This window comes from Delphinus delphis, chromosome 15, assembly GCF_949987515.2.
Source record: "Delphinus delphis chromosome 15, mDelDel1.2, whole genome shotgun sequence".
In the NCBI taxonomy this organism is placed as follows: Eukaryota; Metazoa; Chordata; class Mammalia; order Artiodactyla; family Delphinidae; genus Delphinus; species Delphinus delphis.
This window is the reverse complement of record NC_082697.1, coordinates 86947253-87082662: the sequence shown is the minus strand read 5'-3', so window position 1 is coordinate 87082662 and position 135410 is coordinate 86947253. Positions and strand designations below refer to the sequence as shown.

Sequence of the window (135410 nt, the reverse complement as noted above, 5' to 3'; positions counted from 1 at the left end):
ATGTACTTGTGGGTGAACTGCACGAACTTGCTGATGAAGGGGGCCAGGTGGCGGGAGGACTTCCTGTAGTTCTGCAAAGGGAAGCGCGAGGGGGAAAGCATCCAGGGCCTGAAGCATCCCGTCTTGCCCGCGTCGCTCCCCCTGGAGCCCCACAGTACACCCTGGACACCGCCAGCACGCCGCCCTTGCCGGGCGCATGTTAAGGTCCCTAAGGGTCAGGAGCGGCCTTGTCCCTCCTGAACCCTGAGGAGCGTGGGGTCTCCCCAGGCACGTGAGCAGCTGGGGGCCTTCCCCGGGTGAAGGTACCAGACAGGCAGGTGGCCTGGCCGTGCCCGATGCAGCCAAGGGCTGTGCCCTCACCCAGCCGCCTCAGGTGGACAAGGGGACGGACCCTCAGTCCTGGTCAGGAAGACCGGGGCTGCCAGAGTCGTGGGACCAGAAGGGGCACGAGCTGAATGGGGAGAGCTCAGAATGGTGGAGGGAGCAGGCAGGGCGAGCAGGGGCACCGGCTGACAGGGGCACAGGGAGAGGGACCGGGCACCCGACCCCTGGGGACGCCCGGGCCCCCGAGGGTGGGTGGGGCACCCACCAGCAGCAGGCGGAGAAAGGAGAGCAGGCAGTCCCATAGCGCCCCCTGGTGCTCGCTCTGGAACACGTGCGGCTGCAGCAGCTCCAGGATGCCCAGCACGTGCAGGAAGAAGGTCAGGTGGCTCTGCTGCCGGAACTCCTGGAAGTTGAGGTGGCTGCGGCCGTGCAGGAGGGCGGCGATCATGGGCAGGTGCCTGGGGGCGACGTGTGCGCTCGGTGGTCCTGGGCCATCTCCCCCGGCCCCCCTCCCCACCCCCCGCTCCAAGGGCCGACATCAACTTGCACTTGGAGACCACCCGGAGCCCGCTAACCGCCACCGTGATGTCCTGGGCCACTCACCTGACCCACCCTCTCCCGCGTCCACCAGGCCCCTACCCCCGAGACTCAGCTCAGTCAGGAAGCAGCCGAGGCCCTGGCTGCCCGTGGCGACACCACCACGGTGTCCGTCCACCCGCTCTTAGCCGCAGAGCCCGCCTTACAGGAACGCCTGGTGTGGGAGCCGCTCCAGGCTGGGGCGGGGAGGGCACCCTGACAGCGAGCTGTGCCCACTCGGGCTGCAGGTGGGACAGGCCAGGCGGTACCTGAGCAACAGGATGGGGTGGGCCACAGCCAGCTTCCGACAGGCCACGTTGGCATCGGCCACTCGGTTCTCGGCCGCCCGGGAGTCACTGGTGTCCGCGAGGAGGGTGACGAAGCGGTGAATGAGGCCGTCCAGCTGGGAGGGACGGGGGTGGTCAGAGCCGGGGCCGCCTGCAGCCCTCGCACCCTACCTGTCCGCCCCCCGCCAAGTCCGCCGCCCACCGCCGCAGGGGCTACGATGGGGCTCCCCGGGCAGTGTGCGGGCACCTGCTCCAAGGCCCCCGGACCCCAAGGCCCTGGTGTGGCCCCTAAGGACCTGTGCAGCGACCCAGAGTGTTCCCCCAGTGCCTTCTGCTGCTCCTGGGGCTCAAGAGGCTGTGGCCAGAGCTCCCAGCCAAGCTCAGCACGTGGTGTGTGAGGTCACCCTCTCCACACAAACAGGATAAAAGCCCCGTGTTAGCTTGGACGAGGAAAACCAACCTTACTGATATAGCGTAATTCCAGGTGTGCAAAACAAGTAACACACGAAAGTGGAAGGAAGCACAACTGGAAAAACATCAACTTCCCTCCCCGTCCCGGGAAGCAGGGCAGGCGGCAGATCCGACTCCAGGGTCCAGCCCAGGGAACACGGGCAGGGGGCCCACCAGACCCCCCTTCCCCCGCCATCACCCAAGGGAGGTGAAGGCAGATGCCACGCAGACCCGCGCACGGAGGCCCCACGCTGGGCCAAAGGCCAGCGCCACGGCAGGCAGCCAGGAAGGGATGGGGGTGCTGGGCCGCATGCAACACCGTCACACACGCACCACGCGGCCTGCTGTAGTCAACGGTCCCTTATTAGGGAACGAGGGGGGACACCCACTCTCCCCTGCTCCACACCCAGAGGACTTCTTGGAGGAGGAAAAGATCGTTTCCAGACCCTTCGAGAGGTCGGACAGGCGAGGGTGGCAGGGCAGGCTCTGCCCTCAGACGTGCCATCGGCACTCACCAGGGGCCTCTTTTGTCTTTCGATCCGAGAAAAGGCATTTCTACCTCCCAGTGAAGGACAAAGGCGGCCCCGATGACCCCGTAGGGCTTTACCTTGCAGACGCTGCTGCCGGCGGCCCCTTCGCTGTGCAGCAGGACGTCAGGCACAGGCACCCGGAGGTCTGGCCGCTGCAGGTAGAGGTGCACGAGCAGGTCTCGGCAACGCCTGCCCAGCACGCTGCGAGAGACCAGAGACTCGGGGTGGCCGCGGGACCGGGGAGCCGCTGTTGCCACTGCGTGCAGAGCTGGCGTGCCAGGCCCCTCAGCCCTACCGCACCCCCACTGGCGGCCTGGGCTCGCTCCCACGGTGCTCACGTCTGAGCCGCGGCCTCCCACCACAAGGACAAGGGGACGGGCGGGGGCCCCGGAGCCCGGCGTCCAGCACCCTCACCTGTCAGCCCACTGCGGGATGCAGCTCGTCAGGTGCGCCGTCACCTTCCTGACGCCCTCATCGTCACCGCGGCAGCAGCTGAGCAGCAGGGGCAGCCGGGCCTGGAGAAGGCTGCAGGCGCTGGCATCCCCGTCCTGGCTCCTGGCCTCTGCCTCCGCCAGGATCAGCTCCGCCAGGCCGATGAGCTCCGGGGCCTGGACGTGCAGCACCAACTCCTCCCGCCGCTTCTGCAGCCGCACACCGCCAGTCAGGCCCGGGCGCGTCTCGCCACGCCCGCCCGCCACCCCACCCTGCGGGCAGGGGACGCCCCAACACCTGCCTGAGGGGTGCGCTGGTCCCTGCCCTGCCAGATGCGAGGCATGTGGATGCAGGCCCAGAGGAAGTCCAGGGAGGCCGAGGGGTCGAACCTGGAGGCGGCGGGGCGGCCTGGCTGAGCACCAGGCGCGTCTCCAGGCGGGCGGGGGGGTGGTGCCCAGGTCAGCCGTCAGGGGACGCGGGCCGCCCCACCCGACCTCTCTGCAGCTCACAGTGGCAAAGCTAAGGTTGGCCCCACCCCGCCCCACGCTTGCAGCCGCGCACAGAGGCCCCTGGCACCCCTGCAGCACAGCACGGACGCCAGCCATTCACACGACCGGAGGACAGTGAAGCCGACTGTCTGCCTGCTGGTCACCCGGGGAAGGGACACCGGGCCAGGCAGGAGGGCCTCGGTCCCTGAGGACGCCGGGGGAAGGCTGCTGGATCAGAGCCCCCCACCGAGGCCCCCGACACTGCCCTCCAAAGTCGGCTCCCGGAGGAGTCTGGGCAGGGCGGCTGCCGCGGGGCACCCCAAGGCCCACGCTGCCTGTGGCAGGAACAGACCTGCCGGTGGGGGACAGAGGTCTGGGGGACTCACCTCTGCTCCCGGTTCTTGCCCAGCAGGATGTGGATACACTGGTGCAGCGTGGACCAGTTGGACTGGTGCGTGAGCAGGGCTAAGAGGTAGGGTCGGAAAGACGGCACCTGCGGGCCAGGATGGCCTTTGCCCTGGGAAGGGAGGAAACCTGGGATGGTCCCCGCCGGGCTGACGGCTCTGCCCTGTAGCGTCAGCAGGTGACAGCCCACGTGTGCCAGCACAGAGCAGAGGAAGGTGTCCGTTTCGGGGCAGATCCGAGGCTCCCGCCCGGGAAGCCACCCAGCCCGGCCGGTCACTCCGCAGATTAAGCACGGGCTGAACCGAATCCACTCCTCAGAGACCAGGAGACACGCGAGCAAAACCCTGGGTGTGGGAACACCTGGGCAGGCGGGGGGCGCGGGAGCGTGACCGCCGCTCTCAGAAGCGCAGACCCACCAGCGTGTGGCGGGACCACGGGCAGGGGATGCCCAGCCCCTCCCCGGCCATCTGGTCAGTGTTTCCTCACCTTCCCCACGGCCAGATGAGCTGGGGGACCCCGCCACCCCCGCAGAGCCCTGACATGGGCTCCGACCCCTCTGAGGACCCCACCCCCCGTCAGGGGGTGCTGAGCTCCACTCCCCCCACCGCCTCGTGCCCTGTGAGGACCTGAGCCCACAAAGGACCCATCCACCCACCCCCCGCCCGCCTCCGTGGCCAGATCTGGCCAGCTGTGGTGACCCACTCAGAGGAAACATGGGACCCGTCTGGCCACTGAGACTCCGGCATCGGATCTGCTGGAACTGACAGAGAGCCAGCCCCACCCTGGGGCTGCCGGGCGGACTGTGGGCCCAGGGCGCCGTGCGCGAACGAGGCCCACCTTGCTGCTCTGGGAGAACAGCAGCCGCTGCTGCAGGTCAGGGCAGCTGCTGATCACCTCGGGGTCCAGCATCTCCAGCCAGTCGACAAGGAGCCCCGAGCAGGGTCCCAGCCACACAGCCTCCAGGCTGCAGGGAAGGTGGGGTGGGCTCAGACGCGGCCGGCCAGGGCCGCCCCCCGCTCCCCCTCCCAGCCGGCCCCCGCCCCGCCGGCTCACCTGCAGCCGTCAGAGTCCTGCTTCCCCAGGGCCGGGGGCTCCCCCTTCTCCTGCAGCAGCAGTGAGCTCACCACGGACACGGGCCCCGAGGCCGGGAAGGCGGAGGCAGCGGAGAAGATCGCGGCCAGCAGCTCCTCCAGGTGAGGCGACCTCATGGCAACCAGACCCCGGAGGACTGAGGGTGGGGCAGAGAGGGCCCCTGTGTCACTCCAGCTCGGGGGGCCACCGGACGTGAGGACAGAGAGCCCCGCCCCTGGGCCCTGTTCTGGGGGCGCCCAGGAGAGGGACCTGCGTGCGAGGCAGCGAGGCGGGGTCTTTGTGGCGCCCGGGGCCCGAGTACCTTTGCTGATAAGCTCGGGCTCCACGTCACACCCCTCCCCAGACTTGAGAGTGGCCGCGATGGCGCGGATGGTGGAGCTGACCACTTCCGGGTCCCCGCGGAACGTCAGGGCCTCTGCCAGGTGCAGGAACCCGCTCCGCACTGCAGGGGAGCGCTGTGTGACCCACGGGACTCCTGCCGGGGTGCCGGGCAGGCGACTCTCCTCGGTTCCCACACGTACGCTCCCCCCTGGGGGGCCTTCCCAGTGCCCCGACCCCCAAACCACTGGGCCCCACTCACCCTGACGCCACCCGGGGCCCATCTGGGAACAAGGCCCCGGTCCCCCCGACGCGATGGCAGAGAGCCCAGGACCCCCGCCGGCACCATTGACCCTGCCTCACCATCGCTGATCCGGCGCCGTGCCGAGTACTGGGCGGCAAACAGCTTGAGCTGGGCCTGCAGAGGCCCGGCCTCCACGGCGGGGCTGTCCAGCCACTGCAGGGTCTGCACGAGCACTTTGAGGAAGCGCGACGAGAAGCCGGTGTCCTGGGGCACACAGCGCTGGGGACAGCGCAGCACGGCTCAGACAGGGCCAGGGCCGGGCGGAACCATCCCGCCTGCCACAGTGGGGGCCCCTCCAGCGCCCATACCCACAGCCCATGAGGGGTCTGCTGTCGCCTGTCCTCACAGGGCTCAGAGAGAAACGACCAAGGAGGTAGCACACACGTGGGCACGCACGGGGGCAGAGCCCGGGCGCGGGGACTCGGGCGGCGAGGTGCGGGGCTGCGCCGGGGCCCACCTGGTACTGGCAGAGCTGGCGCAGCAGAGGGCAGGCGAGGAAGTGGCTCTGGTGCATGGCCATGACCAGGGCGCCGCCGTGCGGGGAGCTCAGCAGGGTGGCGAGGGCCTGCAGGAGGCGCACCGCGACGCCTGGCACCTCGGGGCTCCCCTGGCGGACTCGCGCCAGCTCCCGGCCCAGGGCCTGCTGCAGCGCCAGGGCTACAGGGCGCGCACTGGAGCTCTGCCACCGCGGGCTGGGGCTCAGCGGGAAGATCTGGAGAAAGGCATCCATCAGGACCACGCGGCTGGCAGGTGGGGCCTTCCCCAGAGCCCACACCCCGACCCCACAGAGGCTGCCGGCAGTTGGCACTGGCGTGCCCGGTCCCCAGCAGACTCTCCAGAGGGGCGTGGGGTGGGGGCCAAGGACTGGGACGAGGCCCGTGGCAACAGGCCCAGGAAAGAGCGCGTGGAGCTGTGCACACACGTGCGCATACGGGCGTGTAAGCGTGAAGATGGAAACCGTGCACCACCGCTCTGCAGCGCCTGTCACTGTGAGGAGGGGGCGAGAACAAACGTGCCCAGGGAACCCCTGGCCATGGATTCCAGGCGGGAGGAGGGACCAGGGAGGAGGGGGGCCGTACCTGCAGGAGCATGCTGGCCAGGTCGTCCTCGGGGCCCAGAACCCGCACCTGTGTCACGGCCCGGGGCCTGCCCTGACCCGGTGGCTGCTCTGGGCTGCTTTTGGGTTTCGGCGCCTCCGTGCTGTCTGCAGGGAAGGAGGAGCAGGGCGGCTGAGAGGCCATCACGGCCAGCTGTGGCGGGGACCATGCCGACCACGGCCAGGCTCGCCCGGCGGCCCACCGCCCAGAGAGGAGGGGGCTCCCAGGCCCTGCAGAGGGCTCTCTCCCCGGGACTCCCAGCCTCGCCTGTGGGCCCATAAACAGAAGCCCGGACGCCGGGCAGAAGCAAACGCTTCCCGAGTGGCCGTGCGAGCCGGGATGGGTGGGTACCTCGCCGGGCGGGCAGGGAGGCTGTGAGCAGGGAGTGGAAAGTCTGGCCTCCGGACGCCCCTCGCTCGTGCTGGACCTCGACCAGGTGAGCCATGTAATCTGCAGGGAGGCAGCCACGGGTAAACACGGGCCCCCAGGGAGGAGGGAAGCCCTCCGCATGGTGCCCGCAGAGCTCCAAGCCTCCCCAGGACCCGGGAAGCTGGGCGACAAGGCCTTTCTGCAGAGAATCAGGCAGCGCCCGCAGCTCCCTCCACCCTCCAACCCGAGGGGTGGACGCAGCTCCACCTTCCTGCTCGCAGCCCCTGCCCTGGGGCTGTTCCACTCCACCCCCAGCCTGGCTCTCCAACCGCAGCCGCACGGCGGGCCCGGGGTGCTCGGGCGAGGACCCCGGCTCTCACTCTTGTCCATGATGTTCTGCTCCAGGGTCTGGGGGTCGTGGGCCACCGCCTGGTCCAGATACTGGAGAAGTTTGCTCATGCTGGACACCGGGATGCCGAAGGACTGCACGAACAGCAGCAGCTGCTGGGGCTCCAGGTCCTGCAGGGCTGAGGGTGGCTCTCACTCAGCCACTGCCACCCGGTGACCCCGGCCCGCGGGGCCTGGCGGGGCCCAGGGCCCCGAGGGCAGCTCCAAGTGTGGCTGCTGGGTCCTCAGGACCCCACCCTGCGTCCTGAGGCTGCGGGCCAGCCCTGCGCTCCCTCCAGCTCAGAGTCAAGGCTCCCCTGAGTGTGTCCTGCTGCGCTTCCCCAGCCAAGCCACCCCCCAAACTGCCCGGCCTGCCACCTCTGCTGGATACCACGCTGACCACGGGCGGGTGCCCGAGGCCACTCTGCACCCCAGAACCAGCTCGGAGGCCCCAGCTCCTCCTCCTCCCCTCCGAATCCCTGGACCACTTGGTCTTTTTCGTTCCTCCTCCAGCACTTCTCACTGGAGGCTCTCAGCCTCCCCGCCTGACCACAAGGGCCTGCGGGCACCTGTCAGGGCACTGACAGCTCCACAAACGTCTGCTGAATAACAGACGCCCCGGAACCCCCCCGAGGCCCCCGAGCTGTCCTCTCTCACAGGCCACAACTAGAACACACCCAGGCCCACAGCAGGGGGCAAGGCCTGGTTCCCCCCCACCCCCCGCCCCACTCGAGCCGCGCCCAGGCCGTACCAGCGTCCGCCAGGCGAGGGAAGAACACACACCAGGCCCACAGCAAGGGCAAGGCCTGGTCCTCCCCCTCGAGCCGCGCCCGGGTCGTACCAGCGTCCACGAGGCGCGGGACCTCCGAGCGGATCATGCGCAGCTTCAGCCAGTCGGGCAGCAGCAGCGCCTCTTCCGACGTGTCCACCAAGAAGGCCGTGGGCAGGGGCTTCTTCTCTGGGAACCAGATGTCCAGCAGCGCCTGGAACTCGCCGTCACCAGCTTCGGGAGAGACAACAGGGCAAGCACCAGGGCCGGCTCAGCGAGGCCTTCCCAGACCTCGCCACCCTAGGAGCTCCGGCCGCACTGAAGGCTGAAGGCCAAGGCCAGCGTGTCCTCGGTTTACAGGTGCGAACAGGGGCTTCAGAGGACGGAGAAGAATCTACCCAGAGCTGAGCGCGGCCCAGCGGCAGAGGCTCTGCACAGCTGACTTGTGTAATCCTCACAATCGCGGCGCCGCCCCGCCCCAGTTGAGGAAACGGAAGTGCAGAGCTGGCCAGGCTGCCCAGGGGACGGTGTGAGGCTGGGGCCAGCAGGCTCTCTGGGCTCTGTGGGCTTGGCCAAACCGGCTCCTTCCAGGGCTCAGGCTGCACAAAGCCCCGGGCAGCCAGTAGGCCAGGCCAGCACAAGGCCAGCCTCCCCTGGACACAAGTAAGTGGCAGAGCAGCCCACAGCGTCAGCCACGGAGGAGGGAAGGAGAGGCTGCCAGGCAGAGAGGTTCCAGGAGGCCAGAGGATCAGCCGGCTCTGGACACAGCCCACGGCCAGAGAGCCGAGGGCCACACCCCAGGCCTGTGGAGAGGACCTGGGGCTCACTGCTCTGGGCACCAGCGTCCCCTCGGCTGGAGAGCCCCATGCAGACACCTCCACCTCCAGAAACCACAGTGCAAAGAGCAGCAGGCACAGAGGTGCCCAGCAACACCCACGTGCATCTCACGACGACAGGACAGCGTGTGAGCGGAGGCGACGAGGAGTCTGGAAACCCCCGGCCTGTGGATCGGAAGCGTCGGCGGTGCATGGGGTCCCGCCACGTGGGGCTCTCGCGTGCGCCCCCAGGACGGGCAGGGAAGGGGGTCCACCTCCACGGGAGACCCAGCCCCACCGCCCGCGGGCTGCTCACCGCGGGGCGGCCCCAGCGTCAGGAGGATGACCATGGCATGGACCACCAGGATGTGCATGGTGGCCGTCTCCCCACTAGTCCAGCGCAGGAAGACCTGGTCTTGCGACTCCGACTGGAGGAAGAGGAGCGGGGTGAGCGGGCCGAGGCGAGGGCCGCGGGGCCGGGCCCAGGGCACCCGCCTGCCTTACCCAGCTGTAGACCTCCTCGCCCTCCTTGCTCTTGCGCATGCGCTGCACGTAGCGGGAGAAGATGGAGAGCAGGGCGGCCAGCACGGCGTCCGACTCGGCGCTGCAGGAGCGCTTGGAGAACAGGTGGGACATGATGGTGGAGCGCTCCACGATGAGCCGGGCCACGTCCTGGGGGAGCACGGCGTCAGAGGGCGTGGGGCCCCCCTCCAGTCGTGCCTGGCCAACAGCCCCGTCCCCTCGGAAGGCCGCCCCGATGCCACGTCCCCTCTGCACAACCACCCCCCGCCACCGGGCAGCAGGCCGATGACGGACGGAAGGGCCCCACACGCAGAGAGAGCCCCGCAGCCGTGCAGGGCTGTCAACTGCCGAGCGGGCGCGAGGGGCAGCAAGAAGTGACAGGCTCCCTGGAGAGGGCCGGCCCCGCTCGCTCGGAGAGGAGAGCGAGGCATGGGGCACGGCGCCATCTGCCCTCGAGCGACAGTAACACACGCTTCTCAAGACCCGAAGGGAAAGGCCGTCTGCAAACAGCCGGACACCACGTTTACTTGAAACCTGCAGCAGTGACGCGGGGCACGCACTCTCTGAGCCCTGTGAGGACAGTCTGGCCCCTGGACCAGACTCAGAGGGCGAGGCCTCCAGCCCCAGACTTTAATTATTACTGTCCAGCCCCTCGACGAGGAACCCAGGCTTGGACAGAATCCCCCTGCCCACCGACCTCTGTCTTCAGCCCGTTCCCTCACTCCGTCCACTCACTCATTCTACAAAGACCCAGGGCCTCCAGAACCTCCATCACTGTCAGCTGACACGCTAACAGGGGAGCAAGGTCAGAAGAAAGACGGCCCGAAAAGAGGAAGACGAAGTAGAAAACGGGCCTCCCCAGCAGGGAGCGGGATGCGGGCCCCAGCCGCAGACTCCTGGGCTGGCCTCCTGCCCCTTGGCCTCCTGGGTTGGCCAAGCCACGCCTCCCCCAGCCCAGAGCCACAGAGGCGACCAGGCCTGGATGATCACAAGGGCACTGGGGGCTCCTGCCCTCGATCCCTGCTCCGGACAGAGGGTCACCGGCAAGGCAGCTGGGCGCTCAGAGCCCAGAGCCGAGGTGTGGCCCTGCTGGCCCTGCAGCCCGACTGGGCTGGTCGGTGTCCCCCAGCCCCGCCCCCCTCACCAGGGCCAGGTCGCTGTGCTGGCTCTGCTCCTCCACGGGCGTGTGCTGGGACAGGTAGACCAGGTAGGCACTGATGGTCTGCGGGTCCGTCTCCATGTGGATGGCCTGGGGAGTGGGGGGGAGGGAGGGCGTGTGAGCGCATGCCCGGCAGTGCAGCCCGCCGCCCGCCTGCGGCCCCTCACCTGCTGCAGCGCCAGGGCGGTGGTGGTCCTGACGCTGTCGAACAGAGGCAGCCTGGGCAGGTCTCGCAGCAGCCACTGGTAGCCCTGCAGCGCGTCCGTGTCGCCCGAGTCCTCCTCCGTGGGGGGCTCCTTCTCCTCCCCGTCACGCAGGCTGCCCTCCGAGAGCACCAGGGACAGGCCCTGCAAGCAGACACGCGCTGGTCTCGGGGCCACCACTCCCTCAGAGGCACGCGCGAGGGCCGCTTCCCGGCAGAGGTGTGGTGCGCCCGGAGCGCCCTCGCCTGGGGCGGAAGGGGCGCGGGCCGGCTCCCCTGGAAAACCGCCGCCAGTGCCTCGGGAAACACGGCAGGCGGCCACTGAGCTGCTCTCGGGGTGCTTCCCAGTACCACCCAGGGAGGGGGCCCAGACGGGGGAGAAAGGTCTGAGCCCTGCGCAGCTCATGACTGCAGCCTTCCTGTGCCCAGGAGTCAGCTAGAATACAAGGCTGCGTGAGCAAAAACTCCCATCTTAACAGAACGGGGAGAGCAGGGGTGCGCGGGGAGGAGCGGGCCAGACGGCCGCCTCACCTTCGTGGCCAGCACCCGGGAAGCCACCTGGGAGGAGCCGAGGCGCCGCAGGAAGTAGTCCAGCACCTCACACGTGGTCTGCTCGTCGGCCCTGGGGCCCAGCAGCAGGTCCTGCAGGCGGCCCAGCAGCTGCCGCTGCTTCTGCTGCCTCTGCAGGGACAGGGGGCCCTCAGGGTGGGTCTCCAGGGCCGGGGGCGGGGGGGGGGGGGTGTTGGGGCGGGGCTGGGGGCGGGGCAGGGCGCCCACCTGCCGCTTCTTGGCCTTCTGCTCTCTGCTCTCGCCCTCCTCCTCCTCCTCCCCGGAGGCGGGCTCGTCGGCAGCGTCGTGCAGCAGGAACTCGCACAGGCACTGCACGGGCAGCACGTCCAGGGAGCCCTCGCTGGACTGCACCAGGTCGGCCAGCCAGGGCATGGACTGGGAGGAAGCCTGGGCGGGGCGGCAGCCACACGGCTCCTTCCGGCTAAGCCTGCCGTGGCCCCCCGACCCACCTGCCCGCCCCCAGCGGGGATTCCCGAGGTGGCCCTGTGTGTGCCCAGGAGCCCGTCGCCATGTAGCCCTGTCTCCGGGTGTGCCCTCTTGTGGCCACGGTCTCATCTAACGCCGCAGCGCACTGACGCCCCTAGAAGGTTCCCCGCCCGCCCGCCTGCACCAGCCTCCTCTGCCGGACCACCGCGGGACTCACCTGCCTCTGGATGATGTTGAGGAGAAAGTCCGGGTTCCGGCTCCGACACAGCAGGTGCCCGAGGCGGAGGGACTGGTTGAGGCCTTTCACCTGATCCAGGACGTGAGGGGGAGGCCTCCGGGGCGGCCCTCTGAAAGTTCCACATGACCCAAGCGTGTCGAAGCCGCAAGCGCACTGCTCCCCAGTCGACAGTACCGGGTGAGGGCGGGGCCGCCTGCCTCCCACCTGTGGGCAGCTGCCCGTCTTCCCTGAGGCCCGCGGTCCCTCCCCTCCCAGCCCAGCCACGGGGGGCTCTCGGCTTCACCATCGCCAGCCGCGCGGAGAACCAGGACAGCGGCCAGGACGCGGCACCCCCGCCCGCCCCTGCCAGCCCAGGCCCGGCCCGAGCTCCGCGCAGCGCATACTGGGGCTCAAGGCTGGTGAGCTGGGACAGGAGCAGGCTGCTGCTCTCAGTGATGGTCTGCTTGGTGGATGCAGCGGCCAGGTGCCCCTCGAACGCCAGGATCTCCTGCTTCTCCCGCTGCGAGACCTGCAGCTCTCGGGTGACCATCTCAGTCCGGGTCTCCTCGTCCGTCAGGGTGCACGGTGGGTACGAGTAATTGCTGGGGACCAAGCAGGAGGAACCTGTCGCCGGGCCACCAAAGGCTGGCTGCCACCAGGCGGCGCTCAGGGTGGGGGGTCAGAACTTAGGACGGTGTCCCTCGCCCAGGCCCAGCTCGAGCCGTCAGGCTGTGGAAGGGACCCGGGGGCAGGTGTCGGCAACATGGTCACAGTCAGACCCCCATGAGGGAGCTGGGCAGCCCTCAGAGCCCACAGCCGGCCACCCTCTCTTCCCACACAGCCGAGTACTGGCGCCTCCAAAATCAGCCAACGTGTGTCAGGATCCTGGACCCGAGCGGCGTCTGTCCAGGATGGCCACACAGGACCCCTGGACCCTTTCCAACAGGCCAGGTGGCCCGGGGCACACAGGGCACCCCAGGCCGACTCACGGCTTCAAAGACACACGTGGCTTTCTGGGGGCACAAACAGCTGGACTCCTGTCCGTGTTCAAAATCTAACCTAGCTTCCTGAGACAGCCACAGGACGGCCCTGCCACCCAGACCCCACGGGTGCACCCAGACCCCACGGTTCCGACACCCCACGGCCTCGGGCTCCGCTCCACCTCAGCCAGTGTCCCGCAGCGACCCTCGCTGCCCCCGAGTGCGCCGGCAGGCTGCACCCATCCCCACTGCAGGAGCACAGCACACACACGCCACCCGCCCAGGCGCCCACACCGCTTCCTCAGCTCGCGGCTCGCAGCGAGCATGGTCACAGCGGCCCTGGCATCTGCTGCCCGCCGCGTCCAGAGGCAGTCCCCTGCTGCTGACCCCGTCTCCATCCCGCCGCACCCTCTGGCTCTGGACCCCTCCGCTCTACGCCTCCCATGTCACAGCAGCATCAGCCTGACCGTCCCCACGCCCACGGCAACATGCGTGCCACCCAGGAGGGCCCAGGGCCCCACAGCACATGGCGTCACTTGATCCCACTGCCCCAGTCCAGCGAGGGGGCAGCCCCGCAGAGTAGGGAGACCGCAGAGCAGTGGGAGGCCCAGCGCGCCCCGCTCCCAGTGCAGCACCGGTGGGCCCTCCCTCCCGGTCCCAGAGCGGCGAGCCACTTACTTGGTCATCACCATCTCCATGAGCATCTTCAGTGTGGGGTACTCCTCCCAGGCGGCCAGGCCTAGGGAGCAAGGCGACAGCAGGTGGTAGCTGGGACTCCCGGCCGAAGACCCACCCCCTCCCACGCCAATCCTCCAGTGCCCAGCCAGGCTCTGCTCCAGGTCCTGACATGCAGGACGCCCAGAAGAGGGAAAGGTCAACACCGGCCCAGGGGACCACGGCTGGCCAGAGGGGGCTCACCAATGTTTTCTGGGTTGAACGCGGCGACGACCAGCAGTAGGGGCCACGCCTTCCAGTAGAGGGTGGAGATGGCGAGGTTCGGAGGCTGGTACCTGGGACATAAGGTGTCAATGGCTCAGCCTCGGGCCATGAGGTCCTGGACGGGAACGGGTCCAGGCCATGGCGGCAGCCGCTTCACAGACCCGAACACCAGCACTGGAGCCTCAGTAACTCCTCTCTGGGACTTGCACCCCCAGGATGTGCATGGCTGTATCCAGCACACCGCTCAGGCCCACACCCCAGCTCTGGGCTCCGGGACATGTGCCCTACTTCCCTCAGCCTTGGCCTCCCACCCTACAGCACGGGAACAGGGGGAAGGTAACAAACACTCGACAGTGTTAACTACTGTTGTTATTCTCTGCATCAGAAAACCAGAAAACACCCCGGTATCGGTCGACGTGTAACCATAACTTTCAAAAGTCACGCATCGTGCTGTCGTAATAACAGTCCTTTCAGATGACGCAACAGAAAGCAGCTAAAAAGCTGTTAGGAAAAATGAAATAAATCTGATATGATGACTTGGCAACACTCCCCAAACTCGTCTACAGCTTGGACGCAGTCCCCCCACAATCCCGGGTGGCTTTTTTGTGGAAATTGACCAGATGACCCTAAAATTCACATGGAAATGCGAGGACCCAGAAAAGCCAAAATAATGTTGAAAAAGAATAAAACTGGAGGACTCACACCTCCCAACTTCAAAACCCAGCATAGAATTACAGTAATGAAGACAGAAGTGTGGGCGTGAGGACAGGCATCTAGGTCAATGGAACAGAACTGAGGACCCAGAAATAAACCCGTATGCCAACTGATTACCCACAAAGGACAACGGCTCATCCGCATGAAACAACGAAGCCACAGCCGCACCTCACACCATACGCAGAAATAAGTTCAAACTGGGTAACGGACCTAAACATTAAGGCTAAAACTATAAAACCCTTAGGAGAAAACACAGGAATAGATCTTTGACGCCTCAGATGAGGCAATGGTTTCTTACGCGTGATGCGAAGACCCAAGAAACCAAAGAAAAATAAACTGCACCTTATCGAGATTAAAAAGCTTTTGTGTCTCAAACGGCACCAAGAAGGGAAATATCTACAAATCACAGGTGTGTTAAGGGTCTCACTCCAGAACCCATAAAGAGCCCTCACCATCCAACACCAAATACTCAAACAACCCAGCTTAAAACTGGGCCAAGGACTCAGACAGACATCTCTCCAAAGAAGGCGTTCAAACAGCCACAAGCACGTGAACAGCTGCTCAACGTCACTAGCGATCACAGAAATGGAATCAAAGCCAAAATGAGGGACTTCCCTGGCGGTCCAGTGGTTAGGGCTCTGCACTTCCACTGCAGGGGGCACAGGTCTGATCCCTGGTCAGGGAACCAAGATCCCACATGCTGCGGCCAAAAAAAAAAAGCCAAAGTGAGATGCCACTTCACACCCACTAAAACGACTAAAATAAAAAGATGGACCCTCGGTCTCAGCAAAGATTTGGAGAAACAGGAACCCTCGGACCCTCTGCTGGGAAAGTGAAACGGTGCAGCCGCTGTGGGAAAGTCTGGTGGTTCCACAAAAGGTTAAACACGTGACCCAGCGATTCTACTCCTGGGTATCCTCGCGAGAATTGAAAACATACATTCTTACAGAAACGTATCCGTGGAGTTGCCAGCAGCATGGTTAACAACAGTGGAAACAACCTAAGTGGGCGTCAACCAGCAGACAGATCAACAAAACGCAGTGCCTGCGCTTGGCCACAGGGAGGGACAGAGCACAGGCGCAAACTAAAAGTCGGAGGGAGCCCGCACACGTGGCGCTCAGTGGAAGGAGCCAGCAACACAGGACCACGCGCTTTATGACTCTGTTTACATAAAGTGTCTGAAAACGTCCAATCCACAGGGACAGAGTTGATTCGTGGGGTCTAAGGCCTGTGGGTTTGGGGGCAGGGGGACAGGGAGCCACAGTTGGCGGGAACAGGTTCCTTAAGGGGACGTGGTTCTAAAGTTAGGCTGCCAATGGCTGCACAACCCCACGAACGTGCTGAAAGCACCAAGTCACAAGCTTCGGATGAGTGAAGCATATGAGAAACGAGAACCGTGTCTCAGTCAAGTGGCTTCAGGAAACAGAGCACGAGCTCATGCTGTCTAGAAAACACCGTGAATGTGTTCACACACAGGGAACAAGCATCTAAGTGACAAAGACCAAAAAGGGAGCAGGTCAGAGACCCAGGCGACGGCAGGCAGCCAGGCCTCGGGTCGTTCGCCGCGGCCCAGCCTCATGGGCGTCTGTGGACGGGCCCCTGGCGCTTACCCAGGCGGGAGCTGGATGTTCTCCGGGTGATGGTAGGTGCACAGGTTCAGAACAGCGTCGATCAGCTGGATCCTCTCCACCTTCAGCACTTCCACGTCTGAAACCCAAAAGCACACACGGCTCACTCGGTGGATGTCCAGGCCCAGACTCAGGCTGTGGACATCAGAGAGCGAGGAGACGGGGCAGGGGGGGCCGGGGACGACACGGGCACAGGGCAGGATGCAATGACACGCAGCCAGCGTGAGCTGGCCTGGGGAGCCGGGGCACGTCTCCACCCCGTGGCACCCGAGCTGGAGGGGAGCAGGCAGGACCGGGGACAGCACAGCGCAGCTGGGCTCGGGGCAGGGCCGAGACGTGACCACGCCCGTTTCTGGAGCAGAAGCGCTAGGGCAGAGCCCCCGGGGAGGCAGCGAGCCCCGCCACACTGAAGGGTCAGCTCCAGGCCCATCGGCAACGGGACACACGTACGCTCTAGAACAGGGACTGCTCTGCACAAGGCCACCGCAGTGGCCCGTTAAAGACGCGAGAGACACACACTCCTGACGAAGTTCAACCACACGGGAATGGGCACAAGTCCAGGGTGAGCTCCAGAATTAGCCTAAGGACTAGGTTGCCGTCCAAGACACACGCGCAGCCTGATGCCCGATGCCCATGAGGTCAGCAGCGGGGGTGGAGCCCAGTGGCAGGAGGCCATCACCCACAGGGGGCGGGACAAAGCCCGAGGCCCTCACCGTCGGCCTGCACGGCTGCAGCCCGCTTCACCAGGTGGTCGGCCAGCTCCATGGCATCGGCGGGGCCCAGTGGAAGCTCCCGTGACAGCCCAATGACCAGGATGCGCATCAGCGTGTCCTCCAGGATGGGAACCTCTGAGCAGAGGCGGAGGAAGAAGCTGCGGGCACAGCAGGGAGAGGCTGGGCTGGCGGGAGCCCACCCCAAACCCGCCGGGGCCGCCCACCCCCACGGCGGGCGAGGAGGGAGCAGCCGCCCACCCTCCCCGTGGCCACTTGTGCCCGATGCCCCTGTGGACCACACCCCGCCGTCCCGAGGAGGAATGTGAGGGGAGCCCAGCCTCGTCCCGCAGCCCCCGAGCTGTGACACGAGACGGGCATGGAGCACAGGCGGGTGTGAGATGAGCACGCTGACCGGGCCCACAGTGGGGACAGATGGGACCGGCCTGTCAGCACAGGGCAGGGTGTCCCCAGGCTCAGGGGACAGAGCACGACACTGGCTGAGGGAGGAAACATGCGTGTGCAGCTGCTTGGAAGCGAGGAGGGGCAGGGAGCTGGGGAGTCCCGGGGCACAGGCACCGGCTGAGTCCCCGGGAGGGTTGCAGGTGACGTAGCAGAGACACCACACCCTTGGGAAAAGCGGCACAGGGTGTGCGAAGCGGGACAGGGACGGTGACCCTGACCAAGACCAGACAGTCTCTGGGCTGCTTCAGTGAGCCTGGCCTGGGCAGCCCTCGTGGCGCAGGGCCGGAAGGCATGCTCACTTGCGGTCACTCTCGGGTGGCCAGTTGTCCCATTTGTAGTAGGTCTCGGGCTGCTCTGTGAAGAGCACCTTGTGGAGGCTGCAGGGTGGAGAGAGCCATCAGGGTTGGAGTAGACAGGGCCCCCCACCAACCCTGTCAGCCCCCACGGGCTGCGAAGCTGCACGTGCAGAGGGGCCGCCCGATTCTGGAGCTCGGCAACCCCATGGCCTCTGCAGGGCCTCCAGCCACCCCCCAATAAGGCCTGGGGGGCTGGCAGGTGACAGAGCCCCCAGCAGGGGGCTCCCAACCCTGGTCAGACGGGACCCCACCTCCCCCTGTAAGAGAAGGCTCTGCCCGAGGCCCTGCCACCACACAAGGGCCGGCTGCTGCCCACCGGCTCCTCTGGTTCCTAAGAGGCTAGTGCCAGCCGGTGACCTGCCACCTATGTGTGAGCCCTGTCACTCGTCACCGGTCAGACCAGGGAGTGGCTGCTCATCCCGCGCAGAAGAGCAGCGGCCGCACCAGTGCACGTAGTCCTTGGGGGCCAGCTTGCTGATGGAGGGGACGACGGTGTGCAGCCACCAGACGGCGTCCCGCTGGATTGCGGCGATCTGGTTCTGGAAGGAGCGCAGCACCTCCAGGTCTGCGGGTACAAGACAGTTACAGAGCCCGCACGGCAGCCAGAGGGTCTAGTTCAAGGCCAGGCGCAGCACAAGCATCCTGCACTGTCTGCAGGTTAGGAAGGCGGACCTGAGATGGAGTGGGGAACTCGGCTAGGATAAGGTTCAGCGAACACCTGACCGTCCTCACAGGCCCAGGGCAACTCGGGGAACTGAAACCCTCGGTTCCAAGTGTTCTTCCAGCCAATCGCTTAAGTGGCCTGTGCAGCCAGGCCTCCCCAGGATCAGCCGCGACCCAAAGCCGGCTGGCCCAAACACCACCGCCCTGCTTCCCCACCTACCCCGGCCCAAGGGCCACAAGCCCGAAACGCCTTCACAGCGGCACCAGGACCCACGTGAACCAACCATCCAAACAGACAACGGGCCTGGACCAGGAGCTGGTGTTCTCAGCCCACATGGGAGGAACAGGAACCAGCAGGTTCCACAAGCTCCCTCGGTCTCCAGGAGCTGTGCCGTGGGGGCGCCCCTTCCCGCCCCCTGCCTGGGCCTCGGGGACAGCCTGCAGCCACGGAAGCACCCACCACTGCCAGGCCCGGAGCCTTACTCTTTTTCTCTCCTTTGTCCCAGGCGATGCCGGCCTCCTTCACCTGGGCCGTGATGCCCAGCATCATGGACACGGCCAGCACGTCTGTGATGTGCACCACGAAGCGCTCCTGCAAGCACAGCCCGGCTCAGCGGGGTCTGCGTCCCTTGCCCAGGCCCTGGGCACACGAGCCGCCGGGACAGGAGGACGCTGGGCGGAAGGAGGCCTTGGGACCAAGGACCGGCCAGGGGCAAGGCCAGGCCGGGCCACAGGGAGGAGGCTCAGACAACAGAGCTGGACAAAGCCCGCCCTCCCGAGAAGAGGCCCTCCACCCCCGGCCCCAAGTCCTGCTCTCCAGCGGCACCTCCCGCTGCCCCCAAACACCCCAAAATCTACGGCCCTCTGTGCACCATCTGCGTCGCCCTGGCTGCTCACGCCGTGCGCTGGCCTCCCCAGCCCCACCGGCTACAGCTCTGCCCACCTCCACACCCAGCCCCGAGGTCACCGGCTCCCCTGGGGGCACCCAGCCAGTCCCTCCTTGGACCTCACAGGATGCAGCCTCCGCTGCCTCCGGGCTGGGCCACCATGCACACGGGGCACCAATCCCAGCCAGGTGCACTCCAGACGGCACAGGGGAAACCGCTGGGCGGGACCCGAGCGCTAGGCAGCCCGCGCGGGCCTGGGGGCTGCCCACCTTGAACTCCATGTCCAGGTACTGGGGCTCCTTGCGCTCCTGCATGAGCCCCAGGCAGAAGGCCTGGAAGTTGATTTCGTGCTTCGTCTGCTTGATGATCTCGCGCAGCAGGGCCCGCGAGGCCCGCAGGTAGTCGTCCTTGTTGGTCAGCAGGTCCTGGAACACCATGGCCAGGAACTGGGGGACAGAGAGCGCCAGCAGCTGCCGGGGCTGCCCGCCAGCTTCCGTCCTCACCAGGCTGCAGGAGGTCTTCCCAGAGCCCCCGGACGAGGCCCCCGCCAGCTCCCGCTGCACGCCCAGGCCCGGCCCCTGGGCCCCCCACCCCCGAGCCTCTCACACACGGCTTGGCACCACGCCGGCCGCTGCCATGCCCTCGTCTCCAGCCTGGGCGCGGGGCGGGGGTCGCGGGCGTGAGGCCACGCCGGGCTCCCACCTTGGGTGCCAGTGCGGAGCTGTGCTGCAGCACGGCGTAGAGGGTCTGCATGTTGTTGGGGTTCCGTGCATTGGAGAGCTCGTTGAAGATCACGAACTTGATGGTGGTGCCCAGGTTGTCCTTGTGCGCGTTCAGCAGCTCCCTGGACGTGGGCCGAGCACCGGAGTGGCTGGGCTGCCCCCGCCTGCTGCCCCCCCCGCCCCGCTTCCCCCCGCCGGGCGCACCTGACGCAGAGCATGTAGTGGTTGAGCAGGACCTTGGGCTTCAGGCGGATCTTGATCAGGTGGGAGATGACGTCCATGTCCTCGGGGCCGTGCGTGCCGCAGTTCATGCACACGGACATGAGCAGGTCCTGGGCCGGCCGGGTCAGCTGTGGGGCGGCCGGGCCGGGGGGCACGCGTCAGCCTCGTGGCCTGGCCCGCCGGCGGGGCCCCGCGCGCACGGCGCCCCTCACCTTGGGGTTCTGCAGCCACATCTCCAGCTTCTGCACCGCCATCAGCCGCACCTCCTTGTAGCCGCAGGTGGAGGTGAGCAGCCGCAGCAGGTTCCGCGAGACGTTGTCAATGGGCTGCCGCCGGGTGAGCTGGTCGCGCAGCACGTCGAGGACGTACTCCTCCACGCTCTCCGCCAGCTCCTCGTACCTAGGCCAGAGGGGGGAAGGCAGGCGGGCGGGAAGGCGGGCATGCGGGCTCTCCGGGGGGCAGGGCCTGGCAGGGCGGGGCCGCGCAGCGCACCTACCTGGGCATGGGCTGGCCCTCCTGATCGGGGCTGAGCTTCTCCTCCGCGATCAGCAGCTCGGTCTGGCTGTCCTCCTCCTCGGTGAGGGAGGGGTGGGGGCTGCTCCCTGCACACGAGCGCCTCGTGGATACGTGCGCCCAGCCGGCCCTCGGGCACCCACGCCCCCGGTGGTGCCTGGCGCCGTGGAGGGAGGCGAACCGCCCCGGCCCCTCCCGCGGGGAACCCCGGCCCGGCCGCCCAGCCTCTCTCACCGGCACTGAGTTCCCCTCCGCTGCGCCCCGCCTCCCCCTGCAGGAGCACGCTCTTGGGGGGCATCTTGGTGTTAAAGGCCGTCTGGATGTTGTCCACAAAGGTCTTGCAGTGCGGGCTGTCCACCCAGATCCGCTCCCCCAGGGAGTCTTCAATGTACACCTGTGAGGACAAGGCCTGCACCTCCTGCCTGCCCTCTGCCACGTCCCAGCGGCGCCACGGGAACGAGCGAGCCGGGTGCTTCCCCAGGGCCCCAGCGGACAGGAGCTGGGCCGCCAGACACAGCCCTCCAGGAAGAACGCGTTCAATTGCCCCTCTCGCCCCAGGGCTCCAGCGGCGCAGCCCACCTCCCACGGCCCTCTGCCCCCTTCACCGCAGCAACGACCTCCTGGGAGAGGCCCACTCACCTTGACAAAGATCTCGGGCCAGTTCTCATCCTCCTCGTACGCAGCCATGAGGAGGCTGCAGGCCAGCACGGACACCAGGCTGTTCCCCTTGGCCTTGAAGTTGATGGAGGCGTCCCGCCGCAGGAGGCTGCACAGAGCCTGCAAGAGACGGCGTGGTGGCCGGGGAGGCCCGTCTTGCCTCCACCTGCCCCTTCCCAGGACGGAGGAGGGGACGCCCGGCCCTCACCTCGATGACCCCCTCCGTGGCGAAGATGTTGGGCTTGATCTTGGCCAGGTACATGAGGCTCAGGTACAGGGTGCTGTCCGGCTTGGCCCGCGTGACCTTCAGCTGCTTCACGGCCCCGCACAGCACTCCCTCCAGCCTGTCGTCGTTGCCCTCCAGCTCGGCCGCCTCGATCTCGTCCAGCAGCACCGCAGGCGGGACTGGCGGGGGAGACGGGGCCCTGTCAGGCAGGCAGCTCCGAGCAGAGGCTTGCGGGGGCCCCAGGCCACGGGCTGACTGGGCCAACCACCAGAGACCGGCCGGCGAGGGTCTCAGGGCTGAGCCGGTCTCCCAGGAGGCCGACGCTGGGCAGATGCTGCCCCGACCCGCGGGAACGACCAAGACCACGAAGGGTCGGCCTTAGCCAGGTGCTACCACGGCCCTCTCGCCACACCCACACGGCTACCCCAGGGTGATCTGTTCTTGCAACGCCTACTTTCCTACAAGTTGGACATTTTTTCTAAGCTTTTAAGTTAGCCAGCACGATGCACCCGCAGCCTTCCTCCTCTTCTGTCGTGGCCGCTTCTTTGCCGTCCCTCCCTGGGTCTGTCCCGCAGAGGCTTTTCTGCTCTGTCTTTGCAAGGAACCCACTGGGGGCTTCGAGCCTCTTCCTACACAGCTGCCCTCTGCTCTGCTCTCCACTCCTTTCCTCTTCACTTCCTTGCGCGCGTCCTGTCCCCCACCTTCCTTCTCCGATGGGAACCGCAGCTCCGGCACAGCCCCTGCCCGCACTTGAGTCCCCGCTCCTCTGAGGGTCCCTCTCGGCCGGGCTTCGGCTCCAACCCATGTTTGCTCTGCGCTGCGTTTGGGACTGTTCCGTTCTACCTATTCTCTCACTTCCCAAGGGGTTTTTTAGGATTGTGTTTTTAGATACCCAAACAATGGAAGGAGGCGTTGTTGCTGATTTCTAACTTAACTGCACTGAACACAGAGAATTCAACAGGAGCCCCTGAGCGCCTTCTATGTGCCAGGGAAAATGACAGATAGGCAGGAAACGTGGACCAGAGCTACGGAACGTCCTGGCCATGGAGATGTCCCAAGCACCACGTGCTATAAGTAGCTGTCAGCCTTTTCTCCGTTCTGCTGAAGGTGTTTGTAAAATACGCTATCGTTCTGGACGTGCTCTTCAGAATCGCATTCCATCCAACCTTCAGAGCCACCTTTTCTGGGAGTCACGCAATGGTAAAACAATACCGAAGCACAGCCAGCCGCGCAGAGGGCCGTGGCCTGAGTCAGGACTCGGCCCCGCCAGCGCTTCCAGGCCTGACGGGCACCAGCCGCCAGGGGAGGGCCCTGAACCGAAGGTCTGACTCAGCTCCCAAAGCACTGCTCCAGCCCCGTCCTCCGCCTCGGCTCTGGCCACTGCGTGCCCTGTTCCCCAAGCACAGGTCCCGCTCCAGGACGCGGACCTCCCCTCAGTGGTTTCTCCTCCAACAGCCTGCACTGCCTGTTAAGATCCCATCCAGCCTTTCAGGCTCAATTTCACGCTACAGTTCCCTGATGGGCCTTCCCTCTCCGGAGGCTGTCCCGTGAGCACCTGTACGCTCAACACCTGGGACTGGTATGATGTTTAACAGACCTGATCTACAGGGCATCGTGGGGCCACTAGAAATAATCAACGAAAAGATGGTACAGAAAAGTAAGGGAACATTAGGGGCACACAAAATTAAAAGCTCTCGTGTAAACAGCGGGCTTGTGGATCAGCTATAATCTGTCTTTAACGCTGTCGTATGACCTTTCCAGCTAGGAGAATAAGAGCAGGGAGGTAAGGCCTTCATTGTCAGGAGCCAGGAGAAAGGAGGAGGCAACACAAACCTCCTTATCCCGGGGGGAGAGGGGTCCTCACGAGACGCACAGGCTACGAGAACAGCACCTGTCTGCATGTGCTGCCCTGTACCCCCCATGCTCAGAGCAGAGCCTGTCACAGTGGAGCGAGCCCGTTCCCAGAGGGCAGGCGCTGGCGGCCCCCAGGAGTGCATCAGTCTCACATCAGCTCCGCCCCTGGAGCTGGGACAATGGAAATCCGTACAAGGCTTTCCAATCCAGGAGGCCCTGGCACATGCCCTGTCTGCTTCAGAGAGAAGGCCACCGAGATGCGTGCCGTCAACGCTGCTCCCGCTACGTGGCAGCAGCCCATTCGGGCCCCAGACCTCCTGTGCCGTCTTGCCCTGAGCGACACAAGCACTTCCCATCGCTGTCACAGAATCTGAAGCACAGTGGGGTGAAGGCACCCTTACGAGAGGTGCTTTGAAAAACAAACTTGCAGATGACTCCTGTCCTCCATGCTCCAAAGGACCTACACTCCACCTACAGGGCTAAGCCGGAAGTGGCCGTTCCAAACCCCTGGGGCACAGACAAGGCGTGGGCTACATTCTCTGGGGGACATCAGGGGCTGACTTTACCTTCAATCGGGACCACAGACGGCTCCTTAATCGAGGGAGAGATAGCACGTTTCTCTGCCACTGCGGCCTCAGCCAGGCGTCCCAGGGCACTCAGAGGGGGTGTGGAGGAGAGTTTCGGGCGCTTGGTGAGCCCGGTCAGGGCCGAGGCGCCCGCCAGAGCAGCCGCAGCATCCCGCTTGCGCTCCGAGGGCAGGCTGGAAGGGGCAGGCTTCAGCAGGGTGGATGCCGCTTTCGATTCAGTGGCCTGACCCTTCGAGCCCAGGGCAATGAAGTCTCCTGGAGGAGGGTGCCCTGCAGAGAAGAGACATGGAGAAACGGGCACCTTCACACAGTGGCCGAGGTGGAAGGGGTGTCCGAGACCAACTCCAACCTCCTGTGATTTCCGAGGGGATTAAACAAGGGCTGGGGGAGGCAAGAAACCAGTCACCCAGCAAGTCCACGGCAGAGCTGGGACCGTATGACGGGAGCAACGACAGCCAGCCACACGGAGCTTACTACAGACCAGGCCACCTCTTGTGGACGAGTGTCAGTCCCCTTAACCCTCAACGAGTTTCTGGAACAGGCAGCATTACTCTCACTTTACAGGTGAGGACAGCCAGGCACAGAGAGGTTAAGTAACGTGCCCAAGGCCACACAGCTTGGAGTGGCAAAGCGCGGGGCTGAGGCCAGTCTGGCTCCAGCCTGCTTTTAGCCACTGTGTTTGTGCTGCCCCCTCCTCCCGGCTCGCGACTCCCAGAGCCGCCGGGACCAAGGGCTGCCCTTCGAGACCCCATTCCTGGAAACCGCGTTCGGCTCGGAGTAACGAAGCCGCGACCCGACAGAGGAGCCAGGCCGGAAGCCCCGAAGCCGCGCCGCCGGGAGAGGTCGCGCACCCGAAGGCTTGGCCGCAGCGCTGGGCCTGCGGACGGTGGTGGGCTTGGCCCGGTTCATTCTGTCCCCGTCCCTTCGCCGCTGCTCGCTGCCGACGCCTCACTCGGGAGAAGACCAGCGCAAGTCAGTCGTCCACCGTTCGCCCATTCATTCGGATCCACCGTCCGGGGTTGGGGTTCGGGGCGAACGGCCAGCCCCGCCGCGCGCAGCCACTCCCGAAGGGGCCGCGCGACCCCGCCTCCCCGCCTCGGACCCCGGGAGGGTCTGTCTCGCCAGCAGCCGCTGCCCAATCACTTCTAGCGATGGTCCATCGCACCGGCTCCCCGCCACCGCCACGGCCGCCCCGGAACCGGAAGCTGCCCTCGGAGCCCGACTTCCGGAACACCCGGCAGCAAAACAGCGCGGCGGGGGTTGGGGGGAACGGCGAGGAAGCGAGAGGGTCCGCGGGGCCTGCAGCGCTCTCTGGCGGCGGGAGGCCGGCGGGGCCTCGCAGCCGCTGATCTCTACCTGGCGAGGCGGACGCTGTCACCCCCTCCTGCAGGTGAGGCTGACCTTAGAAAGTGACGTGCCCAAGGACAGACAGCCAGGAAGGGTGGCCTCGGATGCTAACCCCTGCGTGCTGGAACTTTAGAGTCCTCTCCCATTTGTGGGTAAAAGGGCAGGTTCTGGGTCCCCTGGTGGGGTCCAGGAGGGAGCCCAGCAGCCGCGAGCGGGCAAAGCCGGCAGAAGGGCGGGGGCCCAGGTGAGGCCAGGCCCTCATCAGAGCAGCGCGGAGGGCATCCATCAGCCTCGGTTTGCCGGCCTGCGCAGTGGGTCACGGTGATATTCACCAGGTCTGCTCAGTGGCAGAGGATTTGGGGTCCATGCTCAGACCCTCGCGTCCTCCTCTTACTGGGGGTCTTCATGCCGTCCCGGGGCTCTGCACCCCGCCACTTGCAGCGGGCAGCCTCCCTCGAGGGCAGCCCTGATGGGTCCCTGCAGAGCGGAGCGGGGTCCCTGCGCGAAGGGCAAGGTGCTCCTCACAGAGCAAGTGCGTCAGAAAGGCAGCATCGCAGACAAACGAAGCCGGACGTGGGGCAAAGCTGTGAAATGGATTTTACTCAGTAACGACTGAGGCGGGGAAAGCGCTGCGTTTTAAAGGGAGAAGGAGGGGGTGGGCCCAGGTGAAAACTTGCAGCGGGTGACGTGATGTCTGGGCGTGACGCTCGCGGGCCAGAGGCCACCGGAGGCTTTAGGGCAGGCGGCCTCACCGACTTCCAGCCACTGAGACTCGGCCCAAGAGCTCAGGCCGTGCTTGCCTGCAGCCTGGCGTGCAGAAGGGCCCGACTTCGGGAATGTGTTCCTCGTCCTCTCTCCACCCTGAAGCCCCCACCAGCCACCAGCCAGGATAGCGCGCCATCTTGGAAGCTCTCCCACCCATCGCAGCGTGGAGCAGAGACAGCCCTGCCCAAATTGCAGACGAGCAAAACCGCGATTGTTATTATCGTGGGTCACTAAGGTTTAAAAAACCTTTTGGGGACATAATTTCAAACTTATGGAAAATTTGCAAGAATAGTACAAAGAATTCCCATATATCCCTCACCCTGTACCCTAAAGGTTAACATCTTACTATCTTTGACTTATTCATTTCTCTCCGTTCGGATTTTTTTTCCTGAATTATTTAAGAATTGCAAAGAGTCCCCTTAACTCCTAAATTCTTGAGTGTATATTTTCTAAAAATAAGACATTCTGTTATGTAACAACAACAGTACAATTATCAAATCAAGAAATTAACATCAAAACAATACTCTTCATTATGCTAAGGCCTTATTAAGACTTTGTTGGGACTTCCCTCGTGGCACAGGGGTAAGACTCCATGCTCCCAATGCAGGGGGCCCAGGTTTGACCCTTGGTCAGGGAACGCGATCCCGTGTGCTGCAACTAAGAGTTTGTGTGCTGCAACTAAGGAGCTGGGAAGCCACAACAAGGAGCCTGCCTGCCACAAGTAAGACCTGGTGCAACCAAATAAATAAATAAATTTTTTTTTTTAAAAAGATTTTGTCAGTTGCTCCTATAATACCCGTATAGTGGGAGGCCATCCAGGACCCTGCAGTGCACTCCGTTGTCATACGTCCCAGAAACCCTTTCGTCTACAGCAGTCCCTGAGTCCTCCTTGGTCGTTCACGACCTTGACAGGCCTCCTCGTCCAGGACTGCTATTCTGCAGAATTCCCCTCAATTCGGGTTTGTCCAGTGCGGCCTCGTGAATAGGTCCAGGTTACGCACTTTTGGCAGGAATGTCGTGGTGATGCTAAATTCTTCTCTGTACATCTTATCAGGCGCTACATGATGTTAATTAAGCCCATTACTGGCAAAGTTAATCGGATTACTTGGTTAAGGTGGTGCCTGCTGGATTTCTCCTTTGTCAAGTTACCACTTTGCCTTTGTAACAAAGAAGTGCGTGAGAGATAAGTGGGGCAGGCCTTGAGACTGGACAGCTGTCTTCCTCCCCCTCAAACTTTACCAGCTCAGTTTCAGCGCCCTGGGTGGCTTGAGCCAGAATCAGTGATGATGATGGTGGTAGCGATGGTGGTGATGGTGATGGTGATGGTGGTGATGATGGTGGTGATGGTGATGGAGATGATGGTGATAATGGTGATGATGATGGTGATGGTGGTGGCGATGGTGATGGTGATGGTGGTGATGATGGTGGTGATGGTGGTGATGGTGATGGTGATGGTGGTTTGTGATGATGAGGATGACGGTGATGGTGATGATGACGGTGGTAGCGATGGTGGTGATGGTGATGGTGGTGATGATGGTGGTGATGGTGGTGATGGTGATGGTGATGGTGGTTTGTGATGATGAGGATGACGGTGATGGTGATGATGATGGTGGTAGCGATGGTGGTGATGGTGATGGTGGTGATGATGATGGTGATGGTGGTGATGGTGATGGTGATGGTGATGATGGTGATGGTGATGGTGGTTTGTGATGATGAGGATGACGGCGATGGAGATGGTGGCAATGGTGGTGATGGTGATGGTGATGATGGTGGTGGCGATGGTGATGATGGTGGTGATGGTGATGGTGGTGATGGTGATGGTGAGGATGATGGTGATGGTGGTGGCGATGGTGGTGATGGTGGTGATGGTGATGGTGATGATGGTATGATGATGGTGGTGATGGTGATGGTGGTGATGATGATGATGGTAATGGTGATGGTGGTGATGGTGAAAGTGGTGATGATGTTGGTGATGATGGTGATGGTGGTGATGATGGTGATGGTGTTGATGGTGATGGTGATGATGGTGGTGATGATGGTGATGGTGGTGATGCTGATCGTGATGATGGTGATGGTGATGGTGTTGATGGTGATGGTGATGATGGTGGTGATGGTGGTGGTGGTGATGGTGGTGATGGTGCTGATGATGGTGGTGGCGATGGTGGTGATGGTGATGGTGGTGATGATGGTGGTGATGGTGGTGATGGTGATGGTGATGGTGGTTTGTGATGATGAGGATGACGGTGATGGTGATGATGATGGTGGTAGCGATGGTGGTGATGGTGATGGTGATGATGGTGGTGGCGATGGTGATGATGGTGGTGATGGTGATGGTGGTGATGGTGATGGTGAGGATGATGGTGATGGTGGTGGCGATGGTGGTGATGGTGGTGGTGGTGATGGTGATGGTGATGATGGTATGATGATGGTGGTGATGGTGATGGTGGTGATGATGATGATGGTAATGGTGATGGTGGTGATGGTGAAAGTGGTGATGTTGGTGATGATGGTGATGGTGGTGATGATGGTGATGGTGTTGATGGTGATGGTGGTGATGATGGTGATGGTGGTGATGCTGATCGTGATGATGGTGATGGTGATGGTGTTGATGGTGATGGTGATGATGGTGGTGATGGTGGTGGTGGTGATGGTGGTGATGGTGCTGATGATGGTGGTGGCGATGGTGGTGATGGTGATGGTGGTTTGTGATGATGATGACGGTGATGGAGATGGTGGTGATAGTGGTGATGATGATGGTGATGATGGTGGTGGCGATGGTGGTGATGGTGATAGTGGTGATTGTGATGATGGTGATGGTGGTGATGGTGATGGTGATGGTGGTGATGGTGGTTTGAGATGATGAGGATGATGGTGATGGAGATGGTGGTGATAGTGGTGATGATGATGGTGATGGTGGTGGCGATGGTGGTGGTGGTGATGGTGGTGATTGTGATGATGGTGATGATGGTGGTGATGGTGGTGATGGTGATGGTGGTTTGTGATGATGAGGATGATGATGGAGATGGTGGTGATGGTGGTGATGATGGTGATGGTGATGGTGGTTTGTGATGATGAGGATGATGGTGATGGAGATGGTGGTGATGGTGGTGATGATGTTGGTGCTGACCGGGAAGAGGTGCTCTTCTTTCCCTTATTCCTTCTGCATTCCTGAGCTGGCATTCTAATGTCAGGAAGAGCTGTCCTGTCTTCTCCATTTATTCACTTATTTTTCCCATCGGTTTGGACGCTTGGCTTCTCTATTCAGCAGATCATAATCCTTTACTCTTACTATTTATTTGATGCTCAGATTGTCCAAGGTTTGGTCAGCGGGGGCCTCACCCAGCAGGTTCCTGCCTTCTTTTGATGTGACTCTTGAAACACTGCCTTGCTTCTCTCCCTTTCTTACTTTTCAAAGCCACTAAGTTTTGAGGTTGTTTGTTACACAGGAATGAATAACTGATATAGATGGCTCAGAGGGAGGATGGAAAGAGTGAAGGATAGATGAAGGATGGAGCAAGGGAGGTGACACTCAGTGAGTGAAGAATGGTACCCGCCACCTGAGAGGGGAAGACAGGTGGGGGGAGGACAGGTGGGGGGAGGAACACAGGGGTGGGCGGACCGCTAGGGGATGAGTTTGGGTGGATGCGTCAAGAAATGCCCCCTCTGCATCAGCCTCCTGGCGGCCTCCCCAACCTGCCCCATCAAGGCTGCCCCTGGTGGCTCTGGAGAGACCCTCCTTTCAAACCTTCGAGTGGGAGCTGGTCTGTGGCTGCTGCAGACAGCTGAGTTCTAGGAAGACCTTCAAAGAGAGCCATCAAACCAGGGCCAGGTTCCAGCAGACACTCTGCCCAGTGCCGGCCTTCCTCTGGGGGGCGTGCAGCCGGCCCCCATGCTGTGTGAACTCACGACCATCATGGGGAGGGGTGGACGTCTAATGAGAGGCTCCATTCTGTGAGCTGTGCCCAACCTCTGACCCAGCCACCATTCCTAGGATTTGACCCCAACTGTGCAGAAATGTAGGCACCAGGTTGATCTTCTAGGAGATCCAGTGTCCAGCCACCTGGACTGATCAGTGCAGCCGTGGGGCATCCCGACAACACACTTCTCAGAAGCTTCTGCAGAAGGACCACGTGGACCCTTCTGTGATGAAACAGCCCAATCGGTGGTGAAGAGAAAGAAGCCATTCGTGCACCAGCATGTAGGAAGTGACCACATCCATCTAAAAGTGGGAAAAGTCTGGAACGAAACACACCCAGTGGTCCCCATGGTTACAGGGATGGGCGGGGCAGCCATGCAAGCCGTCCTCTCTGTGTGGTTCATTTTTGCAATTATGTGAATGTCCCAGAAAAAGAAGTTTCCATTAGGGAATGAAGAGCAGTGTGCTTGCCCTGTGGGATCCTCCCGCAGGGGCTGCTCAGGCCCCAGCCTCCCTCTCTGTCCCAGGACGGGACAGGCATGGTCCAGGCTGGCATTTACGGTGCGGGTCCTCCCCGGAATGCTTCCTCCATCCTCTTTCTCACCGGACACAACCTCTTCTTCCTTCCAAACCCAGCCTCCCAGCTCAGTCGCTTCCTCCGTGAAGTCCTCAGGGGTTCCCCTGCCAGGGCAGGTGGCGGCCACTCTCCTGCTGGCACCTTCCCACAGCGATTCGCATGCCTGTGCGGCTGTGCTCGAGCAGTGCCCCCAAGGGACAGCGCCTGGCCCTTGTAGAATGCAGCCTGCCTGCCTGCCTGAACGTTCTGGACAAGTCCCGAGGCTGGGGTCGGGGTCACGGAGGTCAGAGGTCAAGGGGTAGATGGAGGGATCTTTTCCTCGGGAGATTCTGGGGCAGCAGCAGGCCAGGGACTCAGATGCACAAGCGGCATCGGAGGACTGTCCCCCACGACGCCGCCCGTCCACCCGGAGGATCGACCACGCCTGGTCCGGGAGAAAGGAAGACGCTGCAGAGGGGCAGCGAGGGGCCACCAAGCAGCCCACCCAGGATTCTGAGTCCCGCGGGGCCCAGGAATCTGCTTTCCACAGTCTCCCCGAAGATGCAGGGTCTCCAGACCTCCCTGAGACCCCACTGCGTTAGCTCCCTGGGGAAGCACCTCAGGCTGGGAGGCAGAACCACAGACATTTCCTCACACAGTCCTGGAGGCTGGCCATCGAGATCAGGTGTCCCAGGGCCACGCTCCCTCCAAAGGCTCTGGGGGAGGGTCCCTCCGGCCCCTTCCAGCTCCTGGGGGCCCTAAGCTCCTGAACTCGGGCCGCGTCCTCCGTCTCTGCTGCCGACTTCCCAGGCCTCCCCTCTCTGCATGTGTCCTTTTCTCTCCGTGGATTTAGGGCCACGCTAACCCAGGATGATCTCAGCTCGAGATCCTTACCCAAATTATAGCCACAAAGACCCTATTTCCCAACAAGGTCCATTCTGAGGGTCCTGGTGGCGTGTGTTTTGGAACCTCCTTCCCACCGACAGCAGCTGCAGGACCCCGGTCTGCGTGGCCAGCCGCTCCCCCTTCCATCCCACCCGGCACTGCAGCCTTCTCGCCGTCTCTGGGACACACCAGGCTCCTGTCTCAGGGCCTCTGCTCGGCCCTTTCTATGTCAGGAAGCCCAGGTGCTGCCATCCTAGCTCCCAGAACCACAGCCCAGCCCCTATGGGAACTGCCGTGCCCAAAAGCTCCCTTTAGAGCCCTGGCCGCCCCCGAGATCCTATGACTTACCTGCCGGTCTCATTTTTAAGGCCTGCTTCCCACCTGACTCAGCCCCCAGCAGCACCTGGCCTGTGTGTCCCCTGCCCGGTGCAGGGCTGCAGGCCACACTCAGTCATCGTGGGCGGGGTGAGTGGACCAGGGGTGCAAGGCCCCGGAGCAGAGGGAGACCCTAAGCAGAGAAGCCATGGTCGGGAGCTGGGTTCAGCCTGGAGGGACACGTCCGGCGGGCAAGCCCAGGCCTCTGACCCCTGCAGTCCCAGGTCATCTGTACTGTGACCTGGAGCCACGCAAGAGCCTTGCCCCCCAGGCTCCGGACCTAGCGACTGCGTGAGGGGCACGCATGTCTGCCGGGCCCCCCGTGGCTCCATGGGGGGAAGGAACCCACCGGCGCCAGGGCTGGGGTTGCCGCAGGTGGGCGTCAGAAGTGAGAGGGACCAGCCCAGGCCCCCGGGGGGGCGGTGCGGAGGGCAGGGCTGCAGCTGTGTGTGTCTAACAGCCTCTGGGCAGGAAGCAGCTGCTCCCGGCTGGGGACCTGGGCCCCAAGCTGGGCTCCAGCCCGGGCGATGTCTCCGGGCTTAGGTCTCCTTGCCCGGGTCAGTGGTCCCCAGCCCAGCCAGGCCCGGCCCTTCCCAGCACTCACGGTGGGGGGAGTGGGATCTGGGTACCCCCTGGAGCGGCCACGGGGGGCGGGGGGCTGCTCGGCTCCCAGCTACCTGGTCTCCCAAATTTAGAAACTGCCTCACCCGCACTGGAAGCCCCGTCAGCCTGGTGACTGGGTTTCGAAGCCATGAGTCAGTGTTTGTGGGGACTCAGACACCCGCGGCTGGGCAGGGGCAGCGGGTGCCCATCTGCTCTCACGTGGAGCGTTCGGGAATTTCCTCCGGGAATGAACAGTCCTGTCCAGAGCGCGTAGCCCTGGATCTGCCCATGTGATGCCGCTGCAGGGGGGCCGGGCCGGGAAGACGGGTGCCCCGGGCGCCCCCGGCCTGAAGCCGGCTCTGGGGGCCAAGAGCTGGGACTGTGCCGGGCAGATCCTGGCCGGGAGCGGAAGCCCCAGGGGCCGCCTCTGGCCGGAGGTGGGGAAGCGCTTTCCAACAATTGTCTGAAAATAGAACGGGCTGGCTCCCGAGGAAAGGAGTCCCTGCCCCGGGAAGGGAGCACATGGGAGCAGGAAGCCTGCCGAGCAGGGAGGGGCTCCCCGCCTCCCACCCGGGGAGGCCCCGAGGCCTCGGTTTCTCGCTTGGGGAAGTGGAGCTGAGGAAGCAGGCCTGGGGTGCAGCCCGCCCCCCGCCCCATGCATGGCGCAGAGGGCGCGCTTCCTGCCAGGCCCCAGCAGTGTCGCTGCTTTGCCCCCCTCGTCCAGTGAGGGCCGGAGGCCTGGCACACTCTGCGGAGTTCAGCAGTCCCCCCACCCGAGCACCCAGGCCCCCAGGACCAGGCTGGCACTCCCGGGACGAGGCTGAGCCCAGGGCCCACTTCTGCTGCAAAGCAGATCCACCTCGGCACACAGTCCACCTCGGGACACGCTGTTTCCACGCCTTCCAGAGACCGCGAGGGGGCAGGAGGCTCGTGGCACCCACAGAGAGCAGGGCACAGAGGAGCCAGCTGCCCCTGAATGGGGGCGCGGGGGTGCAGAACCCTGGGGTTCCAGGGAGCACAGTTGGAGAACCAGTGCAAGGGGACTAAGGAGTAGGGACCCCCAGGCCCAGCCCCTCGTTCTCTCCCATCCTAAGGCTGCTGCAGCGGACTGGAGGGCACCGCGACAATGACTGCATCCCTCCGGCCTGTCCGGGGCAGCCCGGATTTCACCTCTTACGTCTCACTGTCCCGACACACCCTCAAAATCTCCCCAGCACCGCCAGTGGGGTGGCTATGCAGGATTTAGTTTCCTTGTTTGCGTTTGTCAAGTTTCCTGCAAAGAGCATATATTAGGTTTGAAATCAGAAAAACACCCTCAAGCACTTTTTTAAAAATAAATTTATTTATTTATTTATTAATTTTTGTCTGCGTTGGGTTTTCGTTGCTGCAGGCGGGCTTTCTCTAGTTGCGGTGAGCGGGGGCTACTCTTCCTTGTGGTGCACGGGCTTCTCATTGCGGTGGCTTCTCTTGTTGCGGAGCACGGGCTCTAGGCCCATGGGCTCCAGTAGTTGTGGCCCGCGGGCTCTAGAGCACAGGCTCAGTAGTTGTGGCGCACGGGCTTAGTTGCTCTGCAGCATGTGGGATCTTCCCGGACCAAGGCTCGAACCCGTGTCCCCTGCATTGGCGGGCACATTCTTAACCACTGCGCCACCAGGGAAGCCCTCATGCACTTTTCTTAAAAGCAAATACATACATAAATGAAAGTCCCAGAGATTCTAACACACATCCCAGTCCCACTTTTCCCCGTCGACACTTTTCTTCGAGAAGCACCGCCACAAACTCATACCATGTCATGTGTTTGAACTTTGGCTCTGAAATTAGGGACAGATGTTCCCAGGTCGTCTTGGCCCACCATGACGTTCTCAAGCTGAGGAAACGCCTGCCAATGGAGGGAGAGGAGGCCCCCGGCCTCCAGGTGGGTGACTTCCAGACTGCGTTGGTCATGGGAGGGATTATTCGCATCCCGGGTTATTATCTCTCCCGGTCCAGGGCTAACTGGGCTCAGCTGGGCCGTTCTTGTGTGTGTGCATGGTGGGGGGAGAGGCAGGTGCAGACGTGGGCCGCAGGTGTCCGCGTTTCGTCTGGCCGCAGCTGGGACCTTCGCGGTGGCACCTGCGTGTGGCTTGGGCTTCCTGACTGCATGGCACAGGGTTTCCAGGTCAGGAGGTCTGAGAGACAGAGCCAGGCAACACGATAGTAAGACGAATGTGCTTGGTCTCCTTCCAGCATTCCTGGCACAGAGCTCAAAGCCCTTGGAATTTCCTGAGGGACAGGGCTGTCTTTGGTTATTCCTAACAAGCCCCTTTGGACCACACCTGAGTTTATGCTAATGAGGCGACTCAGGATGGGGCCCCTAGCCAGCTGCTGGTGGAACCCACCCTGTGATGAGAGGGTCGGAACTTTCAGCTGCACCCCACCCACCCCTGACTCCAAGGAGGGGAGGGGCACTGGAGATGGAGTTCAATGGCCAATGGCCGGTGGCTGGATCGATCTTGTGCACGTAAAAATACTTGATGAAAACTCTAGAAGGAGAGATCCTAGGAGCGTCCGGGTTGGCGTACACAAGGTGTGCAGGGAGGGCGGCTGCCTCAGGAGGGTGTGGGGCTCTGCACCCCAACCCGGCTCTGCGCACGCCTTGCCGTGTGTGCCCCGTCCATCGCGCTCTTCCTGAGCTGAAGCCTCTGCGGTGCGCCTGTCCTGAGTATAATGATTTCCCACGTTCTGTACTTTGTTCACATAGTGAATTATTGAACCTGAGGTCAGGTTCATGGGAACCCCTGAATCTGTAGTCGGCCAGGTAGACTGGAGGGAGCCTGGGGACCCGGGGCTCAGAACAGGCCCCTGAAATTGTGGGGGGACCTCTTGGGACCGAGCCCTCACCCAGAGGAGTTACTGGTGGAGTTGAATCGAGCCGTAGGATGCCCCGTTGGTGTCGGAGAGTCACAGGATTGGTTGGTGTTTGGAAAAACCAAGCAGTCCCTTTTATGACCGACCTGCCTGGACGGTACAGCACTTCCACCGTCCTCTGTGGGTCAAAGCTGTCACGAAGGCCTGGCCCGGTTTCCGGGGAGAGGACACCCGCTCCACTAGTTGGAGGACGATGTTTCCGGGGCCGTCCCGGGGCACACGGCGCTACAGTCGTGAAATCGTGACTGGGCGGTTGGCCCGCTGCGGACCACGGCATCCGGTCACGAGCCGTGCCCGCGGGTTGGTGGACGCGTGGGCTGTTTCAGTTTGGGGAGGTTACAAATAAGGCCAGAATAAACACCTGTGCACAGGCCTGTCACGTGGACCGACTTCACTGCACCCAAATACCCAGGCGTGGTCCTCTGTCCTCCTTAACTTGGAGGTGACAAAGCTGTCTTGCTGGGTTCTTCAGCGGGGGTTTCGGGGCGGGGGGTGGCTAATGAATACAGCTAAGTGCCTCACCCTGTGTCTGGGGCAGAAAAGGACTCAAAGCGCAGCTATTAATATCCTTGCTGTTGTGGGAGGGTGGGGAGAGACAGGTGACTTGCATCTCCCCCGAGCAGTTCCGTAACATTTTGTATCGGATAATTCTTTGTTTTCTGGGGCCATCCTGTGCCTTGTAGGACGTTTAGCGGCATCCCTGGCCTCGACCCACTAGGTGCCAGTAGCAATTTTTTTTCTTGGTAGAACAGGGGGAAGAACCATTCAGAATTTACTCTTAAATAGCCCACAGCATCTGCAGGGAAAACTACAGGCGTTTCTCCGCAGATCGCACATACACAAGGCATTATTGGCTTCACAGGTGAGAGAGCCTCTGGTGTGTTCTCTGTAACAAAATCCACATCACCGTGTAAACAGGTACCATTGTCGTGTTCACTTACGATTCCAGAAGGAAAGGCACGATTTGGCAAAAAAAAAAAATAATAATAATAATTTTGTTTTTGGATCCTAAAGTCAAGTGCAATTATTGAGAGATGCACTTCTGGCAACAGTCTTCTGTCACTTCTCCAAGCTGTGACAGCCAAGAATACAAAAATGTGTCCTGTCTCGGCCAAGTGTCCCCCAGGCCAAATCATCCTGGACGAGAACCCCTGCCCTCCAGCGTCTCTAAATTCCAAGGGCAGGAAAGGCTATTTATTTGCAGAATAAAAGGCACGTCTCCTGGGGTGAGGGAGGGAACGCAGCTCGGCTCTCCCTGCCCCAAGGGTACCTGGTAAGAACCTGGAATCAGAGCCGTGGTCACTGCTGGCCCCCCCCTTTGTAATTCACAGGCCCTAAGACAAGGGAACGAGCAAGTTCAGTGACACACTGGTGGCCACGAGCACAAGTTTGCCATCACCTGGGTCTCAGGTGTCCCGCCTGGAAAATGGGACCAAGTTGCATCTGTGTAGCCATCAGTACCAGTTTGAGGAGTGGCTGCAGACCCCAAGAGCAGCCAGTATGTCCTCGCCAACTGGCCGCCGGCAGTTGACGGGCTGGAAATATTAGGGGGAACCCCACCCAGAGGTGTGGCGCTTTGCAGAGGACACGGCTGTCGCCGGCAGTCGGGCAGGGGGTTGCAGGGGGAAGGGAGGTTAGGAATCTTGACAGAACTGTTCTCAAATTGTGACTGGGAATCGGCTATGTTATTTAATAATACATGAACACACAGTAATCATAATCATGATAACGGGAGTCTTTTCCTTTGAGAACAGTTGGCCTTCTACAAAGAGCTCCCCTCCCCCCATGTGATCCTCCAAGTCAATCCTATTCCCAGTTCAAGGGTGCAGAGACAGGCCCAGACGTGACCACACAGAGGAGCCTTTGGAAGCCAAACTCTGCTGCTTCCCTCTCCGGGGCCCCTCGCTCCCCTCCTAGATTTGAGATGCCCAGGGGCCCCTTTCCCCTTGGCTAGGGGAGGAGGAGACCCTTTCAGGACTCAGGGCTCCAGACCGCTCCTGCCCACCACCTCCTTCACCCCAGCAGCCAGGAGGGGATAAGCAGTCAGGCTCACAGCCGCCCCCCCAACCCCTGCCACAGCCCTGCCCCCCGGCAGAGGTCCGGGCTGCAGGAGGCACTCCCAGGAGGGGCCTTGGCCCTGGGGAAGCTTTCTGGAGGGAGGGACGGCTGCAGCCCAGCAGGGCCCTGAGAGCAGGTGCGTTGGTGGCATGGTGGAAGGCCAAGGAGGGGACCTGGGCTCTGCCTGGCCAGTGCCCTCCTCCCCGAGCCTCAGGTCCCTCATCCTCAAAGGGCAGCCGTGGTCAGCGCTGGGCAAGGGGAGGGCACCGCTGGCCGGGCCGAGGGCAGGAGTCATTTGTTCTTGGGTCAGCAAACATCCCCCCGCAAAGGCAGCCCCGTCACAGGCGTGGGGTGCCAATACCAGCCCTTCAGTTCCTAGAGAGCCCCACTGGCCTGCCCGTGGAGGGGTGGGGCCTGCAGCAGGTGCCCCATGGTCCGGCCCATCCAAGGTTCCAGCCCCCTACCTTTCTGGGGTCCAGGACTCTGGGGACAGCTGTGAGGATCCTGAGGGGTAGTAAGTGCTGGGAGCCCCTCGCGGCTAGAGCTGCCCCTCACCTCCCTGCTGAGTAATTGATCTCGGGGCCCCAGTGTCCCTCAGTTTCCCTGGACCTTGGCCAGGGCCCGCTGAGTCTGCCCACGGCACGCCCGACCTCCAGCTCTCCGGAAGGAGGGGGCGGGGTGGACCCTGTGCCGGGAGGGGGGCCCAGGCTCCTAAGAACCAGCTCTGCCCAGCTGGGCGACGGGCAGGTCTGTCTACCCCAGGCGTGGGCCGTGATGGTCGCAAGGCTCTTCCCAGGGCAAAGAGGAGCCGTGTATCTGGGTAAGCAGCACTGTCTCTGCCGTAAAGCCGTCATAAAGGCGCCGTTTATTAAGGCCAACCAGGGACCCGGCGCTGTGCGACGGTCTTCACGGCCATCTAGAAACTGCACTCTCACACCAGTCCTGTGAGGTCGGCATAGTTCCCTCCATTTTATTTCATTTTTAATTTGATTCTGTAGTTTTGAATAGCTAATACACTTCACGGTCTGGCAGTCAGAATGACATAAGGAAATTGACACGGCAATCTCGTTTCTATCCGCGCCCCATCGTCCCCCAACGGCCAAAGGCAACCCTTTTCCTTAGTTTCCTTTTTATCCTCCCAGGCTTCCTTCTGCAGGTACAGACATGAATACAGTTGCTGCCCCTCCACGGATACCAAACTCTGAGGGTGCTCAGGCCCGTTACATAAAATAACACAGTATTTGCATGAAACCTGTGCACATACACTTTCAATCATCTCTAGATTACTTATAACATATAATACAATGTAAATGCCATGTAAATAGTTGCCAGTGTGTTGCAAACTCGAGTTTTTGCTTTTTGGAACTTTCCAGAATTTTTTCCCGCAAATAGTTTCAGTCTGAGATTGGTTGCATCCCGGGACACGGAACCCAAAGGTACAGAGGACTGACAGTATACATTTTTATAACCCTCCCTTCCTTACGCTAAAGGTAGCACATCACACCCCCAGTTCTGCACCTTGATTTCTCATTTACAACAGACCCCGAGGTCTTCAGTATCAGTGTACGGGGATCTCCTGCATTCCTTTTGCATGGCTGTGTACTACTCTGTCATACAGGTGTCCCACAGTTTATTTAGCTGGTCCCTTGATGAGGACAGCTTGGTGGTCTCCCCTCTTCCTTTATTATAGCCGCTGCCTCAATGCTGAGCTCGTACACCCCCAATTTCACATTTGACCAGGTGCGTGTGTGGCACAGATTTCCAGGAGTGGGATGGCTGGGTCAGAGGACAAGTAAGTTCCAAGGTAAGTATGGAAGAAGCTGCCAGATGCCCCTCCTGCGCCCTCACCAGCAGTGTACCTGAGGGCCCGTTCGCGCAGCCCTGCCATCAGAGGAAGTGGTCTGACTCTTGGATTCTGACAGATGAGCGATGGCCATTATCGCGTGTGTTTTCTCTTATGACAAACATCTTTCCTGTGTTTGTCATTTAGATGTCCTTTTCTATGAAGGATCGCTTCGTATCCTTTGTTCCTTTTTAATATTTATTTATTTCGGCCGCACCAGGTCTTAGTTGCGGCACACGAGATCTTCGTTGCGGCATGCAGGCTTCTTAGTTGTGGCATGTGGGATCTAGTTCCCCAACCAGGGACTGAACCCCGGCCCCCTGCATTGGCAGCGCGGAGTCTTACCCACTGGGCCACTAGGGAAATCTCTCCTTGGCTCCTTTTTATTTGTCTTTTTCTTTTACATTTCTAGGAGCCCTCTGTACATGAGGAAGACAGTTGTAGTCTATACTTTGTGGTGTGACTTGCTTATGGTGATTTTTGCCTCAAACCACTTTTATGTGTCTGGATTTTTAATCATGATTAGAAAAAACTTTCCCCACTGCAAAGTTTTAAAGGAAGTCACTCACGTATTCTTCAATATTTTGATGCTTTTTTGATCTCATTCTTCTTACTGTGGTGACGTACACATAACGTGATATTCACTATTTTAACCATTTGCAGTGTCTCAGTTCAGTGGCATCAAGTATATTCGCATTGCTGTGCAACCACCGCCCTCCATTTCCAGAACCTTTTCGTCATTTCATGGTTTCTTTTTAAAAATGTTAATTCTTTGATCCATTCAAAATGTATAATACTGCTGTACCGTGTGGGTAAACCGTGGACCCAACTTTATGTTTTACTAAATGGTTATCATGTTGTCTCAACATCATTTATTTAAAAAGCCCATCTTCATTTCATTTTATCAAGCCCATTTTATTTTTGTATTTATTTAAAATTTTTTTTAATTTTGTATTGAAGTAAGTAGCGTTTATTTATTTATTTTTATTTATTTACTTATTTTTGGCTGCGTTGGGTATTCGTTGCTGTGCACGGGCTTTCTCTAGATGTGGTGAGAGGGGCCTGCTCTTCGTTGCAGAGCACAGGCTCTAGGCGTGTGGGCTTCAGTAGTTGTGGCGCATTGGCTCAGTAGTTGTAGCTCGTGGGCTCTAGAGTGCAGGCTCAGTAGTTGTGGCGCACGGGCTTAGTTGCTCCACGGCATGTGAGATTTTCCTGGACCAGGGATCAAACCCGTGTCCCCTGAATTGGCAGGCGGATTCTTAACCACTGCTCCACCAGGGAAGCCCCAGAGTAAGTAGAGTTGATTAACAATGTTGTGTTGGTTTCAGGTGTACAGAAAAGTGATTCAGTTATACATACACACGTATCCTTTTTTCAAATTCTCTTCCCATTTAGGTTATTACAGAGTACTGAGCAGAGTTCCATGTGCTGTACAGTAGGTCCCTGTTGGTTGTCTATTTTATTTTTCAAAATATTTGTTTAGTTGGCTGTGCTGGACCTTAGTTGCAGCATGCAGGATCTAGTTCCCTGACCAGGGATTGAACCCAGGCACCCTGCATTGGGAGCACAGAGTCTTAACCACTGGACCACCACAGAAGTCCCTGGTTATCTATTTTATTTTATTTTTTAATACATTTTTAAAAATTTACTTTGTTTTTGGCTGTGTTGGGTCTTTGTTGCTGCACGCGGGCTTCCTCTAGTTGCGGTGAGCGGGGGCTACTCTTCGTTGTGGTGCACAGGCTTCTCATTGGGGTGGCTTCTCATTGCGGAGCACAAGCTCTAGGCGCGTGGGCTTCAGTAGTTGTGGCACGGGCTCAGTAGTTGTGGCTCGCGGGCTCTAGAGCACAGGCTCAGTAGTTGTGGCGCACCGGCTTAGTTGCTCCGCGGCATGTGGGATCTTCCAGACCAGGGATCAAACCCGTGTCCCCTGCATCGGCAGGCAGATTCTTAACCACTGCACCACCAGGGAAGCCCCTGGTTATCTATTTTATTTTTGTTTTCTTTATTTTTGTTTTTGTTTTTTTTGCGGTACGCGGGCCTCTCACTGCTGTGGCCTCTCCCGCCGCGGAGCACAGGCCCCGGATGCGCAGGCCCAGCGGCCATGGCCCACGGGCCCAGCCGCTCCGCGGCATGTGGGATCCTCCCGGACCAGGGCACGAACCCGCGTCCCCTGCATCGGCAGGCGGACTCTCAACCACTGCGCCACCTGGGAAGCCCCTGGTTATCTATTTTAAATATAGGAGTGTGTACACGTCAATCCCAAAGTCCCAATCATTCCCTCCCCAGCTCCTTCCCCGACGCCCCCCGGGCCCCACCCCCGTAACCATACGTTCCTTCTCTAAGTCTGTGAGTCTGTTTCTGTTTCGTAAATAAGTTTGTTTACAAGCCCATTTTACAGTCGAGGAAACTAATACCCAGAAGTGAACTGATGCGAACGGCTCCAGCACAGGTGTGATCTCTCTCTCCCAGGTCCACCTGATGCAGCCTCTCCAGGCCCTGCTTTCATGGTGTTGATGAGACCATTTAGACAGCGCTCTTAGTAACCAAAGGTTACATGAAGAGACTGCGGTCCAGTTAGGGAAATGAGAACAGTGAGGAGAGAGTCACTTACACTGATCGCTCACTGTGGTGTCCTGCTGAGAGGGCCACAAAGCAACAGCCTCTGAGGACAGAGGGTGTGGGCTAAGGGAAGGGGAAACACCTTTCAAATTCCGGCTCTGAAAACATCCTGGAGAGATGGGCTGCTGCTGCTGTCGCTGTGTTTATTGGTAGCTGTTCCTGTTGAGGCCGGCAGCAAACTCCAGTGAGCCTGGCTGCCCCACGAGGCCAGGGCGCCCCAGCAGAGCAGGTCACTCAGAAGGAAGCCCACCAGTGGTACCGACTGCAAACCTCTCAGCACTTTCTCCCGTTGCCTGAGCGGCCTGAGATGGTGGGAGGCCTGCCCCCCTCTCCCAGAGCCTTGGCATTTTTCCCTGTTCTCTACTCAGAACTCAGACTTGTGGCCTCATTATTATTTCTGAGAAGGATCCAGAAACCGTCCAGGGGCTTGGCCTCCCATCCAAGTGCTGGGGAGGGGGTAGTGGGCCAGGCCGTGTGACTGGACGGGTCACCTCCCCAGCTTTGTCCTCCATCTGCAGCACGCGGAGGCTCTCCTCTCCTGGGGTGGCCCTGACCTGAGGCCGGGGAAGCATCCTGGTTCTGCCTTTGCAGAACCTGCAGGGTCTGTTTTCCCATGGCAACCATCAGCTGGGCCTTATGTGGGCACTGTTCCAAGGGTCTTGGACCCCTAGACATAGAGGTTATGGGTTGAAGCCATTTATCACCATTTTATGTTGTTCTCTTTCCAATAGAAGAGAAGTAGTTCTCTTTACGCACATCTTGGTCAAGACGGGAAATCAAAAGAAAGATAGGGGCGCCTATCAGGAGGGGACGCCAGGTGCCCTTTCCTCATTTGTGGGGCCGGCCTACCCCACAGACAGGGAGGTGTGTGTGTCCCTGGACCCATCTCCTCTTGTGATAAGACCACTAGACCGTCCCCAGACACGGGCTTCCGCTGCGATCACTCCTGGGGAGGGCGGGGTCTCCGAGGGCCCTGGTGAGGCTAAGGGATGCACGGGGGTGGGCGGTGGGGTGTTCAGGGTTAGGGTTAGGGGAGGCCAACTGGAGAATACGAATGTGGAGTCCATACAGGAGCCTGCCCTTCCCCCGAGCTGAGAGAGGGCGAGCTCGAGGGAGAATGGGGGTGCTCCCGGCTCGGTTCGACGTGTGGGGACGACTGCCGCCACGTGTGGGGCGCAGGGCACGCCGGGGCCGCCACCACGCAGCGCGCGCTGCACCTGCAGTCATAGGTACCGCCCGCCCGCCTTGCACAGGTGGGCGCGGGGCCGGAGCCTCTGGGTGGTAGGAACCTTGGGGCGGGGCGTCGGCGCGCGGCGGCGGGCGGTGCCTCGGGTGGGCGGTGCGCTGGCGCGCGCGCGGCGGGTGGGCGGGGGCGGTGCGCGCGGTGGGCGGTGCGGCGTGACGCGCGCCGACGCCGATCCCGGAAGCGGTGTCAGATGCTGGGGAGCCGGGCGGGCGGGCTGGAGGCGGGCGGTGGGCGGCGGGGGGGACTTGTTGTTCTTCGCGAAGTCCGAGCCGGAGCGCGCGGCGGAGGCGGTGGCCGACGGGGAGCGCGAGAGTGAGCGCGAGCGCGAGGAGAGCGCGTGCCCGCGAGGAGCCGCCGCGCGCCCGCGCCCCCCGCGCGACGCCAGGTGAGGATCTGCCGGGCAGGGCTGGGCCAGGGGCCTGGGGCCGGGGGACCGGGCGGGGGGCGCCAGCCGCTGAGTCATGGCCCCCTCAGACCCGTGACCAAATTGGGCCGGACCCTGGGACTCCGACCCGGCCGGCGCACCTGCCGTCAGGTGTCCCGTCCCGAGCGCGCCGCGCGGGCTGGGGGCCTTCCTTCTGGGGAGGGGAGCGCGCCCCCGACCCCGGACCCCAACCCCGTGTCCGGAGGCGGCGGGCGCAGGGCGGGCCGGGAGAGGGCCGAGTGGGGAGCGCGGCGTTCCGGCGGGCCCGGTGCCCCCTCCCGGCTCGCCCCACCTGTTTTGCTCTCAGGCCCCGGAGATAAGCTCCGGGGGAAGCGGGGGCCACGTGCCGAGGAGCGCGTGGCGACCGGGGCGACTCGGGCCTCGCGCACCTGGGCGCTGCCCGGCTCGGCCGCGCGGTCCCGCCCCGGCGGCGCTCAGGCCCGGCCTGCGCTGCCCGCGCCCGGGTCCCTGCCGCGCCGAGGGTGGCCAGGGCGAAGAGAAGGGGCCTCACCGACCAGGTCGCGGTCCGAGCAGCCGACCTGCCGGGGCTCACGGAGGGAGGCCTCGGTGTGGAAGCTTGGGGTGGGGAGGGGGACGGCGAACGCGTCACTTCCCGAACCCCATGGCTCGCGGCTCATTTTTCTCCTCTGTGAATGGGGTGTCTCCATCCCTTCTCACTGGAAATGCGGGTCCTTCGGTGCCTTTTCCGAGTTCAGGACACAGGCGATGTGTCAGTAGTCTGCCTGCTTCCACACACCTTCTCCGGAACCCGGGAGGGAGGGAAGTGTTGGGCTATGGCCCCGGGTCTGCGTTGGAAAAGCACATCGCTTTGCCCTCCGTCTCCTGTCTCCCGTTGTAGTATCCTCACGCGCCACGTGTCCTGGAGTCTTCACCCAAGCGGCACTTGCCCACATTCTGCCCACATTCCCGGAGCACTCGGTTCGGGTTGCTGGAAGTCCCCCGATCTCTTTCGTGTGTTAATGATTACGCTCTTGTTTACCTTCCCCACGGCCCTGGTAGCCCAGGCAGAAGTGAGCTCTTCCCCCTAACAGTTCATTCAGAGTTGACCAGCACTCATCACCCCCTTGCCAGGAGCCTGGCCTCACTCGGGGAGCTCCTGCGACTCGCGTGCCCACACCCAGCCCATAGTGACAGATCAGCGGCTCCCCCGCAGTGTGGCTTGGCGGCCCCACTGCCCTCCCCTTGCCCCTTTATTGGCATTGGCGAGGTTTTCCCGCACAGCGGTTGCTGCACAGGTGTCTTAATGAAGTACGGCTGTGTGCCATGTGTGCTGTCTCTGGAGCCCGGTCTCGAAGCCTCATGTCTTCGGGGGGATGGCGCTTTTTAAAAAAGCATTTGTCTAAGCGGGGCGGGGGGGGGGGGCTGGGAAGCTGAAGGTGGGCTGTGCCGTGGGTGGGGCACACCTGCAGCTTGTTGCATCCTGGATGGTTGACACCTTTCGGAGAACTTCTCTCCCTGGGTCCAGTAGGAATGTTTGAGTCTGAGCTCGGTAGAGGGTGTCTGCTTTTATGACTTAAGGCTAAACCTCTCGCTCTTCCAAAATAAAACATTTATTAACTCAGAACCACAAGTGAGGCTTCTCCCCAGAGCGCCTTTGCCTCTTGTGCTCGAGCATAGCTGGCCTTTGAGGGCTGGCTTCCAAGTTCAGCATCGCTCACTTTCAAGGTGGTTGCTAAAAATGGGAGTTGAATCGAGGCTACTGGGGAAGTCGGCTCCGGGGCTTGCTGCGTCCCAGCCCTTTTTCCAGCCCTGCAGCTGAGGCTGCCTCGGAGCCAGGTCGTTTTCCGGACCATTCTTTGTCCCCCGCGGTGCATTCTTTCACTCTCTGGCTCTGCCGTCGCTGCGGAGTTTGTTTACAATCTCGGGCAACCTAGAATTCCTGCCCGTGTCCTGGCTGTTCCCGAGTCTAAAGGTTTCTGGACGGACTTTCTGGATGTCGGGTCCAGTCCACACGGGAAATGGAGCCCCGGCCAGCTGGGAGCGTCCTCTGTGTGGCCGCTCCTCAGAGCAGTAAACAGTGACTCACCCTCCCCTCTGCTCCCCGCCCCCTGTTCTCTGCTAATGGAAGATGCATTGCTCCGCTGTTTACTTTTGCTTTTTATAAGTCACAGACTCGTCATGTTTCCTCTTTCTTACAGTCTCAGGAAATTGAAAGTGTCATCTTAAAATTGTAGGATTCTAGAGCAGGTAGAGATGAACCTGTGTGGTCTCAGTCCACACACACACACACACACACACACACACACACACACTCCATTTTATGTGAGGAAACTGAGCCCCGAGCCTCCTCGCCGGCCTGTGGGGCGGGGTCCCGTGTCCGGGGTCTGTGCAGCACCTGCCTGCCCTTCTGCGCTGCCTGTCTGGGTGCCCTGGGCCAGGGGGCAGAGAGGAGACGGGGTGGAAGCCGCCCCAGGCCCCCTCCCTTCAGTGCAGTGCTCACACACTTGCTTATGCAGCAGACCTCTCACCTGCCAGGAGTGGGGGGAGCAGGTAGGTAGGAGGGTCCGCTGCTCTCCATCCAGCGAGGGAGGCAGGGCTTGGACAGAAGGACCAGGTCTTGGGCTCAGCCCTCGACGTGTGCTCAGGAGGGGGCACCCCCCTAACCACAGGGAAGGCAGGGGAGTCTTTCTGGTGATGCCAGGGTTGGGGGAGGGGAGGGCAGGGGGCTCAGAAGTGGGAGGGTACCCAGCACAGATTTGGGGGGGAGCTGGCATGGCAACATGTGGTCAGGAGAGAGGTGGGCTCAGGAAGGACTCTGACCGGGGGGGCTCCCTCTGCCTGCTTGGAGGGGCTGCATTTGAGCGACCGAGATAGGAATACAGATGAGACGCAGGGGGCCTGGGCCCAGGCGGTGCTGTAGGGCCGGAGCATCTAAAGGGTGATGCAGGCCGAGCCTAGCAGGTGGGCATGGAAGGAGATGCGAGGCCTGGGGGGCCATCATCACCTGAGCTGGAGACCCAGGAGGAGGGCAGGTGTGGAGAGAGGGTGAGCCTCCGGGGCCCGTGCAGGCATCCCTGGCTGGACTTGGAGGTTGGGCTGGTTGGAGCCCTGCATGGCACAGCTGGGCTGGGGGAGAGCAGAAGCCAGAAGGGGACCCCCCGGGGGCTTGAGGGGATCAGGGCCTGGCCTGAAGCTCCGTGGCAGGAGCAGAGGGGCACGGGGCGTGGCGGGTGTGGGGCGGCGGTCCGCCTGCTGTCAGCCCGGCAGCTGCCTGAGTCACCTCTGGACGTAGCCAGGATGACACAGCTTCCTCGGGCTGCAAAGGCAAGGTGACCAGACGTCCTCCGAGGCAGGCAGACAGTCACGTCTTGCCGGAGGGCGGCCAGCCAGGGCCAGCCTGGAGGCTGGGTGCAGGCCGGGCTGGTGGGGTGCGCGTAGAGGTGCGGCAGGACACACACCCCGTCTTGCGGAGCTGGGGCTGGGCGGTGGGAGCCCTTCTGGTCCTGGGACCTGTCTTCAGCTAGTTCGTTCGTGGGATGAGTCGATGTGTGCTTGTTTGGGAGATGGGTGCCCGCTGTGTGGCCAGAGCGGGGGCCGCCGCAGCACGGTGGCTTCTGGCTTTGGGGTTCGCTCTCGGCTGCGGGAGTGGGAACCTGCCCTCCCTCCTCCTCCCCCTCCTCTGACCTGACACCCTCGAGGCCTGGGAATGGCAGGGCTGCTCCGTCCGCTTGTCTTGGGCTGAGGGGCACGGGCACGGGCCGGACAGGAGCAGTGTTTCGAGGGCCCACCCTGCTCGGTATCAGAGACGCGGCTTCTCACGTGCAGGCTCACGATCTGGGCAGGCGGGCTAGTCGTCCAGTCTAGGCGCGAATCTGAAACTCTAGAACCTCCCTTGCTCCTAGGTAATCCAAACCCGGGGCTGTTCAGGTGGGTCAGTGCTCCTGTCAGCCACTGGCTCCCCTGATGGAGAAAATGTTCCCCGGGCCCTGGACCCCGGCCCAGCCCCTCGAGGGCCGGAGCACACGGGGGACGGCCAGGCCGTGAGTCACCTCAGGAGCTAGGTCACAACCGAGGAAGGGGTTTGTGAGAGGGAAGGTAAGAAGTGGTCCTGGCCCAGGCCCACCTGCCTTACAGAAGAGCAATCCTGAACTGTCAGACCTGGCCGCCCTGCCCTGCCCTGTTCCTAATGGGCCCGGAAGGGGAGGGACGCCCCAGCCCCTGAAGGCCCTCCAGACCACGCGGTCACCTGAATTGCCTCCATCTAGTCTGCTGGGGTTCCCTTTTCCTGGAGAGGAAGCCGTCTTCCGTGTTCAGCTGTAGGTGAGAATGGAGTTTCCGGCTTTGGGTTGAAAACCAGCCTTAGTTAGGCTGACGGTCGCCTGGAAGGTGTTCTGGGGTAGAAGTGCTGGCTGCACGCTGTCTGGCCCAGCAGCTCCTTCAGGGCTTGGGGAGGGGGCAAGCGGAGGGCAGCCCCGCCATCCAGGCTCCCAGCCCAGCGCTGGCCACCGAGCTTCTGGGGTGACCCCACCAGGACGAGCCCAAGGGCTCTCTGCACGTGTGTCGCCAGGTTCTGTTACTTGGCGGCAGTGCCCGGGCGTCCTTCCTTGTACGGGGCTGTTGAAAAGACGTGTGGGGTGACCAGGCTCCGATGCGGCGGCGCTGGGCGCCCCTGCCCGTGCCCAGCTGCTGTCTCCCACCCCAGCCGGTTCCAGCCGAGTCCCAGAAAGCAGTTCGTCCTGTGTGAGCTCTGCTGGCCCATGAGGTTGCCTGATGTTCCGTGGTTCACAAATACCCTTTTAGGGCAGTTGTTTCAAAATCAGGTGTTTTATAAACTCTTCTTCACACCTACAAAACTCTTCTCCGAACCTCTTTCCAAGAGCGAGCTGTTGTTTTTCTGAAGTCAGAAGTGACGTGAGGTCGATACTTTGTGTGTTTTGGGTGTTGGGCGAGAGGCGAGTAACCGTGCCGCTCCTGTCCCTGCGCCGAGTCTGCGGAAGGGCCCTCTGTCCCTGGACCTGACTTTGGTGTGAGCCCCTTGGGCAGGCACCGGGCCGGGAGGAGCAGGTCCCTGAGGAGGGGGCGGAAGCCACGGCAGTGGGGGTCATGATGCTGAGCAGGGCGGTGGGTGTCTGCTCCCGCCCCGGACTTGCCACCTTTCCGCAGGGCCGGGGTGCTGGTACAGGCCCTGCAGCCCGGGGGGTTGAGAGCGTGGCCCTCGGCCGGAGTGTCTCTCACGGCGTCACCTGCGTGGCCCAGCTGAGGACATTTGGCACTGGGGCCCTTGGTTCTGATCCCCTCATTTTTCAGAAGGGACGATCGAGACCCACAGAGAGAAGGGGGTCTGCTTCATCACCCCCAGAGGGTGACCAGCCCCTCGGCTCCATATTTGCACGCATTCGCGCCATCTGCTTGGACACAGAAGGTCTGAGAACTGAGGAAAGGTCCCCGAGGTCAGACCCCGGCTGGGACCCCAGCCGGACCACTCTCTCCCGTCTCTGCCGGGGCTCCTCGCCCGTGGTCCTGGGCCCCAGTAGCCCAGGTGGTGGACGAGGTGGGCTCAGAGCCGGTGGACGTAGCCTGAGGGTCTGCCTGGGCGACCTTGACCTGGTGGACAAGGGCGCCTAACGCTCATGGGACCTGTGCAGAGGGCAGGGGGCCGAGCCCACGGGGTGCTGAGGCCCAGGCCTATGCACATCCTGGGAATGGGCGACCCACCAGGCCATGTCACGGTGGGCAGGTCCCCAGAGGAGGCGTCCCTGCCCTGAAGGTGCCCGGGTCCTGGCCAGGCCGGTACGTTACTGAGGGTCTGCTCGGGGTCCGAGCGTAGCCCCCCCCTTCCTTTTCCCACCGGGTGGGAGCTGGTCCGGGTGGGTGGGCGGGGCCTCAGGCTGTGGGAATGTGAGCCCAGCTCTGTAAACAGCTGGTGACTCACCGCCCAGCTATGCCCTGGCGTGCTGAGAGCGAGCTGGAATGATAGCCGCTCGTCCTGGAGAAGTTTCTCATGGCCTCCCAGCCGCCTGGCCCACCAGCCCTCCTAGTGGCTTCTCCAGCCCAGCGTTGACCCCTGCACCGGAGGGAGGGGCGGCCCGTGGGGCACTCTTGGGTCCCCCCAGATGCCAGGGGTCAAGCCACAGTCAGGAAGCAGCTCTTACTTCCCTACTAGGATTGCCCCAGGAGCGGCTGCATGTCTGTCTCGAGCACACATGTAGCTGCGAGGAGAACAGAGGGGCACGGCTCCCCCCGGAGGCCGCACTGGCCTTGCTGCCGTCCTGCTCTCCCGCACCAGCGCCCGGGAGAGTGGCTGTGCTGCCGGGGCCGACCAGGGGTCCAGAGACCTGGGTGCTGAGACCCTCTGGTGGTGAAGGGTGGCGGGCCGCGGAGGCAGGGTGGATGGGTGGAGGGTCCAGGCAGTGCTGCAGCGAGGGTCTCGGGCTGCGGGAGAAGGCCGTCCCCAGGTCTCCCTCACCTTGAGGTGGAGGCTTTGCTGTGGCTCCATCTCTGGCCCCAAGACCCTCCTTGGGTGTTTCTCTGCCGTTCTCTCTGCTCAGTTCACCTCATCCGGCGTTCGGAACTCGGGGGGCAGACCCCGACCCTGTAAGCTGGAGACACGGCGCACCAGCGAGTCGGGCCGGTCCTCCGCATGCCTCCCCCAGCCGCAGGCGTGAGGGGCCTGCTTGCTGCCCCACAACCTGCGCTGTCTGCTCGGCCTGCCCCAAGCCATTGTTGCTGTGGGCTTCTCTGTTTCCATGACGACCATGGGGGGTTGGCTACTTCCCAAGGTCGCCATGGCAACTATCAGAGGGGAATCATGCTTGGGATGCTTTGGCTGGCTTTTTCATGAATGATTAGAATGTGTGACACAATGCAGACGCGAAAACGAGAAGGGCGGGGCGGGCGGCCGGGGCTGGCGGGCGGCAGAGACGGCTCCCGCCAGACGGTCAGTGAGCTCTGGAGGTCCCTGGTCGCAGGCTGGCTGGCGTAGGGAGCCCCCGCCCACGCTCTGGGCCTCAGGTCATGGCTGTGGGGCAGCCTAGGTGAAGGTGGTGATGTCACAGCTGCAGTGCCCTTGGCGGAGGTAGGTCTGTTGGGGAGGGTGGGGCCCGGCCAGGGCGGGCGGGCACGGGGCTCCCCCCAACCCGTAATTACGGTGAGCTCAGCAAGCCAGGGGCTCCCCACCTGGCCTCTCGGGGGGCCAGGTGGGCCCAGAGTGATGGGGTCTTGCCAGGGCAGGGGCTGTCCCTGGGGCCAGTGGCGATTCACAGGGGCTAGGTGTGGCCTTTCGGGAGGGGGCTTTGCTACGGCGCACTTGGACCCCTGAACATGGCGTCCTGCCACAGGTGCAGACGTCTAGCTTGGGGCCGGAGGCAGAGCAGGAAGCGGCCGCTGCTTCTGCCCGGTGCCAGCCCGCGGCGCTGGCGCTCATGGCCCGGGCCCAGTGGGCGGGGGCAGTGTGGAACAGCCGTGGCTGCCAGGCCCCAGACAAAGTGCACGCAGGCCGCTCTCGGGCCGCTGCTGGAGTTGGGGGTGTGGGCAGGTGTCCTCCCGGGCCCCCTGGGCAGTGGCTCAGGACCCCCAGGATGCCCCTGCTTGCAGGGTGCTGTGACTGGACAGTGCAGAGCGGGGAGCTGAGCCTCCTCGGGGCATCCCTGCAGGGGGTCGTCCCTGCTTTGGGTCACCTGTGCCCAGTCAGGAACTCATCACACTCGCTTCTGTGCTCTGTGATTTTCAGTTACCATTTCCAAGCGGTTCTGTCCGGGTGACTGTACCCAGGTTATGACGACTAATCCCAAAGCGAACAAGGCGTTGAAGGTAAGGGGGTGGGATGGGCACAGGCCCGGGAAGGTCCCTCCCCGCCCCCGCAGCCCCTGTCCCAGGACCGCCCTAGAGTTGAGGAAGGAAGCCTGTCACCGGGCGTGGGGAGGGGCCGTGGGCTGGAGGAAGTACCTTTGGGAGAAGTGATGCTAGAGTCGCGGGCTGTGGCTTCGGGAGACGCCGGCCCTGGCGCCTGGGGGTGGAGGGGTGGGTGCCTGCCGGCCAAGACGTACTTGTCAGCCCAGCCCCGGACGTGGGCAGGGTGGCGTCTGGTTCCGCAGAGCCCCTGGTGGGGTGCCCGTGAGCGGGTGCTGCAGCTCCGAGCCTGGTGCCGTGGGTCCGCGCCAGGCGCTGCCTCCCTGGGGCTGGCCGTTTCCCTGCTTAAGAGCAGAGCTGGGTCTGGCCGGAGTCAGCTCTCTGTGCGTCTGTGGGCTGTGCCCTTCCAGGCGCCTCCTGGGGTCCCGCTGGGTCCACGTAGCCTTGTCCCACTGGCCTTGGCGGGACCTAACGGGCCTGAGGGGTGCAGAGGGAGGGGTTGCCGCCAGCCCCGCACCAGGCACTGGAGAGTCCCGGGGCAGCACAGCCGGGCCGCGGCCTCGTGGGGTTTGGGCGACAGAGGGCGACCGGCTCTCGGCCGGGCATGGCCGACAGCATCCCTCAGGGGACACCCTGCCCCGTACCGCGTGCACGATGCCGGGCGACCCCACGGCGCCCGTCCCCGTTCCGGGGTGGAGGCCGGGCCGGCCTGGGGCGCAGAGGGGAAAGGGGCCGAGCCCTGGCGCCCGTGGCATGTGTTCCGGTCCCCGCCCCGACCACGAGCTGCGGCCCCACAGGTCAAGAAGGAGGCGGGCGAGAACGCCCCGGTGCTCGGCGACGATGAGCTGGTGTCCATGTCGGTGCGGGAGCTGAACCAGCATCTGCGCGGCCTCACCAAGGAGGAGGTGGTCCGCCTGAAGCAGCGGCGCCGCACGCTCAAGAACCGCGGCTACGCGGCCAGCTGCCGCATCAAGCGCGTGACCCAGAAGGAGGAGCTGGAGCGCCAGCGGCTGGAGCTGCAGCGGGAGGTGGAGAAGCTGGCCCGCGAGAACAGCAGCATGAGGCTCGAGCTGGACGCCCTGCGCTCCAAGTACGAGGCCCTGCAGACCTTCGCCCGCACCGTGGCCCGCGGCCCCGTCACGCCCACCAGGGTGGCCACCACCAGCGTCATCACCATCGTCAAGTCCGCCGAGCTCGCCTCCGCCTCCGTGCCATTCTCGGCCGCCTCCTAGTGCCCGGCGGGGGGCGCGGGGTGCTGGTCGAGGGCCCCACGGGGAGCGGACCCCTTCACGCCGGAGTCAGATCGCAGACCTGTGCCGGGCTCGGGCCGGGGCTGGAAAAGAGTAGGTTCCCGGGGGCCCGAGTGCCACCTGCTCCGCACACGCACGCGCCCACGCGGCCCGCCTTCCCCCGGGCCCTGCCGCCTCGCTCAGGGCCGTTTCCAGGGCTCTGTCTTGCACTGGGGGAGTTGGGATGTGTGGAGGGAAGGTCCTTGGGAGGTTCGCGGCCCAGACGTCTTCCGCCCCTCCCACGAGCAGCGCGTCCGTCCCCCGCTCGGCCCCCCGGCCGGTGCAGGACCCCCTCACCGCCCTGGGTGCCCCAGGAGGAACCGTGCCCCAAGGGGTCCGAACACCCGGGATCCTGTGCCCCGTGAGCGGGTGGAGGAAGGGCTGCATGTGCATGAGAGCGTGTGCGCGCCTGTACACACGAGCGCGTGCAAGCGCATGTGCACGTGTACCCGTCCTCCCGTCAGTGTGGCAGTAGCGCCGGGGACCTTGGGGAGCGGCTCGTTAATGGGGCTCGGGTGAGCCTTGGGCTTTCCCCTCTGTGTTGGGTGACCTAGGGCAGGTCCCCATCGCGGAGCAGCAGCCGCCTGGCCGGGGAGGCGGAGCCCTGTGTTCCGTGTGGAACAGGTGTGAAGGCGGCGGCGGCAGCCTCAGGCACGGGCCACGGAGCTGGGCAGCGGCGCCCGTGGTCCTGCCCGTGGGTCCTGCTGCTGGAGGAGGTGAGAGCAGGGAGGAGGGTGGGGTTGGAGAAAGAGGAGTGTGGACGGTGGGGGGAGGTGACGATGGGGGCGGCGCTGGGCTGGAAAGGTGGCAAGGACCAGCTGCCGGGAGTGCTCGGACGGTGTGTCGGCAGAGGACACGGGGACTCTGCAACCTTGGTGCTTAATCATCGCCTGGACCCTTCACCCGCTCTTCCTTTCTGGCACTCGGAGCCACTGATGACTGGGGGGCCTTTGCTGGGGTGTCCTTTCCCAGAGAGCCGCTGTGGGGCTTCCCGCGTGGCTAGGCAGGGGCCGCCCCTTCCTGCCCCACCTGGGAAGATGCCGGGGCCGAGGGGTGGGCGGCGAGCCCCGAGCCCACCACAGGCCAGAAGCCCTGGGCCCCAGCTCGTGGTTTCCTCTTGGCTTGCCTCCCACCATTTAGTAAGCCCCCGCGCAGGGTGCCAGCCGTCCCGGGAGGAGTGGGGGGAGGGGGAGGGCCCCAAGGGCTACAGCCAGAAAGCGTGCCCCTGTCCTGGGAGAGGGCGCGGGCTCTGGGGCGTCTGGGTCCTTCCGGAGCCACGGCCGGTGTGTAAAGAAGCTGTTGATACCATAGCCATGGTAGGTAATCCACATTGGATATCAGTAAGGACCACGGGGATATTTAAAAGAGAGAGAAGTATATATATATATAAAATTATATGCACATTTTATCGTACAGATTTTCATACCTTTTCTTCCTATTTGATACTGTAAGCCTCTCTAGGGCAGAGCTGCCTGGGAGTGTGGGTGGGAGCGGGACCACCGCCCGCGCCTGGCTTCTTAAGCTGGCCGCTCTCGCCGCCCACCGCTGCCCTTGGGCCGCGCCCCGGCCGGGTGCCCCGCGGGGAGGGCGGGCGGCCCGGGCTCTCCGAGCACCCGATCCCGCAGCCTCCACTCCCCGGCACCAGGCCTGGGAGACCAGCGTGATCCCTCCCCCTCCTCTCAGAGCGTTGAAATTTCATTGTCACAGTTTTAATATATGGATGTTTTAATTTAAGAAAACAGGCCCAGCCCCCTGGCCGGGGGGGCTGGTTTCCCGTCCCCCGTGCTTCCGGTTCGCTCCCCCAGGCGACAGGGCCCTGCCTAGCCCCGCTCCTGTTCCCCGCACCTCTGGCCTCTCAGCAGTTTCATTTCAATATTTATTTTTGTGCTGCTTTCATCATGGTATAAATTATTGAGAAGAGCCCCTATGTCGTGGCCCTGTGGTGTGGCGTGCGGCCCGCGCCCGCGCGTCCCCTCCCGGCCGCACCTAATTTATTGCTGTACCTCTCCGCGTGGCGCTTTTGTACCTTTCAATAAAGAGTTTTCTGGTTTCACGTTGCCTTGCTGCACGGTTGGCGCTTTGGGCCAACCCTCCCTCCTTCCCTGGCCCGGGGGGGCGCTGTGGACCGCTGCCTGCGCCGCCCCCCATCCCGGCCCCCGTGGCTGGAGGCCCCCCGGGGTGGGGTCGCCGTCAGATGCTGCTTGTGAGTGGGTCTCCAGGGCTGCGCGCGGAGGGCTCAGGCAGGTGGAGGCAGGCGGGCTCCCTTTCTAGGTGGTGGGTGGAGTTCCCAAGGCCCCTACTGCCCTGACGAGGAGCCCCTGTCGGTGGGCGCGGCCCCCCTTCCCAGGCGGGGGCTCTAAGGTGAGCTCGCAGTGGGTGGGAGAGATGGGGTCTGCCTGGGGCCGAGGGCAAAGCCAGTAAGCAGACTCCCCTGAAAGCCAGAGCCGGGGGCCCGGCCAACTGGGCCTGCTGGCGGGGGAGCGGGCGCCCTGTCCTCAGGATGCTGCCCCCTCCTTACCCCCCTGACCTTGGAGGGTCAGGTGGGTCAGCACTTGGTCTTGGCCTCTGAAGGAGGGTCAAGCTTGCCAGGAGATCTGCTGCTCGTTGGGGTTTCTGAACACGGGCAGCCCTCCCGCCCACCCCCCCGCCGGGCTGACTGGGGTGGCACCTCGTAACCAAGGGACTGTGCTTCAGCGCCAGCCACTGGGCTTGAGCCCCACCCCCAGCTTCCGTGTGGCCTCCGCCGGCTCCTTCCCCGCCAGCCCCCGAGCTCCCTTCTGCGGAATCAGGTGCGGGGATGGATGCGCTCGGCACAGTGCGGTCGCTGTCTTCCCCCAGCTGAGCAGACCCCCGTAGCAGCCCCGGGAGAGCCCGCACCCCAGCCTGCTGCTCCCGGGAGCCCCCTGGGTGTGTCCCTGAGACCAGAGCTGGCAGCAGCCTCTGGGTGCAGGCTGGGGAGTCACGACCCCGCCCGGCGCTGGGCTCCAGGGAGGTTGTTAAAGGGTTCCTGCCTCCAGGCCGCCCAGCTGCTCTGGGGGCCGCCACCCTGTGGCGTGGACCGCTAGGGCCATTTCACAGGTGAGAACACCGAGGCCAGAGCATGTGGGTGAGACAACCGGCCTCCGTGGCCACCCCTGGCCCCACGCAGTGCGGCCTGGAATCGGGAACCGGGTTTTCGTCAGAGATGGAGAGGTGGCCCGCGGTCCCCTCGGAGCACCCATGCTTCCCCGTCAGCAGGGCCAGGCCCGTGAGGCCGGCAGCCCCTCTGACCTGCTCTGAGGCTCTGTCCCACCTGCAGGTGTGTCGTCCTCACTGCTTGACTTTGTTATGTCGGAAGCGCCTGGCCACGGGCAGAGGGGCCTGTGGGGCTGGGACCGGTGGGCAAGCAGCCCCTCTTGCCAGCTCCGTGACCGCAGGCAAGTGGTTCCACCTCCCTGGGCCTCGGCCACCCGCCCGGGGCCGTCGTGAGGACCGCGCGTGTGACAGTGCTGGCCCGGCCCTTGGCACACGGCGGGTGCTCCCAGAGCGCCAGGCCTGCCTGAGAGCACCCCAGGACCGCACGCTGTGTCGGGGTCTCCAGAAGGCGGCCCTGGCCCACATGCCCTCTGGGTACACAGCCTTGGGCAACTCAGGCCCCAAAGCAGGGCCCCTCGGGCAGCACCGCCTCCCCTGGCTCACCGCAGGGCCTCTGCCCCGCAGCCTCCAGAAAACCTCCCTCCTGGGTCAGCGGGTCTCTGGGGGCCCCGTGGCCACTCGCAAACCAGCTGTCAGACGTGGGGACCCGAGCTGGGCCTGCCAGCCGCAGAGGGCGCGGTAAGGCAGATGGGGGGCCTCCCAGCTGGCGGCAGGGAGGAGGCCAGCCTATCTTATCAGGCAGCCGGGCTGGGCCCTGGGAGAGGCCGCTGGCCTTGAGTCCCGTGCCCCAGGCCCAGGGAACAGGGGGACAGGGGTGACCCCACTCTGCCCTGGAAACCGTACGCTGGTTCCTGCCCTGCTCAGTCTCTCTGAGACCCTCGGTGCCTTTCCCTCTCTCCCTGGGTGACGTGGGAGCCGGCGGCCGGGAGGTGTGGGAGGTCGTGGCTGGGTGGTGCCCAGGCCTTCCTGCTGCAGCGCTGCCAGCTCTGCACGCCTGCCCGCGGGCGCACCACCCCGGCACCTTTCCCCGGCTCCCGCCTCACCCTACTGAGCGCCCCAGACACACTGGACGGACCAAGGCTCACAACCCGCTGCCGCCCCTCCCCACGCGGGGCCCGGCGTCCAGGGCCCACCCTCACTCCCCCGTCCTGTTCCGCCTCCTGGGCCCCAGGCCCCCCGGGCACCAGCCCCCTCCTCGAGCAGGGCTGGCACGGGGCCTTGAACTGGGGAAGCCAAGGCTCCGGACCGCACAGCCGTGCGCACGGCGGGGCAGGCCATCCCGGCTCTAGTCTGAGCTCGTTGCCTGCCTGCTCTGAGCTGCTACTGTGGCCCGCAGCCCCAGAGTGGACGGGGACCCTCCCCGCTGCACCCAGACTTCGCACGATGGGTCTCATCTGTCCGCCTCACTGTGGTCCATTCATTAGAGCACTGACCCTGCAGGAACACAGGCCACTAGAGTCACTAGAAAACCCAGGCTGTTTATGCATAAATAAGTGCAGTTCACCGGGAAGCCGGAGCCCTCCACCCGTGGCCCCAGCCCCTCCCAGACGCCCAGCAGCCACACCGGCCCTTCCTCCACGGGGCCACCCCGCCTCCTGCGCTCAGTGTGGAGCCCTCCTGCCTGTAAGGCCCGCAGCTCCGGGGTGCCCGGCCCTGCCCGGGAGCTGTCCATCCAGGGAGGCCACCCGAACCGATGGCCAGGTGAGCCCGGCAGGTCCCTGGGCTTGTCAGGTAGGCTCAGGTGCCCTCTTCTGAGGCCGAGGGCCCACCAGGCGATGGTGCGGCCCCGGGGCGCCTGGCAGGGCTACCAAGCGACCTGCTCCACTGGCCAGAGGTGGGATGGGCAGTGGGCTCCACGGGCCTAGCAGGAGGCTGCTAGGAGAGGCCTGACCTTTGGCAAGACGGTCGGTGGGTGAGGGGCCCTGTCCTTTCCCAGCGGCCTGGAGGCGGCTGCTGACCCCGGGGCCCCTACAGCTCCTCCGCGGGGATCAGCATCCTCTTCTCCATGTTGCGGCTCTTCCTGCCCCTGCTGGAGCCGACATCTGTGCCAGGGTGGGTGCTGGGCAAGGGGTCCCTGCCCTGGCCGGGTCCCGGGGCCTCGTGTGTGGCCTGCTGCGTGTACTGCTGGTAGGCGGGCGAGAAGTTGTGGATGGCGTCCTGCACGGTGTCCTGCGGGCTCACGGCCTCCTTGAGGCCTCTGGAGATGCTCTGCATGGGTGCCGTGGGGGCTGGCGACAGGCAGCGGGTGGGCTGGGGTGCTCCCTGCGCCCCATCATCTTCCCCCGTGCACCCGGACCCCAGGACCTGACCTGTTCCCCACCAGCCTCGGGGCTGCCTGGGCCAGGGCTCCTGCATCTCCAGGCCCTGGCTTCGGCCAGCAGAGGGTGACTCCTAGGACCCAGAATCCCAGCCCAACTTCTCCACCCCAGCCCAGACCCCCTGCCAGAGGCGGCAGAGAGAGACCGCCGTGAGCTGGCCCCCATCCTCTCTCTGCCCTGGTGTGAACCCTTCACACCCTCGGCCACTCCAGGCTGAGCGGTCCAGGCTCAGGCCACCCCTACCCAAACGGGCCATTCTTTAGGGACACCAGCACCAGCCAGCCCTTGGCCTCTCTGGTCAGGCTGGTCCAGGTACCTGGGTATGGTTGCCGGAGCGCCCAGGCTCAGGCGCTGCGCCAACCCCCTATCACCGAGGGACCCTTGGGGGCCCAAACATCAGGTCCAGCCCATCTCACTCAGTGTTCAGCCCGCCTGCTCGCCGGCCTGCCTGGGCTCTTCCCCTGGACCACGTGCCGGTGAGGCACCTGTCTGGAGCTTGGGTCCTCCATGGGGCCATCTCCCTGCACATCAAGTCGACATTCCCAGGGCCCGTGGGCAAGACGGGGGACAGAGACATGGCGCTGGGGGGCCCGGGGCTGGCGGGGCCCCGGCTACCTGGCGAGCGCTCCTTCTTCTCCGAGTACACCTGGCAGGTGAAGGCGTAGCGCAGGGCGATGGAGGCAAAGAGCATCTCGATACAGATGATGAGGTTCTGGTAGCCGGCGGCTACCGTGCCGGCCCGCACACTGCTCCCATCGATGATCTGGGCCTCAGGGATGACCCCACACCGCTCCAGGATGGCCAGCAGCATCCCTGGGGGACGGTGATGGCCACTCAGGTGCCTGCCCCGGACAGGAGACTGGACTGCAGCCGCCCCCAGCCAGGAGTCCCCCTGAGGCCGGCCTCATGGGCTTGGCGGCGGTCTGCCGGGTCTGAGGTCCAGAGGGGCTGGGAGCCTCCAAAGCCGGGGCCTTGGCACAGCGGACGTCCAAGAACTCCCCGAGCGCCTGTCCTGACCTCTCCCTGGCCCCACCCCTCACCGTCCCCTGAGAAGTGGGGTCTGGCGGTGCCCAGAGCCTGGCCCAGGGCCCGCTGAGGACAAGGCTCCACCGCCCCCGCATGGCCTCTCCCCCACACATTGGGCCAGACCTGCCGGGTGGGGAGCCCACCATCTCCCCCGTGCCGGGGGCTTGGTGGCCTCCCACTGAGAGGGCCGCCTGCTGAGCCGGCTACAGCTGGGGCATCTCTCTGGGCTCCAGCCCCTGCCTCAGGAGCCCCACCCACCCTGCCAGAAAGAGAGGAAGATGACGGCCTTGATGGTGAGGAACTTGAGGACAGGCTCAAAGGGCCGCAGGAGCTCCCTGGTGGCGAAGTAGAAGAGGAACAGGGCGTAGAGGGCCAGGCTCACGGAGGCGTTGTAGATGAGGGTGACGTAGAGGTAACCGCTGTGGATGCTGGGGGCCAGAGCCGGGGCCGGTGGTGAGGGTGGGCCCGCGCCCCCATGCCCTCCTCACCCTGCCAGCTGCGCCATTGGCCTGGGCCCCCAGCCTGGGCACCGGCAGTGGCTCAGACCTGGACCCTCCCTCCAGGGCCTGCAGATGGCACCCTAGGGGAGCGGCAGAGGAGCTGGTTGCAGGGAGTCGTCTCCAGGTCCTGCCCCCTTCCAGGCAAGAGCCCTGCTGCCCCTCCCCCCTCTACCCTCCCAGGCACGGGAACGGCCCCCACGTCGTGGACCCACCATCGTGCGTGGGCGCTTCGTGTGCATGTCAGCAGTACGAGCGTGTGCGCATGCTCATTGTGTGTTCCCATGTGAGAGCACGTGTGTCGGCACATGTGCACGTGTGTGAGGGTGCGTGCGCGTGCGCGTGAGGAGTTCGTGTGGACCCAGGGCAGGGGCACGGGCCAGCGCAGAGCTTGGCTCTCTGGGCCCGAGCGCCCTTAAACCCACGCTCGCCCTCCAGTGGCCCTGCTGCGGGGTAGCGCCGGGGAAGGAGCCCATCGCTGCCTGGGCCGCGAAGCCCCGGAGTCCCCAGGGCATGTCTGTGACAAGGGTCTGTTTGCCACGGCCTTGCCCCCGGCCCTTTCCCAGGAGGAGGAGGGGGAGGGGATTTGGCCCCTGCTGAGCCCTCTGCTGAGCCCTGCCTACCTCCCCTGTGCCCCCCAGGCCCGGCCCGCCCACCCCTCCCTGCCCGCGCGCCAGCCTGGTCTCACTTGAAGTCCCCGTCGTGGTATTTGCCGAACGCCTGCAGGATGATGGTGACCAAGGCCATGATGGGCTTCACAATGCAGAACTGCAGTGTGGCCTGCGGGTGGGGGAGGAGAGTGAGGGGATGGGGGAGGGGCCGAGGACCCCCCAGCACACTGGGCGGTCAGGGGCGGTCAGGGGGCGGCTGGGAAGGGCCGGGCACTCACCTGCTTACAGAAGCGCAGAAACCCGATGGAGTAGGACATGCCCCGAAGGCAGCAGGTGCCGTAGAAGCAGCTGGGCCTGGGGTGAGGGAGTCCCTGAGGTGTGTCCGAGGACACACCCCAGACTGGCCTGGCTGCCCACCCGGGGCGTAGGGGTGCCCGGCGGGCTCTGGGGAGATGCTCACCGGATGGGTTTTCCCCGAATCTCAGCCATGATGCCACTCTCACCCCCCAGGTACTGGAAACAGAGGCTCAGGAAGCTGTAAATGACAAAGGCTGCAGGACAGGGGTGTCGGCAGTGAGCCCGGGCGGTCCACGAGGGCACCCGGCCTGCACGAAGGCTCCCTGGCCGCTCAGAACTCCTTGGCGCCCATTGCCCAGAAGACAGCTGGGGTTCAGCTCGCGCAGCAGGACGCACTCCTCACGGGGGCTCCCGGCCGGGTTCTGGGACCACATGCCATCCCTGGCGGGGGTGGGGCCTGCAGCAGTCACGGCAGCTCTGACGCCCCCCACCCCATCTAGGGCCCGTTCCATTCCACCCCCAGGCTCTGGGCAGGCCCAGCTGCAGTCTCGCCCCCCGCTTGGGAGCCTGGGAGTCTTGTATCGTGAGCACCACTAATCCCGACTGTCCTGCAGGGGCCTCGCTAAGCCAGACTCAGGCCTGGAGGGCGGGGCGCCCCGGGGCAGGCGGGGGGAGTGCAGGCGCCTGGGAGCCCCTCACTCGGCTCCCCCTGCCAGCCCAGCTTGGGGCCACTCTGGGGCCCGGGGAGCTAGCTGTGCTCACCTTCGTAGCAATCCCGCACGGAGTCAAAGTAGACGTAGTGCTGGTGGCCCCCCAGGAGGAGAAGGCTGAGCCAGGAGTCGAAGGCGTAGATGGGGACGATGAAGAGCAGGCGGATGATGTAGCGCTGCTCGTCGGGGACGGTGTAGGAGCGCAGGTGCAGGTAGATCTGGGGGGGCAAGGCAGGCCTGGGGACACGGCCCCCCGCCGCCACGCGGGAGGAAGCAAGGCGGACCTCCCTGGGCCCTGCCCTTAGCGGACTCTGCGCTGGGAACGTGCATTCACTCACGCGCCCATTCATTCATTCATTCAACGAGCATTTCCCCGGGGGCGGGGCATGGGCGGCAGTCACGGCCCCCTCGTGGGCATGACTGGTCTGGGGAGCAGTTTGGCATTTTGACACGGAGGCATTCAAAGGGCTGATACCCTTGGACCCTTTCTAGGGATTTATCCCACGAAACAGATTTATTCAGAAACAAAAGTAGGATTTGCGTTCAAGGACGTTCACGGTAGGGACGCACACGAGGCTGAGCGCGGCGGTGGGGCCCGTGACCGAGATGCAGCCGCGCAGACTGCAGCCCCGAGTCGCCAGCGTGGGGAGACGCTCCGACAGAATGCAATCGGTCACATCAGGATGACAACCTGAGCAGGACCCAGGTGTGTGAAAAAGCAGGGTAAAAATGAAGGGAAAGACATCCCTGGACAAAAGGAAAAGGTGGGTGGTTCTCATGTTCATCTGTATACCTTCTTAGATGGTCCACATTTTCTACGAGGACAAAAAAAAACAGTGACAGGGTCTTTGGAAGGAAGAGGCCCCAGGGAGCCAGGCAAACAGGTAGCTGGCTGTAGTCCCAAGCAACTCTGGGAGGCTTCCCGGAAGAGGTGCCATGAGAGGAGGTGGAGAGAGGGCAGGCAGAGGGCAGGCTGTGTGCAGAGACCCAGCTTCTCAGGGCCCAGCACGGGGAGTGGCGGGGGCAGCCTGGCGTCAGTCAGGCTCCTTATCAGCCACTCCCTCCCCAGCTGGTGCGGCGGGAGGGCACAGCCTGAGCGGCTATCAGGAGATGGACTTCTGCTCCTGGGCTGGCACTGCCTGGCTGAGGGCCTTGGCAAGCCGCTGTTCTCTCTGTCCTTGGTTCCCCGTCTTTAAAGTGAGGGTCCAGTCTCTCTGTCCCATTGAGCTCTGGATGGGTGGGGAGGGTGGGACTCCTCCATGGGAGTGCGGGTGGGGGCGGGGAGGAGGGTGGGGCCTGGGAAGTACCACCCATGGGGTCTCCATCAGCACTGTCCAGGCCGTGGGGCCCCAGGACGCTGGGCTCCAAACACACGTGCCCAGCTGGCACCCAGGATTACAAAAGGTCAGGGCAGGAGACAGAGGACCAAGCCAAGGCCCAGACTGTGGCTGGAACTGGCCCGGACCCAGGGCGTCGGGTGCCCATCCCCCTTACTGCTCCTTGTCCCACAAATCACAGCCGACACCAGACCTAAAGCCATTCTGCCACCAGGGAGGAAGGCATGGCTTCCCTGCAGAGGCAAATGCACCACCCTCCTGTCCGGTCTACCTGTCCAGATGCTCCAGGGCAGCTTGGTAAGACTCAGGGCAAATGCTGCCTCCTCCAGGAAGGCCTCCCCGATGGCCCCAACCTCTTCCGGCTGCTCTCAGCTGCACCCGGCCCACTAATACATTTGCCGTGTCCCCCTTATATTCTGGTTATTTGAGGCCACACCTGGACACGCACCACACAGCAGGCAGCTCTCACTGAGAGGGTACCGCCCTGCCTCGGAGGCCTCTGGCCACCTGCTTCCCTGCCAGCCAGTCTCCTGGCTCACCCCTCCAACCCAGTCCCTATGACAATGCCAGCCAAGTCATGCCAGCAGCTCTGCTCTCAGCTCCCCGCAACGACAGCCTCCCCTGGCTCCAGCACCCCCGGGTGAAAGCCAAACTCCCACATGATGCCAGAGGCCCCTCCTACAGGCCCCGGGTGCCTCCAGCCCAGGCAGCCCTCTCCCTCCCAGCTCTGCTCGTGTCTCTCTGGCGCAGTCCTGGGCTCCCGAGACCCTCCGCTGCCTGAGATGCTCGGGACCCCTCTGCCCAGCCCTGCACTCGGGCGCCACCTCCTGTCACCCGCCCCCTGGCTCTCGCTGCCAGGCCTGGCACCGCTGCATCTCCCCAGCTCTGGGCCCCTCCAGCCAAGCTCTGACCCTGCTTCCACCCCCAGAGCCTGGTCTCACTCCTTACAGAGCCACGTCCCAGCCTCACCAGCTTTCCCGGGGATGCCGCACCTCTGGAGGGGAAGGACCTTTCTGCTCCGGGCTACGTGAGCCTAGGAAAGACCCCGGCCTCTCCCAGCCTCAGTCTTCTCATCCGTGAAAGGGGACAGTACTGCTGACCTCAGTGACCAGGCTGAGGGGCCGACGAAATGCCCCGGGGGAAGGGCCCGGCACCTGGCTGGAGCTCTTCCCTCTGCCTGGAAGAGGCCGCCCACCTTCGGGCCCAGATCTCTCCCTCCCCTGCCCCCTCCCCTGGCCCGATGCTGCCTCCGCGAGCCCCTGGGCGCTGCCCCTCTGGCCCGAAGGCCTCCGAGGTCTGCACCCAGGCCATTGCGCTCGTGGACCCACAGCCCCAGTAGGGCCGGCCAGGGCCAGGCTGAGCTGTGGCTCACGGAGAGTGGTTCCCAAGGGAGCGCGCAGGGGAGGGCTCACCTGGTGGCCGGTGAGCACCAGGGCGGTCCACACAAAGACGCCCGAGATGCCGCGGGCCAGCGCCGTGGTGAGGAAGAGCTGGGAGGCGCCCTGGGAGCTGTTCCCCACGCGGTCCACCTGCAGCCCGGTGGGCACGGCCAGCGGGGGGCTGGACTGCGGCCCGGTTGCCCACATCAGGGGGTCTCCCAGGAGCCCTGAGGCATTAGTCATCTGCAGAGGCGAGGGAGGACACAGACGGGGAGGAGGGAGGGCGAAGGTGCCCGCAGACGCCGGAAGCAGCCCCGGTGCCTGTGGGGGGAGAGAGTGGGCAGGGACGGCGAGGCTGTGCTGAGCGGGCATGCTGGGCTCGGCCACCGTCCCTCCCGGGGGAGTTCCGGTCCGACCCTCCTGCCCTCGTGCCTGGGCTCTGGGCAGCCCTCTGTGTGCAGAGACCCAGGTCCAAGGCCCGGGCCTGGGCGCCCTCTTCCCTGGGGTCAGCCACCTGGGTGCAGACACCAGCTGCCTGACTGTGTCCCGGGGCGATCGGTCCCCACCTCTGGTGTCCCGGGCTTGTGGGGAGCCTGCTTTTCAGGGGCCAAAGACATCTGAGAAAGTCGGGGGGCCCCTGGTGCCCTGCCTACCAGGGGTGGAGTCCGGGAAGCAGGCCAGACGGGGTGGGGAGGCGCCCTGCACCCACAGGGCCTGCCCGAGCGTCTGGTGCCCAGCTCGGCCAGGGCCCCCGGCCACCCCAAGCCCGCTTGCTAGCCCTGGGCGCCCTGTTCCTCAGCTGCTCGTAACCCACCGGGGTGCCGGGCGCCTCCCCCCTCCCTCCAGACCTGGTCACAGGGTCCGGCACCTACCTCTCAGGCAGGAAGCTCCTGGGCCAGTCCTGGGAGGCCCGGCCTCCAGGGAAGCCTGGCTGGTCATTTGTGTGGCCACATGGCCCCCACGGGCGGCCCCCGCGGGGCTGGGACCAGGCTGCCTTCCGGAGGCTGGGCCAGGCCTGGGGACAGGCGGCCGGCACTCCACTCCCGGCGGCCCACCCGAGCCTCCGAGCCTCCGGCTGCGGGGAGGTGCTGGGCGGAGGGGAGGAGTGGAGGGCTGTCCCCTCCCCCTTTGACACTCTATCCCTCCCCCGGCTGTTTGCTCAAGGCAGCTGGCTCCCAGGAACCCGCCTGCGCCAGGTGCCCTCACCTGCCTGCGCCAGAAGGCCAGGCAGCTGCTGCCCGGGCCTGAGCTGGGGGAGGGGTCTGTGTGCGCAATGGGTACGGGCTTCCAGCTGGGGTGATGAAAGTTCTGGAAGGAAAGAGAGGTGGCATGACATCGAGGGTATATTAAGTGCCCCTCTGAAACGGGTACATTTATTATGAGAATTTCCCCTCGGCTAGAAAGGCCCCTGGCCCCGGGAGGTGCCTTGGAAGCATTGCTGGTTTTCTCTGCCAGGGGGTGGGGGGAGGGGAGGAGGGGGTGTGGCTGAGTCACAGACAGGCCACTGGGCCTGCCCTGTGGTCAGCCCTGGGCCAGTGGGAAGGGCTCACCCCCCTGGGCCCTTGGAGGCGCCGGCAGGGTGGGGGGCCTCAGCCGTCTACCACCCTGGGGACTAAGTGCCCACACGGTCCCATCCTTGGTGCCGCCTGACCCTCCCTGCGGCCCTGGATCGTGGGGTCAAGGGGTGGGAGTCAGGGACTCCCACGTGTCCAGGGTCCCCCAAGGGTACAGGAGGGTCCGGGGGGAGGCTGCCAGCCCCTCGGACACACCACCCCGTTCCCCCACCCCTCCGCCCACACTGCCCCCCAGGGGGTCCCCCAGACTCGCCCTGAGGCCCCCATCCTGACTCAGGTAGAGCCCGGGACCTGGCCCGGCTCCCCTCACGACCTGGCCCGGCTCCCCTCACGGCCTCCTCCGGTGCCGACTCTCCTCCTGCCGTCTCGGGTGTCACCTCCTCTCTCTCTTCACCTCTTCAACTTCCACAGGCGCGTCGGGAACCCCGCGCCTTGCCCAGCCCACGCCCTGGACACTGGTGTCCCGCGTGGGCTCCCACTTGGCCCGGCAGGGCTGGCCGGTGTGGTCTGGCCCTTCTCCAGCGGACATGAGTTCCTGCGAGCCCCGCGCCCGCCCCCGAGCCCCGCGTGCCCATGGCGCCCGGACCTGCGGCGCTGTCCGCTCGGCTGCATTTTATAAACCCGGGGTTCCCCTTCCTTCTCTGGCTTCCTGACCCGGTCGCTCCAGAGGCAGCCCCTGCTCTCTGGCCACCTGGGCACACCCCTTCGCCTCGCTGGGCCTCTGCTTTCTCGTCAGCAAAGGTGAGTTTAGGGTCCGCCAGCCCCTGCCTGGGGTATGGCATGCAGGTCCCTGCAATCCCTGGAGACCTGGGACAGCACCCCCTTGCCTTCCCCCTAGCCCCAGACCCCAGACCCCGAGCAGGGCCACATGCCAGGCGCAGCCGGGAGCCACAGGGCCCCGGGGTGGGTAAGGCGGGCTTCACCGGCTTAGAGGGCACGACTGACACGGGTACCGGGTCTGGGGGAGCAAGGGACTTGGCACCCCGGTCCCAGGAGGGGCCGGGGAGAGGCTGACCCTGCGGCCTCCCATGGGGCTCTCCGGCCGAACGAGGCCCCACCCCTGGCGGCTGCTCTCACAGGCAGCAGCCACTCGGGAGAGGCGGCCTGGCCGGCCTGGCCTGATTTCCCTGCCTGGGGCTGGACGCTGACCAAGCCTCTCGCAGGACAGACCTGCCGCCCAGACGCGGGCGGCTGACGCCTCTGACCGCTGTTTACCGTGACCAGGTGACTGGGCCCTGGGCAGCTCCCGGCTCTGCTGTGGGGTGGCCGAGGAGCCTCGGGCCAGTCACAGACCTCAACACCCCGCTCCCCACGCCTGCCCTTCACCCCAGGGACCTAATGGCCTCATTGTGGCACCGAACCTCCTTCCAGGCTCCCCCGCTGTGCCAGCCCCCCTTCTAGGCCGGCCTGCCATTTCCGGTGGCACACGGCTCTCTCCCACGGGGGACAGGCTCTCCCCTCCTGCCTTCCCTGAGCCAGGCCCTTCCAGCTCTGAGCTGCCCACTCTGGGCTCCAGAGACGGGGCTGGAGGACAGGGTGGTGGGAGGCGTCCTGACACGCCCCCTTCCCCAGGCCGGCCCACCAAGGAGTGGCAGATGGGATTTGGCCCTGGGCTTTGGTGGTGGCCCACACAATGGCCACTGACTCAGCTAATGCCACCACAGCCTGGGCCGGGGCGACTGCAGAGGCCCCCAGCACACCTCTGCAGCCTGGGGACCCCGGAGCCACTCCGCCCCTTTCTCTGGGCCTCAGGGGCCGGGGGGCTGAGGGTCCTTCCAGCACTAGTTTGGGGGCAATTTGGGAAGCTGTGCCTCCCCGTGTCCAAGGTGCTGGCCCCTCTGGGCAGGGCACTGGGCCCCCAAAGCCGGCAGGAGCAGGGCCCTGGGTCCGACACGAGGGCTGGGACCCTGGCCTGGCCTCTCACCGTGTCTGTGACTTAGGGCCAACCGTGGGCCTCTCTGAGCGTCAGTTTCCACGGGTGACGGCCGGCCGTGTGCAGCAGGTCAGCCCTGGTAAGAGCGGGGACTCGGGAGGCTTTGCCCACTCCTCTCACAGGCTGCTGGCGCTGGGGGCTGGGCGCGGGGTCCCGCCAGCCTCGGGCACTTGGGTGGTCTCCCTCTACTTCTGGGCTGCCGGGCCGACCAGCCCTGCCCTGCAGCCCAGCGGGACCCACCTGGGGCCTCGGAGGCTTCTCTCTTCACCCCGTAGGCCTCCCGTCCTCCGTCCTGCCCAGGCCAGGCCGAGCCCCTCCCCAGGCCTGTTGCCTTGGTCCCCAGGGAGAGCCTGTGACTGCCCAGGGCCTGTCCGTACCTGCCCGCTGCCCCAGAGCGAGCTGCCCCAGCCCTGGGGGGCACCCTTCCGTGAGGACCTGGGGCAGGGGTGCCGACCTGGGCCTGGCCCGGCTGGGCTGGCCTGAGACCCTTTCTGGTCACCAGGTGGCATCCTGGGGCCTGGCAGGCGGCAAGGCCTCTGGGGTAGAGATGGGGTGGGGATGGAGCAGCTGTGAGTCTCAGAATTTCAGGGTGTGGGCGCTTCTCTCCAGGGGTGCACGGGGCCCCAGGCTGGACACCACACCTCTCCCGTGGCTGTGCGTGCACACACACGTGTACACACACGTACACACACGTGTACACACAGGCACACACACGTGTACACACACACGTGTACACACACACGTGTACACACAGGCACACGTGTACACACAGGCACACACACGCACAGCTCACCTCCCTGGTGGCTCCCTTGGCCATCTGGCCAGACCCCAGGTCTGTCGCAGGTCTCCAGGCCTGAGGGGGCGACCAGGGTTGTCCGGCCCCGCCACCGGGCCCCCAGGTCTCTGCCGTCCCTCCTCACAGCAGCCTGGGTCAGTCTGATACGATTGCTACTGGCAAAGCGCTGGCCTTGCCCCAGACCCAGAAAACCCCTCCCTGCTGCCCGCCCCACCCGTCCTGCCAGGCCGGCCCTACCTGCCCAGGTAGCCCGGCCACACCCTCCACCATGCCCTGCCCAGGTTCGGGACCAGCCGTCCCTCCCCCCACCGTCCAGCGGGCTGTTGAGTCTCCGACACCCAGGCGTGGCTCTTTCCTGGACCACTGACCGGGTGTAGCTCTGGCTGCTTCATCTCCCTGGCCCATCTGTGTAGGTGGGGGGGCTCCCACGCCCACTTCAGAGGTGCAACGAGGGTTAAACAGGGTGATGCAGCATCCGCCGCGCGTGGAGCTGGGATGTCCACCCCCCACCCCGCCCCGTTCACGCTGCTCCGTTTTCCTTTCTCTGGTCCCTTCGCCCCTTGATGCCCCACATCGGGGAGGGCCCTCCTGCCTGTTCGCTCCCCCACCTCCCCCGTGCTCCGGCGCCCCCCGTCTTCCCACAGTCCTTCTGGAATTTATGAGTCCCCACACAAGACCGGGGCTCCCCTCTGCTTCTGGCTGTGATCGCGGGGCCTCGACGACAATGCCCACGCCTGCTCTGAATTCGTTCTGATCCATCTGGCCGGCACTCTCGTCAGCTACCCGGCACCCGCTCCTGACGTCCGATTTCACTGCAAGGCGCTACGCCAGTTTATCCAGCTGGGCCCCGCGGTCACTGCCTTATTCCGCGGGTTATTTGTCATAATTGGTTCAGGTGGATCCAGGGCTCTGTCAAACCCTGGATAAGCTGCTCAGACTGGTAACCATGGGCGGCCGCCCTCCTGGCCTCTCTTGACCGCCGAAGGTACCCACTGGCCCGCCCTTGACTCTGAACTGTAGCCACAGGCCCATGTCCACTTAGGAAAAGGGAGCTAGAGGGAGGGGAACTTGGGGTTCTCTACTTGTAGCTCAGCAGGAAACCGTGTCGGGTGAATCATACCGCGTTGGTCCAAGGGCACGGCCTTGAAAAAGGGAAACTCATCCACCAGTCCATGCCGCAGGGGCTGGCAAATCAGCCCCACGTTCACTATTTACGTTTGGCCATAAACTGCTGGAAGTTGTAATTACAGTTTGATCGCTGGGCAAGCACCATATGCACCCTTTCCATCTAGAGGAATAACGATTCCCACAAAGCCGACGGCTCTGCCTGCGGAAACTGCGGCTTTCTCGGCCTCTTTACCGGAGAATGTATCTCTCCTCCTGAATTACAGCACCTGGGAGCAGAGCAACGAGGAAAGCCAAGGGCCAAATGCCTTTTCGTACGAGTCGCGTGTCTTGATTTATAAGGCAGAGCAGAGCAGTGAGGCACTGGCTTCAGTGACGGAAGCCTTTGGGCTCAGCCCGTATTCTGTAATAGCTACCAGACAGCCTCGGGCAGCTGTAAGTGCTCCTCGGGAAGGCGCTGGGGACCCTGGTTTCAATTATACGTCAGTTGCCCCACCATGTTCCGGGCGGGCAACCGCGGGACTGTGCAAACGACAGGGGCTCAGGTGTGTTTGCATCCTGGGGCCACCACTGATCACCTGGGGGTCTGGGCGACCCGCCCTGTCCTGCTGAGCCTCGACTTTCTCCACGGCCTACCTGCCTCTTAAGGGCAGTCATGAGGACTAGGTGGCGTGTGCACCGCCAGGGCCTGGCTCGCAGGAGGCCCCCGCACGGAGACTGAATCAGAGCCAGGCAGAAGCACCGAGGCAAGTCTGCCTTCAGCGTGGACAAGGCGGTTGGCCCACGCCTCAGAGAGAAAGGGGTCCAAAATGAGTGTCAGCGAGGGCCCGGGTGACGGGTGACCGGCGTGGACTCCAGGCTCTCCGCCCACGTGAAATCCCAGACCCGCTGCTCGGTGGCAGCCACGCCTCAGTTTCCTCATCTGACATGTAGATGAGAGCAGCGGCCTCGCGGGGTCGTCGTGAGGATTAAACGTGTTACCACGACTGCATGAAGGGCTGACCCCAGACCTCACCAACAGGCAGCGTGGGCCAGTCCTGTCGTTGTGCACTTAGGGGCCAAATCAGAAAACTACAGCTGCAAATCTGAATTTAGCCCCAAGCTGGAGCCCGGCCCACGGTTCAGGTTCCCCGCTGGTCAAGCGAGAGAAGCATGTTTCCACGGACAGACACATCTGATTGTTAGATGAGGGGTGTGCCTAATTACAGGCTGATTCTGAGCGAGGAGGCTCCGGCCCGGTTGTGCTCCAGTGTCATCGGACAGTGCCCTGCCCTTGCCCCTGGCCCAGGTGCCGGTTCTCCAGGGGTTGCCCGCCCACTGGACCTGCTGACGCCCCGCACATCTCCTTTACTCCAGTGCCTGTGTCCCCACACCTGCTATGAACTGTGTCACCTTTGGGGTCCTCACACGTGGATGGACAGGGCCTTCCCTTCTTCTCCAGTTGGTCAGCTGTTTTCTGGCTTTTAAAACTAGTGTCCGTCCAGGCCCTCCCAGTGCAGACGCCAGGTGGGATCTTCTCAGGAGAAAGACTGGACTGAGAGCAAGCAGGGAGGGAGGTGCAAGGCTGTGGAGATGTTACACCGCAGTCCCTGAGCCGGATTTGGCCACCAAGGAGCCCTGTGTCTCCCGGGGTGGGTCTGCCTGTTTCCCTCGGTCGGGGGTCGGGCCCTGGGCCCCTCAGGCTCCCCGCACAGGAGCCCGCGAGGTGCCGAGCCTGCTCGGGCATCAGCGCCCGCTCTGGGAAGTCTGGCGGATCCCCACGTGCGACTCCCTGGCCCTTCTGATGCTGAGGCCGCCTGGTCACCACGTGAGCCTGGTGTGCACCTGTGGATTCACCCGACTGTCCCCAGAGGGGATGTGAGCTCTGCAGGCTGATGGTCCCCCCCCCGGGAGGCTGCTGAAGGAATGAGCCCTTGAAGACAGCTTTCCTCCGTCCCACCTTCAACAAACTCACTAAGTTCTTTTCAAGTTGGACCAGCAGTGCAGCCTCTCCCATCACCTGTCCTCAGCCGGGGTTTCTAAAATCAGACTCAGGGGCTTCCCTGGTGGCGCAGTGGTTGAGAGTCCGCCTGCCGATGCAGGGGACACGGGTTCGTGCCCCGGTCCGGGAAGATCCCACATGCCATGGAGCGGCTGGGCCCGTGAGCCATGGGAGAGGCCACAACAGTGAGAGGCCTGCGTACCGCAAAATAAATAAATAAATAAATAAAATCAGACTCAGGATTCCAGAGGCTTTTGGTTCCAAGAAAACCAAATTAAAACATCCTTTCTGATCTCAAACACTCGGATCCACCCCCGGTGTTCCCCGGAAGGGCATCCTGGCTGCCCACTCCGTTTCAGGATCCCAGCTGGTCTCCGCTTCCAGACCCCGGCTCTCACCTCAACTCTCCTGCTGCCCCTCTTCTCTCATGAGACTAAGAGTCAAACGGTACAAAGATTTACCGGTCTGGTCTCTAGTACGACCAGTGGCTCAGGTCACCACATCTGGAGGGATGAGGGAGCCCAGGTGGGTCCCAGGCCTGGGCACCTACAGGCCGTCTTCTGTGGCAGACACGCTGTCCTGAAGGCAAGCCTCGCCTCGCGCTTCCACCAACCCTTGGGGTATCTCCAAAGGGCAAACCCAGCCTGACTTGGAAGCCTTCAGTAGCTCCTTGCAGCTCAGGATCAAGTCCCAAGGGCTCAGCAAACACAGAAGGCCCTGGCCACCTGTCCCCAGCCCTCGGGCTTCACGTTCAGCCGGCCCCCAACACCCTACAATCTGTGCTTCTCCCGCCCCCTGGCCTTTGCTAGAAACACCCTCCTCCCGCGTCAGGATCCCCTTGCTACAGAGCCTTCCCTGGGCAGCGGGGCGCTGCCTGGTCTGCCCCACGCGGGCCCTCCCCGGCTGACCCTGTGCCCGTGGGGTGACGCACGTCTGCCCCCAGCCTTCAAGGACGTGGCTCCGGAGGCTAGGGTACCAGCACACAGTGAGAACTCGAGCAGCGTCTGTGGAACGGAAGGCTCAGAGAAGTCACGGGCAGAGGGGCAGGATGAGAGTGCGAGCAGAGCCGGATGCCGGGAGCCGAGTGTTCACCCAACAGGTTCTCTTCCCCGCTGTGGTTCACTACAGTGAGCGTACACGTGTGCCTGAAGGGTTCTCTTCCCCGCTGTGGTTCACCACAGTGAGCGTACACTGTGCCTGAAGGAAGGGCTCTCTGCCCCGCAGTGAGCGTACACTGTGCCTGAAGGGCTCTCTTCCCCGTGGTGAGCGTACACTGTGCCTGAAGGGCTCTCCGCCCCGCTGTGGCTCCCCGCGGTGAGCCTACACTGTGCCTGCAGGAAGGGCTCTCTTCCCCGCCGTGAGCACACACTGTGCCTGAGGTTTGGTAACGTTGTTACGGGCGGTGAGCGCACACTGTGCCTGAGGTTTGGTAACGTTGTTACGGGTGGTGAGCGCACACTGTGCCTGAGGTTTGGTAACGTTGTTACGGGCGGTGAGCGCACACTGTGCCTGCAGGAAGGGCTCTCCCCCCGTGGTGAGTGCACGCTGCGCCTGAGGTTTGGCGACGCTGTTAAGGGCGGTGAGCGCACACTGTGCCTGAGGTTTGGTAACGTTGTTAAGGGCGGTGAGCGCACACTGTACCTGCAGGAAGGGCTCTCCCCCCCGTGGTGAGCGCACGCTGCGCCTGAGGTTTGGCGACGCTGTTAAGGGCGGCGTTTTGGGACACACATTTATTTTTAAGAAAAGAAAATTTCCCCCAACAATTCGTCTGCACAACAATTCGGCCATGACTCGTTCCGCCAATTCTCAAACATGTGCAACCGTGTGGACCCAGGGAGGACCGCTTACAACGCCCCAGGACACATTCCACGTCCTCCCTCCACAGGTGACGCCAGCCCCCAAACCAAAGTCGGCCCGAGACGTGCATGTTTCTTCCAGCTTCAAGGACCAAAACCAGATAAAGGCACTCCTTCTGACTGAGGAGGGTCTTCAAATCCTTGAGAGGGCGTCTGAGTTGCCACGTGGCCCTGCTGGACAGCAGGGGTGGTTACTCCGCGGTCACCACACCTGGCACGTCCGGATCTCCTCTTTCAAGGCCGTCACCCCCGCCATGCTCTTGTCCTTTACGGCTAGGGCGAGAAGGACTGCTCTGTTTCCAGCTTCCTGAGACACAAACGCCACCAGATTCTTTGCGAAGACATGGACGAGAGGCTGGCGAAGGCAAGGAGAGACCACTTTAACTGCAAGAAACCTGTTTTCTTCTTACTGCCTTCACCGAGTACCCCTGAGGGACCCAGAAGGGCTTCCCACACCACCATTAAAGCACCACCCGGTAAGTCCAGCGCGACAGCGATTCAGATTCAACAAGACTCTCCAGACACTCCAGTCATAAACACACTGCTAAGGAGCATCATAGATCTGTCTCCTCAGTGCTTTCTGGCTCCTGTCTCTTCTGGCTATTTTTACTCTGGAAGGACCCATGTGGGTCTGCAGAGGGAAACCCTGTCAAATGTCACAGGCGACCTTTCCTGAGCGGAGTAGGCACTCACCACCATAACGTGCTATGACAGCGTCAGAATGAGGGGAGGCCTACGTTACAGAATCAGCTCGTCCGGGAACAGCAGCCCCCAAGGGCAGGCGGGTGCCCTCAAGTGCACGGAGGCTGCGGAAAATGCTGTCCTGGGCTGGAGGCAGGTCTCGCCTACCAGATGCTCCACATCCGTACAGACAAATTACAGGCACGGGGAGCCCTTCCCAACCACTTTACCTCGTCCTGCCCGAGAAGGACTTTAGTGGTCAGCACGGGCTTGCCGACGTCACTGGTCACATTGCTGGGTTCCAGGGAGACCAGGGTACCCATCTTCCCGAACTGGGTCACCACCACCAGGATGTGAGTGCTGAAGGCTGTACAGACCACCTGGGTGGGGACCCCACACACCACTGCAGTCTTCTCTTTCGATATCACCAATGGCTTACCTTCCATAGCTGGGACTGCTCGATGGCGCCTTCAGTTTACGTTAAAAAGATAGAAAAAAAAAAAGAGTCAATCGATCAATGGCAGGTAGCCTTGAGGCTCCAAGAATAAGCAATATTGGGCATTAAAACAGAAACACAAGTAGGCCCATTCAAAAGCCTGTGCCTCTTCATCCATACAGGCTTCATTCGCCCGGAACTTTCTGGATCCCTTAACTAGACACATACGTATAAACAGACAGGCGGGATGTCAAAATACACTTTCGCCTCAGGAGGCAGGTGAGAACTCCCCTTCCCCACGCGTCGGCCCCCGCCGTCCTGCATCACTGTGACCCCCACCGCATCCCAACGGCTCTCATTTGAGTCTTGGGGGCCTCAGTCGTGCCATCGCGCGGGGGTGGGGGTGGGGGGAGTAAGCGCCGCAGGTGCAGAAACCCGGCGGAGCGGGTGGCGGCGCCCGCGTCACCCCTCTAGTCCGCACACTGAGGTTTCGTTTTCTGCGTTTAGGGAAACCATCGGCCCCATGGGAGAAGCAGCACCCCCCCCCCCCCCCCCACCAAGGCGGAGGGCAGAGGGCGGCTGGAGCCGCCCGGGGCCCGTGGGGACGCCCACCCCCTCCTCCCCCGTCCGGCCCTGCCAGATACCCAGCAGCCCCGCCGCCCGCCACGCAGCCAGCACTCACCGCGCCACGCCCGGAAGTGACGCACGTGGGCAATGCGGGCCCGCCCCCCGGCAAACCCCGCCCCTCGAGCCGCAGGCCTGCGCGCTCGCTCCGCCGCCCCCCGGAAGTGCAGCCTCAAGTCTTCCGGTCCCGCCGGCCGGCGGCTTCCGGTCCCATCGGCGGCTTCCGGGCCCTGGGCAGCGGGCTTCGGTGCTGCTGGGCAGGGACGGGCTCGGCGCCGTGTCAGCGGGAAGGACCTGCACCGCCCACCCCCAACCTGCAGGCCTCGGCTCCTCGGTTCCAGGCCCTCAGTCGAGGGGCCTGGGGCTTCCCCAGAAGGGGGTCCTCGGGCCTTCCTGCCGGGGACCCTGCAGCTCTTTGGTTGGGGAACCTCAGGAATGGGGTCTCGGGCCCCTTGGCCGTGGGCTCCAGGACCCTCACAGAAGCACAGGGAGCTGAGAGAGAAAAGCAGGGCCGGAGGGCAGTTAAAGCGCTGAAAACATTCCACTCAGGACCGTTGCCATAGGGCACAAGAGACCTCAGTCATCCCCGAATACCGTGTGGACTGAAAAAACAATGCACCACCTAAAAGTTGAGAGTACGTTTTATTCGGTGGACAAGACTGAGGACTTAAGCCCGGGACACAGCACCTCAGATAACTCAGGGACTGTTCCGAAGAGGTAAGGGAGGATCCAGGGTACTTAGGGGCTTTGACAACAAACACCGGGTAGTCGGAACGTCAGAAGATACTGTGCATTACGGAAAACCAGACACCTCGAGTTAAGGAATTTAGTGCTTTGCTGTGTATGGGAAGATGCGAGTCTGGGCTCACAGAGATCATTCCTTTGATGTGCACCTCAGCTGTCTGGGGCCAGTATCCTTTGCTTTCCACCCTGAGGACTCCCCTCAGGGTGCAACGTCCGCGGGCTGTGACGGGATGGCTTGTAGGTTGCAACATCCTTTGTTTACTGTTATGGCAGGTGACATTTTTCACTTAAAACCGCAGGGGCCGGTGGGAATTTACAGCCAAGGAGCAGCGTTAGTTAGGTCAGTGGGTGGGAAATTACTAAGAGGAAACATCAGGGGGTTGGGGGTTTCTAGCCAAGGAAACCTAGCAGGATTCTCGCTGAAGGTAGGCCTGGGCGGTATCAGACCACCTGGGGGTCGGTGGGGGATGAGGAACCGATCAGACCTGGGGGGGAGGGTATCAGATATGGAGGATGGCGGGGGCAGTTCTTGCTAAAATTGGAAAATGCAGAAGTCCAAAAAGGGGAGGCCTGGTTGAAAAAGAGTTTGGTGTAGGAGAGAATCTTTGTCAGCGTCATAACAAAGGCTTTTTAACCACTCTAGGCAGTGCCAGGGGCTTCTGCCCCCGGAAGCCCATCTGGGATATCCTCCCATGTCCAAGGGCACTTAGTATGTGCCAGGCGTTGTTCTAAGTGCTTTCTTTTTTTTTAAAAATTTATTTATTTAATTTATTTATATTTGGGGCTGCGTTGGGTCTCCGTTGCTGCGCGCGGGCTTTCTCTAGTTGCGGTGAGCGGGGGCTACTCTTTGTTGGAGTGTGCGGGCTTCTCATTGCGGTGGCTTCTCTTGTTGCGGAGCACGGGCTCTAGACATGTGGGCTTCGGCAGTTGTGGCTCGCGGGCTCTAGAGCGCAGGCTCAGTAGTTGTGGCTCACGGGTTCTAGAGCACAGGCTCAGTAGTTGTGGTGCACGGGCTTAGTTGCTCCGCGGCATGTGGGATCTTCCCGGACCAGGGCTCAAACCTGTGTCCCCTGCACTGGCAGGCGGATTCTTAACCACTGCGCCACCAGGGAAGCCCCTAAGTGCTTTCTCTATAGTAACTCATTTAATCTTAACATCCCCATTAAGTAGAGTTGTTATTTTCCCGGTTTTATAGACAAGATGTTCAGGTGCAAAGAACTTGCTCAAGGTCACAAAGCTGATAAGGGCTGGATCTGGGCTTCGGACCTTTACCCTTAATTACTGGTCTCTCAACGCAGCTCCGGGTAAAGGGGAAGACGAGGGACAGTGCTGCCCTGTAGCAGGATGATTTCTGGTTCCTCCCAGGGATTCAGAGAGCCCCCCAGCCCCCCGCATATCTTCCCTTTCTCCACGCTGGAAGTGGTATTGGCAGGGTGGGGAGTCTTGTCTGATACTGCAGTAATTTGAGCCTTGAGACTCTTCCTGAGGGGATGAACACCCTTCAAAACCGCACACCCAGAAGGCTTTCTCTCCGGCTCCCTGACAGGCCTGTCAGGGCACATTCTACCCCACCCCCAGCCTGGTCTGTCCATATCACTTAACCCCTTAGGAAGCTCTGGGACCCCTCATGTCCTTACTGCCTTTTCTCATGATGTAATTAAGTCAAGTGAAGCATGTTCATTCCACAATGATTTCTGGTGGCCTAAAAGAAAAAGGCAAGTCTACAAAACATTATCAAAATAGACATAAAAACCAAGAGGAAACTTGTTTTTTGAGCTTTCTTGCAGCCAGTGCACAGTGGGAAAGGTTATGAGTTTTGTGGTTCCAGTACTCAAAAAGGAAGAAACATATCAATTTCTCAGGAGAGTCTAATTTTTTGTTGGTTCTAAATTTAAACACACATCCACCCCCCACACACCCCAAAAGCCAATTGCCAATGTGTTGCCATGTGAAACCTCTAAAAGGTTCATTTACTTTTATTCACCAATTCATGCATTCTCTCTCTGTAGGCAGATTGGTACAAGAAGTCTGACCCTCCCCACACCAAAAACAAAAACAAAAACGAAAACGAAAACAAGCCTAAGTCTGAAATAAGCTCATCACTTTTATAAAAGAGATGTTGGAAGAACAAAGTGGATGACGTTTCGATGACACTGGCTGTTTTTTGGTCTAGATCTTCGATAAAGACTGAGTTTGGAGGAAGCGAGGTGCGAAGGCTGTCCTCGGGCGAGGTGGCGGCCCGGGGAGGAGGCTTCTTGGTGGCCTAAGTGGACGTGTGGGCAGAGCTTACACACGCACAGTAGTGGAGCAGGTGCTCACTGCCTGCCACTGACCATTCTCCAGCGCAAGATGGAGATCAGACTGGAAAGGAGGGTCCCTTAAGCGAATTCACTTAAAATGGGAATCAAATAGTAATGATGTCAATGGTGGGGCAAAAGATTTTGAGAATTTATCGTGAGAAAGGAAAAACGGGGGGAATATCTTGCCTTTGTCTTGTATTCAAGGAAGCTTAGGTTCTGAATGCAATTGTAAGTTAATTCGTAGAACCGACAAGGAATTAATCAAGTGTTGATTTGGCAGGCTCATAATTTTTCCAACAAATTGTGTGATGGCTCTCCACATTCTCCTTCACATCGTGTGATTTTCTCAGGTGCGTTATGAAGAAAGAGGATCAGTTGCGCTAAAATACGCAAGAGCGCCTTCCACTTCCCCAAGAGCCTCTCTCTGATATTCGAGTCACTTCTTGTGGGAGCAGCAGCCTGTCATTACCTTGTCACATTCGTGGTCCTCAGCTGCACGGCCGGGCCCTCCCACTCTTGCCAGTTGCTTTGGGCTAGATCTGAACATCCCTCAGTATTATTCCATTTATGGACTTTCTGAAATCTTGCATCTTCCATAAGATTTACAATTCGACTTGATTTGTACTTCCACAGCCTCACAACATGATTCCCAGGCCTTTCAGTGTTGGGTGTGTGTGTGTGTGTGTGTGTGTGTGTGTGAGAGAGAGAGAGAGAGAGAGAGATTCTGGAGCTATACAGGGAGGGGTGTTGGAGTGGAGCCCAGTTATGTAAATGGTCAATTCATTCGTGAAACTCTCTGTGCTATGAGAATATCTGTTTTCCCCTGCAGCCTCCTGACCGCAGGTACCCAGGTAGCCAAAACTTGGACCAAAAGGACCTCCTGGGTAGCACAGTCTCGGAATGGGTAAGGCTTTGCCGGGGTTTGCCTGAGGCTCGTAGAGGCCACATCCTTCTAAGTTTTTGTGAGACACGGTAATAGGTGGAACCACTTTATTTTTTAAATTTAAAATAATTTTTTAGCCGCGCCTTGAGGCTTGCGGGATCTTAGTTCCCCAACCAGGGCCTGAACCCAGGGCCACGGCAGTGAAAGCACCGAGTCCTAACCACTGGACTGCCAGGGAAGTCCCAGAACCACTTTATTTCTATAAATTAATAATCACTGTCACTTCTCTTGGCCGGTATTTTAAGAGGCGCTGGGTAGCAGTTGTCGGGGATTCCATTTGTGAGGCAGGCCTGAGACACAGCCGTCAGATGTTTTTGGCGTTTAGATTATAGATATTTTGGGATGAGTGAGGGAAGCTGTAGCCGTACGATTTTTCAAGTGGAGGTGACAGACACAGATGTGAAACCGTCTTCTGCCCCAAAAGGAGCACAGATGGGCTTTTCTGTGGGCTGAAAAGACCCAGAGAGTCGCGTGATGTCTTTCTCCGCCTCTTAGCTGTGCGGGCGTGTGGGCCCTACTCTCAGACGGGCTGTCCCCCGTGCTGCGGTAGAACCAACAGCCTCCACACCGCAGGAGCTGTCCCTTCCCCATATACCCAGTGACAGTCCCAGGATTGAATCTCCCTAGACCAACCTGGGTCGCGTGCCTGTCCTTGAACCAATCACTGTTTAAAAAAAAAGTTACTGTTGGGAATTCCCTGGCCGTCCAGTGGCTAGGACTCGTCGCTTTCACTGCTGTGGGTTCAGTCGCTGGTCGGAGAACTAAGGTCCTGCAAGCCGTGCAATGCGGCCAAAAAAAGAAAAAAGTTAATGTAAAAGCAACTTCCCATGCATCTGGGAGTTTAAAAAATAATTCTAAATAATGTATGTCAAAGAAGAAATTGTAAGTGGGAAGTACCAAGTATTTAGACCTCCCCACTGGAAACCACTCGTCTACTTTCTGTTCCTACGGCTTTGCCTGCCCTGGGCATTCCCTATAAACGGGCTCACCCTCTGTGGCCTTTCATTTCGGCTTCTCTCCCTCAGCCTTCGAGGTTCATCTATGTTGTGGCCTGTGTCAGTGCTTCGTTCCTTTTGGAGAAACCCATTCTTGCTTGTTCAGTAATGGGGAGGATTAAATGACATCCCATTTGCAAAAGGGCCTCGTTTAGGGCCTGGCACATACAGCGCGCTTGATAGAGTCTCCTTCCGTTCGTGGGTCGTTGGAATCCACTGGCAGTGCCCCACCCACAGGCCCTCGTGTGATCGGTGGCTCCGGCCTCTCCACGCCCAGGCTTTTGCAAGGAGCAGAAAGACCAGGAGGGCGATGTAAACCCACCTGCCCAGTCCCCTAACCGTTAGGGCTGTGAGGTCCTTAATGCCACCATCCCGTCTCTGGAGAAAGGCTGTGATGATACCGAAGCTGGGTCTTTCTGTGACAGGACGTAAATTCCTAAGCCGGCACGAGAGCTGCAGAGGCAGCGAGGCCCAGCACGGCGACCGGGGTCAGCCTCAGGGCTGTCTGCAGATCTCCCTCAGCTCGGCAGCCCTGCGGCCAAGGGCAGAGAGTCTTGGTGCTTGGGGACCCTGGTTGCTACCCCCAGCCTCGCCACTGGCCTTCCTCTGCCCCCAGCGGGTGCGACCTGGTCTTGTGGCGCGGCTGCATGCCCAGCAGTCACCTGTGTGGCACAGTGTCTGTGCGCTCAGCGGTCGCAAAGGCCTGTGACTAAGCAGCAGCACGGAAGTAAGACAGTTCTAACCAGGGAGCTCCGGGACACAGAAACGACCTTTTACTGCACCCAGTTATCTAGAAAAAGACAGTGAACAATTAATTTTTTATAAACCAGGTTTATCCAAGTTGAGGGAAGGGATAGGATATAAAGATTAAAGGCAACCCACTGAAAATCACATATATTTTATTACGGAAACAAAACCCTGAGACTACGTGAAATTCGAAATTTTCCCGAGGGAAATGAATGAATACCATTAAAACTGAGCCCAGTTTATAAGGGTCCAGGGAGCTGTTCACCCGGAAAGGGCATAAATCCTCTTCCCAGGGAGCATTTAAAGATATTTCTGAGAAGCCTGCTGCCCAGGGTCAGAAGTGAAAGCATCACTTTCCCGTGGAGGCCGGTGGTGCCCTGTGGGGCAGGCGCTCGCTTTGTGGCCTAGGGGTGCCCTGAGCTTTGGAGTTTTATGTCAGCAGGAGTATTTTTATTTAACGTCACATGGTCAACACAAAGAAAATGCTCTATTTTTGGACCTAATTCCAGCAGGGCACAGAATTGAGAGTTTAGCTTGTCACTTTGTTTTCTGCCGAACTTAGTCAAGCTCAAGTATTACAATCTTTCTGTTCCTGGAGTGAGGCTTCCTGCCCTCGTTAGAAATATTGAAAACTGCCTTGTACCCACATCTTGCACTGTTTGTTTAGTTCTTTAATAAATGAAACCTTAATCCATGTGCAATTTCTGAAAGCCTTTCTTTCAATATTTTAAGAAGTTATTTCCCCTGATAAGAAGCCGTCTTGTTGCCCCACGTCAAGCCAAACGACAAAGCCTGCCAGGCTGGTTATTGTTCGTACTCTTTTCTTTTACAGGGAGAGGACGGAAAGCCAGCGTGCGGCTTTGATAAACGTTTGCCCAATTGGATCGCATTCGAGTTGGTGTGTAAAGCAGTGGGTCCAGAGTGGTGGGTGGGGCTAGGGAGGGGGCAGGATGAAGTGGAAAGAAACCCAAGCCCTGCCCCCAGGCCCTGGCACGAACTTGCTGATGACCTTGGACAATTCCCTTCCCTGCTCCGGGCCTCTGTTTCCTCATCTGTAAAATGGGCAGATTGGCCGGGTGGCCTCCAGGTGCCTCTGATCCATTCCTCCGTGCTCCTGCCCTCTGATGGGGACAGGGCCCTGGGGGATGGACTGGAGTTGGTTTTGTCTGAGCAGGGAGGGAGCGGAGTGGGCTGGGAGGTCGGGGCGGGCCCGCCTTCCTGAGGGCCCATTCTGTGTCTGTGGGCTGGGCCCAGGGCCTGTACCACATGGAGGTTCTGAGAAGGTAGATTGGGCACAGCACATGGACTTTCTGACCAACAGAACTTTCCAGGAATGCCAGGGCCTTCCATGGGAGGTGGTGATCGCCCTCCCTGTGGAGGCGTTGGGACCAGGTGGTCATCGGGGCTGAGGACGGTACCAGGATGTCTGCGCTGGGGAGACTGGACTCGAAGTGTTTTTTGTTTTTAAATTTATTTATGTATTTATTTTTTTTTGGTGTTGGGTCTTCACTGCTGCACGTGGCCTTTCTCTGGTTGCAGCGAGCCAGGGCTACTCATCGTTGTGGTGCGCAGGCTTCTCATTGCAGTGGCTTGTCTTTGTTGCGGAACACGGGCTCGAGGCACATGGGCTTCAGTAGTTGTAGCACACGGGCTCAGTAGTTGTGGCTCGCAAGCTCTAGAGTGCAGGCTCAGTAGTTGTGGCGCATGGACTTATTTGCTCCGCGGCATGTGGGATCTTCCCGGACCAGGGCTCGAACCTGTGTCCCCTGCATTGGCAGGCAGATTCTTAACCACTGTGCCACCAGGGAAGCCCTGGACTCAAAGTGTTTTGAAGGCCTTTCCAAATCCCAGCGTCTGCGGTTCTGTGTGTCGAGGTGAACTGATGACCACAGAAGATGTGGCTAAATCCCACTAGAGTGTCCCCAGCGAAACACACAGCTAAACTCAACAGGGTCCGGCCACACCAGCAGGAACTGGGAGCAACTGGAGCGTCGCTGCCTTGCTGCTGGGAGGGCCAGTCAGGGCAGGCACTGTGAAAAGCAGTTTAGCTGCTTCTCATAAAGGGGAATATACACCTACCATGTGACTCAGCAATCCCATTCCTGGGTATTTACCCAGGAGAAACGAAAATTATGTCCACACCAACAATTATGTTCATGGTGGCTTTCTTCATAGTGACCAAAAACGGAACACAACCCAAATGTTTCCAGCAGGTGAACGGGTAACAAACTGGGGTCCATCCACGTGATAGGTCATTACTCTGGGCACATGACAGTGTGGAGGGACCCCAAAACAGTGCAAGGAGGGAAGGAAGCCAAGCACAGAAGGCAGTGCGCTCCGCGAGTCCATTCGTGTGACGTTCTGGAAAAGGCAGCATTATGGATCAGTGGTTGCAGAGTGGGGGTGAGGGGCAGGTTTGAATGCAAATGGGGGGGCCCAGGGGATGAGGGATCTGCTGTATCTTGGCTGTGATGGTGTTTGCAGGACTGTGTGTTTGTCTACACTCTTGGAACTGTGTGTCGTGAGTGAATCCTAAGCTGTGTAAATTGAAGAAGGGCAAGTAAACGATTCAAGCAAAGAGCAGACAAACGACAGGAAACTCTCACCCCAGCCCAAAGCAGGCGCCGCCTTTGAATGCAGGCCTGCCACTCCCATTAGGTTGGCTAAGTGCACGCACAGATGTAGAGGAGGCACGTGCTGGCTGGGGTGTGAGGAATCGGCGCCCTCGGACACTGTTCACGGGCTGTAAAATGGTGCAGCCATGGCGTGAAAGCCACGTGGCAGTTCCTCAAAACACTGTGATCCAGCAATTCCACTTCTGGGTTTGCCCAAAAGAATTGAAAGCTGGGTCTTGAAGCGATATGTCAACATGCACACCCACGTTCACAGCAGCATTATTCACTGTAGCCAGAAAGTGGAAGCAACCCAAGTGTCCATGCACAGACAGACGGACACACACAGTGTGGTCTGTCCCTACAGTGGGAACTCATTCAGCCTTAAGAAGGAAGGAGATCTTGACGCCTGTTACAACGTGGGTGAGCCTCTTTTTTTAAACTTGTTTTTTAGTGGTTTCAGAGACGGCAATTTTTAAAAATTAATTTATTTTTGGCTGCGTTGGGTCTTCGTTGCTGCGCGCAGGCTTTCTCTAGTTGCTGAGAGCGGGGGCTACTCCTGCAGTGCACGGGCTTCTCATTGCATTAGAGCCCCGCGGAGCACGGGCTCTAGGCACGCGGGCTTCAGTAGTTGTGGCTCGCGGGCTCTAGAGAGCAGGCTCAGCTGTGGCGCATGGGCTTAGTTGCTCCGCGGCATGTGGGATCTTCCGGACCAGGGCTTGAACCTGTGTCCCCTGCATCGGCAGGTGGATTCTTAACCACTGCGCCACCAGGGAAGTCCTGGATGAGCCTTTAGAATGTTGTGCTCAGTGACCTAAGTCTGTGTAGGTGCCGAGGGTCCAAGGGCCCTGTCCTGTAGCCCACGGTGGGGAGGGGGGCAGACACGGAGCCAGGACTGACAGGTGTGGCGAGACCGGGGGAGCAGTGTGGGGCTGGGGCCCAGGTTCCAGGGCTCTTCGCAGCTGGGTGCCGCCAAGCCGTCCTCAGGAAGCTGCAGCTCAGCCGGGTCCCAAGTGGTGTCTGGGGAGTGGGCAGCTGAGAGATGGAACAGGTGGGCAAGCGTCTGGCGCTCGGAGGTTTTGGATTCACTTTTTCACACCTAAGTCCCGGTAGATGGAGTCTTATTTCTTTTCTTCTTTCCTGAAATTTACTGATACCGTTGTTGTTGTTAGAATAGCTAACATGTTCATACCCTACAATATCCCAGTACACAGAGGGATCCAGGGTGAAGCCAGCCTCTGTGCACAGCAGGTGTGGCCAGTGTCCTGCCCAGGTGCTGTCACCTCAGCTCCTCAGTGCTCACAGGTGTGCTTCCCACTGCCTGGGCCTGCACTGCATCGCTGGGGGCTTTCTGTGAAAGTGCTGAGCTCGCTCATCCATCCATCCATCCGTCCATGTGTCCATCCGTCCGTCCATCCATGTGTCCATCCATCCGTCCATCCATCCGTCCATCCATCCAGGGGTGAAATGTTTGCTTGGTCACTCAGTCAGTGAACATTTTCTGTTAGGAGCTGGTGTGAGGGGACCCCCAGTTACCACCTCACTGCAGAGAAGAGACCAATGATGAGCAAACAGCTGAAGGTCAGGGCAGTCAGGGAGAAACAGGAGTAACTCCACCCCGACAAACGGAACAGGCAAGATTTCAAAGGAGGTTGAAAGCAAGGTGGAAATACTCCCCTAGGAAAACAACTTTGAAAAATAAGATGGACCTGTAAACAAAGAGGTCCTAGAAACACAGGGTCTACTGCCTGGTGAAAAGGTCATCATGACACTTTGTCACAGACGTGACATTTTGGCGTGGTGGGGATGAAGAATTAGTTGGGACTTTTATCAGTTTCCATGGCCACACATTTCTGTACTGTTTGAATTTTTAGCATAGTTCAGAAAAGAGATAAAAATGGGAAAGAAGGAAATGCACTCCTGGCCGTGGTGGCAGGGGATTTTGCACCGTGTAGACGCACCCAGAGCCCCCAGGCGAACCCAGGCCGGGATCTGAGTTGCGTCTGGCAGGAATGAGCTGCAGGGCGGCCCCCAGCCCCAGGGAGAGCTGGGTGGGGAGTGCCTGCGTTACCAGAGAACACCTCTGGGGGCAGCAGAGGCCACAGAACGCTCTCAGCGTGCGGAGCAGGGACAGGGCTGAACCCAGTGTGGGCGGAGGAACGGAGGAGCCCTGTCCTCCTCTGCGCCGGGGAAGGGGGTGTCCTCCTTCCCTCGAGCCTTCCCACCCCCATCCACGCTAGGGCAGGGCTGGCCCCCTGCCTCTTCCGCAGAGGCCGGGAGCCAGTTCTGTTCTCCGTCTCTCTCCCCTGCCCACCCCTCTGTCTGTCTCTCTCCCCACCCCCACTCCCACCTGCTTCTCTGCGTGTCTCCCTCTCCCCATCCAAGGAGTCATCTAATGACAAACCTCTTTGTCCTTCAAAGGTGTCGACATCTGTCATTTACGTCACAGGCACTTGCAGAGCTTGTTCTGAGGGCCGGACCCTGAGCTATGCACTGTAGGGCTAGCAGGAAGTCCAAGTCCAACCCCAACCCCTGGGGAGACCGTAGGGCACTCACAGCTAACAGGATTATAAATCAGACCACAGCATGAGCGTTAGAGATCAGGACTAGGGAATACAAGCTGGGCTGGACTGTCAAGGCCGTAATGGAGCACAGAGTGGGTGTGCATGCTGGCCACTGGGTCCTCCACAGTCGCTATGAGTGGGCCTCAGGTTTAGCTTTGAGCTTCCTGGTAGCCACAGAGAAAAGGGAAACAAGATCAGGCACCAGGTACCTACCTCCCTGCTCGTGGTCAGAAGCGCCAGGCTGTCCAGACTCCACAGGGAGGACTGTCTGTCCTCTCCCAGGCTTTCTGGAGGGGCCACTGAGGTGTCAGGGCGACACCTGGGCACTCTCACTGCCCCTTGCTGGGATGTAACCCCAAAGCATCACTCAGACAGCACAGGAGGGTTGGGGGGATGGAAAGCAAGGACCCAGCCTCCCCCGGGGCTAAACCTTGAGGAATTGAGGGCCTTGACATTCTCTGAATAAATAGTGGGGCTCTAGGCCAGGTTAGGTTTATATTTTTATAACTTAAAAAAATTGAGGCATGAAGTACATGCAGTAGATGCACTTGGTGTGCCGTCCTGAGTTTTGACAAACGCGTGTGATCGTATAACCGTGACCGCGGTGCCCCATCTGCCCAGTTCCCTCCTGTCCCCCAGCCCCCGTGACCCCTGGTCTCTTCTCTGTCCCGTAGTTTTGCCTTTTCCAAAATGTCATCTGAACAGAACCCCGTGGTATGTGCTGGCAGGGCTGTTGAGGGGGTGAGCTGTGCAGGCATGCGTGTGTAAGGGTTTGCATGTGTGTGTACCTGTGTGCGCGTGTGTTTCCGGTCCCTCCTCGTGCGCCGGTGGCCCTGTCCGCCCACCACCCTCTCTGCCTGACTTGCCACCTCCGCTAGGGATGAGCTCCCTTGGGAATGAACCTCCATCCCTCGTCAGCTGACAGTCCCCCCTTGTTTTCAAGTGGTTCCTAACTGCCAGCCTCCAGTGAAGGGCATGGCCCCCACTCCACCTCCTGGGCACTGCTGGGCACTTTCGTAAAGACACACGGGTGACATCGGAAAGTGAGGCTGTGGCGCGGGGACCCCGTGGGTACAGCCCCTGGAGGGGCCCTTGTTCTGCTGTGCCTCGTGTCCGTCCTCCCCGCGGGACGCTGGGGGCGAGCGGGGCCATGCGGGTACCTCCGTCCTGGCTCTTGGCATCCGGCTGTCCTGGCGACCCTCCAGCGTGAGAGAAGTCAGACCTTCGGGGGTGGGGGGCACACAGTGGGGGCTTTTTAATTCATCCAGGTTGTGGTTCTGCTGAACCCTCCCGGGCGGCCAGTCAGCTGTCACCAGCGATCCCCCGATGTCCCCGCCACCCGCTCTGGGGGGCAAGCTCTCTGCGTTCCCGCTCAGCTCACCTTCCCCGCTCCCGCCTCCGCGGCTGGCCAGGAGCCCCGAGCCCCGCTGTGGCCGCTGGAGGAGCCGAGGCCCAAGCCTTTCCCTCCCCACAACGAGCGTCAGGCTGGCTGTGTCCTGGTCCTGGGAGGACGGCAGGTTTTGCAGAGCGCGGCTGGGATGCTGGCGAGGAGACTGGCAGTGGCCTGCCCCTTACTGTTACGGTTGCCCACACGCTGGGCCTCGCGTTGCCTGGGGCCCTTAGAGGGGCTTCTCCATCCGCCGCGTGTCCGGGGAGGCTCCAGCGCCCCTGCACAGGGCTGGGGGCAGGGGAACTCACTCTGGGACGAGGCCCTGCAGAGCAGGCCCCTCCTGGGGAGCCCGGGTCTGGGTGCGGGTGGCACTGCAGGGCGAGGAGGGGGGTGGGTCTGCCGCCAGCTCCTGCCCACCCCGCTGCACATCAGACTTGGCTGCATCCCCAGGAGGCAGTCCGGCAACAGCCTCCTGCACCTTCTCTCCTGTACCGGAAGGGCGTCCCTGCTCGCGGCCTGCCCTCTACCCGCTTCTCTCCCGCCGCCATGGGTCTGGTTTCCCTCCGCAGCCCCCAGGGCCGAGGCCCCTGAAAGCCTGCGCTCTGGGAGCAGAGTGGCCTGAAACCAGAGACATGAACGCTGGGGGATTTGGCTTCAGCTCATTAGACGCCATGAACCCGCCTGCCGAAGGATCCCAGCCTGCGCCCGCCTGCCTGGTCTGTTAACGTCGTCCGGGCCTCGGGCTAATTTGTTTAGCTGTGCCAATCGGTTGAAGGTTGATTCAATTGGACTAGGGTTATTTATTTGTGCCTGGATTTGCTGAGTGTCATTGGAGGTACGTGAGGTCTTCATTACGGTGGCGAGATGGCTTCATTAGGGTGATGGCCACTCCTGCCCTCCCCTGACCCCCCTTCTCCGAGCACCCAGGCCCCCTCCCGCCTAGGGAGGGCGTGGCAGCCTTGGGGGGCTGGTTCCCTGGTGCAGCCTGGCTTGGGGGGTGAGCACTGCGTTGAGGGTCCAGAGACCCAGGTTCTGATCCATGCTCTGCGTTGACCACCTGTGGCTCTGCTCAGGAAATGGTCACTCCTAAACGAGTTTGGGTGACCTGCTCTCCTGCAGTCATCCCCCCGGAAGGACCCTAAAGGCATCCACCTCCCCAAGCCTCAGTTTTCCCATCCACAAACTGGGAACACCCGTCTTCCCTCTTGCCGCCTCCGGGGTGGGCTGCCTAGTCTGCGAGCCCCTGCGACTTGTGCACTTGGCGCCAAGGTCACAGGGAGGGCAGGTGGGGTCCGCGGGCCGGCAGAGCGCGCTGCCCAGAGCTGGGCTCTCTCTCCAGGCAGCTGGGAATGATGGATGGATGCGGGGCCGCCCTGGACGAGCAGACCTGGCAGTTTGCCGCTTTCCTGCCCCGGGGTCAGACGCCGGCTGGTTCCTCTTCCCCGTCCTGTGTCCTCCTAGCCCGTCCTGGGCATCGACTCTGGGGCTTGTGCCTGGGGCCGTGGGCGGGCAGGTGGGAGGCCCCATCCCTGTGACAGGGCTGCTCTCTGGGTGCCCCCCTCCCAGCCAGCAGGCTCTCTGGCACAGAGCAGGCACCCAGGATAAAAGAGTTCTGGGTGGAGCTGGAGGGCCCAGGTCACAGGCTAGAGCAACTGAGGTCAGCGGAGGCGAGCGAGGGGTGGGGGTGCCCGCCAAGGAGTACCTGCCGTGCCCCGAGATTGCCAAGAGGGCTGGAGTGCTGGCCGTCCTTCCCCATCGCTGACGTAGGAGCCCAGAGCAGGGCAGGGTGGGCAAAGCGTCCGGGGGAAAGATCCTGCCCACGCTCCCCACCCAGCAGCACCCCAGAACCAGCGGGCTTGTCCTTCCATCCCTTCCAGGAGAGGAACCAGAGCCGTAGCCAAGCGTCCCCCTGGGTGGTATTTCCTAAGCGAATACCCTGTGTTCTAAGAGCTCAGTGGGTCTCAGCAGCTTAGGCTGATCCCTTACCTGAACCTGGGGGAATCTGAGGCCCAGAGAGGGGAAGGAGTGCCCCCAAGGTCACACAGCGCACCAGGGGCAGGGCAGGGACCACCGCTGAGGGCCACACGAGGAAGAGACTGGTACTGACCCAGGAGCCAATCCCTCCATCTAAAGACATTTGTTAAGGCTCAGAGAGGTTAGGTGACCTCTCTAGAGAGGTTGTCCGGGGCTGCACAGCTGCTCCACTGAAGAACTGACTGCAGACCTGTCTGCTTCTACACCCATCCCTGTACCTCCCTGTGCACGACAGGCATCAGGGCTGTTCTGGGAAAGACTTGGGGATCTCCCTGGAAGCCAACCCTGAGAGGAGGGTCTGAGAAGGAGTGCCGTCATGGGGAGGTCCTCTCAGGGCAGGGGGGGGGGTGAGTCAGGGAAGGGTACATGTCGCCCTGTGGACGGCTGCGGCTCCCCCCTGCTCAGGGCCCTGGGCGACACTGTGGAGCATCCCTCAAAGCCATCCCCCTCCAGGTATTGGGGATATTTCTACACCAACTCCATCAGGTGCTGGTGAATGTCTGTGTCCTGGACCATCTCCTCCTGGGATGTCTCATGGTCCTCATGTCACCAGGAGGAGACACCAGATGGAAAAACTGAGGCTCAGAGAGTCTTGACTGGGTCAGAGCCCAAAGCAGCCACACCAAGAAGCCTTCCCTCCTTTTCTCCAGCTGGGTCCCACCCCTCATCAGGCTCCTGTCCCACCAGGCCGTGAGCCCCCCAGGGAAGGGTTTGTTTCTAACTCACCTGAATGTCCCCAGCTGCCCGCATGCTCTGGGCCCCAGGAAAGGGTCAGTCGTGTCCTGGGTCGGTATCTGGATGGTCTGTCTGTCTTACCGTGTGTTCCAGTTTGCTGTATGACAAACCGTACAACAATGATTTTACTATAGCTCATGACTTCGTGGGTCAGGAATCCGGGCTGGGCTCGGGTGGGCGGTTCTTCTGCGCCACATGGCGTTGATGAGAGGCCACCTGGGGCAGTGTTTGTCCTGTGGCTGGCTTATCACTGAGCGTCATGTCTTCCAGGTTCCTCCATGCTGTAGCAGGCGTCAGAATTTCCTTCCTTTTTAAGGCTGAATCATATCCCATTGTGTGGATGGACCACATTTTATTATCCACTCATCCACTGATGGTCACTTGAGGTTGTTTCACTTTTTGGCCACGGTGAATAATGGTGCTGTGACCATGGGTGTACAGGTGTCTGAGTCTGAGTCCCCGTACGCTCTTTTTTTGTGTGTGTGTGGCCATGCCACATGGCATGTGGGATCTTAGTTCCCTGGTCAAGGATCCAATCCGTGCCCCCTGAAGTGGAAGCGTGGAGTCCTAACCACTGGACCACCAGGGAAGGTCCCCCGCCATACACTCTTGAGCGCACAGATTAAGGGGAGGGGGTGCAGGCTCCACATCAACGGGAGGAGGGCAGGGACTTGCAGCATCTTTGGTCCACCACGCTGTGCTGTGCAGAGAGAGGGGTTGCCTGGACACTTGGGGTCACGTAGCAAATAGGGAGGCAGCAGCAGCGACGGCAGATGGTGGGGGAAAGGGGAGCTGGGGGCCCGCTGTCTGGGGTCTGGGAGGATGGGTGGGAAGCAAAAGTGGCCTGAGAAGTGAAAGCAGGGGCTGGAAGCCTCTGGAGAGGGCGGGGCTGTGGTCCTCAGGTCTGGCCCAGGGGGGTGTGGTTTCAGAGGACACAGGTGGCCTGGGTGTGAGTCTGGGCTCTGCCGTCCAGGAGCTTTGTGACCTGAGCTCTCAAATGTCCTCCCTTGGGAGATGGGGGGAAATAGCACAGCCGCCCTCGCAGGATGTAGAGAGAATTCAGCGGGGAACTCCTGCAAGCCTCTTGCCTGGCTCTGTCAGCGGGTGATGAGAGGGGCCGTAGACTCGCCTCCAAGGGCCCAAGGTTATGCCCACATGGATCAAAGTTGGCAGGGCTGGGGCTGGGGGCGGGTGGCTTCCCAGAGGACCAGGCAGAGAAGGGCTGGCGGTTCCCTGTGGTGTAGCAGGGCTCACCCACCTGCGGCAGCAGCCCGGGATCCTCCCTCCCAAGGCCGTGGTGCTGGGCCGGCTCCCTTCCCGGGGCCCTGCCCTCGGAAGCCTGGACCAGCTTCCCTACTGGGACAGGGCCGATCGGGGGAGCCTTCTAGGGCCTCCTCACGTCAAACTTGGGAATGGGTAACTTCAATCCCACGCCATTCCAGTGGCAAAGCGTGTCGTGGGCCTGGCCCAGACCCAAGGGAGGGGAAACAGACTGCTCCTTGGTGGAGAGAACCACTGTGGCCGTACCTGCAGGCAGCTCGCCCAGAGTCCCGGCCACGAGAGTGCCGGGCGTGATGCCCCACCACCACGGGCTGGGGCCGGGAGCCCCTGACTCTGGCGGGGGTGGGGACGCTGGGGCCTGAGAAAACGGCACCGGGAGCGTCCACAGGCGCTCGGTGTATGCTCAGGGCGTGATGTACGGGGGGGTGACTAAGTCAGCCAGGCTGGACCCGCCGGCCAGCAGTGAGTGTCCTGCCCTGGCACCTGGAGGGCTGAGGCTGGCGGGGGGGCACCTTCCTCGGGTTGCTCCCTGCCCCCAGCTCCCCTAGCAGAATCCCGCCCGCGCCGTCTCCCCGAGCCTTTCCTTGCATGTCAGCCGAGTTCCCCTTCCCCCAAGGCTGCCTCACCGAATATTCCTTCTTTCTCATCACCATAATTGTTCATTTGTAGGTTAAGCTGCACCTGGGGTTCTCAGAAATCCACTCGCTCCCTTGCAACTTGCCAACTTCTCCAATGTCTCGTCCTCCTCTGCCTCATTCCTTCTTCTTCTGGAGGAGGAACCTGGCCACGGCGGGGGGGCGGGGGGTGCGTGGGGAGGGTGGCAGCTCCCGGTGCAACCTGTAGGACTTTGCCTGGAAACGGTGGGACTCGAGCCACGCTCTCAGCTGGAGAGAAGGCAGCCCGATCTGTCTGTCTGTCCTCCCTTTCCAGGCACCGTGGACTAGAAAGATTAGTCAGGCTTGACCAACATTTTCCAGCACCTTCCACGTGCCAGGAGCTCTCTTCGTGCCCCGGTGATATTATCTTGTTGAACACTGAAGACCACACCCCCTGCGGTCCGCATATTGTCCCCAGAGAACCAGGCTCAGGAAGGCGTGTGGCTGGCCCCAGGTCAACTGGACGGTGATGAGCAGAGGTGGGATTCCAGTTCGGCTGGGAAGAGGAGACCAGTGGATAGGAAGCTATGGCGCAGAGGGCTCATGGCCTTGGGGTGGCACCCCTGGCAGGGGCACAGCACTGGCAGAGCAGGTGGTAGGGAAGCTCGATGTCCCGTGAAGGAGCGGAAGCCACGGCTGGGGCTGGGTCCCGTCCTCCGTCCTCCGTGCAGCTCGTCAGAGCCCTCGGCCTCAGGGGGCTCTGCTCACCTGCAGCGGCACCCAGGACGTTATCAGGAGGGCAGCAGGACCTGTTGGTCAGGCCGAGTGCTGGCGGGGCGGAGGCAGGAGGCCTCCGGAGACTGGGAACAAGGCCAGAGCCCAGGCGGACTGGGCACCTCGGGGCCTGGGGAAGCTGTCACCTAGCAGGGCTGGCAGAGGGCCGCACAGGAGAAGAGGCCTGATTGACTGCAGACCCCAAGCCCAGAGGCACCCCCGCTGCTATTCCGCCAGTTCCTGCCTTTCTGAGATGGTCCAGGGTCCCCCTCCCGCCCTGCAGCAAGAGGGCCGGAGCCCCAGGCCAAGGGTGCTGTTTCCTCCCTCCTTCCCTCCCTCCCATCCAAGCAGCCAGCGCACATCAGTACAGGGAGGGAGCTCTGCTGGGCGTGGGGATATGGTGGTGACATGATCACAAAGGCCACCGTTTAGCCGGAGAGGGAACAAACAGGAAACAACAGGTCCGTAATGTGTGCTCCGGGGGCTGAGCCTTGTGGGAGGAATAACGGGGCCGCCGGCTTGGGTTGCAGGCCTGGGGAGTCCCTGATGAAGGGAGATGAAGGGACATTTGGGCTGGGGCAGCGGGGAGGCGAGCAGGCCATGGGGATGGAGACGAGGAATCAGCTGTGTGAGGGCCTGACGATGCGGGGTGCGGACACAGGTGAGATGGGAGGCTGCCATTCGCTGAGCAGCTGTGTCCTGGGCCAGCAGGTGGGGTGGGGCAGGTGCAGGGCCCCTCACTGCACTGTCCCCTCCCCCGGCCCCCACCGGCATCCTCTCATCCAGGACACCTGCCCGCCCCGGCTGGAACAGGCCTGAGTCCTGGGGGAGGGCCGTGGAGACGCAGACAAGCCTCTCCCCTCGGATGACAGTATCACTCGTCACTGACAGGAAGCAGCTCTGCGCTTCCCACAGACCCTGAGGGGTTGGGCTGTGTGTTTTTAGCCCATCATACGGATTATTATTCCATTAGCGGGGTCACACAGTGGGGGCCGCGGGACTTTCATCTCCAAAAGGCCTCGCGAACATTGATCACTAAAAATTAATTAAAGCATTCTAATCCCCAAATGCCTCTAGGCTGCAATATTCGCTTCCTGTGTCAGCTGAGAGAAACACAGCCCTGGTTACGGGAAGCTCCTGGTGGGGGCATTGTTCACAAGGCAGTGGGGCAGACGTCAGACACGTGGGGAGAAGGGGTGAGCGGCCCTGTCCCCCCAGCCCCGGTCCCTCCGGCCGTGCTGTACTGGGGATGGAGCCCAGTTCTGTGCTGAGGTCTCGTGCCCTCCTGCAAGGAAGCCGTTTGCCAACCTTGAGGGCTGTGTCCCTCTGCTTCTGCTACATCCCCGGGGGAATTTGAGACGAGGCTGCGTGATGCTGGACGACCCCCCACCCCGGACCTCCATTTCTCATCAGTTACTTGGTCTCTGGGACCCCTTCCCATCCTGATTCCCCCAAACCCGAGAGAAACTGCTGGCACCCTGCTGCCTTGCCAGGCTGACTCTCTGGTGTAAACTCCAGTTCAGCCAGAAGGTTGAACTAATAATGCAGGTTCTCCGGATTCATTATGTTCCCCGGGTTTCTCCCCCCTTGGGAGCCCTTGATGTCAAGGTTTGGGGAAGCCGAGTGGCCAGGCGGCGGGCCGTCCTCGGGCTGGACCAGGGCAGGCTCAGTAGGTGTCGGATGCAAAGACCCGGGGGCCTTCTGCCTGGCTGCCGTGTGCCTCGCGTGTGGACGTGTGTGTGCACGGTGTGTGTGGCCCCTACAACCCAAGATTCAGAAAGCCAGGGCTGTCCGGGCCTTCATGGCCTGCCGGGTGCTTGGGGATGGGCGTGCCCGGCCACGCGCCCCAAACACACGGAGGAGGGTTAGGCCTGGTCTCGGGACTGTTGGGAGGGTGCTGCTGAAGCGCGGTTTTGCAGGCCCCGGGGTGCAGGGGACGGTCCTGCTTAGTCCTGACTTAGCAGAGTGCAGGGGCTCGGGGAACTCTCGAGCCGGCCGCAGGGCGGTCCAGCACCTTGGCTGGTGGCAGGACTGGAGTGGACATCCGGTGAGCAGGGGGCCGTGGCTGAGGGTCCCCGTCGGAGGCCAGGGTGGGGCGCGCTGGCCCAGGGCTCCCGGGAAGGGCTCTGATGATGGTGCCGCCACGCTGGCAGTGCTGACGGCTGTCTGTGCCAAGCTTGTGGGCGTGCGGGGTGGGATTCTGCGGAGCAGCGACCAGCAAGGGAGGCTCTGGAGTGACGCTGGGAAGGCCACCAGACCGGAGCCCAGTCAAGAACCGGAGCCTTGCGGAACGAGCCGCAGCGCTGCGTCTGGGTGAGGGCCGCCTGGCCTCCCATCCTGGCGCGGCCTCCGAGGCGCTGCGCACCCCCGGGTGAGTCAGTCCCTGTCTCTGAACGGCAGCGTCCTTGTAGGCAAGGCCTGAACTCTGAGGTGCTCTAGGAGGTAGAAATCGTGCATGTAAAACACTGGCCCAGGGCCCGCCTGGTCCGGGGAGGGACACAGCCCATCGGGGTACTTAGTGGCTGATCGTTGACCCGTTACGGAGCGAGGCTTCTCCAGGGCTGGGGAGCGTGAGCGCGCACGGCTGCCTTCCAGGAGCTTACCTCCTCGCTGAAGGGACAGACGTTCAACAAGCAGCTCCAATCTAGTGCGCTCAGTGCTGTGATGGGGAAGGAGGGGCTGTGGGTGCCCAGAACAGGGGGTGGGGTTCTCAGGGGAAAGGTCCATGAAGAGCTCTCCCAGCTGGGACCTAATGAGTGAGTAGCTCTTCTCCAGGTGAAGCTGTGTAGAGAGTTCTGGAAGGAGGAGCCGGCATGTGCATAGGCCTAGGGAGAACGAGTGTGCGCTGACCGTGAGCTGACAATGGTGGTGACCGTGACGGTGATGGGGATGACGGTGATGATGAGGGTGACGATGATGGTGATGATAGGGGTGATAATGATGGTGGTGGTGGAGATGATGATGATGACGTTTATGGTGATGATGGAGGTAATGGTGGCAGTGATGACGATGGTGATGACTGTGATGACGGCAGTGATGATGAGACAGCAGTAGCAGCAGCCTTCTCCACCCCGGTCAGGGCTTCAGGTCAGCTGAGGGACCAGAACAAGAGCGCTGGCTCGTTAGGGATTGGCCGACTTTTCCCATGCTCCTTTGCTCTCCGATCCCTCCGCCTTTTCCATGGTCCCGTGCAGACTACACCCCCTGGGTTCCTCCTGCCTGTCTTTAGACAGGGCTTTGGTCTAAGCCACGTCCCATCCCGGGGATGAGGACCACCCAGGCGTCCATGTCCCTCAGCTGTACCCCAAGTCCTCCACGGATGGCCACTCCCAGTCTGGTCAGTTGAGGGGGGTGAGTCTCCACCTTGGAAGGGTAGGCCACCTCTCCCTGGTCCCCTCACCAGAGCAGCCCCTACAATGAGGTGATGGCGGGCAGCTGCTGGACCGCTGTTTCCAAGGCTGGCTGCAACCAGGGGCCTTATCAGGCAGGACTGACCCCTCTGACTGTCCCCTGAACCCATCCTCCTGGACCCAGCTACATCTTCCAACTTCTTCCTTAAGAGCAAGTAATTGGGATTTGAAATTAAGACCAATTTGGAGGTTCTAGAAATCCTGTAGGGACCCCATGTGGTCAGCAGCTTCTATTGGAAATGAACCAATCTGTGAGCTTCTGTCCCTAAGTGGCCCCCAGCCCACATGGGCACTGGCTGGGGAGCCCATGCTCCCCTTCCACCTGTGACAGGGAGCTGGCTGAGAACACAGGACACAGGCCCTTCCCAGAGGTGTGGCTCCACGCTTTCTAGTCTCCTCCAGACCCTCCAAAGGCGTCCATGCCCCGCCCTGGCCTCCTCCCTCACACCACAGCCCGCATCAGGCGCTCAGTGGGTACCAGGCGTGGGGCTACGCTCACCTTTTTACGGATGACAGAACTGAGGCCCACGAGGCAGACCTGTCCAACCTGAGCCCGGATGCTTAGCCACGAGGCCACGGGCCCAGCTCACTTCCGCCTCCCACCGTGTTCCAGCCACGTGAGCTCCCCGCCGTCCTGCTCATGTGTACTGGCACAGCATCCTGACACTAGCAAAACAATCATCCTTTCATGTTCCCTTGATGCCTCCCACCTCTGGGGCTGAGCCCTGAGCTGCCTCGAGGCCCCTGGGTGGGGAGGACAGACAGGTGAAAGAAAGGTCAGCCCAGGGTGCGAGCCAGCTCACAGCGAGGGGAGCGGTTGGGACGGCCAGGCTCTGTGAGTGAGAACATCCTCTCGGTTCCCTCGGCTCCTGTTTAGCATTTCAACGGCCAGGGCTGGCAGTGATGTCCTTGAGCCTGGCTGGGGAGCGAGGGCGCGAGAATCCTGGATGGGGTGCAGTAAAGGGGAGTTCCGGTCCTGGTGACGGTGGAGAGGCAGGGAGGTGGGGAGGGGGTCGGGGGGAGTAGCCAGGACCTCTGGCGTCCAAGGGGCTTTGGGTGTGGGGACACACGAGAACTTGGGGGCTTCCGCCCTGGTGCAGCGTGGGGAGACTGAAGGCCCCTTGGCTGTGCCCTGCCCACTTGTGACACAACACAGGCAGGAAGAAGCCAGGAAGATGAGCAGGACAGGGTCCTGGCTCCGCGCGCCCGTGTGGGTGTTCAGTACCCTTGGAAGTCCCGGAGGCTGCAGATCAGCAGGGAAGGGCCGTCAGGGATGGAGAGGCCGCAGCCTGGGCGGACGTTGTGACCGGGGCACACGGCCTTGAGAGAGGACGATGCGGAGCCGTCCTCGTGCACGTGGCAGCAGCGTGGATGCCCGACCCTCCCCGCAGACGTCCCCGCAGGACCTGATGCGCTCACCAGCTTGGCAAGCAGCCCCCAGCTTTTAATCTGTGGGAGAAGCGACCTTTTATGTTTCAGATCACATGAAGTTAATTTGCACTCCAAGTTCAAGAGAGCTCCTGAGAAGGTACGAATGTGATTTCTTAACAGCTGTTCCTGTAGGACTCAACATGACAGAAATGATGAGAAGTGAGGATTCATTTTCAGAGAGAAAGAGATGCTCTCTCCCCAGAGCCAGCCCTGGATGGCGGCCATCAGATGAGAAGAGCTGCGGGAGCGTGGGGGGCCAACTGCTCACCCTGTACGATGTTCCTGACCCACAGCTATCCTGTTGCTGCTTGAATACCACCAGTGATGGAGAGCTCACTACCTCGAGGGCAGCCACATCTAGTGCTGGTCGGGTTGGCTGTGGGAAAGTCTCCCCAGCGTTGGGCCAGATCTGTTCCGTCTGTGCTCTGCCCTCTGAAGATGTACAGATCACCGCCCCCTCCTGTCTGGTGTCATCCTCCCCTTCTGCTGACCACCTCCAGTTCCTTAACCGTGTGTCCTAAGCTGGGGTCCGGGTCCTCCCATCCTGTCCCTGGGGGTGTTCTGATCTGCCAGTGTCCCTAAAGTCAGGCACTCAGAACCAAGCAGAAGGTTCCTTTTTCTGACCAACCGGCCAAGAGTCCCATGACTTTCCTGCTTCTGGACACCGCACCTCCAGCCGAGGTGCGCTGCTGGCCCACCTGGTTGACGTCCAGGGAGAAGCCACATGTGACCGGTTCTGTGCCAATTGCTGTGGGAGGTTGGACAGGGGACGTGGCTGCAGGAGCGGTAGCTCTAGTCCAGGCACCGAGCTGACACTGATGCGGGCTGTCGTTTTAGGGTGAGCTCAGCTGTCACGTCTTCCCTGCCATCCCGCCCCATACCCATCTGGGCCCTGACGATTGGACCAGGGCCGGTCACCTGACTTAAGCTAGACCAATCACATCAGCAGTTGGGGTAGCAGTCAGTCCCAGCAGGTGGCTGCGGGGCAGCTTTATTCCCACGGGGTCTGGGAAATCTGATGTCCATTTGCAGAGAAAGAAGAGAGATGGCGTGGGGGAAGCCATGCGGAGAGAGGAGTAAAACGTGAAGCAAATGCAGAGAGGTGGGGGTGGGCGCACACCCCCAGAGCCCCCCTGTGACCCGCCCTCCCAGCCACGTAGACCCACAAGGTCCCACAGGGAGGGAGGGGGGTGCTGGGGGTCTGGCCCTGAGCCCTTCCTGGTGCCAGGATGCTCCAACGTCCTTGCGACCCACCCCAACCTTGCGGAAAGATCCAAGGCAACCCAAAGCCACCACCTCTCAGGGTCCCACCCTCCTTGCTGCCCAGGGTGACACAGGCCAACAGCCAATGAGGGGCCGACAGCCCATTGCCTGGGGCTCCTGGAGGCTGTGTCATCTTGTAACGTTTGTAATTTTTTCCCGCCACTCCTTGGGGATGTTTACTGGCTTCTGGACCTGTACCTGCCCAGGTGTGGAACCCGCCAGTTGGCGCCAGGGGAGCATTGTCCAGGCTGAGGCGGCACGATTCAATGCTTGGCCAAGAGTGGTTAAGACCGGCGTGGGCTCGGCCTTTCCCGGGCCCTGCTCTGGCGTGAGCAAGGGGCCTGCCCTCTCTGAGCCTCCAGTCTCTCCCCTGCAGAACGGGGACAGTTGTGTCTCCCGCCTCACAGGCCTGCTGTGGCTGCGCTAGGAGCCAGTGTAGGTAGAGAGCCTGGCACAGAACCAGTCCCGTGGAAGGCAGGTCCCGATAGGAGGATGCCTTGCAAGATGGTGCACTCACGTGGCTGGCAGGGGGTGCTGGCAGAGGGCCAGAGGCCTTGGTTCCCCTCCACGTGGGCCTCCCCCCGGCCCCCACTGCGCCACCCCTGTGTTCTGGCGGCAGGCTCATCGCCTGTTATGATGCCAGCCTCAGACGTCAGACAGCATCTGTTATGAGCGCAATTGTGCCCCTCCAAATTCGTGCGCCGGCGTCCTAACCCCTAGCAGCTCAGGGTGCAATTGTGGAGGACGGGGTCTTTAAAGAGAGAGTTAGGGTAAAATGAGGCCATGTGTGTGGGTCCTAACCCAGCCTGACAGGTGTCCTGATACGAAGGGAGAGTAGGACACAGACGCACACGGAGGGACGACCACGTGAGGACACGGCAGAAGGCGGCCGTCTGCAAGCCAAGGAGAGAGGCCTCGGGAAGAACCACCCTGCCCACACCTGGATCTTCGGCCTCCAGAGCCGAGAGGAAATAAATGTCTGCTGTTTACGCCGCCGGGTCTGTGGTATTTGTTACAGCTGCCGCGCTGACCGAGAGCATCTCTCAGCTGCACTCTATCCATAGGGCGATCGGAGGCCTGCCCAGGCTGAAAGAGGGGCCACAGGTGACGCCACCCCTTCATGGGAAGGTTCTGGAAGAGCAGGTGGTCCAGGAATATCGATGGTGGGAAAGACCGTGTGCTACACTGACGCACACGGATTGCCCAGGAGCGGGACTCAGGCAGGTAGTGCGGAGGGGCAGGCAGCCGAGAGGAGGCCTGCTGCATCATAGACGCGGGCCGAGGGGGCGCGGGGCCGAGCGGGGCCTCCCCAAGCCGCCTAAGCTGCCGGCTGCGAGGGTGGTTGACAAGAGGCGGCTGGGCCCAGGGCGCAGCGTGTAACACCTGAGAGCACAGTCCCGCGGCCCCGGAGGCAGAAGGTGCAGCCGGAGAGCCGGGCGCTTCCCGTCCTCTGCGAGGCGGAGGACGGGGAGGTCCCTCCGAGGACTGCCCACCCCGGCCCGGCCCCGCCCCGTCCCGCCCCCAGGCACCGGCCCCGCCCCGGCTCTGCGTCTCCGCCGTCTCCGCCCCCGCCAGGCCCCCCCCACCCCCGGCGCCGCGTCCCGGCTGTGGTATCTTTGCCGCGCACTTCCGTCCCCCACGAAACCCCTCTAGGCCGCCCGCGGCAGCCTCAGGTTTTGTGTGCCGTGCTGGGTCACGTCTCAGTGGGTTTTATTCCTCTCATTATGTTGTTTAACAGGCTGTTACAGCCTCTCAGACAGCGTGGGGAGGTGTTGTCAAAGTGAGAGGCTGGAAGACAGTGACTTAGCCGAAGGAGGGGCTTCTGGGCTGCGATATCCCGGAGCAAAGCCGAGGCCCGGGGTGGGCGGGCGACAGGAAACAACTGCTGAGAGCCCCTCGGCGGGGTCTCCTCCAGGTCCCGCCTGAGTGCACATGGGCTCGGGCAGTGCCCAGGCCGAGCTCGGCTTCAGGACTGGGAAACCAAGACTTCTCCCTTCTATCGTCTGTTTCCTCTTCTCCCAGGTCCCTCGGGTCACCTCATTCATCCATTCACTCACTCATCCATGACAGGGCCCTTTGGTGCCAGAGGACACAGAAAGGAATGAGACAAAAAAATCCCAGTTTCCCGGCACCGACCAGACACAGCACAGACGCGTGCCCTAAAGCACCATTCTTGTTTCCTTTCTCTTATCTTCAAAATCGATTCGTTTTCAAGCAGTCCAGCAGTTCAAATGGTTAAACACGGAATTACCCTACGACCCAGCAATTCCACTCCTTGCTATTTGCCCACAAGAAAGGGAAACACATGTTCACAGCAGCCAAAAGGTGGAAAGAACCCCAATGTCCATCAGCCAATGAACAGATGATAAAATGTGGTCTGTTCACACAGAGGAATATTATTCAGCAAATAAAAAGGGGCTGAGGTCCTGATACGTGCTTCAGCCTGGATGAATCTGAAAATGTGGTGCTCAGTGAAAAAAGCTCTCCACACAAGGCCCCAGAGTGTGAGATTCCATTTATGTGAAACGTGGTGAGCAGGGCTGGGAGGGGTGGGGGAATGGGGTGATGGCCGAGGAGTGCAGGCGTGCTTTCTGGGGTGATGAAAATGTTCTAAAATTGACTGTTGGTGGTGGGTGCACACCTCTGGACAGGTACTAAAAACCTTCGAATTACGTGCTCCGAGTGGGTGATTAGTGCGTGAGTTATATCTCAGTAAAGCTGTTGGAAAATCACCATGCCTACCTTCACAGGGGTGTTAAGGATATTAATTATTCTCTGTAAAGTAGTTAAAATAGGGCCTGGCACGTGCTAAGTGCTCAGTAAATGTTAGCTATTTAAAAATAGTAAATTCCTTTTAAGCACTTGAAACCCCGGGCGCTGGTGCCTTGCCTTGCCTCCTGCTGTCCCTCAGAGACACTCTCCCCTTTGATTTCTTTGAATATCTGGATTTCATAACCGGCTCCTCTGCCCGTGTTTTTTTTTTTTAAATGAAGTTCTATTTTTTTTAAAAAAATTATTTATTTTATTTTTGTCTGCCTTGGGTCTTTGTTGCTGCCCGTGGGCTTTGTCTAGTTGCCGCGAGCGGGGGCTACTGTTCGCTGCGGTGCGCGGGCTTCTCATTGCGGTGGCTTCTCTTGTCGCGGAGCACGGGCTCTAGGGCGCAGTCTCAGCAGTTGTGGCGCACGCGCTTAGTTGCTCCGCGGCATGTGGGATCTTCCCGGACCAGGGCTCAAACCCGTGTCCGCTGCACTGGCAGGCGGATTCTTAACCCCTGCGCCACCAGGGAAGCCCCTGTCCGTGGTTGTAGTATCGCTTTTGAGGGACCCTGGCATGGCCTCCCCCCCCACCTTCCCCACCGCTCCACAGGACCCAGACTCTCGGCTTACGTGGCCTTTTTGGGGGCGGCCCCCTCCCTGTCCTCCCCCACTCACTCGTCCCAACCGCAGCGCCCCTTCCTTTGAGGCCAGCAGCCTGCCACACACGCGCTCACACGCTCGCAGGCCCGCCCCCATGCTTTGCTTGCTCCCCGAGAGGCGCCCTCGAGGCTGGCTCTGGGTTTGGCTCCCGGGACCCGGGCTGGGGGCCGCCTCCACGAAGCTCGTGGATTTCTGACAGGGGACAGGCTGGCAAATCCATGCGTGAACTTTGGCAGATACCAGTAAACGGACAGAATGGCTAATAATTTACATGATATTAAAACCGAGCGACTTTGTCTGAGTTAATTAGAAGGGTAAAATGAGATTTATTAAGGGCAAAGCCAGAGCAATCCAACAAGAGAAAGAGTCAGAAATAGAAAAGGCAGGAGTTTGGAACAGTGTTAAGAGCCACGGAGAAGTACTGGGAGGTGGTGTCTGATGAGAAACGACATGTTAATCATGGTAATGACCCCCTCTCCCCCTCGCCCCGGGGAGCCCAGAGCAGCCCAGGGGCCTCGGCTCTGCGAGGCAAGAGGGCAGCCTCTTGGTCTGCTCTGGCAGCTGGTGGCACTGGCCAGGGGCTGGGGCCTGTCACAGAGCTCCAGTTCCCAGGAGAGACCAGAGGCCCAGCCAGATGAGCGGCCCTTGGAGCCCCCGCAGCATCTTTACAGGTACTGAGCACCTACTGTGTGCCAGGCAGGGGCTGGAGCACTTTAAAATACATTTGCTGAGCGCTCACCGTGTGCCGTATTCGGGAAGTGCTGCAGTGACTGTGTAAGTCAGGTTTGTGGGTGAGTAGCCAGGCTCGGAGAAGGTCAGCAACTTGCCCAAGGTCACACAGCCGGGAAGCGGCAGAGCCAGGGCCCAGAGCTGCTGGATTCTGGATCCCACAGTTCTCCCGGCTGTTCAACAACGGTGTGGCATGCCTGCTATGCAGGGAGCCGAGGGTGCAGGGCTGGCAGGGTTCCTGCCCCAGGTGGTGTGGCCCAGAGGCCGAGAAGAACGAGCCAGCAGGTAGGGATGAGTCCTCTGCTGGGGTGAACCCAGGGGCTGCAGAGGCGCGTCCAGGGTCCCTGAAACCCACCCTGTCCTGGGTGATCAAGAAGAATGGCCGGAGCTTTAGCCGAGCCCAGGGCGTGGGATATGGCGGAAGTGCTCCAAGCCGACGAAACAGCAGGTTCAGAGCCAGGTGTCCTTGGAGAGCTGCCAGTCACTCCTTCCCCACAGAGCCTCTGGCATGAAGGGACAGGGGGGACAAGTGTGGCTGGGGGTGGGGGTGGGGAGAGATGTGGCTTGGAAGCCGTGCCAGGGAACGCTGGGGACCCCTGCCCACTCACGCCCCTGTCTGAGGACGAGGGTGAGGAGAAGGGCCCCTGGGAGAAGAGAGGGGCCTGGCCTAAGTGGGCAGCAGGCCAGCTGAACCTCATGGGTTCTGAGCAGGGTCGCCAGACAGCTCAGGTGGCCCCAGGCTGGAGTCTCCCTGACGGAGCTGGTCACCGTCCCCGGCTCCCAGGGCGCCTCGCAGCCCCATTCTGCAGGGCCTGGTCCCAGCACACCGACACAGCTCTGGGCTTCCTCGCAGACCCCACGTGCGGGGCTGTCCCTGGACTCAGCCTGTGCTGGCTGGTTGTCCGGAGCTAGCCGTGCCTGTGTGCCCAGCCTGGACACCCCCAAAGGAGGGGACGCTCCTTTGTCTTTCCAAGGGCCTGGCCATGCGGTGAGTGTGGCCTGCCAGCAAGCTGGGGGAAAGGCTGAACCAGCAACTTTATCTCCATTTGCATTTGAGGAAAGTGAGGCTCAGAGCACGGTCGGGAGCTGTGCACTGAGAACTTACATCAGGGGAAGCCACGTGGGCCTGATGCTCTGGTTGGTTTTCCCCACACACTTAATGAGGTCCCCGTCAGACCAGCTGAGGCTGACCCAGGGAGGCAATGCTGGTGATGAGGGAGAGCAGAGACCTCCCAGCACCCCAGAATTTGACCAGCCTCCCAGGGTGGGGATCTACGCAGGGACAGGCCCCGGGGCCCCCTAGGAGCCTCAAAAACAGCCGCCCCAGACCCAGCTGTCAGAGAGAAGACTGGGGAGGTGGGGGGGGGGTCTGCCGGGCCGCGGCTCTGGGGGTGCAGGGGTGGGGACCGGCCCCACTGCAGAGCTGCCTGAGGAGCTCTAATGATGGCTCATGTCAGAGCCGGCCCTCGGCTCTCACCGCCCTGCGTCTCCAGTGGCACCACGCCAATTAAGGATGAGTTGAGTGTATCGTTAGTTCCCGAACCGTCAGGATTCCAATTAGGGGCGTCTTAGATCCACTTGAGCGGCTCTGCTCATCATCCAGGCTGGAGAAGGTGGGCTGGGCCGGGGGTACCTGCTGTATGCTGACAAGCTGTAATGGGCTTTGCCAGTCAGGGGGCTGGATTAAACTGGCACAGCGAGGCTGAATTCCTGGCTCCACCTGCATGCCGAGGGCCTTGGTCTCCTGACTGGCCGGTGCGAGTGTCCTTCTCCTGGGGGTGATGGGCCAGACTGACTGGAGGTCCCCTGAAAGGCAGTTCCAAATGTCACATTCCCATCAGACCTGGCCCTGAGGGGCCATCTGGTCTACCCCTTCATTGCCAATGGGAGAAACGGAGGCCCCTCAAGGCCACAAGAGACCCCAGAGGTGGACCTGATCCAGACCCTCAAGCAGATTGGAATCCCCTCCACTGTCCTAGCCAAGGGGCCATTTACTTAGGCCTCTTTTATGACAACAAGGCCACTCCTCCTCCCATCAGGGCTTGTTCCCTGTGTCCATTGGGGTTCTTTATCTGCAAAGGAGGTGACTTTGGCCACGTGCAGATCTGGAGGAAGAGCTTTCCAGGCAGAAGAAAGAGCAAGTGCAAAGGCCCTGGGGTGGATCAGAGACGTGGGTCAGAAATGTGGCCTGTGGGGCTTCCCTGGTGGCGCGGTGGTTGAGAATCCGCCTGCCGATGCAGGGGACACGGGTTCGTGCCCCGGTCTGGGAAGATCCCACATGCCGCGGAGCAACTAAGCCCGTGCGCCACAACTACTGAGCCTGTGCTCTAGAGCCCGCGAGCCACAACTACTGAGACCACGCGCTGCAACTACTGAAGCCCGCACCCCTAGAGCCCGTGCTCTGCAACAAGAGAAGCCACCGCAATGAGAAGCCCGCGCACCGCAACGAAGGGGAGCCTCTGCTCTCTGCAACTAGAGAAAGCCTGTGCGCAGCAATGAAGACCCAACGCAGCCAAAAATAAATAAATAAATAAAACTATCAGTAATAAGATAATTAAATTGAAAGTCAGGTTTGAAAAAGAAAAACAAAGAAATGTGGCCCGTGTGGCCACTGGAGCAGGAGGAACTGAGGGCAGGGAGGTAGAGAAAGGAAGCCCTGTAGGCTGGGGTGGGGAGGGACATGGGGCGCTCAGCTGCGGAGGGACGTGGTCTGTGGAAGGCGGGAGAACATGGAGATCCCGGTGTGGCCACTGGCTGGAGGGGGGACTGGGGCTCCTGGACTTGCTCTGGCCTTGGGGGCGCTGCTGGGAAGAGGGTATGATCAGAGGGTTTGGCCTGAGCCGCTGCCGAGGAGCAGAGAACGAGGCGCTCTGTTTGGACACATCCCGTTTGAGCAGGTCTAGGGACAGGGCAGTGGATCTGAAGGTCTGGGGAGAGGCGGGGGCTGGAGCTGAGAAGGGAGCAGGGCCGAGAGGTGAACCATCCACACGGAAGTGTCGCCTCCACCCAGGAGCACGAGATCCAGCCCAGCAGGTGGTGGGTGGTGCTGGAGTGGCCTGGTTTGGACCCAAGCTCAGTTCCTCCCCACCTGAGTGTGGCCTCATGGGGGTCCTGTGTCCTCCTGGGGCCTCAGTTTTCTCACCTGTGAAATGGGAGCACACCCCTCCTTTGCAGGCAACCGCTCTCTGGCCACCAGCCTGGTCCCCCTCTCGTGGGCGTGGCTCCCTAGATGGCCAGCTCCTTCTGCCCACGGGTGGCTTCTGGGGCAGGTGCCAGAGACCCCCGCGCTTTGCAAGCTGCAATGCCCCAAGTGCTGGGCGTGTGGGTGCTGCCCCCCAACTGTCTCCTTCTCCCCTGTGCGGACATACCCGGGGGAAGGGGCTCCAGGGCCCACGCTGACATCTGACCTCCCGGGTCACCGACCTGGGACCACCTCTCATTTGACTTGCTCTGGATGAGGACACGTCTCACCTGAGCGTCCCTCGTGGCCTGTGACCTGGGACTACTTGCCCCAGGTCCTACCCTCCCCACACCTCGGGGGCCTTGGGGTTGCTGCTGCTCTGCGACCTCCGGGTCAGGAGGGTCTCGACACAGCAGGGTGCTGCGCCGGCCCTGGGGAGGCCCAGGCACTGAGTGTGATTTAAACCCAGGTCTGGTGTAGGCAGTCGTGTCCTGAGGCGGGGGTGGGGCTGTGGCTCCCAGGTGAGAAGCCCTCTCCTCGCTGCAGGGGGACGAGGGGAAGAGGCCCTGCTCGGGACAGAGACAGAAGGGGTTGGAGCAGAGCCGGGCCTGCGCTTGACCTGGGAATGGTCAAACCGCTCCTGGAATAATTAGGAGCTTTCTCCACTGGCTGAGGGCAGACAGTGACGCGATGAACACCTGTGAGCCCAGCACCCAGGCTGAGCAGACGTGACATTCTGACACATGCCCTTTCCTCAGATCCTTTTTCAGCATGGCTCAGTCCCACGGTGTTTCTGTATGTTTACAACACAGGCTTACATCCCAGCAGCCTGCAGGATCAACGTTTAAACTTGACATAGATGGTACCTCGAGTCCCTGACATTCAGCGTTGCTTTTCTGCTCAAATATGACCCTCCCGAGACTTTCCCGAGTCGGTCTGTGTCTGGTTCGTCGATCGTCTGTTTACATTAACCGCGGGCCAGGGCTCCCGCGTGAACGCCATTCATTCATTTCCCGTGAAATACACACGGTGCTCTTCGCGGCGCTTCTTGATCACATGCCAGTCCCAACACACGCGGCCGAGGGGTTGAGGCGCGCGGCCGGGAGCTCAGCCGCCGGGTCCCGGGCAGGTGTTGCAACTCCAGGAGAAACGGCCGCACGGCTTTTCGAAATGCTGGCGCCTATCTGCTGTCCCGCCACTGGGAGAGTTCCCGGTGCTCCAGAGCCTCTCACCAACACTCCGTTCTGCGGGCCTGAATTTTTGCCCAGCTGGCGGCTCTGAAGTGGCATCTCACTGAGGATTTAATCTGCGCTTCCCCGGTGATGCCCGCGGTAGACAGCATGCGCCTCCCACTCAGGGGCAGGAAGGTCCCCGGGTGTTGCCCAAGGCCCCAGTGGAGGGTCCTCTGCCCCCGACACCCCCATCACCCGCAAAGCGAGCCCCATGCCCGAGGCATCACACCGGCACAGCCCTCTCGAACCCCAGAGCACCCACCCCTCCAAAGGCTCAACGCAGGTAATGAGGCCAGATCCCCACTGCCCCTGAACCCCCCTCCATCCTCTCCCGTGACCCTTCTCTGTCCCCATCCCCCCGTTATGGGCTGAACTGTGTCTCCCACCAACTTCATGTGTTGAAGCCCTACCCACAGCACCTCAGCGTGTGACTGTGTATGCAGACGGGGCCTTTAAAGAGAATTACGGTAAAATGAGGTCACATGGGTGGGTCCTAATCCAGTGTGTCTGGGGTCCTTATAAGAAAAGGAGGTTAGTACTCAGACGCACAGAGGGACGACCCCAGGAGGACACAGGGGGAAGACAGCCGTCTGCACGCCAAGGAGAGAGGCCTCAGAAGGAGCCAGCGCTGCTGATGCTTTGATCTCAGATGTCCAGACTCCAGGACGGGGAGAAAATCAGGCTCTTGTTTAAGCCGCCCAGCCTGCGGTGCTCTGTCAGGGAAGCCCCAGGAAGCAGACACCCCCAACCCAGGGCTGCAGGGCTCCTGCCCGCCCAGCCTCCCAGGCAGCCCCGGGTTTCCTATCTGAGCTGCCAGCCCCACTGGGCACCGTGGTGTGAGGACTGGAGCTGGTGGCTGAGCCGGGGGTGGGTGGGGGAACCAAGGTGGGGAAGGCGATTGGGAGGCAGTGTCACCAGGGGGTCCGAGTGTCCCCTCCCCGAGGGCTGGGGTAGCTGTCCTGCACGAGAGGGGGCCCCAGCTGGGAGCCTGGAGTCCCAGGCCTGGTCTTCTCTCTTGTAACTCTGTGTGGCCTTGAGCAAGCCCCGGTCCCTCAGCGGACTGGGTGACCCCCTCCAGCAGGTGGACGGTGAGGCTGAGGCCGAGGTCAAGGGCAGGGAACCCTCCACTCCGACCCCACTTCACAGGTGGGGAGCCTGCAGGAGGCCAGGGTCTCAGCTAGCAGGGTGGCTGGGCCTCCTGACTCCAGGGCCTGTGCTTTGCCCCCCCTCCCCCCACCGGAGGCCTGACCCTCACACAAGGCTTCTGTGTGCAAAGGAGGCTCATCACAAGGTTTCGGGGTCCAAGGAAGCTTCTATCACAGAACACAGACATCCCAATGTTGCCCATCCCTCAAAAGTGTCCCGTTTAACTGTTTAGCATCCCCAGCGCCCCTCCCCCAGGAATCCCCCATCTGCCACGTCGTCCCAGCATCCCGGCCGCCTCCACCTCAGTTGGCCTCCTTGCTCCCTCAAGGCCCACTCATCTCTCTCCCCTTCCACATTTCCCCTCCCCTAGGGCTTCCAGGAACTCAAACCACCCCGTTTATCACAAGGGGATGGTGGCTATACTAATCAGAGGCAAAAGAGGGATCAAGCAATAAGGGGACCTGGGAAATCAGCCCCTAGACCGAAATCACCAGGTGAGACCCCACCTCACATCACTATGAAATGCGACCCCGATGGTTAGAGACCTAAGTGTGCAGGGAAAACTTTTTTACCATCTCTGGGCGGAGAAAGACTTCTTAAACAAACAAAAAATGAAGGGAAATATTGATAAATCCAACCAGAGCAAAATTAGAAAACTTGGTATGACAAAGCACACCGTAAACACAGCAATAAGACCACCCGACACAGAGGAGATATTTACAATACGCGTAACCAACGAGGGCTTAACACCCAGGCTACACAGAGGACGCCTAAAACAATCAGGGAGCCGGCCCAGCAAAGCAGAGAGAGCCCTGGAGGCCATGTGACCACAGGGACCACGGTGACTTGTGGGGTTTTGAAGGACATGGGCCACACCCAAGGGCCATGGGGCAATGCCCCAGGGCAGGCCGTGGTGAGAGCGGCCCCTCTCCACACACACAGAAGCACTCAGACCCACGTCTGCGGGGAGAAGGGAGGGGAGCTCAGACGGACAGCTGGCTGAGTTCCCGCCTTGTGGGGAGCAGCGCCTCAAGGCGGACCTTCAGCTGAGTCACAGAGACTCATGAATCGTCCTTTCCTTGCGCACCTCAGCCTGGGGGCCAGTGTCTGTGTTTTAATTGCTTCTCCTGGGAGCCACGTATTTTCCCCAGAGCCTGGGATTAAGTCACCAACAAAGACCAGGGACCCCAGGCGGGCTGGAAGGGGAGGGGTCCCGGATGCCCATCTCTCCCCGCCTGCTCTCTACCAGGCCTGTAATTGGATCTGGAGCCTGAGAGCTTTGGCCTGGGGATGGGGGCGGATAATGGGATCCCAGGTCTCACGCTCTGGGCTAAGCCTTGGGTGGGGAGAGGCCGGGGGCCACAGAGCACAGAAGGCCCACCGTGTGGCCTGCACCCCGGTCCCACCGGCCCCCTCTAGGCTCCGGGCCCCTCCAGCTCCGTGTGAGCCCTGGGTGGGCCTGCCTGCCCGTCGTCACGGGAGATTGGGTGTGAGGCGGGCCTGGCTGCCTTCGAAGGCCAAGGCCAAGGCTGCTGAGCCCCTGGCGTTAGGCCTCTCCTCCATCACCAGGTGACACACGGGGCTGAGGGCTGACTGGCGGTTTCTCCGTGGGGTCTGGGCTTCCTCACAGTGCGGGGGCCGGGCAAGCATCCGGAGACAGTGCCCGGCACAAGCGGTGTCCTCTCTGTGACCTAGCCCAGAACATACAGACTGCTTCTCTGCACCGTCCTGGCTGGTGGAGACATGGGTCCCCACCCAGATTCAAGAGGAGGGAGCACAGTTCAAAGGGGAGTAGAGTCCTGACCACCACCAGGGACCAGGAATACAGCCGTGGCCAGTTTTAGAAACTACAGCCAAGCACATCTTCGAATCCATGGTACTCAGTGAGACCTTGGCGCATGGATAGCCGCCCGCGATCTGGGGCCCCAGTGGACAGGAGCCCGCGGGGCAGAGCTCCTTCTTCCTGCGGCCTGCCAGGTGTCTGAGCTGTTGTGCCCACCTTTAGAGAGACCTCATTCCTTTCCCACCTCTCGGGCTCTCTGGATACTAGGTCCCTCTTGAAGTCCCTTTGCAGTCGGGCCCCCCTCCTCCCCAACTTCCAGTCCCTGCAATCACGGATCTGTTTTCTGTACTAACAGCTTGGATTTTTCTAGAACATTCTATAAACAGAATCATATAGCATGTAGCCTTATGTGTCTTTTTAGGATTTTAAGCAAATCCGGAATCGGACTTGCCTATTTTGGACATTTCATATCAACGGAATCACACGATATGTGGCCTTCTGTGTCCAGTTTCTTTCATTCAGCATCACGTTTTCAAGGTTCCTCTAGGTTGTAGCAGGTGTCAGCCCTTCATTCCTTTTTTTGTGGCCGAAAAATATTCCATCATATGAATAGACCACATTCTATTTATCTGTCCATTCATCAGTTGATGGCCATTTGAGTTATTTCCACCTTTTGTCTAGTGTGAATAATGCTGCCACGAACGTTTATGTACAAGTTCTTGTTTAAACAACCCTTTTCTGTTCTTTTGGGGTCTGTACCTAGGCATGTAATTGCTGGGCGACATGGTAACTCTGTGTTGAACATTCTGGAACTGCCGAAGTGTTTTCCACAGCGACTGCACCATTTTACACCCCACCAGCTTGCACGAGGTTCCAGTTCTCTACATCCTTCCAACACCTATTCTTCTCTTTTCTTTTTTATTATTGTGGTCAAACTAGTAGGTGTGAAGTGGTACCTCACTGTGGTTTTGATTTGCGGTTCCCTAACTAATGATGTTGAGCATCTTTTCATGTCTTGTTGACCATTTGTATATCTTCTTTGGAGAAATGAATGTCTATTGAGATCCTTTGCTCATCTTAAAAATTGGGCTTTTTATTCTTGAGTTGTATGAGCTCTTTATACGTTCTGGGTACTAGACCCCTACCAGATATGTTTTGCAAATATTTTCTCCCATTCTGTCGTTTCACTTTCTTGGTGGGGTCCTTTGATGCACAAAAGTTTTAAAGTATGATGAAGTCCAATTTATCTATGTTTTCTTTTGTTGCTTGTGTTTTTGGTGTCATATCTGAGAAACCATCGCTAAATCCAAGGTCATAAAGATTTTCTTCCAAGAATTTTATAGTTTTCGCTGTCATGTTCATGTTTTTAAGTTTATTTTGAGTTAATTTTTATATATGGTGTGAGGTAGGGGTCCGGCTTCATTTTTTTCGTGTGTGGCTCTCCAGTTGCCCCAGAACCATCCGTTGAAGAAACTATTTACCCCCATTGAATAGTGGTGGCCTGCGTGTTGGAGATCAGTTGGCCACAGATGTATGAGTTTTTTCTGGACTCTCACTGATCGTTATGTCTATCCTTACATCAGTACCACGTTGTTTGATTACTGTAGCTTTGTAGTAACTTTTGAAATCAGAAAGTGCGAGTTGAATCCTCCACCTTTGTCCTTCTTTTTCAAGATTATTTTGGCTTTTGGGACCCCTTTGCAATTCCATATGAACTTTAGAACTAGCTTGTCCATTTCTGCAAAAAAGGTCTTGGAATTTTGATAGGAATTGCATTGAATCTGTAGATCAATTTGGGGAATATTGTCATTTTAACATTATTAAGTCTTCCAATCCATGAACATGGGATGTATTTCCATTTATTTAGATGTTTTATAGATTTCTATGTTTTATAGATTTCCTTACATCAGTTTGTACCTACTAGCTTGGTTTACTTAATTTATTATTAAGTATCTGATTCTTATTATTAAGTATTTGATGCTATTGTTAATGGAATTGTTTTCTTAATTTCCTTTTCAGATCGCTCATTGTTAATGTATAGAAATACCACTGACTTTTGTGTGTCGATCTTATATTCTGCAACTTTGCTGAATTTGTTTATTAGCTCTGTTTCTTTTGTGTGTATAGATTCTTTAGGACTTTCTATAGATAAGGTTGTGTCATCTCTTAATAGAGGTAGTTTTACTTTGCATTATTTTTTTTTGAGATTTATTGGTGATGTTGTGCGTATCAATAGTTTATTCCTTTTTATTGTTGAATAGCATTCCATTGAATGGATATGCCACAATTTGTTTATTCACCTGTTAATAGGCATTTGGGTTGTTGCCAGTTTAGGCTACTGCAGATTGGGCTGCTATGAAGATCATTGTACAATTCTTTGTATGGACACATCTTTTTATTTCTCTTGGGTAAATACCTAGGCGTGAAATGTTTTGGTCATGTGGCAGGTATGTATTTAACTTCCACCTTTTAAGAATCTGCCAAACTATTTTCCAAAGTGGTTGTACAGCTTTGTATTCACATCAGCAGTGTATGAGCGTTCCAGTTCCTCTGAATCTTCACCAACGCTTGATATGATTGGTCTTTTTAATTTTTATCATTCTAATAGGGGCTGAGAGGTACTCGTTGTGATTTTAATTTGTATTTCCCAAATGATTATTAGCTTTGAGCATCTTTTCAGGTATTTATTTGCCATTTGCATATCTTCTTTGGTGAAGTATCTGTTCATATCTTTTGCCCATTTTAAAATTGACTTTTTGGTTTATTATTGTTGAATTTTGAGAATTCTTTACACATTCTGTATATAAATTCTTTGTTAGGTATACAATTCGCAAATATTTTCCCCCGTTCTGTGAGTTGTCCTTTAATTCTCTTTACAGTTACCTTTAAAGAACAGGAATTTTTACTTTTTTTTTTTTGCGGTACGCGGGCCTCTCACTGTTGTGGCCTCTCCCATTGCGGAGCACAGGCTCTGAACGTGCAGGCTCAGCGGCCATGGCTCACGGGTCCAACCGCTCCACGGCACATGGGATCCTCCCGGACTGGGGCACAAACCCGTGTCCCCTGCATTGGCAGGCGGACTCTCAACCACTGTGCCACCAGGGAAGCCCAGGAATTTTTACTTTTGATGATGCCCAGTTTATTAATTTTTATTTTTTGGATCACGCCTTTGATATCATATCTAAACAATCCTCACTTAAGCAAAGGTCACAAAGATTTTCTCCTATGTTGTATTCTATAAGTTTTATAATTCTAGGTTTTACATTTGGGTCTATGATCCATTTTTTTTTTTTTTTTTTTTTTTTGCGGTATGCAGGCCTCTCACTGTTGTGGCCTCTCCCGTTGCGGAGCACAGGCTCCGGACGCGCAGGCTCAGCGGCCATGGCTCACGGGCCCAGCCGCTCCGCGGCACGTGGGATCTTCCCCGACCGGGGCACGAACCCGTGTCCCCTGCATCGGCAGGCGGACTCTCAACCACTGCGCCACCAGGGAAGCCCTATGATCCATTTTGAATTACATTTTGTATGTAGTGTGAGATATGGATCAAAATTTTTTGTTTGTTTTTTTTAACATATTGATATCCAAATGTTCCAATATCGTTGGGTGAAATGCTTGTCTTTTCCTCCACGAAGTTGCCTTTGTCCCTTTGTCAAAAATTAGCTGTGTATGTATGTGTGCATCTATTTCTGGACTCTATTCCATGCCTATTTGTCTGTATTATACCAATACCTCACTGTCTCGATCACTATAGCTTTATAATCTGTCTTGAAATCAGGTTGTGTTAGTGCTCCAACTTTGTTCTTTTTCAATCACTTTGCCTCATCCAGGTCTTTTGCATTCCCTGTGAATTTTACAAATCGCTTGTCAATTTCTCAAGACATACAAAACCAGACCTGGTGCAGCCTTTGCACTGGTCTCTGAGAGTTGGCCGTTGTTAGGGTTTATATTGTTTCCTCTCCTGCAGGCTGAACTTTCCAGGAACTTCCCCTGCTTTTCCCTGATGTGGTCTGTCCATCACTGTGTCCACTCTCTGAACTAACATACTCACGTTTGTTGTCCCCCATATAGAGACACCGGGCCCCTTGCATTACCCACTGAGTTTCTTGCGGTGAGGGGGTCATCACTTATTCTCCACCATCTATGAAGAGCCCATCGGAGCTGGGTATAGGGAAGTTTTTCCTAAGGCTTTGATCATATTTCCAGACAAGTTCATTACTTTATGGACTAAAATTAGGATGCTAGTGGGAGGCCTAATGCTGTGAGTTCCCATCCACCCAGGCATTGTTCACGTATTTACCCATCTGTATTCCCATCCATTTTTCACCCATTCATCCATCCATATTCCCATCTATCCATGCATCCATCTATCCATGCATCCACCCACCCATTCTTCATCTATTCACCTGTCCATACTCCTATCTATCCATCCATCCACCCCACCCATCCTTCATCCATTTACCTATTCACCCAACTATTCATCATTTACTCATACATCCTTCACCTATTCACCCACCCATCCACCCATCCATCCACCCACCCATCCTTCACCCACATCCTTCCCTCTTCTACCCACCTTCACGTTCCCCTACCCGTCCCTTCCTGATCACCAACCATGCTGGACACTGGGGTTTAGAAATACCTTCCAGGACCTAAGTTTCTCTGTCTTTTTTTTTTTGCGGTACGTGGGCCTCTCACTGTCGTGGCCTCTCCCGTTGCGGAGCACAGGCTCTGGACGCGCAGGCTCAGCGGCCATGGCTCACGGGCCCAGCCGCCCCGCGGCATGTGGGATCTTCTCGGACCGGGGCACAAACCCACGTCTCCTGCATCAGCAGGCGGACTCTCAACCACTGAGCCACCAGGGAAGCCCCTAAGTTTCTCTGTCTTTAAACGAGCAGGTTGAATGAAGTGATTTCCCAGGGCCCTTCACACTCTGGTTTTCTTTGACTTCCATACAAGGACAGTCAAAATCTGAAGCTGACGGGGTTACACGCCTTCCCCAAGAAGGATGAGGGGCTGGGCCAAGTCTGAGGGGGGTTTTCATGCCACTGACTCTGGGACAGACACAGATCGCCATTTGCACCTATTTGTGCCAAGATCCCAGGAGCTCAGGTCCCCATCACAGGGCAATGCAGTGGGGGCCCCAGACGTGTCCGCTCTTGGCGCAGCTTGCATTAACTGGGCATCCAGGGGTGCCCCCGCTGTCTGTGTCCAGTGGGAGCCTCCAGGCACCCCGAGGAGGCAGTGGCTAAGCACAGAGGACAGAGAGGCAAGCAGTGGGGGCCACTGAGGCCCAAGGGGCAGGCCAGGGGCCTGGGGAAGCCTCAGGTTTGCTCTTCCCTCTGAGCTGACGTCAGCAGTGAACTAAAGCCCTGCTCTGGCCGCCACCGTACCCCCCACCTCACCTGTGCACACCCAGGGCTGTTTGCACCGACACGTGTGTCCCTGGCTAGACTGAGAATGTGGCATGCAGGGCTGGCAGGGCTAACGTCCCAGGGGGTGGCCTCCGGGCTGGGGGCCTGGGGGAGGCAGCGGACCCCGATCCCTCCACCGCGGCTCCGCCACCATGGGGTCCTGGGGCCCTGACACCCTGGCAGCCTGGGCCCACTTGTGACAACATGCAGTCTGTAGTTAATAACGGAGGTTTTTGTCTCTTCCACAGTTTTCTTGTTTCTCTGTGGCCTCTGCCCACTGAATCGGGGCCCCGGCTGCCTCAGGGGGGAAGCAGACACAGCGAAGAACAAAGAAATCAACTGACTTTCCGGATGAATTTTTTAAAACTCTCAGCAGAGGTAAGATTCTGAAAGCGCAGAGGACTTCTTCTGCAAGGGCAAGGCTTTTTGAGAAAGAAAGCGTTTCTGAGTGAGAACAGAGACTTTATTGCATAAGCCATGGACGGGGGAAACCGTGTGAGGGCTTTTCCTGCTGAAAGGGGCAATAATTGGACCGGGGGGAGGCAGAGAAGGGGGTCCTGAGACCCCCTTCCAGCCCCTGCCTGGGCGAAACCACCTGGAGGCAGCTGCGGGGCAATCTGGGTGAGTGTGGGCATTCTCAGCGCGTCTTCACGGGGAAGCCCCGCCCGGCACCGTCACGGTGGCCCCGGGCGCAGCTCCCAACCGCTGCTCCTGCAGAGATACTTTATCATTGTTATTAGCATTATTTTTGGTTCACAGAGCAAATGGTTTGTGTATTCGACATCTCTTGCTACGTAACAAATCTCCCCCAAGTTTAGTGAAGTAGAACGATGCGTGTTATCTCCCATAATTTCCGGGGTGAGGCATCGGGGGGTCGCTTAGCTGGGTGGTTCCAGCTCAGGGGCTCTCACGAGGCTGCATCTGAAGGCTTGACTGAGGCCGGAGGCTCCCAGTCCAGGCGGCTCAGGGTCAGTAGTGGCCGGGGCCTCGGTTCCTCCCACTTGGCCCCTGCTCAGGCCAGGTGTCCTCACGGCACGGCGGCTGGCCTCCCAGAGCCAGTGACCCAAGATGGCAGGGAGGGGAGGTGCAACGCTTCACGGCCCTGGGAATCGGCCCATTCAGCACGGGAGGAGCCGGGCGCAAGGGCGCAGATAGCGGGAGGGGCGTGTCCTCAGAGGCTGCCAGCGCGCGAAGCGCTTTCCGCTTTCCGGATTCCAAAGCGCTCTGCACCCACAGCAGACACGTGCACACGTTAGCTCCTAGGCCCCTCCCTGAGATAGTCCCGTTTCTCCTACGAAGGGACTGAGGTGGGGGCTTTGTGAGTCGCTCTGGTCCTTGTTGTGCCCCAAGCTGGGCCTCCAGGGTTTATGGGGCCCAGGAAGGCATCCTGGAGGAGAAGTCCAACCCAGCCCCAAGAGCAAGCCCAGAGCTAAGAAGGATGGGTCAGTTGTGGGTCAGCGAGGGGCAGAGCACCTGAGAACTCTGCCGGAGTCGTACAGAGGGCCTGGGATACCCGGCTGAGATGTCAGCCAGCAGAAACCGTGTCCCCATATGTCCCCTCCTCTGCGTCCCCAGCGCCCAGCCCAGGGCCTGGCGCCCGGGCAGTATGTGGAATTGGGGGCCATCCCAGGTTTTGGAGTGGTGGCAGGGGGGCTGCTACGTCGCCAGCTCCTGTGGGAGAGGCCTGGAGGCAGGGAGGCCCAGTGGAGACGGAGAAGCCCCCTCGCCTGGCAGGCAATGCTGGGGCTGGCCCTACCTCACTGTGGCCCCCTGTATGATTCGGGGGCCCCCTCCCTTCTTGGGCCATCCGTGAACCAGGGCAGATGCCTTCTGAGGGTATGACCAGCCTAGGGGACCCATGCCCCAGTCTGATCTTGGGGCCGAGGCACAGAGCCTGTGCTGAGTGCCCCCCAGGTCCCCAGCTGGCCCCCACATGTGCCCAACTCCTTGTTTCTGGGCCAGACTTCTCCCCCAAGGCCACCTCCTGCTGCTTCATGGGCTCTGACAGTCTCTGCTTCCCAGCCTTCCTGGGACCCCCCAGCCCTGCAGCCACGGGGCACACACTCACTCTCTGAGCCTCAGGACCTCCCCTGGGGCCAGACCCCTGGCTGCAAGGCTGGCGCCACCACTCAGCAGTAGGGGTGCATCGCTGGGCAGTGCTGTGGCCTCCCACCCGCTCGGTGACCAGTGGGGGCCGGACAGTAATTTGGATAAGACTCTGAGGCCACAGAGCTGAGCAGGGAGCGGGGTCACCCCAGGCGAGTCCTTTTCTTCCCCTCACCACACTCCTGCCCAGACTCACAGAGGAAAGGCAAGATGCCTTAGCCCTTCAGGTCTCACTCTTCCCATCTTTAAAGTGGGCACCACAGTGTCTCTGGAGGGGCAAACCCGTTAAATATTCAGCCCCCTTTACTTTACTTTACTTTACAATCTGTGCTCTTCGTGTCACATTTGAGAAATGTTTGCCAAACCCAAGGTCCCTGTCTTTTTCTCCCACGAAAAGGCACGCTGCAGACTAGAAGAAAATATTTGCAAAACATATATCTGATGAAGGACTTGTATTCAGAATATATAAAGACCTTTCATAACTCGGTGATAAGAAGACTCAGAGCCCAGTGTTTGAAATGGGCCGAGTATTTTTTTTTTTTTTATTTTGCGGTACGCGGGCCTCTCACAGCCGTGGCCTCTCCCGTTGCGGAGCACAGGCTCCGGACGCGCAGGCTCAGCGGCCATGGCTCACGGGCCCAGCCGCTCTGCACATGTGGGATCTTCCCGGACCGGGGCACGAACCCGTGTCCCCTGCATCGGCAGACGGACTCTCAACCACTGCGCCACCAGGGAAGCACAGGGCCGAGTATTTAAACAGACATTTCAGTAAAGAAGACGCGGCACATCAGCACATTGAAAGGATGCTCAGTATCGTTAGTCACTAGGAAAAGGCAAATGAGGACCGCAGCGCGGCGTCGCCTCACGCCTCCTGGAAAGGCTAGAATGAGCAAAGACCGACCACAGTGTCGGCAAGGGTGTGGTCAGCTGGGGCGCTCCCACTGACGGTGGGTGGGAAGCGGGGCAGCCACTTTGGGGAGTGAAACACCTGCCCTCGACCCAGACCCAGCTGCTCCGCTCCTAGGTTCTCACCCAAGAGAGACGCACGCATATGTCCCACAAAAATGGTGCACGGATGTTCCCAGCAGCTCCCTGTAACCGGGCAGATCGAGCACCCCCTACCTGGGTTGTTGGCAGGATTCCTGTTGCTGGTGAATGCTGTTACTTGGGCCAGCATGTGGCAAGCACTGAACGATTATATCTCCCTGTGTCGTCTTCATCTCGTCCAACTCTGTCAGGGCGCAAATGTGGAAACTGAGGCCGGGAGTGGGGTGGGGTGTTGACTGGGATTGGCCAGTGGGTCAGTGGCAACGCCGGACCCAGCAGCCAGGCCTCTTACTGTGGCCAGTGGGTGCCCAGTTCCCTCTTCTTCCTTCGTCTTGGTGGGGTTGCTGAACCTCCACGGGAGCAGGGGAACGGGGGTGTCTCCGAACTTCCTCTTGGCTGGATTGAAGCAGCGTCACCTGGGCAGACAGAGCAAATACCCTTCCCTGAACCGCCCAGCTAATAAGCTCCTCATTAAAACCTAATGAGGAGATCCCTTGCTGATTTGGGCTAAATTAATCCAAAAAGAGCGTCATCTGCTGCTGAGGCGGGCTCTTCTGGGCAGCCTGGACAGCAGCAGAGAAGAGAGAGGGCAGAGGGAGGCGGAGCTCTGAGCCTCCGCACTGAAAACTGGAGCCTTCAGTTCCAGGATGTGGACCAGAAGGGAAGGGAGGCAGAGGCAGCCCTGGCCTCATCTCCTCCCAGAAGCCGCTTACGCCTGGAGCCGGGGGTGGGAGTGGGGGCAGAGCCGGGGAGCTGGGGCACAGCTTGGACCACTGCAGCCCAGCCCCACCCTGCTCCGCCTGTTCTGATGGTACTATTGCTGCACCACAAAGTGCCCCAAGCTCAGTGGCCTGAAACAACAGCGGTTTATTCTGCTCCCAAATCTGCACCGTGGGCGGGGCTGGGCGTGGACTGGACGCTGGTCTCTGCTGCCCGAGGCACTGGGTGGGGCATCCGGCCCGGGTGAAGGGACCTCATTCCAGATGGTGAGCTCCAGTGGGGGCAGTCTGTGGGCAGAAGAGGGTGTCTGTGTCCCCAAGACAGAGCCAGGTGGCAGTGGTGTCGCCGTTTGTGGCCAGCGTCAGGAGTCACAGAGCATCACTTCACGCTGCGTCCTGGGGACCACCGCAAACGCAGGGCTGGAACAGACTCCACCTCTCAGCACGGGAGTGGAGGGTTCTGGAAGGGCGTGTGGGACATGAAAGTAGTGAGGCGACCATTTTTAGAGCTGCACCTGCATGGACCCCACACTCTGCAGGCAGAAAGGACCCTGATTCACCCAGCCCAGAGCCCCCCAAGAACGCCAGCCCTGCCGGACGCTCTGCCCCATGGCCCCTGAGGGCAAAAGCCAAACCCTGCGTTAGCTTTCCAGCCCTGCAATGGCCTCGAGCTTGTTAACTTGGAGGGTCTGAGGATGGAGGGGGAGGGGCGGCAGCCGAGGGGGCGCGGCCTGGTGGGGGACGGCTCTGTTCACCTGCATCAGAGGCTGCAGGACTTTCCTGATGAATGGAAAGCCTTTCTCTTTCATTTTTATTTATTTATTTTTGGGCTGCGTTGGGTCTTCGTTGCAGTGCGCGGGCTTCTCATTGCGGTGGCTTCTCTTGTTGCAGAGCATGGGCCGTAGGTGCATGGGCTTCAGTAGTTGTGGCTTGCGGGCTCAGTACTTTTGGCACATGGCCTTGGTAGTTGTGGCTCGCGGGCTCTAGAGCGCAGGCTCAGTAGTTGTGGCGCACGGGCTTAGTTGCTCCATGGCATGTGGGATCTTCCTGGACCAGGGCTCAAACCTGTGTCCCCTGCATTGGCAGGCGGATTCCTAACCACTGCGCCACCAGGGAAGCCCGAAAACCTTTCTCTTTAATGTTTGATTTTCTCCTTCCATTAACAGACCCCCCTCCCCCACCCCCACTCCCATTCACCTGGTCCCTGAGCTATAGGAGGTCTGAGCTGGGCAATACCGGGAAACAGAATTACACACTGTCCCCAAGCAATTGTGCTCCAAGTTCAGAGTCACCAGAGTCACCATGGTGTCCCCATATCTGCCCTGGGACTTCTCCAAAACCTCAGGGGTCCTCCGGGACCCTGCCTGTCCCCGTGAGATTTTGCTGAGGCTCGGAGTGGGAAGCGGGCTCTCCCACCGCACACACCTGGCAGCCGTGCAGCTGGGCCTCGGCCACACCCCTCTCACCTGTGGTCAGCAGTTTGCCTTGTCTTGCCAGCCACAGACAGGCAGGACCTGGCCTGGGCCTTAAGCCACCAGCAGGGGCCTCTGGGGGTGTGCACAGCTTGGCAAAGAGTGCGCTGTGCAGGGGTGAAGACCGGCTGCAGTCCCGGGCACCCAGGGAGAGCAGGGCGGGCCGGGCCTGGGGCAGCAGATGGCCAAGACCCCACGTTAGCCTCCACCCGGAGGTCGTCCCCAGGACAGGAGCCCTGCTGCGGGGCCACCTCCCATGGCCCTGGGCGCATGGCTGCTCCTACCTCCTCCCACTTTCCTCCCCACAGGAAGGGCCTGCCACCGACCCTGCTCCCCACAAGCTCCAGGTGAGCCCCAAGTGACACATGTCAGTGGCGACCCCAGGCTTCTTCCAGCGGAGAAAAGACAGGCCCCAGTGTCCCTTGCTGAGCCTCTGAGCGTCAGACCGGCTCGGCCCCATCGAAGTCTCCAGGTTAACAAGTTCAGTCCTGGTGATTATTAACTAGATTCACAAAGCTGATGAAAAAGCTCGGGATATAAATAAATATTCCTGGAGATATTCCACCCCCTGCAGGCATGAACTTTGAATAATTGGACAGAATTATGCTGAGGACTAATCAGAACTTTTTTTCTCTCACTAATTACCTCTGGGCTTCATCAGTGTCAGAGTCTAATCAACTCCAGACGTCCTAATCGACCCTCGGGCAATGTTAGGCATGGGGGGGCTTCGGTGTCACGTGGAGGGGGGCGGGGGTCCTGGCTGCAGATCCACCCTGGTCTGTGGTGGGGACGGGGGGCGGGGGAGCTGCCTCACGGGCCGCCACCTCTGCTCAGGACGAGGAGGCCCATCGTGCACTGCGGGCCAGCTTCCCTCCTCTGCATCCTTCCGGTGGTCGTTGCCTTGTCTGCCCTGGCGTTCCTGGGTTAGGTGGATGGGGCCCAGGGTGGGGGCTGGCACTGGGGCGGCCCCCAGCCATGGGGAGAGGCGTGTGAGGGCCGTGCCGGGGCCCAGGGCCAGTTCAGGATTCCAGGCATCTCTGGCAGGGAAGGAAGCTTTGCTCCCCTCCCCACAAGAAAGTCATTTGCATCTGTTGAAAAATTCCTCCAGCGCTTGAGCGGAGAGGCCCAGGCCGCCGGTGGCTGATGGCTCGATCGCAGCGGTTTTCTCCAGCGTCCTGGACGCAGGGGCTCAGGAGCTGTGACAGCTGGGCCGGCGCAGCCTCTCAGCTCCTCTGCGCAGGGCGCCCGCCTCCTTGGCCTCGCTTGCTGGCTGGGCCTCATTCCCAGGGCCTGGTTCTGTCTCCTTCCTCCTTCGCCTCCCTGCTTCCCGAACCCAGGAAGGCCTTTAACCAATTTCAGAGGGAGAACTTAGTCGTGTGGAAATCCACCTCAACTTCCTCAAGAAACCAAAACCCCACCCGGAACCCTTCAGGCAGTCACGCCCCCATCCTTGCAAAGCGCCCAGGAGATGCTGCTGGTCGCGGTCATGGTCAGCGCCCTTCCAGGCCCCCTTTGCAGCCTCCGAGCATGGGCCCTCCCTGCAGACCCCACGGAGACTTCTGCTGCCAGCAGGGGATGGGCGCAGCCCCGCGGGGTTGGGCCCTAGGAGACAACTGCCTCGTGAATCCCCAAGCCCCGAAAGGATCCTGGACTTGGGGTCCCGAGACCTGGCTGGGGGACTTGGGTGCCCTGCACCCTCCCATCAGGGGGCCCACATAGACCCAGGATGGCTGAAGGGGGGTGTCTGGGACACTCTTCTCTCCTTGGGGTCCCCGACAGCTCCCCGCAGCAGGCAGGTCCTGGCTGTGGTGGTCGGGCGGGCAGTTCCGTCCTGTCCTCACAGCCCCTGAGGGGCCGGTTCTGACCCTCCCCCGCCGCGTTTCCTGGAGCCCAAGGCTGTGACTGCCGCACAGCTCCCCGCCCTGCCCTGCATCCCTTGGTCAGCACGGACCCCAAACCCTTTCTCCTGCAGCAGAGGGAGAGGACTGTGGGTGGGAAGTGGGGTTCCCAGAGCATCAGAGCCTAGGCTGCTTCCCTCCCAAGCGGAGAGGGGGCGTGGCCTCTGCCCCCAGCTCTGCTCAAAGTGGCTCAGAGGCTGCGGAAGGGGCTTTGCTCATATTCGTCCCAAACTTTCCAGAAAGGGGGTTGAGATCGCCTTTAATTACAGAGCAGAGGGGTGCGGGGAGGATGTACCAAGGAGCACCCTGCCCAGGGAGGCAGGGGGCCCAGGGGTGGGAGGACAGCGGCGCCCGCAGGGACCCTGGGAGGGCAGGGGTCCCGGGAGGTGGAGTCTGGGGAGGGGTCCTGGCGTCTCTGCCTCTGGCTCTCTCCTTGCTTCTCCGGGCCTAGCCTCCACCTTCCCGTCTTCCTGTCTCTCCCCACCTGCCGTGCAGGGGTCTCAGGTGTGCCGCTGAGCCCGGTGGCCCAGGGTGGGGCTGGCTGGACCGCCCCCGTCGCCTGCCCGTCCTGGTGCTGGCTGACCAGCTGCCCCCGCAGCCCCTGGCAGGGAGGGAGGTGATGTTCCGACTGCTTCCCGTCTCCCAAGGCCCAGAGGGGTTCAATAGGCCCGGACGCCCCCGAGCCCGGGCCACGTCGCTCCTTCCTGCCACCCTGCCACCTTAGCCAGAGCTTGCAAGTCGATTTTTTCTGATTCCACGCAAAGACAGGGTAGATGGCCACCGACCTGAGAGATTCTGGGTTCTCTTTTTTTTGTCTTTAGACACGTCAGGGGTTAGCATCCTCTGCTTCACAGGAGGGAACCCCAGGTAGAGCCCCCTGAGTGACATGGCACCAGAAGCTCCCGGGCCAGCCGTGGATGTAGAGGGGACCCCTGCCCTGTGCCCGGCACTGCGCGCCGGCCACCTTCCACATCCTGACGGGACTTGTGCGCCGGGGGACTTTCCTGGGGGGGAGTGGCTGACTCGGGATTCACACCCAGACTGGATCCCCAGCCCGTACCCCCGTGGGGATGGGGGGCTGCTGCGGCCGCCGGCTTGGCAGGAGCTGGTAGGAGGTAGCGACGTCTCCCGACTCCTCCCTGAGGGAGGCCTGGATCTGGGGGTCCAGCTGCTGCTCCGTCCCCACCTCCCCTGTCCCCAGGGAGGCCCATGTTCCTGCCTCTCCCTGACCCTGGATTGCTGTGTGACTCTGGGCCCCGGCCTCCCCTCTCTGGGCCTGTTTCCCTTCTCTCATCCAGATTGGATTCCACGAGCCCCAGGCCCTTCAAGCCCAGACACCGTGTAACTTAGGCTGCCCAGGGCCACCAGAGGCTGTCCCCACTCTCCCGGGGACCTGGGCTCCTGCTGGGCCCGCGGCTGGCCTGGCCCCCTTGTCCGCAGCAGGAACATCCGTCATGCCTCCGTGATAGATTTTCTGTCCCTCTTCCTCCCGCCCTCGTGCTGTTTCGGCTGCAGAATAATGTTTATCACTTCACACTACATGACACCCTCCCTTCCTCCTTCCTTCCGTCCTTCCCTCCTGCCACCGCCAGCAGATATCAGAAGATTTTCTTGGGCTATTTTCATGATTTTAATTTTCCATTCCCCATCTCCCCTCTTCCCCCTTATTACATTTTGGGCTCTTTTTGGGCTTCTGGAATGAGCCTACATTTTCCTGGTGATACTTTTTAATAAAAACCATCATTTATGATTATTTTAGTCCCCCACAAACTGTCAGCCTCCTCATTTGATTTCCTATCAACGTGGTGTCCTGCCTGCTTTGTCACCATGCAGATGGACGTGTGTGCTCACCCTTTCAGCCTCGGGATTTGCTCCAGAGACTCAGGCCTCCCTTGGCCTTGGGACCCTCCTATCCACCTGCCCTGTCCTGTCTCAGCCCAGCCCTGCCGCCCTCCGCTCTCGACGGCCCTTGGTCTCCTGAGTCTTCTGTTTTCCTCCAGGTGAGTATCACTTGCACACCTTTCTCAGCTCCGTGTATTAGAAGGGATTGAGGTCACAGAGAGGCGGGGCTGCTAGCGGAGTCTTCCCCGCTCCTAATGGCTCAGGATCGCCAAAGATGGTGGTTTTCCACAAAGATCCGTGTCTAACCTGCAGGCATAACCCAGTGAGACAGGGGCTGACCCATCGTGCCCTCCAGCATGACCTGGGACGGGGCCCTTCCTCTGAGACTCGGTTCTCCCTTTAAAATACAGACACACGTGGAGCTGTGGAGCATTCATTCATTGGTTATATACAAATTGAGGGCCTACTAAGTGCGGGAAGAATCACACACCTGTCCTAGGGTAGGAACCAGCTCAGGTGTCACCCTCCTGCATACCAGAGCCCCCACCCACACTTGTACACTCACAGAATGGAGCCCTGGACTGCCTCATGGTTTTGCTGTGTGACCTCGGGCGAGTTACTGACCCTCTCTGAGCCGTCCTCGCTTTCCTTCTCTGGGCTCCCTCCACCCTTGACATTAGTCTTGTCCTCATCAGCCCCCAGGCGATCCTGTTTCCAGCAGCTGCAGCCTCTTCCCAGCTCCTTCTGGCTGCTTGCCAATCACCCGGAGGAGCCAGACCCATCTTGAGGCACCCAGCTCCCTCCCGGCCACTCCCCCCCCTCCCCCGCCCCCGTCCCCGCCTGCCACGCCCAGGCTAGCTGGGCCCGGGAGCCCACGCCCATGGCAGGGAGAGGCCATGTGGCCCTCTCACCCCTCACCCTGGCCAGGCCCTCGCTGGCCCCTGCTCCTTGTCAACCTTCGGAGAGGGGTCCCTGTTGGGCCTGCTGGTGGATGGGCCGCGAGGCCCAGGGCCAGTGCCCAGGTTCTGGCCCCAGGTTGGCCAGACAAGTGAGTAATGGATTCTCCCTCCCAGCCCAGCTTCTCCCTTATCAGTGGTAGGAGTTGCTATGAATATTCATGGACTCATGAATACTCACGCGGGTAATGACGCGCTCCTCTCCACCCCCTTGCCCTTGAGCACCTCCATAGCTCTCCAGGCTCCCTGCACCCTCTTCTCTCCTTGACCCCTGCCTGAGGGGGCTGTACCTCCATTGCAGTGAGGCTGGCAGGAGAGCCCGGGTGGGAAAGACCCCTGGCCTGGTGCCCAGGGGGTCTGGGTTCCTGTCTCCACTCTGAGCCCATTCTGCAAGGGAGGGCTGGCTTCCCCTGGGCCTCAGTTTCCCTTCTGACCTCCATGGGCACCGAGGGTCCGGCCAGGCTGACTGCCCCTGGAACAAACACATCCTCTGATTCCACTTTCTGGGCGGGTGCTCCATTGTGTGGGGACAAAGCTGGGGGCTTGGATTCTCTGGGGGTGAGCCAGGCAGACTTTGGGTTACCCAGGTGGGTAACCAGAGACGCCTGGGGTCCGATGTCATGGGCCTGCGGCCAGGGCCTGCTCAGCTAGCTGTCCCTTGGGACTGGGGAGACACAGGTGGGTGGGTGCACTCACCAGGAGGGGTGGGGTCAGCTGACAGGACAGCAAACGCGAAGAGCTGCTGAGCAGGCAGAGATCCTCTGCTGTGGTCTGTGTTCAATACCCGTGTCTGCAGGGGAGACCGGAGTGTTTACCTCTAAGATGAGGTCCATCTTGAGAGAGTCACCTTCACAATGCAGTAGAGACACTGGAGGGAAGTAGGGGACGAGGGGCAGAGATACGGCAGGAGAGTTCAGATCTGCGGAGGGGGTGGGGAAAGGGGGCGGGAAGACCTTCGAGGTCAGGGTCAGGGTGAGCTGGGGCTTCCCTCTGCCTGGAGGGAGTCAGGCTCCACTGCTCTCGCTGCGTGGCCTTGGGCAGGCCGCCTGGCTCTGCATCTCAGTGTCCCTCTCTGTGCATGCCTCTTCCCGGTGTTTTCAAGGCCAGCTACCCTTGCCCTGCGTGGGAGGGCCCCACCCTGGGGCATTTGGCCACTTGTCCGGAGGGGAGCCAGCCTGGGGAGCCGTGACACACCGCAGAGCCCAAAGCTTTGGGATTCCAAGAGGGCAAACCCTGCCTCTGCGACTGCCCAGGCTCCCTGCCGCCCCAGACCTCTGGGGGTGCTTCCTCTCCCGGCACCTCCGCCCATGCTGAACCCCGATTTCCCTGCAGCTCCCTCTTTGCTTGTCTGACTCTCCCTGGGCTGCAAGCCGTGGGCATCCAGGGCGCCCAGCCCCATCTCCTGCTGATGGACTCCCCCAGGGCAAGGAGCAGCTCCTGGCCCGCAGGCCTTTTCCAGGGGTGAGGGTCTCTGGCAGGAGCACAGCGGTGGCCAGCTTGTCGAGGAGAGTAAGCCCTGACCAGCACCTTCCAAGAGTTCCAAGACACGAGGCCCCTTCTGTCCACTGGTCACCAACTAGACTCCACGGACAGCGGCATCCTTTGCACGTGAGCAAACTAAAGGCTCTGGGGGTCCTGATCCCCGATCCCCGTGCTTCCAACACACACTCTGACCCCTGTCCTGGGGCCCTGCCCTGCTCCCCGCAGCCTGGAGTGGAGGCTCGGAGTGGTCCGGCGCTCGCCCAAGGTCGTGCAGGGAGCAGGTGAGGCCAGGCCCCCACCCACGCGCAGTCTGCACCCCGTCCTACCTTCCCGGGTGGAGGACAGACGGCGGGCCCCTGCCCATGGGTCTCACTCAGGCTGACCCCGCATGAGTTCCTTCACCGAGACCCAGCCTTCTCCGTGCTGTTTGCCTAAATTTATTCAACTCAGTCTTCCCACAGGAGCCCCACGGCCACTGTCAACATCTGTGGGGACACAGCCGAGGAATGCCTAATGAAGGCTCGGCGCGGCCCCGCATGGAGCACAGGCTGGGACAGATGGTCCATCATTACTCATTTTTATTAATTACTAGCTCCGCATGCCGCGACTGGCCAGCCAGCTCCAGGCTCCTCGGAGGTGCCACGGGCCCAGCTCTTCTGGAAGGAAGAGACGGCCCTTCATTTAGATCAGCGTGCCTCCCGGCCTCCTTTGAGCCACAGTCATTTCTGGCTCGCGCGGTCCCTGGGGCGCTGGGCCGGGCGTGGAGCAGCGGGCTTGCAGCTGCCACCTGCCTGAGGGGACTGGGAGGGGGGCCTGCACAGGACAGGAACGGGGCTGCTGGGGACCCCGGCTCGGGGCTCGGGCGGGCACAGGACCCCCAGAGCCAGCTCCGGGCTGCGGCCGCCTCCTGAGCCCTCTCCCTGCTGGCCTCTAGCCTGCGGGGCATAACCTGCCTCAGAAGGAGCCTGTCTTCCCTCTCTGCCCTGCTGGCCTCGTGAGGGCCTTGGGGCCCGCAGACCCCTGGTGCCGGGGAAGCTTGTGCTCTGGGTGTTGGTCCGGTTGGAGCTCCACAGCCATCTGCAGACGCTCCAGACCCCGGCTTGATGCCTCCCGGGGGCTCCCTGGGCCTCTGGGGCCCCATAGCCTTGGGTCCCAGCCCAGCATTGCCTCTGACTTGCGGGGATGCAGGGTGAATCCCCCCATCCCGGGACTTAGCCCCAGCTGCAAGATGGGCGCACGTCCTCCTCGCATGCCGGTGGTGGGCGGTCCCAGAACCTGCGCTTCTACTGATGCTGCGGAACTAGGACCAGTTCTGCTTTAGGCAAGTCCCTTGCCACCCGCAGCCTCCGCGAGGCGTGATCGTGTCCTGCCGGACCCCCGACGAGAAGGGGGAGAAAGTGCATGGGGGACGGTGACCCGCTGCGTCAGACAGTCCTGGGAGGGGTTCACTGATGCTGGGGGACGACTGGGGGCCCCAGGCTGTGTCGGGCGCCCTGGGAGCCCGCGTCTCCGTGCGGCCAGGACACCGACTTCCCTCCAGCTTCAGTGTGTGGCCTGTTAGCCCGGGAGATAATGGGACACGAAGGACAAGATTTCTAGTCAATAAAAAGGCGCCGTGGAGGCTTTTTATATCTTGCTCCGTCGCGCTGGGTAGGCGCTTTATCCGCTGCCCACTTGACAGTACATCACGCAGCTGGGTCCCTGCCCTGCTGGTGTCCCTCACAGCCCGTCCCGGCGGCTGCCCACTAGCCCGCGAAGCCCAGACTCCCGGTGTCCATCACAGCCCGTCCCGGCCGCTGCCCACTAGCCCGCGAAGCCCAGACTCCCGAGAGGTCAGCTCCAGGGGGCACTGGTGGCTGCACAGCCAGGAGAGCTGGGGACACCTTTGCAGAGATGCAGGGGAGGCGAGGAGGTGTGGGTGGAGGTCACGTGGGAGGGGGCAGGCAGGGCTGGGCCGAGGACCGAGCTGAGGCCAGGAGCCCTCAGAGGTGGGCCCACCACAGGCTGCCCTGAGATGGCCCGAGGAGCCGCCCTGTCTGGGGCAGGACGGGGTGCTCAGCTCTTCTCAAGACAGAGCCAGGTGGGACATGTAGGTGCATAAACCAGCAGCTACCAGGGCTGAGTAGTGAGCTCCCTGACACTGGAGGAAATCAAGCACATCCTGATGCCCCACTGGGCCAGGAGGCTTGAGTGGGAGAAGAAAGGACAGTAACACAAGGGCCGTGTGTATTTTTCTCAAAAGTAATTGAGCGGGGGGGCACGTTGTCCTGCAAGGAGGTGGTGGAGGGCCACCTCCCACACTAGTTGGTGCTTTAATGGAGGCCCAGGGGCTGGGCAGCCTGGAGGGATCTGAGGCCTGCAGCTGTAGATCCCAGGCTGCCCTGCAGAGGCGTCGACATGGACCCAGGAAGGGGTGGATCAGGGTGGCTGTGAGGAAGGCCACCCCCTGGACTCTCGTCCACATGCCTCTGACCCACGGATCAGGCCAGAGGGAGGGCGCTCGGCCAGGAAGGATGGAGGCGCTGGCCTCATTCCTGGAGGAGACTCAATCAATCGTTCCCCGCAGCAGGGCACCTCCTGGCCCAAATCTCCTACTTTGCCTGGTTTTCCATCCTGACGGGGGCTCAGGGTAAGTGGCCTGTCTGTGGGGGCAGAGGGCCCTCTGGGAAAGGAGAGCAGCTGACACCGAAGCAGGAGATGGGACGGTCGGTTGGCATGGAGACTGCCAGGGGGAGGGGCGGAGTTGGCCTCTGTTCCCTGGACCCACTTGCCTGTCCCTCCCCTGGGATCCGCCCCCCCCAGCCAGGTCAGTTCAAGTCCTGTGAGGGGCACTGGGGCTCGGGGGCACTGGCACAAGCCCTTTCCTGCAAGGTGATCCCCGACCAGGAACCACGACCCCAGCCCAGGTGATGGGCGTGCACGGGCACCTGAACCGGCCCAGGACACCCAAGCTGGGCCTGAAGGGCAGAGGCCTGGGGCAGGCTGACCAGCGTGCTGGACAGCATGCCACGCAGGGGCACAGGCGTAAGCACAGGCCTGGAGGTGAGGAGGCCACACCCTCAGAAGGGGACGAGCGCGCGCAGGATGGTGCCCACTGAACCCAGACCCGCCCTCCTGCCCCCGGGCTCCTGCGCCCCGGGGCTGGGCTGCAGCGGGTCTCCCACCGAGCAGGGCAGCAGGGCTACACGCTGACGGCCCACCTGTGAGGAAGGGCACGCCTGTGGCTCGGTCCCGAAGCACCTACTGTGAGTACTTTGCCCAAAGGTGGCACTGCTCTGACTGGTCCTGACCCCAGGGGCTCACGTGAGAAGTGGGGGGAGGACCGGTGCTGCGGCCGCTTTCACTGTCGGCCGGGGCCCACATGTGTTCAAGGCCACGCCCACCTGTGGCCTCCGACGGCCCCTCCATCTTGGAGTCCTTGGAGGGACCTGGCGGCCCCCCTGGGGAGCTGTGGTCCCCGGCCTCTCACGCTGTAGGCGACCAGCTCCAGCCCTCAAAGCACGAGGGGCTGCAAGCCCCTTTGGGACAGCTGTCCTAGCCCCACCTCTGCAGCCCCGGGAAAGGCGGCCCGCTAGTTCCCAGAACTTGGAGACGCAATGGACCCGACCCAGGTGTGAGGCCCCCTCTGTCTGTCCGTCCATCTGTCCTTCCGGCCCGCATCCGGTCTGCAAACATTGGCTGCTCCTTGATGGTGGCCCTGGGCCGCGCCTGTCAGGGACACAGACCTGACGTCTCAGGGTCCCTGAGGGCAGGGTGCCTCGGCGCGGCCCGAGCTCCGACAGCCCCGGCTGTCGTAATGCACATTCTTAATCGTCAAGAGGGACAATTCTGGAAAAAAAAAAAGAGAACGAAAAGCACCATCATTCGGCCAGGTCTTACTTCTACGCACACGTACATTTGTTCTTCGCAAAATTGGAATTGAATTTTCTATGCAGTTCATACTCTGTTGATTTCTCCACCCAACAGCCCATCGTGTGCTTTATCCCAGACGCGCGATGCCCACAAAGACGTGCATTTCTGCAGCCTCTGGCTTCCAAGGAGGAGACATGGCCCCCATTTCCTCCGGTCGGTGTGCAGCTGGCCCCGAGGAGCAGGTGGGGACACAGGTGCGAACAGAGGTCACGCAGGTGAGCAGGAGAGAGGCCAGAGCTGAGGCCACGGGGGAGCAGCGTGGCGTCTGAAGGCTGGGCAGATGTCTCTGCCTCCCTCAGACCGAGACACGCCATGGGAGTGGCGCTGCGAGGCCTCCAGGCGCCCAGCCCCACGATGGGGAAGAGCGGCCGTGATGTGCGAACGACTCAGAGCCGCTCAGCGAAACGGCAGCCAACGGACACACACCTTTGGACGGGGTGGAAGGAGCCAGACCCAGGGAGGGCATATACTCTATGACCCCAAGTTTATGAAATTCCGGAAGAGAGTAAGCCAACGTACGGTGGAAAAAGCCGGAGCCAGGGTGGCGCGGGGGGCTGGGGCACGTGGGCATTTTTGGAGCGAATGTTCTGTCTGTCAATGGGGGTTTGGGCTGCAGAGCACACATTAGAGCATTCGATGGTCCCCCTGATGTTTCTACATTTCATTATCAGTTTTACTGCAAAGAATGAAAAACTCCATAACGAACATCGAAGTCTAGTTTGTGCTGTGCGCGCTGCCTGTTTAGGGGTGTCGTGTATGGACATCTGCAACGAGCTGGGAAAGTGGTTGATTCCTGGGGGCTGGAGAGAAGGGTGATAAAGCAAGTGGAGCCAGACGTCTGCTGTGGGCGTCTGGGTGTCACTATTAAATGATATCAACTCTTCTGTATGTTTGAAAATTTGCAAGATTACATGTGAAAGCCAATGAAAGAGCCCAGGTGCTGTAGCCAAGCGGCTGGACCGTGGTAGCTGTTCACTGACCGTGTGTGTGAGACCTTGGACTAGTTTCTTGGACTCCTGGTGCCTCAGTGTCGCCACGGCATGAAAGAATTAACGAGCATCAAGTACTTACACACAGTAAGTACTGGCGTACAGCAGGTGCTTGAAAAGTGCACCCTTTGTTGGTAGCAATTCCATTGTTGGTAATCTTGAGTTATCAGGGCTCCTACATGTGCTGGAGGCAGCCCGGGAGGCTGACGGATAAGCCGAGGGCTTGCACTGAGTTCAAGAGTAAAGGGCCCCAAAGAGTCAAAACGATCTTGCAGATGAAGAACGAAGCAGAGGGTTCCCACGTCCCACGGTCAGGTTCTACAGGGAACGGGACAGAGGGGTCTGGCAGAAGGATAGAGACATATACACCTATGGGGTGGAGCTGAGGGTGCAGAAATAAACCCTTGTATTTACGGTCACTTTATTTTTGACAAGGGGGCCAAGATGATTCAACGGAGAAGGAACAGTCTTTTCAGCAAATGGTGCTGGGACCAACAACACGTGCAAAGAATGGAACTGGACCCCCTTTGCACAGCATCTGAAAAATAACTTAATGGATCAAAGACCTAAATATAAGGGCTGAAACTATAAAACTCTTAGAAGAAAACATAGGAGTAAATCTTCACCTTAGGCAGGGGCTTCTTAGATACGACATCAAAAGCACAAGCAACGAAAAGAAAAAAAAAAATTGGACCTCATCAAAATTAAAAACTTTTGTGCTGCAAACAATTCCAACAAGAAAGTGAAAAAACAACCTATAGGAAGGGAGAAAATATTAGCAAATTATAAATCTAATTAGGAACTTGTGTCTAGAATATGTAAAGAACTCTTACAACTCAATAATAAAAAGATAGATAGCCTGGTGGCTGTGGACAAGGCCCCTAACAGACATTTCTCCAAAGAAGATTTACAAAGGCCGAGAAGCTCATGGAAAAGATGCTCAGCATTATTAGCCGTTGGGAAATGCAAATCAAAACCACAGTGAGATACCCTTTCGCACCCACCGGGATGGCCAGAATCAAATAGACATAAAAACAAGTGGTGGTGAGGGTGTGGAGAAGTCGAAACACACACACTGCTGGTGGAAATATGAAATGTTGCATCCACTTTGGAAACAGTTTGGGAATTCTTCAAAATGTTAAACACAGAGTTACCATATGACCAGCAATTCCACTCCTTGGTATATACCCAAGAGAAATGAAAACACATGTTAATGTAAAAACTACGTAAACGTTCATAGCAGCATATTCGTTAATATCCCCAAAGCGGAAACAACCCAAATGTCCATCAGCTAATGAATGGATAATAAAATGTGGTCCATCCACACAATGGAATATTATTAGCCAATCAAAAGGAATGAAATTGTGACATATGCCTACAACATGTAGGAGTCTCAGCTTTGAAGTTCCTGCAGAAGTCTCCTGGGCAGGCGCTGGGCCAGCCCTATGGCATGGCAGTGGACGTGGGAAGAGAATGATTAATTCAAGATGCTACAGAGGCATGTGTCAAAGGGTGCAGGCATGGATCCTCCCTTTCCCTTCCTCTCCACATCTTGCCATCTCTGTAGAAGTTGGAGAAGAGGGATCTAGGATTCTAAACCGTGTAGGCCAAGTATTTGTCAGAAGGAGAAGCAGTGGAGTAGGAAGAAGGGAATCTAAATTTTCCTCGTAGACTTGCTGCCAACTAACATTTGACTTGGGCAAGAAACCTCACTTCGTGGGCCTCATTTTCCTGCGTGTAAAATGCTGCTGCTTCAGCTGCTCTCTCAGACTCATTCAGCTCGTCTTCCACTCTTATTCCAAATGCCTACATCACAGGTTAACATGATTTGAGACAAACGCCATACCTGAAAAAACCGAAAAACCGAAAACAAAACCCCCCTGCATTTTACCACTAAGACAACACCACTAAGTGAACTTAGCCGGTCACAAAAGACCACAGAGCATACGATTCCATTGATCTGAAGTGTCCAGAAAAATCAAATCTACAGACACAGAAAGTAGGTCGCTGGCTGCCTAGGGCTGGAGGTGGTGGTGGAGAGTGGGGGTGACTGCTGCCGGGTACCGGGGTTTCCTTTTGGGGTAAAAAATGCTCTCAACTTAGATGGTTGCACAACTCTGTGAATACACTAACATCCATTGACTAGCACGCTTGAAAGGGGTGAAGTGTATGGCATGTAAATTATCCCTCAATAAATCTGTTGAAACAAGAGAGCCTTGGGTTCAGGTTCGGACTCGGCTCTCTGGGGCAAGTCTGTCATTCCAGGAACGAAGTTCAGTCTGATACGTAAAATGGGGCTGGAATGATTTGCCTTCCTGGGTTATTGCGGGGACCAGATGAGATGACAGATATGAAACAATTTTTCATTTTAACTTCTGTGTTTAAATGTATTACAAAAGGAAATGTATGCACATTGTACAAAATTCAAATGGCAGACGTGGGTACTCAGTGAGAAGTCTCATTTTCTGGGGCGATGGAAGTTTCAATATCTTGATTGGGGTGGTGATGACACAGATGTATACGTTTGTCAAAACTCGTGGAACTGGAGGTTGAATTTCATTGTCAGTAAATAATACACACAAGCAAGTAAAATGTTATTTTGTTACACCCTTTTTGTACTCGTAAAAAAAAAAAAGTACTACATACACTGTTCCTCTCCTTGTTTGTTCCCCTGAAGACCGTTCTGGGAGATGGACTCAAATCAGTCTGCGCTTACCCAGCTGCACGCGCCTCCACATGGATGTGTCCCAGCGCTCCACCGCCAGCCGATATTTAGGATGTTTCCAATCTGCTGCTATTACAAAGAGTGCTTCAGTGAATAACCTTGAATGCAGTAATATATCATTCTTCACGTTTGTGAGCGGTCTCTGGAGGACAGATTCCTAGAAGTACATGCTGCGCCAAAGGATATATGTATTTGTAATTTGGACATTGTTTCAGATGTTCCGAGAGTGCCTGCTTCCCTACACCATTGCAACATGGTGTGTCATTAAACTTTACTCTTTGCCCATTGGATCGATGAAAAATCATCTTTGAGAGTAATTTTAATTTGCATTTCTGTTGTTAAGTGTGAGACTGGGCACTTTTCGTATATATAAGTGTTATTTTTATTTCCTTTTCTGTTCATAATCTCTGCTCACTTTTTTCCCTCTTGGGTATATTTTTTTAATTGATTTGTAACAGCTCTTTACATATGAGGATAAAGGATCTTTGCTTGAATATAAGTTGGACATATTGCTTCTTTTATGGCTTTTGGGTTTTATGTTGTTTGTTGTTGTTACTGTGAAGTTCCGGGCACAGGAAGAGACAGTCTCCATTTTTCTCTGGGTACCATCTCCCAGGATGGGGCTGGGGAGGGCTCTTCTCCACATTAATCCCGGCCACTTGTGTCCCTCTGCTCTTTCCCTGCGTACTCTCAGGTGACTGACTGACCTGCCTGGGTCAGCTCCT

The 135410-nt window shown here is 60.6% G+C and overlaps 5 protein-coding genes across 22 annotated transcripts in view; 2 read left to right on the top strand and 3 right to left on the bottom strand.

Annotated features, from left to right (window-relative positions):
• Positions 1 to 25050, bottom strand: part of INTS1 (integrator complex subunit 1) — a 28640-nt gene extending 3590 nt beyond the window's left edge. The window contains exons 1-41 of the mRNA XM_060032568.1: positions 24714 to 25050; positions 23842 to 24132; positions 21404 to 21600; positions 21178 to 21315; positions 20773 to 20932; positions 20522 to 20627; positions 20238 to 20424; positions 20008 to 20153; positions 19784 to 19925; positions 19351 to 19527; positions 18678 to 18786; positions 17976 to 18096; positions 17475 to 17552; positions 16714 to 16871; positions 15983 to 16079; positions 13638 to 13729; positions 13398 to 13458; positions 12144 to 12341; positions 11740 to 11869; positions 11304 to 11483; positions 11058 to 11207; positions 10492 to 10671; positions 10310 to 10414; positions 9148 to 9315; positions 8960 to 9071; positions 7901 to 8062; positions 7053 to 7199; positions 6655 to 6753; positions 6286 to 6410; positions 5664 to 5918; positions 5266 to 5425; positions 4886 to 5026; positions 4546 to 4720; positions 4330 to 4456; positions 3474 to 3604; positions 2901 to 2988; positions 2582 to 2808; positions 2245 to 2368; positions 1170 to 1303; positions 590 to 782; positions 1 to 71 (exon numbers count right to left, since the gene is read on the bottom strand). The exon at positions 1 to 71 is cut by the window's left edge and continues 57 nt beyond it. Of these exons, the coding sequence (XP_059888551.1) occupies positions 1 to 71; positions 590 to 782; positions 1170 to 1303; positions 2245 to 2368; positions 2582 to 2808; positions 2901 to 2988; positions 3474 to 3604; positions 4330 to 4456; positions 4546 to 4720; positions 4886 to 5026; positions 5266 to 5425; positions 5664 to 5918; positions 6286 to 6410; positions 6655 to 6753; positions 7053 to 7199; positions 7901 to 8062; positions 8960 to 9071; positions 9148 to 9315; positions 10310 to 10414; positions 10492 to 10671; positions 11058 to 11207; positions 11304 to 11483; positions 11740 to 11869; positions 12144 to 12341; positions 13398 to 13458; positions 13638 to 13729; positions 15983 to 16079; positions 16714 to 16871; positions 17475 to 17552; positions 17976 to 18096; positions 18678 to 18786; positions 19351 to 19527; positions 19784 to 19925; positions 20008 to 20153; positions 20238 to 20424; positions 20522 to 20627; positions 20773 to 20932; positions 21178 to 21315; positions 21404 to 21600; positions 23842 to 24132; positions 24714 to 24771 (5900 nt within the window). The 5' untranslated portion in view covers positions 24772 to 25050. The remainder of the gene's footprint in view (positions 72 to 589; positions 783 to 1169; positions 1304 to 2244; positions 2369 to 2581; positions 2809 to 2900; positions 2989 to 3473; positions 3605 to 4329; positions 4457 to 4545; positions 4721 to 4885; positions 5027 to 5265; positions 5426 to 5663; positions 5919 to 6285; positions 6411 to 6654; positions 6754 to 7052; positions 7200 to 7900; positions 8063 to 8959; positions 9072 to 9147; positions 9316 to 10309; positions 10415 to 10491; positions 10672 to 11057; positions 11208 to 11303; positions 11484 to 11739; positions 11870 to 12143; positions 12342 to 13397; positions 13459 to 13637; positions 13730 to 15982; positions 16080 to 16713; positions 16872 to 17474; positions 17553 to 17975; positions 18097 to 18677; positions 18787 to 19350; positions 19528 to 19783; positions 19926 to 20007; positions 20154 to 20237; positions 20425 to 20521; positions 20628 to 20772; positions 20933 to 21177; positions 21316 to 21403; positions 21601 to 23841; positions 24133 to 24713) is intronic.
• An 18161-nt stretch (positions 25051 to 43211) lies between these two features.
• Positions 43212 to 54557, top strand: MAFK (MAF bZIP transcription factor K). 2 transcript variants are annotated; one of them, XM_060032566.1, is made up of 3 exons: positions 43212 to 43367; positions 51097 to 51176; positions 52013 to 54557. In XM_060032566.1, exons 2-3 carry the CDS (start codon positions 51141 to 51143, stop codon positions 52445 to 52447), a joined length of 471 nt encoding a protein of 156 aa, XP_059888549.1. In that variant the 5' UTR covers positions 43212 to 43367; positions 51097 to 51140; the 3' UTR covers positions 52448 to 54557. The 2 variants fall into 2 exon arrangements, with proteins under 2 accessions (XP_059888549.1, XP_059888550.1); XM_060032567.1 differs by lacking the exon at positions 43212 to 43367 and adding an exon at positions 49968 to 50442.
• A 2540-nt stretch (positions 54558 to 57097) lies between these two features.
• On the bottom strand, positions 57098 to 64914 carry TMEM184A (transmembrane protein 184A). 4 transcript variants are annotated; one of them, XM_060032561.1, is made up of 9 exons: positions 64687 to 64909; positions 63848 to 64135; positions 61151 to 61316; positions 60552 to 60642; positions 60370 to 60445; positions 60169 to 60260; positions 59242 to 59411; positions 58573 to 58770; positions 57098 to 57867 (listed from the first exon to the last, which is right to left on the bottom strand). In XM_060032561.1, exons 2-9 carry the CDS (start codon positions 64055 to 64057, stop codon positions 57608 to 57610), a joined length of 1263 nt encoding a protein of 420 aa, XP_059888544.1. In that variant the 5' UTR covers positions 64058 to 64135; positions 64687 to 64909; the 3' UTR covers positions 57098 to 57607. The 4 variants fall into 4 exon arrangements, with proteins under 4 accessions (XP_059888544.1, XP_059888546.1, XP_059888548.1 ...); XM_060032563.1 differs by having other exon boundaries at positions 63848 to 64057; XM_060032565.1 differs by lacking the exon at positions 64687 to 64909 and adding an exon at positions 61892 to 61913 and having other exon boundaries at positions 63848 to 64009.
• An 8022-nt stretch (positions 64915 to 72936) lies between these two features.
• Positions 72937 to 74898, bottom strand: PSMG3 (proteasome assembly chaperone 3). 4 transcript variants are annotated; one of them, XM_060033222.1, is made up of 3 exons: positions 74879 to 74898; positions 73991 to 74228; positions 72937 to 73434 (listed from the first exon to the last, which is right to left on the bottom strand). In XM_060033222.1, exons 2-3 carry the CDS (start codon positions 74204 to 74206, stop codon positions 73282 to 73284), a joined length of 369 nt encoding a protein of 122 aa, XP_059889205.1. In that variant the 5' UTR covers positions 74207 to 74228; positions 74879 to 74898; the 3' UTR covers positions 72937 to 73281. The 4 variants fall into 4 exon arrangements, 3 of the variants coding, with proteins under 3 accessions (XP_059889205.1, XP_059889204.1, XP_059889203.1); XM_060033221.1 differs by lacking the exon at positions 74879 to 74898 and adding an exon at positions 74841 to 74867; XM_060033220.1 differs by lacking the exon at positions 74879 to 74898 and adding an exon at positions 74425 to 74762.
• A 153-nt stretch (positions 74899 to 75051) lies between these two features.
• Positions 75052 to 135178, top strand: LOC132438386 (uncharacterized). Of its 11 annotated transcripts, none has more exons than XR_011246730.1 (12): positions 75052 to 75537; positions 77574 to 77771; positions 78694 to 78768; positions 81382 to 81447; positions 115786 to 115915; positions 124613 to 124779; positions 127000 to 128380; positions 129629 to 130670; positions 131026 to 131186; positions 131271 to 131476; positions 131878 to 132047; positions 132396 to 135178. XR_011246730.1 is itself a non-coding variant. In XM_069541441.1 (11 exons), exons 1-6 carry the CDS (start codon positions 75434 to 75436, stop codon positions 127342 to 127344), a joined length of 951 nt encoding a protein of 316 aa, XP_069397542.1. In that variant the 5' UTR covers positions 75052 to 75433; the 3' UTR covers positions 127345 to 128380; positions 129629 to 130670; positions 131048 to 131186; positions 131271 to 131476; positions 131878 to 132047; positions 132396 to 135178. The 11 variants fall into 11 exon arrangements, 8 of the variants coding, with proteins under 8 accessions (XP_069397542.1, XP_069397541.1, XP_069397544.1 ...); XR_011246731.1 differs by lacking the exon at positions 75052 to 75537 and adding an exon at positions 75895 to 75989; XR_011246729.1 differs by lacking the exon at positions 77574 to 77771.
• The last annotated feature ends 232 nt before the right edge of the window (positions 135179 to 135410 follow it).

What these genes read in the sequence shown, in the direction of transcription:
- MAFK (XM_060032566.1), top strand. Translation starts at nt 51,141, where the DNA reads ATGACGACTAATCCCAAAGCGAACAAGGCGTTGAAG. An exon ending in AAGCGAACAAGGCGTTGAAG is followed by an intron (nt 51,177 to 52,012) that starts GTAAGGGGGTGG and finishes GCGGCCCCACAG; the next exon opens with GTCAAGAAGGAGGCGGGCGA.
- TMEM184A (XM_060032561.1), bottom strand. Translation starts at nt 64,057, where the DNA reads ATGACTAATGCCTCAGGGCTCCTGGGAGACCCCCTGATGTGGGCAACC. An exon ending in ATTCGGGGAAAACCCATCCG is followed by an intron (nt 60,446 to 60,551) that starts GTGAGCATCTCC and finishes CCCTCACCCCAG; the next exon opens with GCCCAGCTGCTTCTACGGCA. An exon ending in CTTCCTCTCTTTCTGGCAGG is followed by an intron (nt 58,771 to 59,241) that starts GTGGGTGGGGCT and finishes ACCGTCCCCCAG; the next exon opens with GGATGCTGCTGGCCATCCTG.
- PSMG3 (XM_060033222.1), bottom strand. Translation starts at nt 74,206, where the DNA reads ATGGAAGGTAAGCCATTGGTGATATCGAAAGAGAAGACTGCAGTGGTG. An exon ending in TCCTTCTCGGGCAGGACGAG is followed by an intron (nt 73,435 to 73,990) that starts GTAAAGTGGTTG and finishes TGCCTTCGCCAG; the next exon opens with CCTCTCGTCCATGTCTTCGC.
- LOC132438386 (XM_069541439.1), top strand. Translation starts at nt 75,434, where the DNA reads ATGCACCACCTAAAAGTTGAGAGTACGTTTTATTCGGTGGACAAGACT. An exon ending in AGTCTTCTGTTTTCCTCCAG is followed by an intron (nt 124,780 to 131,025) that starts GTGAGTATCACT and finishes TCCACCCAACAG; the next exon opens with CCCATCGTGTGCTTTATCCC. An exon ending in TGCGAACAGAGGTCACGCAG is followed by an intron (nt 131,187 to 131,270) that starts GTGAGCAGGAGA and finishes TGCCTCCCTCAG; the next exon opens with ACCGAGACACGCCATGGGAG.